Here is a 136234-nt window from a genome sequence, read left to right as displayed (position 1 = left end):
GGGCCCATCAGGGGAATGATTTGCCCCTTTCCACAGACCCACTTCAAAGCCTGTCACCTCCATAGCCTGCTCCTGCTCTGCTAAGCTATTCTGACCAACTGTAGTAATTTTCTGAAAGGTTGAGAATTACAGGGCCCATCAGGGGAATGATTTGCCCCTTTCCACAGACCCACTTCAAAGCCTGTCACCTCCATAGCCTGCTCCTGCTCTGCTAAGCTATTCTGACCAACTGTAGTAATTTTCTGAAAGGTTGAGAATTACAAAATGAACACAGGGAGGCATCCCTAGAGCTCTGGACTGAAAAAATGCACAGAGTGACTTGAAATCCTCCCTGGCCATTCAACAGCCAAGCGTCTTTATGCAAGTTAGCCTCTCAAAGCTGGTTTCCTTATTCATCACCTAAGAATTGTAGTAATGTTTTTACTGGTTCTTGTGTGGACCACCCACATCCAAAGCCTGGTGGGAAGTTGGCCTGGGGTTGTGGAAGCTCTTGAGTAGGGGACATCATAACGCATGTCACGCGGGGCTCTTCTGTAGTTTGGGTAGCAACAAAACCTCAGCAGGAGCCTCCTGAGGGACAGGGGGCTGCCCCTGGGGTCTAGGTTTGTCTGGGCCCCTTCCTTTGCCTCTCCAGATATTCCCTAGTCACCTCCATGTAACTTTGCCCATAGAGCTCCCTAAGTGCTATTCCTTAAGTTTTTGAGTAGGTAATTCCTTCACATAGTTCACAAGTCATAAAGTCTTCCTTGCATCCCTGACCTGACAAGCCCAACTTTAACACCCCTTGAACTCCTTTTAGTTTGTTCCATGTAGATCCTTCCAGTGACAATTTATGCATATACAGGTAAATACACACGTGTATGTATACACGAGTGCTTGTGTGTGTATATATAATTTTTCTTTTTTTTTTTTTTTTACTTATGTGATACCAGACAAGTATATCCAAGGAGCATTCCTATTCATGGGGGAAGAGCCACTCAGAAGGCAGAGTATCTGTAAAAGGTGAGCCCATAATTGGGGGATGTCTTCGCAATCACATTCCTTTTTGAATAAGGCATTTTTTATTGACTGCAGCATACTGGAATTCTTGTTTTCCATACAAAGCAGAAACAGCAATCCCTCCATGGCCCTTACCAAACAGATGCTCGGATAGTACGTGAGCACAACCAATTTCTAGACTGTCTTCCTGGTCTGTGACGGGACACTCAAAAGCAGGTTCCACTCTCTTGCTGACAGCAGCAATGCAGAACTCTGGTCCTGGTCCAGCAGTCTTTGCAGGGCCTGGACAAGCTGCCCCCACCCCCACCAAACCCTATCTGATGGGGTGATGTCTGGCTACAACAGCCATGATTTCTTAGGTGAGCTCCTGTGTTTTTGAGGCAGGGGATGTGAGAAGCAGCAGCAACTAAAGCCTCAGGCAGCCTTCTTTTTTGGGGGTGGGTGGGTGGGAGGTCTCAGATGATGCTAAGCAGGTAGGTAGGCAGTCTCCTCCAAATTAACCATAGATACACACCGTTCAGGGTCCATATTGAAGGTCATGTGCTCTGCTCCCTTTCCCACCCCACTCTTTATGCACACATTAAAAAGAAAATGCTTCCCACAGAATTTTCTCCATTCGACAATAGAAATTACTCCATCAGTCATCTTTTCCTTTAAAGAAAAAAAAAATGTCTTAAGTCCATTTTTGCCCCTGCAGAAGATCGAGCTGCTGCTTCCAGGCAGCTCTGCAGGGAGGGGCATGGACTCCTGCCTCTTGGTCCTCACCAACCTCCCTGGCATCCTGCCTTCCCTTGGATTAAAAGTGCAACTTGGGCCCCTAACCTGAAACTTGAAAGGAACTGTATGTGAAATGCCACCTGTTAGCGAGTGTCTCGTCCTGGCTAGAATGTCTTCCACACAAGCTATTATGAATTTTAAGTAAAAGAGATGAACATGTCTCAATTCGCAATGTCTAAATTCTGGTAAAATCTGCAGCTGAAAACTGGAAATGGTTCTTTCATAGAGAAGATGAACAAAAGATCCCATGTGCCATGGAATATGCTTCCATTTGAGAATAGCAGGAGAAAAATGGGGCTTATTCAGTTTGTTCACCTTCAGAGCCCAACTTGTTGCAAGATGCAAAGAGTTTCGTTCCACTTTTAGACCAAGCATCGCACCCTTGGCTTACCAATCCAGAGCTCACTCCTGCAGCTCTGGGGTCAGGGAGAACACCCACCCTGCTTCAGGGACATGGACCTCGAATGTGGTCCCCACCAGCCAAGGGACCTGTTTGTAGTTTGAGGAAGCTCCCCTCTGCTCCCTGTGCCAGTACCAGCCTGGATGGTCCTAAGTCTAGGGCCAGGTGCACATTATCCTTCCATGTGCCCCTTCCCTCATAGGCCCTGCTAGATAGAGCAGGTGGGGCCAGGGTTAGGGATGTCCCTCCTGGCGAGGGCCTGGTCTTCCGAGAGTGCTCCTGATACTGTCGTCTCTGCATTTCTTGATGTCATTGCCACGAAGGGGATAGTTTAGGTCCTGTAGTTTATTTAGCCCACTGGATTTTATTCACTAGATCTTGTATAACTCCCTCAAAAAAAAAAAAAAAGGTTTATGAAATGCTGATTCTCGGGTTTCATAGACGTATTTGTACACTAAGAATTCTGCAGCAGAATATTTTTAAACATTCGCAGTTTTTTGTAAGCTATATTTTTGTATATTTAAGTGCTATTTTAAAATTTTAATGCATTTTTGGCTAATTACTGTTTTAGAAACAAAACGTGCATGTAATTGACTTAAAACAAATGTAAATAAAAAACAGGTTTTGAAAATACTTTGTGTTGCATACGTACCCTGTAACTCAGAGGGACCTGAGGTCACCTATACCCCACTTCAGCCTGTGTAGCAGGAGTTGGAAAGTCAAGGTGAGTGGCTCTGGTCAAAAAGAGCTGGTCACCAGCAACATGGACTGTGATCAAGACGAGCTTTCAGCCTGCACCCCATACATCCCAGGTACGGGGCTGGGGGTCGGGGTCAAGGGTAAGGACTGGAGCACCAGGTCACAGTGAGGGAGAAAGAGGCCAAGGCCCCACCTGCCTCCCTCCCTGGCCTTGGCACTGCAGATGCGGCTGGACATACCAGTGGTCTCACCAATGCAGATACCAGTGCTCAGGGGGGTTGAGGTGGTGGAACTAGCCCACACCCCACCTCTCTAGCTACATCACAGGCTTGGAAATACCAACTATTCTGTTAGAAGAAAAAGACATCTCCTGGTCCAAAGTCACCCTGTGGCGACTGCCATTTCTCCTCACCGCCCCTCACTAGGACTCCTGCAGGTCAGCTTTGGCCCCACAGCTTGGGGAAAAAGTGCTCCCCTCTAGGCCATCCATGACCCTGCCACAAATCTGGACCACTTCTCAAACCTCTGAATACAGGTGCCTAGAGAGCTCCTCTTCCCCAGCAGCCTGGGCAGCAGGCCCCACCAAAGCCTTACTGGACCACTTTCTTTGCAGCCTTTTCCTGCTCTGCCCATCTTGTAATTGTTATTCTCATTCTACCTTCATAGTCACTGAATTCCCACCTAGATGCACATCATTCTCAGGTCTGAAATCTCCAATTAAAATATCCAGCTGCCTTTTTGGTATCAAAATCACACAGTCCAAAACCAAGCCTCCCCAAGAAGCCTGGGTACCCTCACAGAGACTCCCTCCCCCCTTGCCAGTCACCGCATCCCAGCACTCAGCCCTGTGAGCCTTCATCTCCAATCTTGGTTTAGGCGACCCCTGCCCGCACCCCCCACACGGTCTCTAGTTGCCGCGGGGGGGACCCTCAGGCTACCTCATGACGGGCAGACTGGGAGGGACGTTGCTGACAGAATGCAGTGGTACCTGGAGATGGGAGCTGATTTACGTTAATCTCACAAGCCAGAGGTAGTGAAGTGGCAGTAAACTGGTATCTGGCTCAGGGAAGAGAATGTACAGCGATGGCCTTACACCCAGTGATGAGAGGGGAAGGCGGTCACTGCCTTGGGGCTACAGGTCAGAGGTAAGCGCTAGGAAGGGCCGCTACCTTAGAAATCAGCGTCCAGGGCTGCGGACTGCTGAGGGAGGTCCGGACCTGCACCTGTGTCCTATAAGCAGCAGCAGCCGGCACAGGCAGGCGTGGCCTGGGAGGCAGAAGGAAAAGCCAGAGGGGCCTGCTGTGTTAGAACTGAAGATGAGGACCTGAAATGTCCATCAGACTGAGAAACCACTCACTGGTGACGGATCCGGCACCCTCCCAGCTAGTGACAGCGTGGGCTGAGCACAAAGCACAGGGAAGTCACGGAGGCAGCTTCTCCAGAGCAGGGAAGTGCGGCTCCACGGAAGCGGAAGGTCAGCGCTCTGCAGAAGAGGAGGCTCTGCCAGCTCGAGCCTGGGACCTCAGGCAGGTTTGTTCCTGCTCAGCTGCAGGGTTCACAAAGGCTGCAAAGAGGCCAGCCACGTAAAGCACTGGTCACAGCCTCGTGAGCACAGTACACGTAGGGGGAAAGCAGGGCACCCCCAGCACAGGGGCCAGGGTCTCTGTGGGAAGCGGGCTCCCTCCTTCCCTCCACTACCGTCTCTGCAGGGAAGCAAACGAAGAGGGCCTGCGGCACATGGGGCTCCAGAAGCACGACTGTGTATCAGCAAATGGGTAGTGACACTGTCTCTGGAGGCCGTGGGGAATGTGGGGCCATCAAGCCCGTGTCTGAGGCCTAAGGAAGATTAGAGGTAGCTTGGGCTGAGGCCCCCACACGAGGGGCAGCAACAGCGGAGAAGCTGATTGCCACCCAAGGGCCACAAGCGTCCCTCCAGGTCTGCTGCCCGCACCAGGCTGGCAGCACTTACAACCCACAGGCGCCCAACTGCATGAAGGGGCGTCCCCGGGGAAATGGCCGCTCCGCCCTGCAGGCAGCTGCCCTTGGCAGGCACGTGCCTCTGCTGCCCTCACGCGGCCAACACAAGAGGTGCCGAGGGATCAGCCCTCCCCCCTTGGAAACCCATGGACCCTTCCCTCCAGGTGCCTCCTGCCCAGGTGCCAGGAAGGCTGCAGAGCCTTGGGGTTTCCTTCTGGTTCGAAAGCTGATTTACACAGACCCTTCGTTGCTTCCAACAGCGATGAAGCAGGCACAAAAATACACAGAATAAAATGTTACTCCATCTCCAAAGGGAAGCATTTTTTAAATGATTCTGCACAGCAGAAAGAAAACGTTCTTAAGTCAATCTACCAAGACTCCATCTTAAAACCTCACTCTAATCACACTACCTTTTAAGCCTGAACGTGCAGCCCTCATGCAGTCCCACCAGCCAGCCTGCCTGGCAGTTTCTGGCAAGTAAAGACCCCAAGTGGGAGGTAAGGCGGAAGTACTGCACCCTGCTTCCTATGAGTTAATCAATGGACTTCAATTCCTCACTTTCTACAGCCTGAAACCACCAGACTCCCCGATTCCCTGAAAAGATGTCAATTCGAGAGGCCCACTTTGTCTGGTTTTTAATCTTCCGGGTGGTAGTGTTTTTCCTACTAGCTTAACTCGCTTCAGACAAAATTACCTCCCACCCACCCCCGCCCCCCAGGAAATTCTGCCCAGGGTGCACTAAGCCCCGTCTTTCCAAACAGACCTTCCCAGGATTTGCAGTGTAGAGTAACCTTAACTGCCCTTCCAGAAACTGCTTCATTGCCAGAGTTACAAATACAGAATTACTCTGCCCAAATTTGCAGATCCTTGAAATAAAACATGTTGAAAGTATGTTCACACAAAAACTAAATGCACACCAGAGTTAATGCACAGATGATGATCTCCGAGGCCATACTGACAACACTGTGATTAGATTACAACATACAGTGCCTGCCTTACATCTAGTAAGTGCAACAAGACACTAAACCACAGTTGAACACAGAACAGCTCTCCCCTGAAGTGGCTCCAGTGACACTGAATTTCAAAAATATATGGCAGGTGTAACAAAGCTATACTGAAGAGCAACTTCAACACAGCAGACCCTCACTGCCATGGACATGGTCCACATTTTTATGTATGTATCTTTCCTTACTGGTTACTAGTTTAGACTGGATTTTTAAGGATTTATCTCGATGACTTAGAAAAATACATTTGTCCTTTCTTGCTTTGATTCGGGTAGTACACAATCATAAAATTGAGTAAGTCTCTTAAAAAACAAAAGTTCACAGATCCCATTGTGGAATGTTCCAGGAACCCCTCCCCAGGTAATGATCAGGGGATCTTCAACAGCTCAAGAAGTGCTCCAACGGCTCCAAAATAACCCTGGAAAAAAAAAAAAAAGCACACCAAAAATGAGAGCAATTTTCCTCAAACTTATTTAAATCACCATAAATATGATTACTAGTATTAAAGCCAACAGTGCCCTTTATTCCTGGCACCCATTCCTTGAGCACCCATTTTGCTGAGCCCAAGGCCAGCCTGGGTGCAGAGAAGCTCTGAGGAGCTCCCAGGCTGGGGAGGAGGGTTGGATGTCCAAGACCGCCCCGCAGGTCACTATGGGAGGTGAGGGCAGCAGGAGCTTGGGGCCCACGGCGGCCCAGGGGCCCCTGTAAGAGCCCATAGCAGGACTGCCTCCTGCAGGAGGACGGGAGAAGCAGCAGAGGCCCAGAGCCTCTCCAGACAACTAAGGAATGAAGGGAAGATGGGACACGAAGTGCAGTGGAGCAGGAAGGGCTGGGTGGGGGTGGTCACAGAGGGTGAGGGCCTAACTGGGCTGGGGATAGAAGGGAGAATGAGAAAAGGGTGGGATGGATTCAAGACCTGCCTGAAGAAGGCGATGAGGGTAGCAGGTCTTTCCCTTGGGAATTTCCCTTGCTTGCATCTGGTGATAGCGCCCCTGAGAACAGGGACACAGGAGCAAGAGAGGAAGCAAGGAAGGGCTTCCATGTGGCCTGTGCGAGGCTGAGGCTGACGTGCCCCCGGCAGCCAAGCAGCCACACCCAGGAAGCAACTGGATGTCTGGATCTTGAACAGGCAGTGGGCAGAGGAACAGACAAGAGTGCCCTGCTGCCACGTGGAGAGAGGGCGCAGATGGAAAAGCGCCGTCTGGAGAACAGAATAGCCCACAGGGAGGGCAAAGGCATGGGAAAGACAAGCAGCAGCGGAAGGACAATGCCAGACCACCTCCAGAAGTAAGTAGTCAAAATCAAATACAACCAAGAACCAAGACCTTTTAAAGCCCAGAAACAGAAAGAAAAGAAAAAAGGATTGAATGTAATAGAAAATGAAACAAAACCCACTCTGGTAGAAAGAGCACGCCAGCAGCGATCAGCAGAGGGCAGTCCTCCAGCAGTCTAGAATCCATCAAGGTCGCCAAAGGATAATCAGTCAAGCACTTTCAGAGAGAAATGACCAAAAAAGGACAATGGGAAGATCCTGAAAGACCCACCCCTGGACTAAAAAGAATGTGCTAAGAGTCTCTATCATAAGTCACAAAGGTCCAGTGTGGTTCCCAGAGAAAACTATTCCAAGAGAAGTCGCCTCACACAAGAGGAGCTGCAGCCTCTCCTCTCGCTGTTTCCTGGCCTTGAACACAGGCAGCTGAACCATGTGTGCGATGCGAGGTCACCAGCAACAGTGGGGGCCGCCCGGCTGAAGAGGAGGAGGGGTCACTGAGGGACACCGCCACTGCCAGAGGACGGACCCCCGGGTGCTCCCTGTGAGACCTGGTGGTACACTCTGCTCTCCGTGGCGTTCGGAACAGCAAAAGAAGAGACGAACTGAACCACTAGAATGATCTCCCCTGAAGACCCAGAACCCCCCCACCAAGTAGAAGGCATCCGCTGACAGAAGCTACCAGACACTGCGATGAGAATGGGACATAAGGCGGACAGAGAGGCTAACCGGAGCCACACACAGCTTTCACAGGAGTTTGACTGCGGAGTGAGGGCGGGAGAAGATTTCAAGCCATGGGCAGCTGCGGGCAGCCAGGTTCCACGGGCGCAGCAGTGGGCACTCGAGGCAGAGGCCCGGGCGCTGTGGGAAGGACACGGCAAGACGTCCAACCAAGACCCTACACAGAAGTGCTTGAATCCTAACTGTCCTGGTGTGAAGACTAACCTAAGAATCCCCATGTTCCACCTAGGCAAAGGTTTTCAAGAGGGAGAAATGGAGCAGGAGGAAAATTATACTATGATGTGACAAGAAAGAGGGTTTCTTTTTATTCTAACATAAAGCGAAATAAAACAGGTCAAAGATCACAAAAAGGAAGATACATATAAAAGGTATAAAAAACTTAATGAGGGGCACCTCGGTAGCTCAGTGGGTTAAGCCTCTGCCTTTGGTTCGAGTCATGTTCTCAGGGTCCTGGGATCTGGCCCCACATCGGGCTCTCTGCTCAGTGGGGAGCCTGCTTCTCCCTCTCTCTCTGCCTGCCTCTCTGCCTACTTGTGATCTCTGTCAAATAAATAAATAAAATCTTTAAAAAAATAAAAAAACTTAATGATAGGGGTGCCTGGGTGGCTCAGATGGTTAAAGCAACTGCCTTCAGCTCAGATCATGATCCCAGGGTCCTGGGATCGAGTCCTGCATTAGACTCCCTGCTCAGTGGGGAGGATGCTTGTCCCTCTTCCTCTGCTGCTCTGCCTGCTGTGCTCTCTTGCTCTGTCAGATAAATAAATAAAATCTTAAAAAAATCTAGCAGAAAAGTCTCTTCAAAAAAAAAAAGATAATTTGGTACCAATTTAGCAATAACATCAAAAGTAAAAAAGCATTCAGGGTACACTTAAAACGAGCAGCACAGATGCCAGAGAGACGGCAAGCCCAGCCCAGCCCCCACGCTGGGGGGGTAAAGCGCTCGGCTCACCCTGGGCCGTGGGACCAGCGGCGCTCGATGAGCGCAGCCCTATCAGAGGAACATGCCACTGCCTCAGACATACACGGTCTTACACATCAGATTTATTTAGTAAAAAACTTTTTAATAAAATAAAGTTAAAATATTTGATGACTAAACTTTCTGAAAAGGGGAACTTGTACACTTTGAATTTTAACTATGAACTTAAGCCACTTAAAAAGGAAAAAAAAGCAATTTTAAGGGAAAAAGCCACCTCTGTAGCAGTTCAAATCTTATTCTGTCAATTCTTATAAATACTGTTAAACATGCACTAACAATTCTGAAAAATGCTCCTGATAACACTTTAAAATCCAACAACACTGGAAACTGTTCAACTACCCCACAACCAAGGGGACAGAAGAGAGGTCCCCCTCCACAGCTACGGTTCTGTTTTCCCCAAGCTGGAAAAACAGTAAGGCACTTTCCCATACAGGATATCAGGTGGAGCAATTTAAGGATTCTCTTCCATTTTGTCATTTCTAGCTTGTGTAGGTGTTAAGTTCCGTAACGGTGTGGTTCTAATCTGGGAATAGACTTTTGTTTGTTTTTAGAACATATATCTTAAATAAGTGGCACATGAACTGTATCAATACATAAAAACGGACATCAAAATGAAAAAAGCAGAACCCAGAGTAAGTGCATTTACAAAATAAGTGTAATGGGAGAAATATAAAGGATGGTTCAGAAAAGAACATAACCTTAAAAATAGAGGTGTTCATCAAGATTTCTTAAAAGTTGTTGAAGCTCACAATTAACCAAAAATTTCCCTTGCATTAAATCAGGTAAGAAACAGCTCTTGAACATTACAAAGTTAAACCCTATATCATACTTTCACAAAAAAATAACTGAAGTCCATTTCAATGTTTACTTCGTTCCAATGCGGTGGGGATTGCATGCCTTTTTGTCTGTAACATTATTGCAAGAAAGAAGCCGGCTTACCTCGTGTTCCGAAAAAAGTGCTTTCAACTGCCCCTTGGACCAATAATCCAAAGCATATGCCAAAAGTCGCATGGCGATCGTATTAATTCTCAAGAAATTTCCAACAAATACCACCTGGTTAATGTTCTGAGCACATCAAAAAAAGGCAATTAGTTTTCATCTTAACTTCTGTTCTCTCGTAAAAGCTACCCCAAACAGAGCACCATGTACATGGTTTTTAGCAGCAACTTGACTGCTGAGCAAAAAATAAAAAAGTATTTACATTTAATCCAGTTGGTCTGAGGCTACTTAAATTTGAACCCAGACAACTCCGGACCGACCCACTTCAAACCATACCAGAAAATGTCACAAGAGAAAACAAATTAGAAAAACTATTTGTATTAAATATGACAAACAATAACTGCTATTAAAATTTTAAACAGAAAAGTAAAAAAAATTAAGACCCCAATTCAAAGAAGGAAAGTGACACAAATAAGCAAATTATACAAGAAATATAATAGGAAAAAATTCAACCCCACCAGTAGTCGAAGAAAGGAGCATTTTAAACCTATTAAAAGTTAGCAGAACTGAAATCCCACTCCGAACCATCAGCCTAGTTAGGGTAGCATTGACGACCTCATTCAGTGCTAAAAAGACCTGAATTCATACAGCCTTTGTGAAAAGCACCCTGGCAAGACCTACCAAAACTCCTGAGCAGGGTCATATCTTTAGAGGAGAAACCTCCCTCCAGAATAAGGCCCTGATCAGAATAAAATGCAACCAGTGAAAAGCTTCGCACTTAAAAATGCATTCCTGTGGAGCGATCGGGGCGAGCAACCAAATGCCCAGCTCCACGTGATTGATGATGCAAAACCAAATCAAATACACAGCGGGGAAATTCTGAGTACTTAAGTAAAAAATGTAACATGGTATGTACACCCACACCAACAGATCTTAAAACACCTAAGTACAGGAAAAGGAACATGCAATAAAGGAAACAGTAACTTTAACATATTCGAACGAAGAATGTTTTTAATTACTTGATGCTGATACAGTATCTTTTTAATTAAAAATGAGACAGTCTTTTTGTACCTTTCAAAGTCTCCTTTTTAAGCCACATGGCTCCATCATCTCTTTCACAGACTAACTGTAAACCAAACTGTGTAAGTGGAGACACGCGGTAGAGCTGCGCCCTCTGGGCCCCCCAGGGAAGGCGTTCTCGGTTCTTTCATAGCCCTGTACAATGCTGCTTGACCTGAATGCTACAAGGCAGCACTGTAAAGAAGCTGAAAGCACAAAGACAGCTCGGCGGGGGCGGCGGGGAGGGCGGGCACTCGGGGCCACCCCGTCTTCTCCGGCTCCAGCAGCTTCCTCCAGAGGCCTTCCCAGGGACCGCAGGGCTCCGCAGGGAGCACAGGACCTCCAGCCGGCTGGCAATCCATCACCACCACCCACAGTCCCCATTACCGGAGTCCTGCCTGCTTTCCTACCTTCTCCCCAAAAGATGTACTTTTACTTCTCGACAGTGCCAATACTCATCTTCACTGAGGAAAAAAACCCATCAGTGAAGAGGAGTCTACATGTGAGAGCTTTAACTTCCCCAATAAACAATTCCACCCCGTACACTACACTGAGGCACCATCTGGACAAGAAGACGTTGTACACAGCTGAGGCCCCTTAGCACGTTCCGTATTTTCCTCAGAGCACCTAAAGAAATCCATGTCCCCTTACTTCATTAAGGGCACACATTCTTGCTATTGAGCCAATGTTGTTGGTGATGGTGATCAACGTCGCTCTGGCGAGGTCCTCTTTACTGACTGCCTCTCGCTTCTCCTTGCTCATCATGTTTCCAAAGCTGTGAAGGGGGAGAAGAACATCCAGCAGCTGAACCAAAGGCAACTCGGTCCAACAGAACTTAGAATAACATTTAAGATAAATGTGACTTTAAGAAGCTACACTGTTTTAATCTTCAAATTTTCTATTACGAAATAACAGAGCATCTGTTCAAAGAGAAACACAACTCAGAAGAAAGCTCTCGAGCATTCCGAATAAGCAAATGCCTCTCCCTGCAGCTTCCGCTGAAACTGAGCTCTGATAACAGGTCTTCGCACGTCCAGTTAGGATCTCCTCAGATCCACCGTAAGCCACTGGTGGCTCCTTCTGCCGCGAGGGACAGTTCCAGAAAGACACCTCTACTAGCAATCCATTCCCAACAGCACAGCCATTCCGCTCAGCCGAATGGTCACATTCTGTCTGGGAAACGGCTTTGTCAGAGCAAAGCAAAAGCACAGACAGTGGAGTCCCAGAGTAAACTCCTTAAGTATTTCCGATTCCCCCAGGTACTTCAAAGTACCTGAGCATCAGAACTGCTACATTAATAACGGCTGGCAGAACACAAACCCGATCAAAAACGGAAGTGATTAACAATGCACAAATGCCGCAAACTCAGAATGTGACATCAACAGCATTTATAAAGTCCCCGAAATTACCCTGCAAGCATGAGTATGTGTGGTCCTTTCTCTATGACTAAAAGTCATGTGTCCTGAGGGGCATATGGACGGCTCGGTGGGTTAAGCCTCTGCCTTCGGCTCAGGTCATGATTCCAGGATCCTGGGATCGAGCCCCGCATCGGGCTCTCTGCTCAGTAGGGAGCCTGCTTCCCCCTTCCCTCTCTGCCTACTTGTGATCTCTCTGTTAAGTAAATAAATAAATAAAATCTTTAAGAAATCACCTGTCCCAATACACAGAAAACAACTCTTTTTCTAAACAATCCGGAAATGAAATTTAAAAAACAATCCCTGGGGTGCCTGGGTGGCTCAGTCTGACTTCGGCTCAGGGATGGCTCAGGTCCTGATCCGGGGTCCTGGGATCAGCCCTATGGCAGGCTCCCTGCTCAGCAGAGTGTCTGCTTCTCCCTCTTCCTCTGCCCCGACCCCATGCATGCTCTTTCTCAAATGAATAAAATCTCAAAACTAAAAATAAACAATTCCCTTTATAATAGCATCAAAGAGAATAAAATACTTGGAAATATATTTAACAAAAGAAAGTATAACACTCTATACTGAAAACCACTACCACAAAACATCGGTAAAAGAAAAAACTCTAAATAAATGGAAGGACATTACATCTTAGATCAGAAGACTTGGTAATGTTAAGATACCAATATTCCCCAAAGTGAGCTACAAATTCAACACGATCCCTATCGAAATCCCAGCTGCCTTTTCTTGCAACCACTGACAAGATGATCCTAAAATTCACCTGGAGATTCAAAGTACTGTTTCATGCCACCACATAGCTGAACCTTGAAAACATGCTAAGTGGAAGGAAGCCAGTCACCAAAATCTCATATTCCAGGACACCATTTATATGAAGTGTCCAGAATAGGCAAATCTATAAATAGAAAATATATTAGCATTTACCAAGGACTGAGGTGGGGAAATGAGAAGTGACAGCTAATGAACAGAAGGTTTCTTTCTGGGATAGTGAAAATGTACTGAAAGTAGATTATGGAAATGACTCCACAATTTAGTAAACATACTAAAAATCACTACATTTTATACATTTTATACTTTAAACAGGTGACTTTATAGTATATACTATATAGCTCAATAAATATAGTATATTATAGTATATACTTTTATATATACTTTTTATATACTTTTATAGCTCAATAAAAGCTGTTTAAAAGGAAAAAGACACACCCAATATTATTATCTTATTCCTGTCTTTCTTAGAACACACACGCACCCTTACCTTGATGCCACAGCCCAGCCCGGCAGTCCAAACCTCTCATAGTCCCCTCCATAAATGTCTCGAACTAATTTATCCACTTTGGTGCTATCTCCACGAGATGCCATTTCAAGAGCTTCTTCAAAAGTGGTACAGCCAGTAAGAAGACAGCAGAGACCAAAAAAAGTTCCTCCTCCAAGACTGATTAAAAACAAACAACACAGTATTACAACATTTTAAAAATAAGAACAGGAAGGTAGTATTTATGAACCCAAAACCACATTCATACATCAACCCACTCTTGCGCCAACCCAGTCACGCTGATGCCTCTGGCAGGCAAGTCTGTGGGAAGACAGAAAACAAGGTGCCTGATACATACCTTGACACATATTCACGTGCGCCAACAAGCGAAATGGCAAACACAGGGCTCCTGGCCCAGCCCAGTCCCCAGTGCAGTCTGAGCATCTGCTGAGTGTGAGGAGTTCGTGGGCAGATCTGCCCACCACACCTGGGCCACGCGGCCTTCCTTTGTCTTTCTAAACCCCTAGTCGCCCTGGCTTATCAGCACCCTCACCCTGAAAAGAACTCTCCCATTAATGTGTTTCTCCCCCAAAATTACTTTTTAAAATTCACACCTGTTAAACTGTCTATCCCAATCCCCAGCTCCTTGTTCTACCTCAAGTCATCCCTAATCCTTAAACCACCAATATACTCATTCTTGCCTGCCACCTCTCCTCCCTGTTCAGCCTGCCCTCTCCCCCCGTCAGTACCTCACCTTCTAGATCTCAGACCATCCCGTGGCTGGGTAAGTGTGCGCACATGTGCCTGTATGTATCAAATCGAGGCCAGGAGAGCCTGGGGGGCTCAATGGGTGAAGCATCTAACTTCAGCTCAGGTCATGACCTCCGGGTCCTGAGACTGAGCCCCACACTGGGCTCCCTGCTCAGCTGAGACTCTACTTCTCTCTCTCCCTCAGGCCCTCCCCACCACTTGTTCTTCCTCTCTCAAGTAAATAAATAAAATCTTAAAAAAAAAAAAAATCTAGGCCAGTTTCAAAGCTGGGGTCTTGCCTTGCCTTCTCCTCACAGATGCTACCTACCAGCTTTGCTAACTTATGGTTTACGCACACCATACACTAGCTGAGGGCAAGGACGATGGGCTCAATGAGTCTGACAATAAGATATTTTACAGAACTATGATAATGAAATCCTGAGCAGTACAGATTAAAGAAAAGGAGGTCATGATACCAGAATTTTCATAGAAAAATTATTTGTTGGCCTAATCCCAGAAAAAAAAATGTTTTCCACATAATTTAAACAGATCCTTAAAAGTGTACTTATACGCAATACCTGAAAACTCACTTTTAACCCATTACGATATCAAAAACAAGTTAATAACCTTTATATAAAAGACCTACCTGGTACCCGTGACCCGCTTGTAATTATCTTTGGAATATACTGCTAAAATGCTAACCCCAGAGCCAATGTTCACCAGAAGCAGAGGGTATGGATTTTTCAAATCAAACGGTAACTTCTGACATTTTTCAGCATCGGCAGGGTTTTCAAAGTAATAGCACTGTGACCGTCCATTGAATCCAACTGAGTCAATGTATAAAATTCCTTTTACTAAGCAATCTAGTTCATCAAGTTTGCAAAGCTGAAGGTCACCTATCTGTAATGAAATAAAAATGTATTCAGACAAGCAAGTACAACTCCACTTTATAAGGCACCCCTCTCCATTAAACAAAGCACAGAAGTGCTCACAGATGTGGATTATTTATGCATGATTCACAGAACAAACCTGGAGACCGCACACACCAGGACAGACCCCACAAGACAGATCCACCCCCACACCCTCTACAAACAGCCCTCACGGTGGAGACTTATGCTGAGACCCAAGCACAGGGACCAGGAGTCAGGATCACAGCCCAAGCAGAAAGCTGACTCCAAGAAATTCAAGTGACTCAAACACCTGGTGACATATGGCAGGAGCCACAAGGACTCTCATGTCTCTCTTCTGAAAGACCATCTTCAAGACTGGAGCAATACCAAAGCAGGCCACACTTTATTATTAATAAACGGAGGTCAAGGCAGAAAAATGTTCAAGTAGAAGGCGAGATTTTTCACTACCTAAACCGATTACAACCCCTGGAAGATGGGAAAATTTTAACAGTATCAAAATTTACAACAGTGTTATCAACTTCATTCCACTTAAATCAACGACTGATTATTATTCATATTAGGGTGCGCTGTACAGCAGTGGAGAGTGACCAGGATCTGCAGTCAGTCAAGAACTGAAGTGGGAAGAACTCCAGGATGTGTTGTCAGTCAAAAAAGCAACTTGAGCAACATTTCATAAAGACCCTATCGGCCTGTTTCTAACGCCAAGTTTATATGCACATGTATGTGTCATTCACAGTCATGCCCAGAGAACTAGGAAGATACGTCAACTTCTAACAGCGGTAACTCTGGAGAGATGGCAGAAAGCCCACTTCACTCCCTGGACTCCTAACCCACACGAACGTTTAGGGACGTTTACAGGCACGGAGACTCCGTATATGCACAAAGGGAAAACGGCCTCCACTTGGTGAAAGCACTGATTTCTACTTACAACTAGGTCTGGCCCCGCAAGTTCTCCCCCTTTATTCTACTCTCACTTGATTACATTTACCCTAGACTTATTCAGATCCGCCGCAGAGAGGGAAGTTAGTAAGTACCTTCATATTAATCTTTAATTATAACACCTACCTGGTACCCGTGACCCGGATAAACCACTGAAAACCATCCCTAAATAAGATCTGCAATTCCTCCTCAGACCAAACGCAAGCTCCTGGAGGATGCATCACTGGCCCTGCTGTAGACCCGCTCGTGCCCTCCCTGCTGTCACAAATTCAAAACCGATTTCCTGACACATGATTTCAAGTGCCAGCATTTCCACTTCCAATTTTCCATCACTTTCATCACTTTCCACTGGCCCAATCAGCTGGCCTCCTTTTTCTTCCTACAATTTCTTCCTTCTCCTTCCTCTAACTCCATCATCCTGCAGTGTCCTGCTAGCTCCTATCAAATCCCCACATCTAAATGAAAGAGGACTCAATGCACAGCTAACCTCACTAATGCCAGGAATACAGAATGTGGGCACTGCACCAACAAGCAAACCCAGTAAGTGCCCCCGAAATCTGCATTTTTAAAAAAATTTGCATTAAAAAGGCAACAGGGTAGGGGCGCCTGGGTGGCTCTGCCTGGGTGGCTCTGTTAAGAGTCTGCCTTTGGCTCAGGTCCTGAGGTCCTGGAACTGAGCCCCTCATCAGGCTCCCTGCTCAGCAGGAAGCCTGCTTCTCCCTCTCCCCACTCCCCCTGCTTGTAAAAATCTTAAAAAAAAAAAAAAAAAAATTTAAAAGGCAACAGGGTAAACTCAATATTTTAAAAAATATTTCACTGTGGTTTATTAAATACTAGTCACCCCTAATGCATAACAAACAGCATTTGACGGGCATTTCATTTTCCTAGTTTTCAAGGACAGCATTGGCACATACAGATGAGAAACCCCGACAGCCTAAGAACCAATTCCTGAGGTCCAAAATCCACTCTGCACCCTCCCCTTAAATTACCACACAATGCTGAACCTCTGATAACAACCTGAATGATTTTCAAATATATTCCAAAGGGCATCTCTACAGGGTCCCAGAAAAGGATTTTCTCCGTTACCTATCAATGATCCAGAGTCCACTATGAATCTTCCGCAAAGGAGGGGACCGTCTCTCCTCCAGCTACACTTCCCCTTTACTCACGGGTGGAAGACAAACCACTGAAAACCAACAACCAAAAGAAATTCAAGCAAAGAATACAGAAACTTGTTAAAAAAAAAAATCATGTCAATTCTATATTATGATTAAAGTCAGGAGACAGAAGACAACGAAAGAGAATAAGATCACAAACCAAACAATGACACGTGGAGAAAAAAGAGGTAGAATGACAAAGGAAAAAGCAGTTCTCTAAAATAACATTCTCATTAGTGGCATTAAAAATATGGTCACTGAAGATATTTTCAATCTATACTGCACCGGGAAGGTCCAGGTCTCGGCCAACTCACTTGTCCTCTCTCCCACCTACCCCACCCCCACATCCACCTCAAAGGACCCAGCCTCAAGACTTTGCAGTGTTCACTAAAAGAAAACAAAAGCAGGTACCCACTGGCGCTCCCCCAGTGTCACACATGATTCAGACTCCTGGAACAAGAGCACAGCACAATACGCATCAGAAGGCATTTGGGGAGAGGAGGCTCCACTGCTAACCATTTCCAACTACCCCTGAGACCGAACAGCCGCTGCTTGGGACCAGAGTTCTTGTTGTATGTAAATAGTAAGCCTGCCAGGAAACAACTGAGCAGACAGGAGAAATCATGTGGTAGATGAGACGAGAGACAACATTTGAAACGACATTTGAAGAAATGAAACGACATTTTAAAAAATTATTTTTCTTAATTTATTACTTTTTTAAAGATTTATTTACTTATGTATTTATTTATTTGAGAGAGAGAGATAGTGAGAGAAAGAACACAAGCAGGGGGCAGGGAGAAGGAGAAGCAGAGCCAGCTGAGCAGGGAGGCCAACTCCCAGGGCTCGATCCCAAAACCCCAGGATCATGACCTCAGCCAAAAGCAGAAGCTTACCCAACTGAGCCACCCAGGTGCCCTATTTTATTGTTTTTAAAGTAAGCTCCACGCCCAACATGGGGCTTGAATTCACAACTCTGAGACCAACAGTCACATGTTCTACCGAGCCAGCCAAGCTCCCCAAAATCATTTTTCAATCTCATTGTTCAAGAGGGTTTTTTTTTAATAGTAATCTCTACATCCAACATGGGACTCGAACTCACAACCCCAAGTTCAAGAGGTGCATGTTCTTCCAACTGAGCCAGCTAGACGCCCCTCACTGCTCAAGATTTAATTTAACATGTTCCTCAGAGGTAGTTCTTCAGTCTGCTTATCACAGCTTTGCTATTTCTGCAACACTACAAGAACAACAAAATGCCATGCTTTCGGTGGTTGATCCTTATCTATCAACTTACCTGAACTGGGCAAAAAGTAAACGCTACAACAATCTCTAGACTGCTAACTCCTGACTACCACTCATTTACATCTATCTAATCTTAATCGGACTCAAGAAAATTCAAGTTCTGTCAGAAATGATTCCACCACTTGCTATTGGTATTATTTTTAACCATCAGATTACCAGCGCACCTGGGTGGCTCAGCTGGTTGAGCGCCCGACTCTTGGTTGCTGCTTGGGTCATGATCTCATGGGTCATGGGTCGTGGGATCCAGCCCTGTGTCAGGCTTTGTGCTCAGCAGGGAGCCTGCCTGAAGATTCTCTCTCCCTCTCCCTCTGCCCCTCCTCTGCACACACTCACACACCCATCTGCTCTCCCTCTCTCTCAACTAAGTAAGTCTTTTTTAAAAAAAATCAGATTACCATAAATTGTATATAAGCCAAAAAATACATACTGTGAGAAAATCCTTCTCAAATTTGTATGCTCCACCTCCAGTGGCACAAAAGACAGTGTGGAGACTCGAGAAGTTTTTATCTCTGCCCATCTGAATGAAAGCAGGCATGTCGTGAGTGGGAAAGCGTATGAAGTGCAGATTGCCCTTGCGTCCACACAGAGTCAGGTCCTTCAGCTCCAGGTGCACGTCCCGAATACCTGTGGACCCATATGCCACATTGGAGGTCAGGTACTTCCGAATGCTTTTAAGACTTTCCACCTCTTCCTCTTCTTCTTCAGCTGTGATGTCTTTGGGTTCAAAATAAACCAGCTTGACCAAGGTTCCACCAATATCCAAGCCAAACCATGGAAAAACTAAAGGGAGAAGGAAAAAAAAAAGTCAGAACAACTTTTTTCTTGAAAACTAAACATATATGTACTAGATTAGCAACTTATTCATACCTTGAGGTTTCCAAGGACTATAAATACAAAAAGGGGTTGGGGAGGGAACAGGATTCTGATTTGGAAATCTTAAAGAAAAAATAAAAAATCAGAACAGTGGGCCAACCCAACCCAACCCTCTTACAGGAAGCCCAAACTACACTTTGAAATATTAAAAAACATCAAAGTGACTACCCATGACCCTCAACTCAGGGGGGGGGTAGAAAAAGGAAAAAGATTGAAAATGAAAATCTACATCCTTCCCCTTGGCTTAAATTAAAAAATGCTGAGGGGTGCCTGGGTGGCTCAGTTGGTTAAGCATCTGCCTTTGGCTCAGGTCATCTCAGAGTCCTGGGATCAAGTCCCGCATCGGGCTCCCTCTCCCTCTGCAAGCGCACTCTCTCTCTGTGTCAAATAAATAAAACCTTAAAAAAAAAAAAAAAAAAGAAACAAAGGAAAAGAAATGCTGAGGGATGCCTGGGGGCTCACACAGTTAAGTGTTTGCTTTCAGCTCAGGTCCTGATCCCAGAGTCCTGGAATCGAGCCCCATCTCCTGGAATCGAGAGTCTGCTTCTCCCACTTCCTCCACCCTTCCCCCCCGGAGCGTGCGCTCTCTCCTGCTCTCTCCAGTAAATAAAATCTTTTCTTTAAGATTTTATTTATTTATTTGATAGAGAGCACAAGTAGGCAGAGCTGCAGGCAGAGGAAGAGGGAGAACCAGACTCTCCACTGAGCAGGGAGCCCAAAACGGGGCTCAATCCCAGGACCCTGGGATCATGACTTGATTCGAAGGCAGCCGCTTAACCAACTGAGACACCCAGGCGCCCCTCAAATAAATAAAATCTTTAAAGATAAATAAATAAATTAAGTAATTAAGTAATTAATTAATTATTTTTTTAAAAAGAAGAAAAAATGTTGAAACTTTTTTCAGAGCTCCAGTTTACTATGCAGACTAGGGGTGGAGGAAATTCCCAACCCATGTAACATGTAACCTTCAGTGGTCAATTTGTCCCTCAAAACCGGATGTAAAAATAAAAGGTTCAATTTTTTTTTTTAAGATTTTATTTATTTATTTGACAGAGAGGCAGGGAGAGAGGGAACATAAGCAAGGGGAGTGGGAGAGGGAGAAGCAGGCTTCCCACTGAGCAGGGAGCCCAATCCAGGGCTCAATCCCAGGATCCCGGGATCGTGACCTGAGCAGAAGGCAGACACTTAATGACTGAGCCACCAAGGCACCCCAAAATAAAAGGCTTCAAAGGACTTTAATGGAATAGGCATTTCAGAGTTATATCTGTTCCCAAACAAATCCTTCCCAAAAAATGGCTTTGGGAGATCAGATGAAGATGGACTGCACAGACATGCATGCCTTGCCCTCCCAGCTTAGATCATAGAAATTACTAAAGATAGAGGTATACTGATATAGTATTTTCCAAAATAGTTCTGGGAGGGCGCCTGGGTGGCTCAGTTGGTTAAGCGACTGCCTTCAGCTCAGGTCATGATCCTGGAGTCCCAGGATCGAGTCCCGCATCAGGCTCCCAGCTCCACGGGGAGTCTGCTTCTCCCTCTGACCTTCTCCTCGCTCATGCTCTCTCTCACTGTCTCTCTCTCTCTCTCAAATAAATAAATGTTTTTAAAAAATAAAAAAAATAAAAAATAAATAGTTCTGGGAAACAAGAAATGATACGATCAGCAGAACCAGGATGACAGAGACAGTAACTGTTCAGAACCCTCAAAGCAAGAATGCTGTAAAAATTGGGAGTAGCTATGAACACTGGGGAAGCACAGGGTGCTCCGTAAGCTGTACAGAGGGCTAGCTGCCTGGGGAAACAGGAGCAGGCTCTGGGGGTCAAGGGTGATCTGGTGGGGTCATCTGGTGCAACTGGACAGACCAACCATTTCCTCACCTCCACCCTCCCCGGCCCCCCCAACCAGAGGCAAAGTCTTCACTAAACACAGGCACTTAAGCCAAAGACTCAGGATGGCACCCAAGTAGCCACTATCACTCAAAAGAAATGAGGAGCTCCCACACCTGGCCACATATCCCTACAGTCCCTCCTGAGAGACTGGCAAAGAGAAACTACATCCACTGACAGAACGACAATCCTCAAAACAAAGATGCCCATTTTACAAATTAGAATCACCAAAAGGGAAATCTACACCACAAAAATGAGAAACATCTGAAGAAAGAGTTGTAGGAACAAACAAGAGACTTAAAAATAATCATAAATATCCTCAGAGATAAAATGAGATCTCATCCATGAAAAATGAATAAGCTACCACAAGGAAAAAAATCAGAAATTAAGAAATGATTTGCCACCTGTGGTTGTGACTGCAAGAATGTATATGTGAATACATTATAGAATTATAATTATACAGAACTAAATATGCATACGCAAAAGAGTTTATGTAAAACTGGTGAAATCTAAGTAAAGTCTGTGAACTGTATTAATGTTAATTTCTTAGTCGCTGGGGTTGGGGGGGGGCGGTGCGAAGCTTCTAAAGCCAAAAAAGATGAATCTCAAAAACAGGCTGAGTAAAAGAAGCCTCACGCAACAGGCTACATGCTATATGATTCCATTTCTATGAAACCCTAGGAGATGCAAAGCAATCATTTCTGCATCTGATAGAAAGTATAAATATTGTAGGCTGGGAGAGGAGGGGAAGGAAGAACTATACAGGGGAAGGAGGAAACGTTCTGTAGTAACCCAAATCTTGATTGCTGGAGATGAGGATAAAGCTTCATGGGTGTATGTATCTGTCAAAATGCATGAAGTGTACACTTTAAATGGGTGTAGTTGCTTGTGTGTAGATTACACCTCAACAAAGAGTTTTATAAAACAAAAAAGGGAACAAATCTATTTCCAAAAGAAAGCTCAACCAATATATTTAACAGCAAAATGGGCACAGAAAAAAAACAAATGGAAAACAAAAGTAAGAAATTCTCCCAAAATGCTTCTCAAGTATGAAAGAAAGGTAGGCATATATACAGAACTAGGAAGTCCAATATTTACCCTCTAGGAGTCCCAGAAATTTCCTGAAGGAGGAAGGGGAATAAAGACATAAATCATCAGGTTCACGAAGTGTTAAGTGGAACCAAGTAGTGGAGAAAGGGCAGGCTTGGACATATGCTATTGAAATTTCAAGAAATCCAAGGCGCCTGGGTGGCAGAGTTGGCTAAGTGGTTGCCTTCGGCTCAGGTCATGATCTCGGGCATCTGGGATTAAGCCCCATGTCGGGGTCCCCATTCAACAGGGAGTTTAACCTGTCCCTCTCCCTCTACCCTTCCCCAGCTCATTCTCTTGCTCTCTCAAAAAAAATTCAATAAATCCTTAAAAAAAAAAATTTTTTTTTAAGTAAATGTCAAGAAATCTAAAAACTTCTAAAGACTCCATCGACATGGTTGGAACTGGAAGGGATTAGGCTAAGTGAAATAAGTCAAGCAGAGAAAGACAACTATCAGATGGTTTTACTCATATGTGAAACACAAGGAATGGCACAAGAGCACCATAGGGTAAGGGAGGGAAAACTGAATGGGATGAAATCAGAGAGGGAGACAAATCATGAGAGACTCTGGACCCCTGAACCAAAATGAGGGTTACAGAAGGTGGGGGGAGGGTGGGGGAGGGTAACCAGTGATGGGTAGTAAGGAGGGCATGTGTGATGATGGGCACTGGATGTTATATACAACTAATGAATTGCTGAACACTATCATCAAAAACTAATGATGGACTATATGCTGGCTAACTGAACACTAAAAAACAAATTTCCATATGATCTCCCTGATATGAGGAAGTTGAGAAGCAAAGTGGGGGGTTTGGAAGGTTGGGAAGGAAAAAATAAAACAAAATGGGATCAAGAGGGAGACAAACCATAAGAGACTCTTATATATCTTGCATATATATATATATCTTATATATCTCGCAAAACAAACTGAGGGTTGCTTGGGGTGGGGGGATAGGGTGGTTGGGTTACGGACATTGGGGAGGGTATGGTGAGTGCTATGAATTGTGTAAGCCTGACGATTCACAGACCTGTGCCCCTGGGGCAAATAATATATCATATATTAATTAAAAAATTTTTCCAAAGGAAAAAAACAGAATTCCTACAAAGATACATAAATCACATAAATGTGGAATTAGATTTTTCATCAGCGACATAGATGCTAAAAGACAATGGAACCACTGGCTTCAAAGTCATAAGAAAAATGATTTTGAAACATATCCAGCCAAATCAGCTTTCAAGAAAGAATGCAAAAGAAATGTTCACACATGAAAGAACTCAATGTTTACTACTCAAAAACCTTCTCTGAAATAGTAAATGCATTCCAATATAATTTAAAAAGCATCCAAGAAGATATGAGCTTTAAGAAATGATAAGCAAAGGAAGCAGGAATACATGTGACTTTCAAAAAATCAGCAATCTGGAATAAAAATACATGATTTCAACACAGGAAGTTGAAGAGGGAAGAGAAAGGAAAGGGAAGTGAAGCAAACTGCAGTTCTGTCTTGACGGGGGAAAGACCATACATGTCCTGATTAATTCTAAGTAAGAAGAATGAAATGATGATTTAAACCCATCAAAATTTACAAGTAACTCCAGAAGGGGGGGGGGGGACATATGACCTTCAAACTATGGGAAAAAATCAGTTCAAAAACAAAGAAAAAAATATGGCATGCACAAAATAAAAAAATAGGAATGGGGGTGCCCAGCAGGCTCAGTTAGTCAAGTGTCTGCCTTCAGCTCATGTCACGATCTCTGGGCCCTGGGATCAAGCCCCACCTCCAGCTCCCAGCTCAGCATCAGGATCCCAGCTCAGCAGGGAGTCTCCTTCTCCCTCTGCTGTACCCCCTCATGCTCTTTTTCTCTCTCAAATAAATAAAATCTTTTAAAAAATTAACACAAAAGTATCAGTAATCACAAATCAGTCAAATTTCCCTTGTAGACTAAAGAGGAAATTTGATTATATGCTTATATAAAAAGATAACACTTAAGATAACAAATAGACTGGGGAGGAGCAAGTTGGCGGAGAAGTAGGAGACCTATCATCAGGTCCCAGGAGTTCAGCTGGATAGTTAAGAAACCATTCTGAATACCTACAAACTCAGCAGAAGATCGAAGAGAAGAGCAGCAAATCTATGAACAGAAAAGTGACCACTTTTGGAAGGCAGAACCAGTGGAGAAGTGAATCTGAGGCGACATTCAGGAACACAGACATGGGGGAGAGGCGCCGGCTCCCGGTAAGCAGTAGAACAGCAGAGAACAAAATCGGAACTTTTAGGGCACCTGGGTGGCTCAGTGGGTTCAGCCGCTGCCTTCGGCTCAGGTCATGATCTCAGGGTCCTGGGATCGAGTCCCGCATCGGGCTCTCTGCTCAGCAGGGAGCCTGCCTCCCTTTCTCTCTCTCTGCCTGCCCCTCTGCCTACTTGTGATCTCTCTCTCTCAAATAAATAAATAAAATCTTAAAAAAAAAAATGTCTTATTAAAAAAAAAAAAAAAATCGGAACTTTTAGAAGTCTGCTCCACTCCAGAGGCTAAGCGGGGGGTGAAGCCCTCACAGGAAACTGTGGTCTCAGGATCCATGGGGTCACAGAAAGACCCGGGGTGCCTGAGTGTGGCAGAGCTCCCAGGTATTGGAGCCGGGAAGCCGACTACAGAGATGGAGCCAAGAAGGGGGGCTCTCAGCTCCAAGTTACCTTAAACCATGATCCAAGGAACAGTTGGGCCACTGCTCTTCGAGCAGGGACCCCACAGGTGGCAGATCCAGAGAGACTCCCTCCTTCCTCCTCCGGGAGGAGCGGTGTGGGAGCGCACTGCAGGAATCTGCTGGGTTTGGAGACTCCAAACAGGGCTGTGCACCAGAGACAGAGATGCTTGGTCACAGGCTGGGTGAGCTCGGAGTGCGACCGGAGACCAGAGAGATGGGAGGGATTGACCATTTTTCTCTCAGGGCACACTGAGGAGTGGGGCCCTGAGCTCATGGCTCCTCCTGGTGGGAGACTGGGAGGCAGCCATCTTCATTCCCGGCCTCCAGAGCTCTACAGAAAGCATTTAGGGAACAAAAGCTCCAGAGAGTGAACTAGAGCAGATTGCTTAGCCCAGCCCCTGGCAGGGGCGGTGCAATTCCACCTCAGGCAAAGACATTTCAGAATCAGGGCAACAGACCCCTCCCCCAGAAGATTAGCAATGACATCCAGTGAAGACCAAGTTCACTGATCAATGAGAACTGCAGAACTCCAGAGTTAGGGGAAAGCAACACACAGAATTCATGACTTTTTCCCCATGATTCTTTAGTCTTTCAAAGTTAAATTTTATAAACTTTACTTTTTTCTTACTTTACTTTTTAAAGTTTTCCTTTCTTTTTTAACTATTTTATCTCATCAGTACCTTCTTAAAAATCTTTTTTCAGGGGCACCTGGGTGGCTTAGTCATTAAGCATCTGCCTTCAGCTCAGGTCATGATCCCAGGGTCCTGGGATTTAGCCCCACATTGGGCTCCATGCTTAGTGGGGAGCCTGCTTCTCCCTCTCTCACTCCCTCTAACTTGTGTTCCCTCTCTTGCTGTCTCTGTCAAATAAATAAAATCTTTTTTTGAAAATCTTTTTTCAGGGGCACCTGGGTGGCTCAGTGAGTTAAAGCCTCTGCCTTTGCTCGGGTCATGATCCCAGGATCCTGGGATCGAGCCCCAAATTGGGCTCTCTGCTTGGCGGGAGGCCTGCTTCCCCCCTTCTCTCTGCCTACTTGTGATCTTTGTCTGTCAAATAAATTAATTAAAAATAAACAAATAAATAAAAATAAAAAATAAAAATCATTTTCCATTTTCATTTTTTAGTCATATTCTATTCCTTCATTGTATTTAACCCTATTTTTTGTATACATATAGCTTTTTTTTTTTTCTTTAAAATTTTGGGATACAGTTTCTTCTAATAGATCAAACATACCCTAAATCTAGCATATGGCTTTGTTGTAGTCTCCAGCCTGATCACATACTTTCCTTTTTTTTCCCCTTCTTATTTCAACCAACTTATCAATTTCTTTTTTAGAATTTTTTTAAAATTTTCATCTTTACAGTCATATTCTATCCCATCATGTTTACCCTTTTTCGTGTGTGTGTGTGTGTGTGTGTGTGTGTATGTATTTTTTCTTTGTTTAAAATTTTGGGAGATAGTTTCTTCTAACAGACCAAAATACACCCAAAATCAAGTGTGTGGCTCTGTTCTATTCATCAGTCTAATGTGTGTGTGTGTGTGTGTGTGTGTGTATTTTTCCCCCCTTTTTTCCTCCTTTCTTCTCCCCCCAGTTTCAGGTCTCTTCTGATTTGGCTAGTGAATACCTTTCTGGGGTCATTGCTACCCTTTTAATATTTTGTTCTTTCATGCATCTATTCTTCTCTGGATAAAATGAAAAAGCAGAAAAATTCACCACAAAAAAAGAACAAGAGGGAGTACCGATGGCTAGGGACCTAATCAATATGGACATTGGTAATATGTCAGAACTAGAGTTCAGAATGACGATTCTCAAGGTGTTAGCTGGGTTCAAAAAAAAAGCATGGAAGATACTATAGAACCCCTTTCTGGAGAAATAAAAGAAATAAAATCCAAAAAAGTTGAAATCAAAAAAGCTATTAAGGAGGTACAATCAAAAATGGAGGTTCTTACTGCTAGGATAAATGAGGCAGAAGAGAGAATCAGTGATATAGAAGACCAAATGATGTAAAATAAAGAAGTTGAGAAAAAGAAACAACTACTGGACCACGAGGGGAGAATTTGAGAGATAAAGGATACCGTAAGACAAAACAATGTAAGTTGGGATCCCAGAAGAAGAGAAGAGAGAAGAAGAGAGAGAAGAGAATTAGGGAAATTCTCTGCTGTAATTTGCGCTCTCTCTCTCTCTCTCTCTCTCTCTCTCTAGATTTGCTCCAATTTGCTCCAATATAAATATATATATTGGAGCAAATTATAGCAGAGAATTTCCCTAATTTGGTGAAGGCAACAAGCATCAAAATCCAGGAGGCATAGAGAATCCCCCTCAAAATAAATAAAAATAGGTCCACACCCCATCATCTAATAGTAGAACTTACAAGTCTCAGTGACAAAGAGAAAATCCCAAAAGCAGCTCAGGACAAGAGGTCTGTAAAATACAATGGCAGAAATATTAGATTGGCAGCAGACCTATCCACAGAGACCTCTCAGGCCAGAAAGGGCTGGCATGATATATTCAGAGCACTAAACAAGAAAAATATGCAGCCAGGAATACATATCCAGCTAGGCTGTCACTGAAAATAGAAGGAGAGATAAAAAGCTTCCAGAACAAACAAAAACTAAGAGAATTTGCAAACACCAAACCAGTCAACAGGAAATTTTGAAAAGGGTCCTCTAAGCAAAGACAGAGTCTAAAAGTAACAGACCAGAAAGGAACAGAGACAATATACAGTAATAATCACCTTACAGGCAATACAATGGCACTAAATTCATATCTTTCAATAGTTACACTGAATGTAAATGGGCTAAATACCCCAATCAATAGACACAGGTTATCAGAATGAATAAAAAAACAGACCCATCAATATTCTGTCTGCCATAAATTCATTTTAGACCCAAAGACACCTCCAGATTTAAAGTGAGGGGGTGGAAAACAATTTACCATGCTAATGGACATCAAAAGAAAGCCTGGCTCAGGCCATGATCCCAGGCTCCTGGGATCGGATCCTGCATCGGGCTCCCTGCTTGGCGGGAGGCCTGCTTCTCCCTCTCTTACCCCCTCTGCTTATGTTCCCTCTCTCGCTGCATCTCTGTCGAATAAATTAAAAAAAAAAAAAAAAAAGAAAGAAAGAAAGAAAGGAAAAGAAAAGAAAGCTTGGGTGGCAATCCTTCTATCAGATAAATTAGATTTTTTTTTTTTTTAAGATTTTATTTATTTGAGAAAGAGAGAGCATGAAAGAGGCAAGGGGCAGAGGGGAGAAGCCAGCTCCCTGATGAGCAGAGGGCCTTATGTGAGACTTGATCCTGCAACTCCAGGATCATGACCTGAGCCGAAGGCAGTTGCTTAACCAACTGAGCCACCCAGGTGCCCCAGATAAATTAGATTTTAAGCCAAACACTATAATAAGAGATGAAGAAGGACACGATTTCATACTCAAAGGGTCTGTCCAACAAGAAGATCTAGCAATTTTAAATATCTATGCCCCTATCATGGGAGCAGTCAATTATATAAACCAATTAATAACAAAATCAAATAAACACATCAACAATAATACAGTAACAGTAGGGGACTTTAACAACCCCCTCACTGAAATGGACAGATCATCTAAGCCAAAGATCAACAAGGAAATAAAAGCTTTAAATGACACACTAGACTAGATGGACATAGCAGATATATTTAGGACACTCCATCCTAAAGCAACAGAATATACATTCTTCTCTAGTGCACATGGAACATTCTCCAGAACAGATCACACCCAGGGTCACAAATCAGGTCTCAACCAGTACCAAAAGACTGGGATCATTCCCTGCATATTTTCAGACCACGATGCTTTGAAACTAGAACTGAACCACAAGAGGAAAGTTGGAAAGAACTCAAATACATGGAGGCTAAAGAGCATCCTACTAAAGAATGAAAAAATCTTTGGGACACAACAAAGGTAGTCCTGAGAGGAAGGTATACAGCAATACAAGCCTTTCTCAAGAAACAAGAAAGGTCTCAAGTACACAACCTACCCCTACACCTAAAGGAGCTGGAGAAAAGAACAGCAAAGAAAGCCTAAACCCAACAGAAGAAGAGAAATACTAAATAGAGACCAGAGTAGAAATCAATGAAATAGAAACCAAAAGAACAGCAGAACAAATCAATGAAAATAGGAGCTGGTTTTTTGAAAGAACTAGTAAAACTGACCTGGCCAGACTTATCAAAAAGAAAAAAGACCCAAATTAATAAAATCATGAATGAAAGAGAAGAGATCACAACCAACACCAAAGAAATACAAAGAACAATTATAAAAACATATTATGAGCAACTATACGCCAGCAAATTTGACAATCTGGAAGAAATACATGCATTCCTGGAGACATATAAACTACCAAAACTGAACCAGAAAGAAACAGAAAACCTCAACAGACCCATAACCAGTAAGGAGATTGAAGCAGTCATCAAAAATCTCCCAATAAACAAGAGCCCAGGGCCAGATGGCTTCCCAGGGAAATTCTACCAAACATATAAGGAAGAATTAATACCTATTCTCCTGAAACTATTCCAAAAAATAGAAGTGGAAGAAAAACTTCCAAACTCCTTTCATGAGGCCAGCATTACCTTGATCCCAAAACCAGACAAAGATGACAAAGACCCCATCAAAAAGGAGAATTACAGACCAATATCCTTGATGAACATGGATGCAGAAATTCCAACCAAAATACTAGTCAGTAGGATCCAACAGTACTTTAAAAGGGTTATTCACTACGACCAAGTGGCCTGCAAGGCTGGTTCAACATCCACAGATCAATCAATGTGATACAATACATTAATAAAAGAAAGAACAAGAACCAAATGATACTCTCAATAGATGCTGAAAAAGCATTTGACAAAGTACAGCTTCCTATCTTGACCAAAACTCTTCACAGTGTAGGGATACAGGGTACATACCTAAATATCATCAAAACCATCTATGAAAAACCCACCGTGAATATCCTTCTCAATGGGGAAAACTGAGCACTTTCCCTTAAGGTCAGGAACATGGGAGGGCTGTCCACTATCACCACTACTATTCAACACAGTACTAGCCTCAGCAGTAAGACAACAAAAAGAAATAAAAGGCATCTGAATCAGCACAGAATAAGTCAAACTCTCACTCCAAAGATGATATGGTACTTTATGTGGAAAACCCAAAAAGACTCCATTCCAAAACTGCTAAACCTCATATAGGAATTCAGTAAAGTGTCAGGATATAAAATCAATGTACAGAAATTAGCTGCATTTCTATACCAACAGCAAGACAAAAGAAAGAGAAATTAAGAAGTTGATCCCATTTACAACTTCACCCAAACCTAGGAATACCTAGGAATAAACCTAACCAAACAGGCAAAGAATCTATACTCAGGAAACTATAAAGCACTCATGAAAGAAACTGGGGAAGACACAAAGAAATGGAAAAACATTCCACGCTCATGGATCGGAAGAACAAATATTATGAAAATGTGGGGCGCCCGGGTGGCTCAGTGGGTTAAGCCTCTGACTTCAGCTCAGGTCATAGTCTCAGGGTCCTGGGATCGATCTCCGCATCGAGCTCTCTGCTCAGCAGGGAGCCTGCTTCCCCCACCGCCTGCCTCTCTGCTTACCTGTGATAGCTCGCTCGCTCTCTCTCTCTCTCTCTGTCAAATAAATAAAATCTTGTAAAAAAAAAAAAAAATACTGTGAAAATGTCTATGCTACCGGAAGAAATCTACACATTTAATGCAATCCCTATCAAAATAAAAGAAATGGAACAAATAATCCTAAAATTTATATGGAACCAGAAAAGACCTCGAATAGCCAGAGGAATGTTGAAAAAGAAAGCCAAAGTTGGTGGCATCACAATTCCAGACTTCAAGCTCTATTACAATGCTTGATGATGACATCATCAAGACAGTATGGTACTGGCAAAAAAACAGACACATAGATCAATGGAACAGAACAGAGAGCCCAAATATGGACCCTCAACTCTATGGTCAACTATTCCTCAACAAAGCAGGAAAGAATGTCCAATGGAAAAAAGTCTCTTCAACAAATGGTGTTGGGAAAATTGGACAGCCACATGCAAAAGAATGAAACTGGACCATCTCCTTACACCACACACTAAAATAGACTCCAAATGGATGAACAACCTCAATGTGAAACAGGAATCCATCAAAATCCTTGAGAACACAGGCAGCCACCTCCTCGACCTCAGCTGCAGCAACTTCTTCCTAGAAACATCACCAAAGGCAAGGGAAGCAAGGGCAAAATGAACTATTGGGACTTCATCAAGATCAAAAGCTTTTGCACAGCAAAAGAAACAGTCAATGAAACCAAAAGACAACTGACATAATAGGAGAAGAGAACTGCAAATGACATATCAGATAAAGGGTTAGTATCCAAAATCTATAAAGAACTTATCAAACTCAACACCCAAAGAACAAATAATCCAATCAAGAAATGGGCAGAAGACATGAACAGACATTTCTGCAAAGAAGACATCCAGATGGCCAACAAACACATGAAAAAGTGTCCAACATCACTCACCATCAGAGAAATACAAACCAAAACCACAGTGAGGTACCACCTCACACCAGTCGGAATGGCTAATATTAACAAGGCAGGAAATGACAGATGTTGGTGAGGATGCAGAGAAAGGCGAACCCTCTTACACTGGTGGTGGGAATGCAAGCTGGCGCAGCCACTCTGAAAAACAGTACGGAACTTCCTCAAAAAGTTCAAAATAGAGCTACCCTATGACCCAGCAATCATACTACTGGGTATTTACCCTAAAGATACAAACATAGTGATCCAAAGGGGCATGTGGACGCAAATGTTTATAGCAGCAATCTCCACAAAAGCCAAACTATAGAAAAAACCTATACAATAGCCAAACTATAGAAAGAACCTATATGTCCATGAGCAGATGAATGGATAAAGAAGATGTTTTATACACACACACACACACACACACACACACACACACACACACTAGAATACTATGCAGCCATTAAAAAAAAAAAATCTTGCCATTTGCAACATGGATGGAACTCGAGGGTAATAAGCTAAGCAAAATAAGTCACTAAAAGCAAGACAATTATCGTATAATCTCTCTGATATGAGGAACTTGAGACGCAGGGCCGGAGGGTCATGGCAGGTAGGGAGGGATAAAATGACACAAGATGGGATCAGGAGGGAGCCAAAGCTAAGAGACTCTTAATCTCAGGAAACAAACTGAGGGTTGCTGGGGGTGTGGGAGGGATGGGGTGGCTGGGTTATGGACACTGGGAAGGGTATGTGCTATGGTGAGTGCTGTGAATTGTGTAAGACTGATGAATCACAGATGTGTAACCCTGAAACAAATAATACATTATATGTTAATTTACAAAAATAATACAATTTTTTTAAAAATTTGTTAATACTTTATACTATTTATTAACTAAATGGGTCTCATGTATTAGAAATATTCTCTCATTTAAACTCTAAAAGACATCAGGCATAGTTTGTAATTATGATAAAAAAAAAACAAAAAAACTAATAAAATTTCTATTAAAGTTAAAATAAAATTTAAAAAAAAAGATGACAAGTAGACTGAAGGTAAATAAATGGCAAAACACCCACAACAGAGTCCATTGTGCTTTAAGATGAAAAAGAGCATTCAATCAAAAGTGCTCATATCAGGGCACCTGGCTGGCTCAGTTGTTAGGCATGTGCCTTCAGCTCAGGTCCTGATGTCCTGGGATCAAGCCCCACATCAGGCTTCCTGCAAAAGCCTGCTTCTCCCTCTCCCACTCCCTCGCTTGTGTTTCCTCTCTCGCGCTCTCTCCCTCTCTCGGTCAAATAGATAAATAAAAACTTTTAAAAACAAAGTGTTCATATCAAAATATTAAGCACCTCACTGGAGACTGATATACCAGGTGAATTACATTTAGGAACCATGGTATAGTTCAAGTCAAACCTTATGTTTCAAGACCAGCACTGCATTTAACACTCACATGAGATGTGCCCCTCCAAACAGCAATCTACCAAGGAAATAGGATTCACCACTCCCATCCTATATTCACTTGCAATTATATATTCACTGACCCATTTGTTGGGTAGAATCACTGGCACCATTTATTCAACTGACTTCTAACATTTATATACTTGAATTTAGATAACCAAAATGATGCCTGAACAATGCTACTCTGCTGTATTAATCAAATGTTAACAGAAAGTAAATATAATACATGCACACTAAAAAGAACTCAAGTGAACAAAAAGCATTAAAAGAGAACAAAATGAAATTATATCATGTACATAAAAGCAGAATTGACAGGAACCTAACAAATGCATCAAAAATACTAACAAGAAGAAATTGATAAATCTACACGATAACTTGAGAATGACACAGAAATTTGTACACACACACACACACACACACACACACACACAATAAAGGTATAGAGGATCTGACTATCAAACTAATAAGGTGGAACTATGAAACATAAATAACTGTATCAAAAAAATATATATACTTTCTTTTCAAACACCCATAAACAATACAAAAAACTAAAGGCACAAACTTAAAGGACCTCAAATTCCAAAGAACATTTGCTTTCCACAATACTTCAACATTATAAATTAATCCAACAAACACAAAGAATTAAATCTCTCCACCTGGGAGAGATTTCTTTTAACTCTGAAATTCTTTTAACTTCTTTTAACTCTGAAATTAAAGAGGAAATCAAAACAAACTTTTAAACAAATGACAGTAAGAACAGTATGTATCAAAATCAATAGGATATACCCAAGGTGGCATCCAAAGGGAAATTTCTAGCTTTAAATGGATTTTAAATGGATTAAAAAAAGAAGAAACCTGAATAAAAGCAAATGTCACATATAATGAAACGCTAGATAAATAAAACAGACCCAAAATAAGCAGAAGGGAATTTTTTTTTTTTTTAAGATTTATTCATTTATTTAAGACAGTGAGAAAGAACAAGCTCACGGATGAGTGGGAAAAGGGAGGGAGAGAGAATCTCAAGCAGACTCCATGCTGAACACAGGGCCCAACACAGGGCTCAATCTCATGACCCTGAGATCAGGACACAAGCTGAAACCAAGAGTCGGGCACTCCACCAACTACACCAACCAAGCACCCGAATCAGAAGGGCATTATTAAAAATAAAAGCAAGAAGTAAATGAAATTAGAAAAACATCATCAAGAGCAAAGCCACAGGAGAGCTGATGAATGAAAATCAAGCTTTGAAAAAGTCATTAAAACAAACAAATTTCTGTTAAGTATATCTAGATCCAACTTTTCCTAGGAAGGAAGGAAGGAAGAAGGAGAAAGGTAAAGAAAAAGAGTAAATAGTCATGGGGCACCTGGGTGGCTCAGAGTTAAGAGAACAACTCTTGATTTCACCTCAGGTCATGATTTCAGGGTCATGAAACTGAGCCCCCTATTGGGCTCTGCACACAGTGGTGAGTCCACTTCTTTCCCTGTCTCTCCTCCTCTCCCTCTGTCTCTGCCCCTTCAAGCCCCCCACTCATAGCACTCACTCCAGCCCTCTTTCTCTCAAATAAGTCTTTAAGTATATAACCAGAGACTGTGCAAGCATACTATTCTGTACAAATGGACAATATACAATTTTAATGTTTGAAATGTACACTAAACAGAGGAACCTGAGTGAATCAGTTGGTCAAGCATCTGCCTTCAGTTCAGGTCATGATCTCAGGGTCCTGGGACCAAGCCCCACATCAGGCTCCTTACTCAGCTCCCTCTCTCCCTGCCCCTTCCCCCCTTTTGTATTTTTCCCTCTCTCTCAAATAAAAAAAAATGTTTTAAAAAGTTCACTAAACAGAAAATTAGCAATAAAAATGGAATACAAAAAGTGGCTCAAAATAAGATCAAAATCACAAATCAAAAGCACTGGAAAATTTTAAAAAGGTATCGAAGATCTGCCACCCAAACAAGAACAAGAAAGTAGGAGTCCCTAATAGTTTCCAGCCAAACCTCTAAGAGCTTCTAGAGTACAGAAAAAAATCTAAAAAGATTCCCAAGTTATTCTAACCTCATATCAAAAATAGAAAGAAGTATCTCACAAAAAAATGCATTAAATTATTAGACAACAGAATCCACTTATGCACTAAGAGTAACACACAGTGGTCAACAAAGATTCTTCTCAGTAATGCAAAAGATGGTTTTCACATTAGAAATTACCTCAATAGGGGCACCTGGGTGGCTCAGTGGGTTAAAGCCTCTGCCTTCGGCTCGGGTCATTATCCTGGGGTCCTGGGATCGAGCCCCGCATCAGGCTCTCTGCTCCGCGGGGAGCCTGCTTCCTCCTCTCTCTCTGCCTGCCTCTCTGCCTACTTGTGATCACGGTCTGTCAAATAAATAAATAAAATCTTAAAAAAAAAAAAAAGAAATTACATCAATATATTCCAAAGAAATAAAAATTAAAAGACTCGATTAAAATAAAAGAATAAAAAAAATTTTAAGTACATGGATTAAAAAAACATAAATACCAATAGCTATTCCTATGTAAGAAAAACCCAACAAGAAAATGACATGGAAAATGGCACATATAATAATACTTAGAAATAAATCATAATACTACGTATGTACTATCACTATTGAAATCGTATACTGAAAATCACAGCAGTGAAAGAGGATTATCCTGTACCAGCAGAAAATATTGAATATTACTAAAATGTCAATTCTCCCCAAGTTAATCTAACAATGTCAATGCAGTCCTAAAGAGAACGCTGTGGTTGACTCCCCAGCAGCCATTCCACCTCGGTCCCAGAGATAGTCCTGAACTTTTTTTACACCTACAAAAATTCCACTGCCAGTGACAGGCCTAAACCAACCTGGCACAAGTCATGCAAAGTCTGTCCCTGGCATCTACAGGAAAAGTTTCTTCGCCCAAGCACACAACAGCACTGGATATGATGGAAGCGAGGAGATTTGATTCCTGTTTTCCTATCTGCAGCACCATTCCTTTAACCATCACCACCACCATCGCATTTAGCAGAGACACAGCATGCCATCAACAAACATATCACGTCAACAATATTGGAATCTGAAGGTGTGGACGTCTAAGACCTATGGAAGATTAGTCCTTAAATTAAGCTTTACTCCCATTTCCTTAGATTAAAAAACCAAAGCATTAATATATTTTAAATGATCGACTGTTAACAGCCAAGCACTGTATTAGGCATTTAACTGTATAAGCTTATTTAATGCTTGCAACAACCATATAAGGCAAATACTGTAATCATCCCAGATTAAGATTCACATCCCATTCACAGATTAAGAGATAGAAGTGTAGGGGTGCCTGGGTAGCTCAGTCAGGTAACCAACTCTTGATTTGGTTCAGGTCATGATTTTGGGGTGCTGGGAGTGAGCCCCATGTCCCGCTCTGCACAGGGCGTGGAACCTGCTTAAGATTCTCTCTCTCGGGGGCGCCTGGGTGGCTCAGTGGGTTAAGCCGCTGCCTTAGGCTCAGGTCATGATCTCAGGGTCCTGGGATCGAGTTCTGCATCGGGCTCTCTGCTCAACAGGGAGCCTGCTTTTCTCTCTCTCTCTCTCTCTCTCTGCCTGCCTCTCTGTCTACTTGTGATCTCTCTCCGTCAAATAAATAAATAAAATCTTTAAAAAAAAAAAAAAAAAGATTCTCTCTCTCGGGGTGCCTGGGTGGCTCAGTGGATTAAGCCGCTGCCTTCCACTCATGGTCTCGGGGTCCCGGGAATGAGTCCCACATCGGGCTCTCTGCTCAGCGGGGGGCTTGCTCCCCACCCCCAGCTCTCTGCCTGCCTCTCTGCCTACTTGTGAGCTCTCTGTCAAATAAATAAAATCTTAAAAAAAAAAAAAAAAAAAAAAAAGATTCTCTCTCTCCCTCTGCCCCTCCTCACCCACCCCCTCAAAAAAACAAAACAACAAAAAGAAAACAGAAGTGCAAAAGGGCCCAAGGTCCCAGTCAAGAAAAGGCAGAGGTGGGACTCAAATCCAGACTTCCTAAAACCTTCAACAAGCCTCTTTCCACAAATATCTATACAAACCTAAGAGCACAGAACACATATTCTTGAGTTAACATGAAAATAAAGTTAAAAAGCAGTCTAATAAAAATAATATTTTAAATAATCAGGAAGGAGGCACCTAGGTGGCTCACATGGTTGGACGCCTGCCTTCAGCTCTAGTCATGATCTCCAGGTCCTGGGATCCAGCCCTGCATCAGGGCTCCGTGCTCAGCAGGGAGTCTGCTTCTCCCTCTCCCTCTCTCCCCTGCTCATGCTGTCTCACATTAATTTAAAAAAAAAAAAATCAGGAAGATCAACAATATATAAAGAAAAATAAAAAGTCTTAAGCAAAGCTCAGTTCATATGTTTATTATAACCTCTAATGGCTTCAGTATTTTTCTGTGTACTACTCATTGAACCATTTACATATCCAAGAACAGAGAAACACTGAGAAGCATGGGAGGTTCATTAGACACACGCTCTTTCATAATGGCTGAGAGAATTGCATCAGGCCACAGAATTCTGTTATTTCTAAATATTCACCCTGTCCAAAGGGGTTTAGATTCCTATCACTGACTGCAAGACTGCCCCAGATACCCTAATAAAATGAAAACTGGAATAAGCTTTCCAATCCTTGTTCAGAACACTGTGCTTCTGCTGGGAAAAGTCACAGAAAAATGAACTTTTGCTATACCATCAGTCTTTGTATCTCACCAACAGAACACCTATTTATCACGTCTAATTCATGAGTCATTCCATTGATCTTCACAGATATTTTAGTGGGTTTGCAACCCTTAGCCTATTTCCTGATATTAAGGCCTCAAGGTACTCAGTCTAGACAATTCACACTTGCCTTAGGACAAGCTTCCAGAAAGAATTTAAATGCTCTCTCACAGGTTATTTATGTAAAACCATCTGCAGCACCATATCTGTCTCATAATGAGTTTCAACAACTGAAATGCTTTCCAATAGGAAATAAACGGTTTATAAAAGTGTGCTCAATTTTTCACCATTATGAACGACATCTTTACCAGGCCACATCTAGTTAAGAATTGCAAACCCAAACCTCTAGGCTGGTCTAGGCAGCAATCCTTGGCCTCACCTTAAAAGACATACTTTAATAATAATTCTTATTTAAAATAGTTTTAACTTGGAGACTAAGTTAAATAGGCCGCCTTCCCTAATTCTTAAAAAATATTATATATTATCAAACCAGCAGACTCAATAATAATCTCTATGTTCAGGAAATATAAACACATGAAACCTAGCAAACTACTAAAAACTAAAGATGGCTCCCACTTTCAGAAAGCAAACTTTAAGACACTATTTAGAAAAGGGGTTTTCACAAGCTAGTCAGCCTTGCTGACATAAACTGAGGAACAACACAATAAACTGAGAAAGAACAGTGCCTGAAGTTCAAGATACCTCTACGACGACATGAACCTGAAAAATGCTCACTAGGTTATAAATGTAAGCCCAAAAAACATCATTGGTCTTTTAAATGACCATTCAAATAACTATTCTTTTCTGCCTAGTAAGGTCCTCTCTAACAGCCTACGAGTATATTGTATTCATTCTCTCTCCTTTTAACATGTGTTTAAGCAAAAAAAAATTTTAAAGCATACATCACTTCTTACCTAGGGTACCCCTAGATAAAAAGAGGGCGGGGATGCCAACAATGAACAATCATATTACCTAAACGCATGATTCACACATATAGCCCCTAAAATAACAGACTGTACCATTTTACACAGCTACATAATTGGACTATTTTTAAATCCTGCTTACTGCTGCACATGTTATACATCCAAAATGAAGGGCTTACTTTGATTTCATTTAGATTTAAAGTTGATGAAGAGGTTAAAAAGCATCCTCTCCCATTCTGTCTCTCAAAAGTAGGCTACAAAAAAACAGAAATCTTTTTTCCTGAGCTCCTAACATGCAGCCTTCCCTAACTCCCCAGCTGAAGATGAAACACTGAACACAATAAGGGACAATCTCCCGGGGCCCCAGCACCAATTCCATCCTGCCAATACCGATGCTCCCCAAAAGCCGAGGAAAAGCAATCCACCTGCCAGGCTAGTATTGTCAAGCTATAAACAAAAGCTTTATTTTCCAGATCAATGGCGGTTAAGGATAGATACTCCATGAATGGTATGAATCCAGAAGCAGCATGTCCCAAGACTTCACTGGCATGCTACACCATGCCTGAGAGTCACCTTCAAAGATCCAGCTTGTCCCCCCACCCATGGGACACTGTCATCCCAAGTTCCCACACCTCCTACACATCTGCTGTACATCTGGGACTCTTGATTGAAATGCATGTTCTCTTGTTACATGCCTGTATACATTTGTCAAATTGGACATTTTGCAGTATTTAACTAAGCCTCAATGAAATTTTTAAAATTAAACATAAGCATTTCTTAGACCCTTTTGCAGACCTGAAGGGGTTTGTTTTTTTTTTAAGCTTCTGAGTGATTCCATGTGAGAACCACTGCTCTAGGTTACACTGCACATAACTTCCCTCACTCAAAAATGGGGAAAGTCAAGAACACTAGGTCTAAAGTCAGACATCTAGAATCAAAAGACAGCTCTGTTGGGGCACCTGGGTGGCTCAGTGGGTTAAGCCTCTGCCTTCGGGTCAGGTCATGGTCTCAGGTTCCTGGGATCGAGCCCCGCATTGGGCTCTCTGCTCAGCGAGAAGCCTGCTTCTCCCTCTTTCTCTGCCTGCCTCTCTGCCTACTTGTGATCTCTCTGTCAAATAAATAAATAAAATCTTTAAAAAAAAAAAAAAAGACAGCTCTGTTATTAACTCATTATACACCCTTGGACAAAGGACAAATTTCACTGACACTGCTTCCTCATCTGGAAACTAAGGATTTAAAAAAAAAAAAAAAACCCTACTACACAGGATAGTTGGGAGACTTAAATGATATGTTTATAAAATATTTGGCACAAGGTCTAACACAAGTAAGCAGTACATAACCATCATTAGCATCTTTGTTTCCAACATTTTAGATCAATCTTTACTTGGTATTTCTTAGTCCTGTGAGACATACTCCATCTAATCTAAAACTTCTGAAGAACTTCTTAAACACAGACGTGCCTAGCCTCATCCCTAATGCCTATGTAAGTCTGGGATGAGAACAGGTTTGAGAATCACACTGCTCTAGGGAACATGCGTAGCAGAACAAGATTATAATCAGGACCACAAGAATTCCTAAAATAAACTGAGTAGCTCCTTCTTGTTTCAAATGACTACTAGTCTCCTTTAGACAAGTAGTATAAGGACATCAGAAGGAGGCCAGCTAACCTTAAAAGAAAGGCGGCACTACCCTATAGCCAACTTCCCCAAAGATAAATACAGAGATTTAGTCTTCACTGAATTCTCTCAAAGTTAAAACCATTCTTAAAGGGTTCAGCAATCAACAGGATCTCTCTCCATCGAACCAGGAGCACCACTGAATAATAAAAGAAAAAATAAATGGAGAAAGAACAATACCTTGTTTATTTCTTTGGCAGGTCTCATTACCTGAGATGGCTTTTCATGATTTATCAGAGAAAGCAGTAAAGGAGACCATGACAAGCACCAAACATAAAAACAGAAAAGTAAGCCGTACAACACGAATAATGGTCTTAGTTCCTTAAAAGACATCTCAAAACCACCTTACATGCCACCCCTAGCACCCAAGACAGTTTAAACCAGAGTTTTCCAGAGCTGTCTCTGAGCCACCTGTACCTAAATGAGTTTTAAAATGCAACTTCTTAGAACCCTCTCCAGATTCTGATTCAAACAAATAGAGATGGACCCCAGGAATCTGCATTTAACTCCCAAGGTCATTTCTATACTCAATATTTGGAAGTACTTCCACAGGAGCTAGAAATTTTCACCTCAAGTAAGCCTTGAACACAAAAGATGGATATAATGCTTGAACTCACAGCAATGAAGAAACAGCTAACTGAAAATAAACAATTCAATAAAGCGTAGTGGTTAAGAGGATGTATGAAGCTGGACTTCCTGAATTTACACTTCTATTCCACCACTCACAAGCCATTTTACACAAGGCAAATGTGCCCCAGTTTTCTCATCTGTAAAATGGAATACTACCACCTACCTCAGTTATGAGTACGAAGAAGTTATTAAAGCTCTCAGAAGAATCCCTAAAAATTTTAAGGAGAGTGCCTGACCCTTGCAAACACCCAAAATACAATACTTATTTAGATCCTTATGGCCAATGGTCTAAAAACGGTTGGCTACATGGCTGGGATTCTTATTTGCCGAATCCCTGGATTTTACATCCATCTGTAATGATGTAATACGAAACCAGTTAGGAACTAACATTGTGCAATGCTTAAAAATCAGATGCTTCTCAAATAAAATACAAACCAAGTAATTGGCTCTAGAAATGGTATAGGTTGAGAGCAGTTAACCTGTTTTTCAAATTTCTTTCAAGAAAATAGAAAAGACAAAATAACTGAGACTCCCAAACTTTTCACAGCGAAAGAGAACTACATTTAATATTTAATCATCCAAATCACAGAAGATAAAGGTAAAGCAAACCAGGTGGACTAAGGCATCCAGTAAAGATCTCACACTCACCCTGCCACTTTCCCTCACTCTCATAATCTGCATTTAAAACAAGCTGACTGGGGCGCCTGGGTGGCTCAGTTGGTTAAGTGACTGCCTTCGGCTCATGATCCCAGGGGTCCTGGGATCAAGTCCCGCATCAGACTCCCCGCTCAGTGGGGAGTCTGCTTCTCCCTCTTCCTCTGCCTGCCACTCTGCCTGCTTGTGCCCCCTCTTCAAATAAATAAATAAATAAATAAATAATCTTAGAACAAGCTGACTTCCTGAAAGAGAAATTTAGGGCGGGGGGGGGAATCTAACCACATGTAAAGTGTCACTATATGATAAGCTCTTATCAGAGTATTAAGAAGTGGATACTTTCAACAGTAGCAATGGTTGCCAGAGGACCTGAACTGAAGACCTGTAAAAAAAAAGGGGGGGGAGGGGGGATCTGTATTAGATTATCACGCAGAAAATGAAGCCTGATAATAAAATGGAGAAACCGATTCCCCGGAAAAAGCATATGCAACTGCCAAGGCGAGATTCCCTCAAAAGAAAAAGCCTTCATGCCCAGAATGCTAGTCCTGAATCGTATCAGCAAACAGATGCAAAGAAAACAGAAGAGCTATCTGGGTGAGAGATGACCCGAATTCTCACGGGAAGAAAAGCAGCCAAAGCTTAAGTGCACGGAGCACGGAATCCAATTTTAGGCCTGCAGCAACTCGTTAACCATTTCCCAGGAAGCCCGAAATCTTCAGATTAAAGGGATCTGACGTCTTGGACAGCTCTCTGGAAACCCAAGACAGGCAGACACTGGCGATTCAGAGGATTTAGGAGGAGGGGAGGCGGTGGAAGAGTCAAAAGAAGCCTTCTCGAAGATTAAATCACGTGACTCGCAGGCAAAGAAATACCCAAGGAGCTAAAATGAGCGAGAAAGGGTCCTGGGTAAAGACCCTCCAATCCCACAACCGGGAAGCGCGGTCCACTGCGCGAGAGGGTTGGGCGGGGGCCGAAACCCGATCCCCAGGGCTTGGACCCGAGGCCTCCAGTCTGGTCCATGCCAGCCCATGCACCAACCTGGGACCACCGTGCGAGGGCACTGTCCCCGCGCCAGCGCGCGGGAAAAACGGCGGCCGGGCCGGAAGGGGGCAGGGCGAGCCGCGAGGACGACCCGCCGAGCACTTACGCTGCCGCTTCTTCCTAAGGCTTTCGACGCGCTGGCGGGAGGCCGAGGGGGCGCCGCTGTAGGAGCCGGGCCGGCTTCGTCTGACGCCCTCCGCCGAAGCCGAGGCCCCGACGGGGGGCTCCGAGGCGCTGCTTGCCCGGCGCCGCAGCAGCTCCCGCCGCCGCCCATCAGGCCCTTCGGGTGCCGGCTCCCCCGCCGAAGAGGAGGAGGTATCAGCCGCTCTGCCGTGGCGTTCCATGGGCACGCCGAGCCGGCCCGCTCCCATCCGCAGCAGCCACCGCTGCCGCCCCAGCCAGCCCCCCAGCGCCGGGTCCCTGGTCGCCTCCGCCGCGGCACTCCAACCCAAGCAGAAGCGCACCCTCCGCCGGCCGCCTCTTCCGTTGCGCCAGCGCGCAGCAAACCAATCCAAATAGGCTGGAGGCGGCCCGAAGGCCTCGCGTCCAATCGTCTCCCTCACTCGAGGCGGATCGACAGCGCCTCTGCCCAATGAAAGGCTCCCAGGACGGGACGGGGCGGGGCGGGGCGGAGAGTGGCGGGGGAGGGGACCCGGGCTTGGCCGCGGGGAAGGCGGTGTTGCTGAGGCGAGAGTGATGGCGGCACCGCCCAATGGACGTGTGGGTGGAGGGGCCTTCGCACCCGCCCGCACAGGTGGACCGGTCCGCTCCCCAGCCCCAGCGTCCCGCCCCGCTGCTGCGTCGGGTCTCTCCCAGCCCGCACCCTGCTCCAGCCCAACAGTGGGCCCCTCAGCGTCTGGCCGCCAGACTTTGGCAAAGAGAAGGGCTTGAACCGCGGCTGACCTTAGCCTTTGTCCCTCGGCCTGGTTCCGCCGCTGCCCTCGAGGCCGCCAGCTCCTCCGCGCTATGTTTTTTACCACCACTCTCTCCCCCAGCACCGCCACGGGCGTGTCTGGGCTAAGCCCCCTCCATTCCGTCTGCGTTGGAGAAATGTTCCCGGTACCAGAAGGAATGAAAGGACTGGGGCTGGTCTCCATGGCAACTGGAAGAAAGAGGTGGGTTACAAACCCTTCGCCACCCGCCTGTGCTGAAGGAGGGGGTGTGGGAGCCGGGGAGTAGGGTTGGCTTTTTGAAGGACAGTCTGGACTCCTTTTCTGTGCGGCGCACTGGAGGGACATAGAAGGATTTGGTGGCTGCCTTGAAGCCTGTTAGGGGCGTGTGCGTGCACGTGTGTGCGCGTTAATCATCATCTTCCCTTTTGGGGGGTGGGGGCGAGAACATAGTCACCTCCAGCCCTGAGATAACCACTCACTGCAACCAAAGGCCTTACCAACCAACCCTTCTCCCAAGGTTACCCCAGCCTGAAATGATGCTGCCTTGTTCTGTATCCTCAGGGTACTCCCTCACTCCATCAAGTTTAGCGAGACTGTGCTTTTCTTGCTTGCTACTTATTGGTTAAGTGCCTACCCCAGGACACTGTATTGTCCCTTGGGTGATAGCCCTCATTTTCTTCACTTTTCCCGTAATGACTGCTAGTAGCCGGCTGAAAAGAAAGATGAGTTTTTTTGCTCGTTGAAGAAAATTAACCGCTTATTCCAAACTAGCTTCCCCTCACTGCAGGAATAACTCTGGAAATCCTATATCCAAACTCTGGAAATTGCAACTCCTGCAAGAAGCCACCCCAGATGAATCCTACAAGAACCAAGAACACCTGTAGCTAGTCTTCTAAATCTCAGCACCCAGTGTGGCCTATCTTTCTTTCTACCCCCCAGCAATGTGGTCCTCCTTGACCTGAGGGAGCTTTCATCCTAGGCTGTGAGTTCTGATAGGTCATCCTGAAGAATCAGAAATCATCATCATCCAAGACTCCCAAGATGAACCCCAGTAGCAAAACAACACCTGAAATACCTGTGTAGTTTGGTTTTTGTTTGTTTGTTTGTTTTTGTTTGTTTGTTTTTTACAGTGTAGAGAGTGCCTTTACATGTCATTTAATCCTCTAAGCAACACTGGGATGATGAGGCAACTTAACTGGAGACACACAGCTTAAAAAATGACAGAGCCTGGATTCCTGAGAAGTTCAGCTACGCTCTGCCTTACAGTAACCAAAAGGTACAGATTCAGTAAAATTCCAATAAGTTCTTAGAAGGCTTTTTGTCCTCTAAATAAATATATAAATATTTATATATTTAGATATTTATATCTAAATAAATATATGTGTCCTCACTCTGTGGTGTAAACTTACTGACAGTTTGTGGCTATCTCTAAAGTTTATCTAAAATAACGGATGAAGTATACGTGAATGGCAATTAGGCAAGATGTTTATAATCCTAAATGAAAAATACAAATACACTGAACAAAAGAAAACAGACATGAAAGAATACATACTGTATGATTTATATGAAGTTCAACATTAATAAATGATTAGAAATCAGGATGATGGGGTTTTGTGGGGGAAGGGGAAGAGAGTCGTGATGACAGGGCAACAGATAGATTTCTGTAGGACTGGGAATGTTCAGTTTCTCTGGTCTGGGTGGTGGCTACATGGGTGTGTTCACTTTGCAATGTGTCTTTAAGATGTTCACGTGTTTCGTGCACTTTTCTGTATGTGTGTTTTACTTAAATAAAACATGTATTTTAAGGAAAAGGAAAGAAATTGAAGATTTTTCGTGGAGCAAGGTTTTTTTGTTTTTTTCCAAAACGTCAAATAAAAGGAGCGATTAAGAGATTTTCTTTCTCTCTGGTTATTAGAACAGTTTAAAGGGAGAGTATCATTAATTTTTTGTTTTGTTTTGTTTTGTTTTATCACTTCTCTCAATAATTTACCCTCGGGGAGAAACCAGTTTTCTGGTATACACATCAGAGAAAACCAGTTTTCTGGTATACACACCTGAATACACACCTCAGGGCTGGAGGTGACTATGTTCTGGTATACACACCAGAGGGCATGGTAAGCATAATGTTTTAGAGGAACTAACCAAATTCTAAAGTAATAATTTGTAAATCTAGAGCCATTTCCATGACAAAACATCACACAGGATACACATCTACCATATTAGTTGCCTTTTGCTAGGTCAGAAATAACCCCAAAACTTAGTGGCTGAGTAATAAATATTTATTATCTCAGTTTCTGTGGGTCAAGAATTTGGGTGTGATTTAGCTGGAGCTGGATGGTTCTGGCTCTTTCATGAAGTTGTAGTCATTTGAGGGCATATGGTCTGAAGGATCCACTTTCCAAGATGGCTTATTCACATGACTGGCAAGCTGGTACTAGCTTTTGGCAGGAAGCCTCAGCTCCCACCACATGGGTGGGCCTCTTCATAGGGTTGCTTGAGTGTCCTCCCAACATGACAGCTGGCTTCTCCCGAAGCTAGTGATTCCAGGGAAAACATGCAGAAATCGCAGTATCTTTTAAGATTGAGCTTGGAAAGTCATACACCCATCATGGCTGCAATATCCTATTATTACACAGATGAGACTTCTTCAGACTGGGTTGATATTACCCAAGAATGTGAATACCAGGAAGGAGAGAGTCATTGGAGGCCACCTTAGGACCCACAGTCTGCCCTCTGGCCCCCAGATGAGAGAAGATTCACTTCCTCATCTCTTACTACTATCTAACAGCCCGGGGACGGACCCTCCCTGAGTTTCTATTGAGTTTTCTTGCAGCTAAAATAGAGCATCACTGGGGAATAAAAAATTGAAAGTATCACAAGAGTGCCAAGCCACAGACTTTTATAGACCAACTTCTTTCTCCTTTTACTGGACTGTATTGGTGCCAGGGAAATGAAAAGCATGGAATCAGTCCCCTTTCAAGTACGTGGTCTTTTTTTCCAGAATATAATGGTTTGGAGAATTGGGGGAAACCTTGCCTATTATCTCTTCCAAAGGACAAAAATAGGATAGGATAGACAGGAAGTTACTAAGCCCCTAGACATTATATATGCATGTGCATATACCTCCGAGAGGAGACTCAGCTATGCATCTATTTTCCAAATGTAATTGACCATGGAATCCTTTTTTCACAGAATCTCTTCCTTGGACACACTTTGGGAAATTCATCTCTGGATATAAAAATCACTCACATCTCTGTTATAGTGAAAGCAATGAAGATCTAGTTCTTTCCATTTTGAAAGCCTAATGGCTTGCTTATTTATTTTTAGAAAGGGGGAGGGTCAGAGGGAAAGAGAATCTTAAGCAGGTTCTATGCCCAGCACAGAGCCCAACGCGGGGCTCCATCTCATGACCCTGAGATCGTGATGTGAGCCTAAATCAAATGTCGACTGCTTAACCAACTGAGCCACCCAGGTGATCCAGCTTGATGGCTAATATTATCTTCATCCTCAAATAAACCTACAGTAGACCCCCCTCTCCCCCACCCCCCACCATCTGAAGCTTCACTTTCCCAGGCTTCATTTACCTGTGGTCAACCACAGTCTTGAAGTAGATGATCCTTCTTCTGAAATACTGTCAGAAGGTCACCAGTAGCCAGTGGCTACATAACAACACCTACATCGTTGCCCTCACTTCATCTCATCACGTTGGTATTTTATTGTCTCATATCATTACAAGAAGAAGAATGAGTACAGTCCAATAAGAGATAACATTGATAAAACTCTTACTACAATAGACTATTATACTTGTTCCTTCTTGTCATTACTGTAGTTAATCTCTTACTGTGCCTAAATTATAAATTAAATTTTATCACAGTTGTGTATTAACAGGAAAAACAGGTATGTAAGGTTTGGTACTCTCCGTGGTTGCAGGCACCTACTGGGGGTCTTGGAACGTATCCCTTGCAGATAAGGGGAAACTTATCTTTGTAAAAGCATCTGCTTTCTGAAAACAAGTTTGTCCTCTTTCCTCTTCAACAGCTTCCCTTTCCTCAGTTCTCTTAATGGCACTGCCATTTCTGTTCCTCGGGGCAACATGATTCTTCACTCTCATGTGCCTTTTCCTTGAGTCCAGCACTATTCACCAGAAATATATACAAATCACATGGGTAATTTAAATTTTCTAGTAGCCACATATTTAAAAGTAAAAAGAAATGGGTGAAATTATTTTATTAGCATATTTAACCCAATATGTCCAAAACATTATTATTTCAGCATGCGGCGCTAGTCACATTAGAAGTGGTCATTGGGGTGCCTGGCTGGCTCAGTCTGAAAAGCCCACAACTCTTGCTCTCTGGGTTTTGAGTTTGAGCTTCAAATTAGGTATGGTATAGAGATTATTAAAATAAATAAATAAACTTTTAAAAAATGATCAATAGCCACAAGTGTCTAGTAGCTATCAAATGAGACAAAAAGAGCCCTCTGGGAGCACTTTATTTCGGTTGCCTCCTAAATACTTGTTCTGCCTCTGGTTTACTTTCCAGGCCCACTGCTCCCAGGTGCTGGTATAATCTCCCCTCTAAAAGGTCTTGATGAGGGGTACCTGGGTGGCTAGTTCTGTTTAGCTTCTGACTCTTGATCTCAGCTCAGCTCTTGATCTCAGTCACGAGTTGATCTCAGGTCATGAGTTCATTCCCCACCCCAGCATGGAGCCTACTTAAAAAAAAAAAAAGAAAGAAAAAAAAAAAGAAAAAGGTTTCACCTACAGAACTAAATTCAAAACACTTACTATAGGGGTGCCTGGGTGGCTCAGTGGGTTTAAGCCTCTGCCTTCGGCTCAGGTCTTGATCCCAGGGTTCTGGGATGGAGCCCCACATCTGGCTCTCGGCTCAGCAGGGAGCCTGCTTCCCTACCCCTCTCTCTCCGCCTGCCTCTCTGCCTACTTGTGATCTCTCTCTCTGTCAAATAAATAAATAAAATTTAAAAAAACACTTAATATACAAGGAGTCCCACATTTAGCATCTTTCCACTTTTCATCATTACTTCCCATACACTTGCATAGTATGTTCTAGCAAAAGGAATCTCCCAGCTCTCCAGACAGACTTGACTCTTACCCAGCTGTAAACCTCATCCTTCATCTCTACATGAAATTCCTCCCACCTCATTTCTGCTTAATCAAAATTCAACCCAATTTCCATGGTTTATCCCAAAAGATACCTCCTCCTTAAAGTCCTCACAGATTACCACACTTAGCTATGAATCTTCTAATCTTTTAAAATACGTCAGTCTTAATGACACGTATCACATACTTCCTTGTCTTAACATTCTTGATATACATGTTTTATAATCTCCAACTAGACTTTGAGAGCTATTAGAATAAAAGTTTGCACCTTCATATCCCCCACAGTGCCTTTCACAGTGTAATACACAGATACACAATGTGTTAATAAATCATTACAGTGTCAATAACAACTTTGGGATTCTTTAAAATCCCAACATCTTTGCAGTAGACAATGTTTCATACCTGCCACCTCACAACCATTCCCTCTTCACCCAGAAATCCCCCTACCTACATGTAGATTAGGCTCCAATAGCCATGTTTGCATCCATAACCCAACACCTTGGAACAGGGACTCAGTTCTCAAAGTGTGATCCCACATCCTCCATGCAGGCAAGGGAAAAGAGAAAGCTGATTTGCAGAGAGACCCAAGAATGAACAGATGCACAGAGCAAACCAGAAAAACAAGAGTGCTTTGCCAGTTCTCCCAGTCTTGCCAACTTCCATCCTTTCCTGGGCTGATTACTTTCCTGTCTTTGGGTCCCTTCCTGTAACATTAAAATGTTTTTAAATATTTCTTATGAGGGCGCCTGGGTGGCTCAGTGGGTTAGGCCGCTGCCTTCGGCTCAGGTCATGATCTCAGGGTCCTGGGATCGAGTCCCGCATTGGGCTCTCTGCTCAGCAAGGAGCCTGCTTCTCTCTCTCTCTCTCTCTCTCTCTCTCTCTCTCTGCCTGCCTCTCTGTCTACTTGTGATCTCTCTCTGTCAAATAAATAAATAAAAATCTTAAAAAAAAATAAAAATAAAAATAAAATATTTCTTATGACTCCCTCACCCCTTTTTTTCTTAATTTACTTACATTGTTTTCTCTTACTTGCAACCAGAGTCTTAAAACAGTAATGATGGAAACCAAGCCCATCCTCTCCCATGATCCAATATTTTGAACGATAACTTTCCTACCATAAGGGCAAGCCCATTTCTCAAGGATCCTCATATTTCAGGCAGCTGAAGAGACAAATGCACAAGAGAAAACTGTCTACCTTATATTGGCAGATGGAGGCTCTTGCAGAATTTATTGTCCTATCCTTAATAATCCCTGTAGCTGGCCTAATTCACCGAAAGAGAACACCGATATATATTATCACTGAGTTTTTAATACTTCCCAGGTGATCCCAGTGTGCAGTCAATGCTCAGACCAAGTTTTCTAGGCTGCCCTTGCTTTGCATGATGAGTGGTTTGTAAGAAAGCCAGAATCTCAGGACTCACCCCAGACCCACCTTATCTGCAAGTTCAGCAAAAGCCTCAGGGGATTCACATATGTATTAAAGTCTGGGAAACACTAATTTAGAATACATGCTTTGGAGTCAGCCAGACCTTAGTCCTAATCCTACCAGCGCCAGATGAGTGATTTTCAGCAAGCTGCTTAACCTAGCTAAACCTCAGTTGAATAAAAAATGACTGGGCCACACAATGGAACACTATGCAGCCATCAAAAGGAATTTGTAATACCTTTAGATACTATAGACTGCTTCCCAAGGTATTTTAACTGAAAAAATAAATATATATTGTCAATGTTAATGGAAAGATAAATGTAATGGGCCTTGGGGAAAAGTTAAATAATATATGTAGAACAACTAGAATCATTTCTGGTGGGGTGGCTCAGTCGGTTAAGTGTCTGACTCTTGATCTCAGCTCAGGTCTTGTTCTTAGGGTCGTGAGTTTGGGCCCCATGCTTAATCTTAGATTCTTTTTTTTTTTTTAAGATTTTATTTATTTATTTGACAGACAGAAATCACAAGGAGGCAGAGAGGCAGGCAGAGAGAGAGAGGAGGAAGCAGGCTCCCCGCCGAGCAGAGAGCCCGATGCGGGGCTCGATCCCAGGACTCTGGGATCATGACCAGAGCCGAAGGCAGAGGCTTTAAACCACTGAGCCACCCAGGCGCCCCTTAATCTTAGATTCTTAAGATAGGATGCTTAAGATTCTCTCTCTCCCTTTTCCTCTGCTCCCCTCTCCCCATGCTACCTCTCTCTCAAAAAAATAAATAAAATCTTAATAAAAACCCTCAAGTATCATGAACCCCACATTATTTAACTTTCCCTGATTTTCAATCTTTTATAATTGTGTCAAATTCATTTTCCAAAGTCAACATATTGCATTTCATTGCTTTGTCTCTTAAATCTTTTTTAACCTGTTTCTCTCCATTTATTTTCCTTGCAATTTATTTATTGAAGAAACCAGATTGTTTGCCCCGAAGAATTTCCACATTTCTGATTTTGATGACTGCATCCTTGTAATTTAAAGTCTTTTTTTTTTTCAAAGGTTTTATTCATTTATTTGACAGAGAGCAATCACAAGTAGGCAGAGAGGCAGGCAGAGAGAGAGGTGGAAGCAGGTTCCCCGCGGAGCAGAAAGCCCTACACGGGGCTCGATCCTAGGACCCCGAGACCATGGCTGAAGGCAGAGGCCCAACCCACTGAGCCACCCAGGCACCCCATAATTTAAAGTCTTGATTAGATTCAGGTTTGCTTTATTTAAAATAATTCATCATTGGTGGTGCTATTTATTTCTTATTTGTCTCATCAGAACAGGAAAATCCTAGTTTGTAACATTAACTACTTACTTGCTTTATTACCTCTTTTTGAGATGTTAAGATTGGTCATTTGGTTCAGGGAACATCAGATTGGTCCATCCATTATAAAGTTCTCCATCAGCTTTTTACCTACTGGATTCAGCAACTATTGGTGACATTGTCTAATGATGATATAGCCATTATTTTATTAGGGGGTGCAAAATTGTGATATTCTAATTCTTTTATCTCTTCTGCATTTAATTAATTGGAATTCTTTTATAAAGAACCTTTATCCATCAGCTCTTTGGTATCCTGAAGTATAACTTCTATAGAAAAGGCAAGATTGATTCTTTTTTAAAGATTTATTTATTCACTTGAGAGAGAGAGCCTGCATATTGGGGGGGGTGGGGAGGGGCAGAGGAAGAGGTAGAGAGAGTCCCAAGCAGACTCCGCACTGAGTGTAGAGCCCAGTTCAGGACTCAATCCCATGACCCCGAGACCATGACCAAGCTGAAACCGAGTCAGACTTTCAACCAACTGTGCCTTCCAGGTGCCCCTGATTCTTTTTTTTTTTTTTTTTTTTTAATATTTTACCTGTAAGTAATCTCTATACCCAACGTGGGGCTCGAACCCACAACCTCAAGATCAAGAGTAGCATGGGGTGCCTGGATGATTCAGTCAGTTGAGCAGCCAGTTTTGGTTTTTGGCTCAGATTATGATCTCGGGGTAGTAAGATCAAGACACCAAGTCAGGCTCCAGTTAGGTCTGGAGCCTGCTTGAGATTCTCTCTCTCCCTTTCCCTCTGCCCCTGCTCTCTCTCTCAAATAAATAAATAAGTCTTTTTTAAAAAAAGAAGATCAAGAGTTGCATGCTCTACTGAGCCAGCCAGGAACCCCATTTTTTTTTCTTTCTATTTTTTTTTTTTAAAGCAGGATTGATTCTCTTTATTGACCAGGTTTCAGAATGAATTGGTTTTCTAGTGTCTTCTTGAGGTGACTAATGAATGATTTTCTTTTTAGTGTTATTATGAACTCATGCATTTTACAACATTTGGTGAATTTCAATCCATTGGAATCACTCTTCTTTTTGATGTTCAAATTGGTGCCACATTTGGTCAATGGAAGCCCTTCAGATTGACTCCATAATCATTTAAACGTGACTCTAATAGTCTTACACAGCTTCCTTGTTCTCTGGTATGATGAGAGGTTCCAGCCTCAACTCTAGAAATCTCCTGTCCAGATCTTGAATCAGACATTTCTCCAAGGAGTAATTGTTCCTATCAGTAGGAAATGATGTTTAGAGGTCACAATTTGGACACCAGGAGTGCACATTGCTACTGGGTTGTTCAGTTTCTAGGCCCTTTTAGCATATAGATAGAAAACCTACTTTTATAAGGAGAAAAATATAACATACATTTATATTAATATTTTTCCATTCATTTTTAAGGTTCTAGAGATTTTACTTAATTCCTTTGGTTTTATATTTCTCTTTTATCTTGTCCTAAAAAAATCCAAGTTCTTAACAACATTCACTACTTATTTGCTTTATCATTAGAGATAATAGTTTCAGAATAAAAATACCAATATTATCACCAGCAATATGGTTACTAAATACTGCTTAACATTGCCTTGCAGTTTTTTTTTTTTTTTTTGTCCTAAGGATATATTGCACTACAGATGAAAAATCAAACTGTTGTGTTTTAAAGTTGAAATAATTCCTCTCTGTGTGATTCAGGCATCAATTCAATACACAATTGAGTTCTTTTTGCCCCATTTTTAGGGCTACAAAACATCTTTTTTTAAAGTTTTATTTATTTAAGTAATCTTTCCATCCATCGTGGGGCTCAAACTCACAACCCCAAGATCAAGAGTCACCTGCTCTTCCAACTGAGCCAGCCAGCCTCCCCAAAATAAAAAAAATCTTAAGTTTAACTTTGTTATACAATTATGTAAAACAGTAACATGGTTCCAAAGTCAAATCTACAAAAGAAGGTACATCCAGAAAAGTCTAGCTTCTGTCCTTGAACCCTCCTTTCTGTTCCTGCCCTTTCTTTATAGGTAACTATTTTTGCGATTAGTTTTTGGTTTACCCTTTCATGAAAACAGACAAGAGATTCCAGTCCAAATTCTTTTGGTTTTAGTAGTACTCGTGGCTAAGATTTGTTACAGGGAAAGGATGCAAACCAATATCTGCAAAGGGAAAGCTATGTGAGGCAAAGTCCAGATGAAACCAGGCCCAGGTTTTTAAAGTCCTCTCCCAGTACAGTCACATGGGATACCAAGACTCAACTCTTAACTAAAAGCTTTTTTTCTTAAATAAAAGATTACACATTTTCCATCTTTTCCTTCTTTTAAAATATTTTATTTATTTATTAGAGAGAGACAGGGAGAGAGAACATAAGCAGGGGCAGCGGGGCGGAGAGGGAAAAGCAGGCTCCCTGATGAGCAGGGAGCCCGACATGGGGGGCTCGATCTTATGACCCTGAGATCATGACCTGAACCGAAGGCAGATGCTTAACCAACTGAACCACCCTGGTGTCCCTTGAGTCTTTTGCTACTTACAAAGTGTGCCACAATGATTAGCCTTGTACATATATCTTTGTTTATTTTCGCCAGTGTATTCTGGGCTTAGATTTCTAGAAATGGGATTGCTGGGACAAAGAATTCATATATATGTCCTGTTGCAGGTCAGAGTCAACTTCCCTTTCTATAGCAGAAAACTTCTACAGTGGTACTCCCAATGGTCCCCATGTCCTGGTAAATTGCCCTGTGAGTGCAATTTACAAAAGTGATGAGATATCACTTCTAAGGTTAATTTACGAAGACTGTGACTTCTGTTCTGCTCTCACTCTCTCTAGCTCTTTTCTCCTGCTTGTTCTAATGAAGCAAGATATTATGTTGGGAGCTGCTTTATGGAGAGGCCCATGCAGCAAGGAATGGAGGGCAGGCAGCCTCTGGCCAACAACCAACAGCCAACAGGAAGTGAAGCTCTCAGAGCAACAATTCAGAAAGGAACTGTACCCTGAAACAACCACAAGAGTAGTTTGGAGGGGCGCCTGGGTGGCTCAATGGGTTGGGCCTCTGCCTTCGGCTCAGGTCATGGTCTCTGGGTCCTGGGATCGAGCACTGCATCGGGCTCTCTGCTCAGCGGGGAGCCTGCTTCCCCCTCTCTCTCTCTGCCTACATCTCTGCCTACTTGTGATCTCTCCCTCTGCCAAATAAATAAAATCTTTAAAAAAAAAAAAAAAAAGAGTAGTTTGGAGGTGAATCCTCCTCTCCAGGTTGAGCCCTGAGATGGCTGCAGCCCCAGCCAACACATTAGAGACCCTGAGCCAAAGGACCCAGTGAGACTGCACCTGAAATCCTAACCCACAGAAACCATGAGATACGAAATGTGTTGTTTTACGCTATTAAGTATTGGCCTGATTTTTCTTTTGCAGCATTCATTAGCAGATACACCTCCACTAGAATTGTTCTATGTACTCTTTTATTAAAAGAATTTGTTTATTTATTTCTTTATCTTGGAGAGAGAGAAAGAGAGCATGGGGGGGAAGAGCAGAGGGGGAGGGACAAGAAGAGAGCCTGATTTGGAGCTTGATCTCACAGCCCTGAGATCATGACCTGAGCTGAAATCAAGAGTTGGTTGCTCAAGCAACTGAGCCACCCAGGTGCCCAGTGTTATATATACTCTTAACTAGTAGATGACGATAGGGAGCGTAGAATACTGATTGAGTAACGGTGAGGTCAGCTGATGAGGCTGGTTGGCCAATGGTCTTCAGTGGCACTGTGTGGGGCTCTGGCTCTGGATTTGCCCTGTTCTCCAGTTCATCAGTGATTTGGGTGGGTCATCCTGCACATGGTGGAGAAAAAATCAGAAGTCGAGGGTCCTCAATCAACTGAAACAAGGACCAAATCATTTGGATTGCTGTATGAACTAAATTCAATTCAACAAAGACCTAGTAAACTTGGCAACAATACTTTGTGGGGTACTATGAGGAGCTATAGAAGAGTCTAGAGGCTAGGAGACCCTGCACCCCACTGCTACAAACAGAGAGTCCTCACTCCCAAGCCACAGATGGGATTAAGTTAGGATTATCAAATGGCACTGTACATAGGCAAAGGCAAAGAATGATGTCTCTCAAACTTACAGGAGAGTGAAGGACATTTTCAACTACTGTTCTTTGTTTTTAACTCAAAAAAGTCTCCTTAGATGAAAGACCAAAATGTGAGACAAGAAACCACCACAATTCTAGAGGAGAAAACAGGCAGCAACCCCTTTGACCTCAGCCACAGCAGCTTCTTAATAGGCACATCTCTGGAGGCAAGGGAAACAAAAGAAAAAATGAACTGTTGGGACTTCATCAAGATAAAAAGCTTCTGCACAGCTGAGGAAACGATCAACAAAACTAAAAGGTAACCTACAAAATGGGAGAAGATATTTGCAAATGACATATTGGATAAAGGGCTAGTATCCAAAATCTATAAAAAAAACTTATCAAACTCAACATCCAAAAAATAAATAATCCAGTTAAGAAATGGGCAGGAGACATGAACACTTACCCAAAGAAGACATACAAATGGCCAACAGACACATGAATGATGCTTCACATCACTTGGCATCAGAGAAATACAAATCAAAACCACAGTGAGATACCACTTCACACCTATTAGAATGGCTAAAGTCAATGACTCAGGAAACAACAGATGTTGGCAAGGATGCAGAGAAAGGAGAACACTCTTATACTCTTGGTGGGAATGCAAACTGTGCAGCCACTCTGGAGAACAGTAAGGAGGTTCTTCAAAATGTTAAACACCTCAGGGCATTTGCATTCTAGTATGGAAAGTAATTTTCAGGGTGGCTGGGTGGCTCAGTGGGTTAAAGCCTCTGCCTTCGGCTCAGGTCATGATCCCAGGGTCCTGGGATCGAGCCCCACATCAGGCTCTCTGCTCAGCAGGGAGCCTGCTTCCCTTCCTCTCTCTGCCTGCCTCTCTGCCTACTTGTGATCTCTGTCTGTCAAATAAATAAATAAAATCTTTTAATAAAATAAAAAAATAAAAATAAACAAAGTAATTTTCAAATTATTAAAAAGTACAGGAGCATCTAGGTGGCTCAGTCACTTAAGCATTCGACTCTTTTTTTCTTAATTTTTTTATTTCTTTTCAGCATAACAGTATTCATTGTTTTTGCACCACACCCAGTGCTCCATGCAATCTGTGCCCTCTCCAATACCCACCACCTGGTTCCCCCAACCTCCCACTCCCCACCCCTTCAAAACCCTCAGATTATTTTTCAGAGTCCATAGTCTCTCATGGTTCACCTCCCCTTCCAATTTCCCTCAACTCCCTTCTCCTCTCCATCTCCCCTTGTCCTCCATGCTATTTGTTATGCTCCACAAATAAGTGAAACCATATGATAATTGGCTCTCTCTGCTTGACTTATTTCACTCAGCATAATCTCTTCCAGTCCTGTCCATGTTGCTACAAAAGTTGGGTATTCATTCTTTCTGATGGAGACATAATACTCCATAGTGTATATGGACCACATCTTTCTTATCCATTCATCCGTTGAAGGGCATCTTGGTTCTTTCCACAGTTTGGTGACCGTGGCCATTGCTGCTATAAACATTGGGGTACAGATGGCCCTTCTTTTCACTACATCTGTATCTTTGGGGTAAATACCCAGAGGTGCAATTGCAGGGTCATAGGGAAACTCTATTTTTAATTTCTTGAGGAATCTCCACACTGTTTTCCAAAGTGGCTGCACCAACTTGCATTCCCACCAACAGTGTAAGAGGGTTCCCCTTTCTCCACATCCTCTTCAACACATGTTATTTCCTGTCTTGCTAATTTTGGCCATTCTAAGTGGCGTAAGGTGGTATCTCAATGTGGTTTTAATTTGAATCTCCCTGATGGCTAGTGATGATGAACATTTTTTCATGAGTCTGATAGCCATTTGTATGTCTTCATTGGAGAAGTGTCTGTTCATATCTTCTGCCCTTTTTTTATATGATTGTCTGTTCTGTTTGTGTTGAGTTTGAGGAGTTCTTTATAGATCCTGGATATCAACCTTTTGTCTGTACTCTCATTTGCAAATATCTTCTCCCATTCCGTGGGTTGCCTCTTTGTTTTGTTGACTGTTTCCTTTGCAAGCATCCGACTCTTGATTTCAGCTCAGGTCATGATCTCAGGGTCATGGGATCAAGCCCCATGTCAGGCTCCACCTTCAGCTCAGAGTCAGCTGGAGATTCTCCCTCTCCTTCTCACCCTTCCCACCCCACTGGTGCTCTGAATAAATAAATTATATATATATATTATATATGTGTGTGTGTGTTTATATATATATATATATATATATATATACACATGTATATATATATATACACACACACACATATATTTTAAATATTTTATTTATTTATTAGAGAGAGAGACAGCAAGAGAGGGAACATAAGCAGGGGGAGTGGGAGAGGGAGAAGCAGGCTGTCCGAGGAGCAGGGAGCCCAACGTGGGGCTCGATCCCAGGACTCTGGGATCCTGACCTGAGCCAAAGGCAGATGCTTAGCGACTGAGCTACCCAGGTGCCCCATAAATAAAATATATTTTAAAAATAGAACTGCCTTACAACCCAGCAATTGCACTACTAGGTATTTATCCAAAGGATACAAAAATACTGTTTCAAAGGGGCACACACACCCCAGTGTTTACAGCAGCACTATCAACAATAGCCAAATTATGGAAAGAGCTCCAACGTCCATTGACTGATGAATGGATAGAGAAGTGATGGAATATTACTCACCCATCAAAAAGAATGGAATCTTGCATTTGCAACAACATGGATGGTATTATGCTAAGCAAACTAAGTCAGAGAAAGAAAAATACCGTATGATTTCACTCCTATGTGGAGTTTAAGAAACAAACCACATGAACACAGGGGAAGGGAAGGAAAAACAAAATAAGATAAAAACAGAGAGGGAGACAGACCATAAGAGACTCTTAACTATAGAAAACAAACAGGGTGGCTGGAGGGTAGGTAGGTCGGGGGATAGGGTGACTGGGTGATGGGAATCAAGGAGCACACTTGTTGTGTCGAGCACTGGGTAGTATATGTAGGTGATGAATCGTTAAATTCTACTCCTGAAACCAATACTACACTGTATGTTAACTAACTTGAATTTAACTAAAATCTTGGAAGGAAAAAAGTCTCTTCAGAAACGTAGTGACTGCATGAGTCCGCACCGGCCTTTCACAAGATCCCCAAGGGAGTGGTATCTACACTGAAGTTTGAGAATCTCCGGCCTAAAAACTGCTTGGTTTGGGGTTTTAATTTTTTATAGTAAGCAGATTTTCATGTATTCCCTGTGTAATTAAAAGATGTTTTTAGGGAAACCTGAGTGGCTCAGTCGGTTGGGCATCTGCCTTCGGCTCGGGTCATGATCCCGGGATCCTGGGATCGAGCCCTGCATCGGGCTCCTTGCTTAGCGGGGAGCCTGCTTCTCCCTTTCCCTCTGCCTGCAGCTCCCCCTGCTTGTGCGCTCACACTCTTTCTCTCTCTTGCTATCTCTCTGTCAAATAAATAAATCTTAAAAAAAAAAAAAAAGTTTTAAAGAGACTAGATTAAGGGCACCTGTGCCTGGCTCAGTTGGAAGAGCGTGCAACTCTTCATCCCAGGCTCATGAGTTTGGGCCCCATGTAAGGTACAGAGATTACTTAAACAAACAAAAAACTTTTAAATAAAAAAATAAATGAAGAGACTAGATTATAAAGAAGGTGAATATTCAAAGGAGGAGATTGGCTGCTGCTGGACTGGGTGGGAAGGAGTCCACTGAGCCAAGGCCAGAAGGTAGCAGGCTGCCCCACACCCTGAGAACGGAAAACTCCTGACAGTGAAGGCAGGGGGGAAAAGGGGGAGAGGTCCTGAACGAGCCACCCGGATTGAAAGCTCTGTACTGCAGTAGCCTCACTACAAGCTGACATCTGGTCATCGTAGACCTTCAAAACAGCAAGCTGAATGAAGGAAATGTCCAAGGATCGTAAGTTCTAGAAGTAATAATAGTAGAATGACTACAAATGAGTATCCATGGACCCACAATTCTAAGGATGTCGTGACAGCGAGTAGGCAAAGAAGTCATTCTTTCAACAATTACCAGTTTCTCTTTTTCCCCATTCCTTTGGACAGGCCTCCCGCAAGAAGCCGATTTCCAGCTGCATGTGATAATGAAAGGACTTTTGCTTTCTTCTTATGTTAAATACAAGTGAATTGATTAAATAGAAGAGAGAGTCTGATTGCTAGGAAATCAGTGATTCAGATGGTGTGGAATGGCACCTGGGGATGGGGGAAGAGAAAACAGGAGGGGAAGGAAGTCTGTACAGTCGTCCGAGCCAAGGACACTCAAGGGCTGATGGGACTGAGCCTTGGAGAAGGAAGGATTTGAGGAGCAAGGATCTGACATCACCCACTATTTGTGGGTCCAGGAGGATAAGGGATGCCATGAGTTGGCTGTGGACCCAGAAGTGGAACCCAGGGCTTCCTCCCCTTCTTCACATTCCCCCCACCCCCTGCTCTCTCTGCCCGCCTCCACCCTTCTTGCCGCAGATTCCTTAATTCCTTTCTCAGTACGCTTTCCAGTATGTATGTGTTACTTCAAATAAAAAGTTGTATCTGGTGGGAGCGGGTACTTTGGGTGCTGTTTTTGTTGTTTTTTTATAGAAACAGTATTGAATATGTAGAAGAAAGATACTCAGTATAGGCTTTTAAAATACAGGCAAGGGAATGGGAATTTACCCTGCAGGGTTTGAGGCAAGCCATAAACCCTTCCTAATAACTTAGGAAGCCTAATAAATGAGAGAGGTCTAACCAAAGAAGCCTTCCAATAGCAGCTGGGCTTTACACCAGGCCTAAAAGAAAAAGACACTTGGTGGGTGTGATAGCTCAGCAAAGTCTTGGAGCAGGGGGGCTCACTCTCACAGGCAGGCCCCCAGGCCATGGGGAGGGAGAGGGAACTGGGGGAAATATGTATGTGACCACCCACCTCCCATTCCAGCAGGGGAGGTCCCCCTCGGCGCCCATACTCTTCCCTCTGAGAGACTGAATATACAAACGGACATGGGCCAGACCAGGTATGACACTAGAACTCTGACCCCAAACCTCTGCAGTAACCAGCCTGGAAAGCCAAACCACAATTTAACCCCATTTAAAATGAGACCTCACACCAACACGTTCCTCCCGGCGTGCCAAGATCTGCCCCATGTTGCGATACTGTAATAATGCCCAATATTATAACTAATGGTCTCAGGGGTGTTGTAAGACTAGGACTATCATCACTGTGTGTGTGTGCGCACATGCACATGCTAACACACCCCAGAACTGCAGCAGTGGGCCCAGAACAACTAGGACTCAGTGTCTGGCAGCTTCTTCCCAGTCCCCACCACACCTTATCTCTACCAACTCAGGACCAACCAGAGAAAGCAAATTCCCCAACCAACCACAGAGATGCCCCCTCTAGCTAGCCAGCCTCCAGCGTCCCTCCCAGGTAAACCATCTCCAATCATAACACACTCGGAGCTTCCCTTTCTTTCCCACTGTGACACTTGCCCCCTCCCTGCCTTTGCGTCCCTTCCTGCCAAATGCAAGTGATGGTGGTGGCTGACTCTTCTGCCAGCTCTGAAGGAAGAGCCTCTGTTTGTTCTCATTTAGGTGATCTTGGTGTATTTCTGTATCTGCAGCAGGAGTCTGGACACAGAACATCATACTCTATCTCCTCCAAATCAGGAGGTAGAGCCACCCCCCAGAATGTCCCTTTCTGCCTCTATCCCTCCCGAAGGTAACCAGTCTGACCGTCAATCCCATGGATTTTTGCTTATTTCTGTACTTTTTATGGGAATAGAATCCCACAGTGAGGACTTTTTGTGTGTGTACTGACTTCTCTTGCTCAATGCCAGGTCTGCGAGATTTACCCATGTTGTGTAGAGCAAGGTCTTCATTCATACTCATTGCTATATCCCAGTATTCTATTTTGTGACATTACCCCAGCTCCTATATCCATTCTAGCCTGGAGAGCTCTTTGGGCTGATTCCAGTTTGGGGCTATTATAAACATCACAGTTAGAAACATTCTTGCACTAAGAAGAAGAAGAGGAAGAAGAAAAGGAACAAGAAGAAGACGAAGAAGAAGAAGAAGAAGAAGAGGAGGAGGAAGAACAAGAGGAGGAGGAATAAGAAGAGGAAGAAGAGGAAGAAGAAGAAGAGGAGGAAGAAGAAGTAGAGGAAGAAGAAGAAGAAGAAGAAGGAGGAGGAGGAGGAGGAGGAGGAGGAGGAGGAGGGGGAGGAGAGGGGGGGAGAAGGAAGAGGAAGAAGAAGAGGAGGGAAAGGAGGAGGAAGGAGAGGAGGAGGAGAAAAAGGAGGAGGGGGGAGGAGGAGAGGAAGAAAAAGAAGGAGGAGGAAGAGAAGAAGAGGAGGAGGAGGAGAGGAGGAGGAAGGAGAAGGAGGAGGAGGAGAAGAAGAAGGAGGAGGAGGAGGAGGAGGAAGTAGGAGGAAGGAGGAGGAGGAGGAGAGGAAAGAAAGAGAGAAAGGAAGGAAGAAAGGAGGGAAGGAAGGGAGAAAGAAAGAAAGAAAGAAAGAGAAAGAAAGAAAGAAAGAAAGAAAGAAAGAAAGAAAGAGAAAGAAGGAAGGAAGGAAGGAAAGAAAGAAGGAAAGAAAGAAAAAGAAAGGAAGGAAAGAAAAGAAAAAAAAGAAAAGAAAAAAAAAGAAAAGAGTAACATTCTTGCACACATCTCTTGGTAAACAGAAGCTCTCCTTGCTGGGCTGTTCATACCCAGGCATGGAATTGCTACATCCAAGGTCAATTTCAGTAGGCTACTGCCAGGTTGCAAACAGTTTTATCAACTTCTATTCCCCCCACAGTATCTGAAAGTTTCAGCTGCTCTGTTTTCACTGACATGTGATCTTGCCAGACCCTTTGATTGTAGCCTTTCTGCTTGGGTGTCTTTGTAAATTTACACTTCACATTCTTCTGATTCCCTATAGGCTCTAAGTATTACTGTTTCCCTGGATTTAGTTATAGTAATTATTAGTAGTACATAACTGATGGAAACAACACTTGTGCCTCCTCCCTACCACCACCCTTGCTTCAGGAACACTCCTTTAGACAACTCACTATTGTATTGGAAACAATGGGTAGTGGAAGGGGGCCCATAGAGTGAGGTCTTTGCTTTGTCATTCTGTCTCTGATGCCTTTCCCAACACTCTGCACACAGTAGGTGCAAAACATTGTATAAGGACATGAAAGTATGATATGAAAGCCTAATTGCAACTCACTTTGTGAGCCATTCCCAACCACTGGAGGGTAAGCAGGGGTCTTACTCCTTTTAGGCCTTAGATCCAGCACTGGAGAATCCTTAATTTTTTTAATTTTTAAGTAATCTCTACACCCGACATGGGGCTCAAATCCACAACCCCAAGATCAAGAGTTGCACACCACTGACAGAGCCAGCCAGGTGCCCCACGGAGAATCCTTTAATAAATAATGTTTGCGGGCTGCCTTGGTGGTTCAGTGGGTTAAAGCCTCTGCCCACGGTTCAGGTCATGATCCCAGGGTCCTGGGATCGAGCCCCGCATGGGGCTCTCTGCTCAGTGGGAAGCCTACCTCCCCGTCTCTCTCTGCCTGCCTCTCTGCCTACTTGTGATCTCTGTCTGTCAAATAAATAAATAAAATAAATAGATAGATAGATAGATAAATGTTTGCTACACCAAACCGGCCTCTGGAGGCCGGGCATTTTAGCCTGTGCCCCCTGCCTTGCCTCTCAGAGCCTCAGGCCATTAAGCCTGGGCACCCATCATGCACACACAGTGATGACAGTCCTATTGTTACAACATCCTTCAGACCATTAGTTATTATATTGCACATTATTACACTATCGCAACATGGGGCAGATCTTGGCACACTGGGCAGGAACGTGATGGTGTGAAATCTTGTTTTAAATGGGGTCCCCAGCTCCAGACATGCAAACAGCTGTGGGTCATGAGCAAGAGTAGGAAACTTCTAGGTCTGGGGCTCAGGGGTCACAGCGTTCCCTTGCACGTTCTCCTCTGGTCCTTGCTCCCTCCCAGTCTTGCAGACTAGCTATACATTGGGTCAGAACGGTGCCCCTTGCCTAGGGCTGAGGACTGAGCGAGTTGATCTCTGTAAAATGCTTAGTCCAGCGCCTGGCACACAGCAAGGTATAGGGTAAGCAGCAGCCCTGTGTATTACTATCACCGTCACCAGCTGCTGCGGGAGTGCGGAATGCCGGGGGACTGTGCCCAATACCAAGTATAAGCCTCATGGCCCTAGGCTACAGGGAAGAAAGCAGAAAGGTGAGCAGAGGGGAAACATGGGATTTTCATCCATGGAGACTAGTCACTTCTAGCACAGATTAGACCAGGAATGCCAAACACTACTTTCCCTGGGGGAAGGTGAGGACAATTCACAGAGAGCAAGTGACCTCAAGGCCTGAATGACTCCATTCCTAGGAGACTCCTGGAAGAGCAAGGGACAGACTGTGAAATTTGAATCCAGCCCAGATAGGTCATTTCTGCCTCCTGGAAGGGTTCTATCAGAGCCTGGCAGAGGCCCCTGATGTAATGGCAAGCTGCCACTGGACATACCCAGATGTCGCCTCTCTGGGACAGGAGCGTAGCCAGACCCCTCCAAGGACCTTGTCCATGGAGGCACCCCCTTTGGTCTCCTCTCACTAAAATGGGAACCCAATGCTGCTCACTCTTTGAACTGCTTCACATGGGATTTCCCCCACAGAGACCAAGCAACTAAGAAGGGAATGCCTAATGCTGCCTCGGGAGGAAACAGAGGGCCTTTATCAAAAATTCTCCCAGCTGAGGCGCCTGGGTGGCTCAGTGGGTTAAGCCGCTGGCTTCGGCTCGGGTCATGATCCCAGGTCCTGGGTTCAAGCCCCGCATCGGGCTTTCTGCTCAACAGGGAGCCTGCTTCCTCCTCTCTCTCTGCCTGCCTCTCTGCCTACTTGTGATTTCTCTCTGTCAAATAAATAAATAAAATCTTTAAAAAAAAAAAAAAAATTCTCCCAGCTGATATCTCCACTGCTTCTTCATTTGATAGCATAGTTTTGCCTGTTTTTTTTTTTTTTAAAGATTTTGTTTATTTATTTGACAGACAGAGATCACAAGTAGGCAGAGAGGCAGGCAGAGCCCGACGCAGGGCTTGATCCCAGGACCCTGAGACCATGACCCGAGCCAAAGGCAGAGGCTTAACCCACTGAGCCACCCAGGTGCCCCAGTTTTGCCTATTCTTTTTTTTTTTTTAAACATTTTATTTATTTGAGAGAGAGAGAGACAGTGAGAGAGAGCATGACCGAGGAGAAGGTCAGAGGGAGAAGCAGACTCCCCGTGGAGCTGGGAGCCCCATGCGGGACTCGATCCCGGGACTCCAGGATCATGACCTGAGCTGAAGGCAGTCGCTTAACCAATTGAGCCACCCAGGCGCCCAATTTTGCCTATTCTTAAACAAGGAAGGAATAAATGGTGTATGATGGTAATTAAAAAAAAAAAAAAAGATTCTCCCAGCCAAGTGTGCCTCGCCCCTTGGTTTTCTGCACTCCTCAGTCTCTGAGTAATAAAAGGAATGAGTACAGGAAAAGGGGAAATCCGGCAGGGATGAACAAGACTGGCCACGAGTTTGTAATTGTTGAAGCTGGATGTTGGGCATGGGCTGAGGGGGGGAGGGGGCGTGTTTTCATTCTATTTTCTCTTACATTTATTTCTGATATACATTTTCTTATGTTCTATTTTGTATTTGAAAGTTTTTCATAATAAACAATGTTTCTTGAAAGAATCTGTGAATAACCCAAAGCCCGGGAGGGTAAGGGCCAACTTCTTGATCTCTTACCAGAAATCCCCCCTAACTTGGATGAAATCTGAGTGTATCCAGCAAGGAAAATAAGGTGAGGGCACGGCACTGGTCTGGCTTCGGTAGGTCATCAAACAAGGTCTATGTTTTCCACGGGGAGAGAAGCCGTGGTGGCTCTTGGGTTTTGAGGAAAATGTTTCAGCGGGAGAGAGAAGGTGAAGAGGGACTGATAAGTATACTCTGACGGCTGCTGAATCTGCCCCAACCGACTGGGACTTGGGACGGCACTGGGCCTTTGGCCCCACCCCAGCCTTTTCCCTGAGGTGAAGTGTGTTCTCCCAAACCTCCAAGGATAGGTGGCTGGGCCCCACACTGGGGGCAGACGTCCTCTCTCCCTTCCTGGGGTTCTGGCCTCCACATGGTCCAGGTCATGGTGATGGGGGTAACCTATCTGTATCACCCTCCTATACACCCCCTCCTGCGGCTGAAAGCCACACTCCAAACCCAGGATTCCTGAAATCAGACACATCATATCAACTATCCCAAGACGTCGCCTGGCCATAGGCCTCATTACTCTGACCAATTCCCAACTCTGCTTGAAGTTGGCATTTTAGAGGCCTTTGGTTGACAAGAGCCAAAATAGGCCTGCTGTTTCAGGCCAGATCAGGGCTCCTAGGCAGCATCAGGTGAAAAGTGCCTCGTAGGTCCCTGAATGATTCCTATGTACCTTACCAAAAAGTGTCTCCCACATGGCTGGTCACTGTTTGAAATTCCACCAACAAAGTAGCATCCTTTGGGACTATACATTGCTTTCTTGAGATAATATTTTCCAAAGCTACCCTGGGAAAATCACACATTAAAACTATACTGGTGCATGAACTGTTTACTGACCCGGGTATCTGAGAGCAAGGGAGAGCACAGAGGGCTGGCTAAGAGCAAGGGTGACAGGGAGTGGTCTAGACAGCTTGGGTAGGGACCTCTCCTAGTTTCAGGGTGCAGGCTGTTGGGTTCAGAATGAGGGTTGAAAAGATGATGAGGGGCACCTGGGTCGCTCAGTCGTTAAGTGTCTGTTCAGCCCAGGTCATGATCCCAGGGTCCTGGGATTGGGCCCTTCTCCCTCTCCCACTCCCCCTGCTTCCTGTGTTCCCTCTCTCACTGTTTCTCTCTGTCAAATAAATAAAATATTAAGGAAAAGTTTAGAGGGAAAGAGACAGGTCACTCAAGGTAGAGGTCACTGAAGCCACCTACAAAGCAAGGCTGTAGCAGCCAAAGCAGGGTCGAGAACCTACCAGCTGACAGTTTGGGGGTACCTCCCCAGGAGCTAGCCTTTGTCTCTTGCAGAGCACAGGAATGGAAGTGACTCCGGAGTTCCAGAAATGGCTGCCTGAAAAAAAACCCATGAAGATACTCCCCAATCCATCTGGCTGCTGGAGAGGCACCCCAAGCCTCACCCTGCACAGCTGCCCCAGTGGGCGTGCCTCCTTTCCCACCAGCCAGTGACTCAGTGCACAGGACGAAGGAGGCTGGGAGGGGAGGCTGTAGGGTCTGAATCTGCCTTGTAATGTGTAGCCGAGCGTTCCAGCCCCTCCGTTTATAACAACATATACCCAACCCTTAATAAATGCCAGGAACCATTCTAAGATTGGTGTAGATAAACTCATTTAATCCTCACAACACTAGAAGATCTATTTTTTTATACAAAGAATAAATGTATTTCATCCCCATTTTACAGCTGAGGAAACAGAGGCACAGAGAGGTTAATCAAGAGCGCAGAGGGACAGAGCACAGAGTGAGTGAAAGTTAAGAGTGGGGTACAGGCCCACCCTACACTACAGAGCAGCACCCGTACTCACTGGGCACTCTGCCTCTGCTACCCTCATGTCTACCAGGCGGCACAGGGGAGAGGTAGGGGAAGCTGTCAGTGTTTACTGACTCTGGGTCAGGCACTTGACAAACACCTGTGTGCTTCAATCTCAGAAGAACCCAGTGGAGATGCACCATGATACTCACTGTCCATGTGGGGAAGCAAGACCAGAGAAGTGTGACCATCTGCCAAGGCCACACAGCCCAGGAAGGGGTGGAGCTGAAATCCAAACCTTGGTCTGAGCTCTGCCTGGCAGGCCTCTCCTCCCCAAATTCGCCCCCCTCCCAGCTAAAGAGCATGGAGACCAGAAGGGAAGGAAAGGAAGAGGGGGGTGAGGAGGCTGGAGAGAGGCTTCAGAGGCAGTTCTTACCCGAGCAGCTTACATTCCCCAGGGTCCAGGAGAATGTCTGGACCTCCTCCACCTCTTGAGGGACCACAAGCAGCCATGTCCCTGGAGATGGACCACCCTGATGCTCCTGGAGCAATGGCTGGGCTTTTGGGGTCTGGAGCAAGGTCCTGTGGAGGTCTGCCCCGCCCCACTGCTGCTGCTGCACATCTGCTAGCCACCCAGCACAGGGGCAGGATGGGGGGCATTGCCAACCAGTGGTACCTCCTGATCTGTGGACTCAGACAAATGGGTATACAGCCTAGATGGGCGTACCTCACCTCCTCCAGAGAATGAAGGTAATAATCCAGATTGCAGGGTAGGCAAGGTCTGTAGCACATGGAGAGGGCATGAGCTGGGACAGAAATGTGGCCTGAGGCCCCCTGGCTCCCCTCTGACCCAGGCTCCACCAGCCCCACAAAAGGGACAAGGCAGGAAGACAGCACAGTCCGTGCTTGGGCTGGATGTCCTCTGGGAAAGGGAGCAGATTCCTAGCACAGAGGGCCCAGGGGCTTCACTGGAGCAGGCGCCGCCTGTAGACCACTGTCAGGAACAAGGCCAGGAATACCCCAGTAGCAGCTACCCTGAGCCATGGAGCCCAGGCGCTGACCTGGATGTAATCCTCCTCCCCCAGGGGCTCCGGGGTGGCACGCGGCCCAGGATTACCCTCCAGCAGGTCGACGCTGGGGTCCTGGGTCACTTGGATCCTAATGGAATCCACCGACTGGTACTCGTTCTCCTCTGGGGCATTGTCAGGCCCCGCGTCCAAGGACTTGCTGTAGCTGAGGGCCAGGTCCGCAGAGCAGCCCGAGAACGGCTCACTGTCCACCCGGGAGGCCAGACAGCCTGGCTTGCTCAGCTCCAACTCAGACTCCCAGCCAGAAGAGCTGGGGTTTGGCTCAGGCAAGCTGTCTCTGGTGGAGATGGTGATCCCTGGAGCTCCTGCAGTCTCCTGGGAAAGAAAGGAGGGGCTGGAAGGGCCTGGGGATGGCAGGGAGACGGCCAAGTTGCATGGCCCTATTTCCAGCCAGGCCATGAACTAGCATTCCAACTCTCCAATTCCCAGCCTGTAGTCTGGAAAGGAAGCCGCCACCTCTTGGAGACTCAACCCACTGATGGTAAAGGAGGGCATTGGGGGAGGAGGGGACCAAGGCTCTGCTGGCTGGGGTACCAGTGGTGACTTCCTCCAACGTACCCCTCTTGCTACTCACTGGCCTGCCTGTGAGATCACCCCCACCCTCCTGGAGCCCTTGGTGGCTATGGCCCCATCCTACTCTGACATTCTGCCTGGGCGGAAGGCCATGGAGCAGCCACAGCATCAGAGCCCTGCCATGGGCCTAAAGGGTCCCCTGGACTTGGTTGCTCCAGGCAGACAGCAGCTGTAGGGCTGCCCCAAGGGAGCAGCCATGAAGGGGAGGGGCACTGCTGTGTCAGTGCGGCTACCTCCAGCAGGTTAGTCCCATCTAAGACTGTAGTCAGTAAGGACTGGCTCATGGTGGGGCAGACTGGATATCCCAGTGGTAAGGAACAGGGCACTGAGGCAGGCAGGCCGCCCCGTGCTGCCCCTCATTGTTCAGTCTGCAACACACACTACTGAGCTCCATGGGGAGCTGCGAGCTCTAAATGGGCTAAGGCACATGACCAGTGGGGGTGGCCATCATGCCCAACCCTCCTGAGGCATCCACACTCAGGGGCTTGAAGGATTATTATTACTCTAAAGGTCGTGATGTGGGGTCTAGAAGAGGCTAGATCTCAGCTAGCCCTACACCCTCGAGGAGCAGTGCTGGGACATCCCAGGCTAGAGACGGACTGGAGACTGGAAAGGGTCCAAGGACAGGGCTAGGGGGAAAAGCCTGGATCACTGCTGGACAGGGCAAGGACTCACCCCTGAGGGTGTGTGGCTCCTGATGGTGGGCACAGTGCTGGCGGGCACCTTGCTGGGCACCATGCTCGTGGACATCCTGGGCTCGGGCACCAAGCCTGTGGGCACCCTGGGTGCTGCTGTGCCAGCACGCACTGAGTTGATGGGTAGTTTGGACGGTGGCAGACTTGTGAGCACATTAGTGGCTACTGTCCCTGAGGGTTTTGAGCTGGCAGGCAACTTGGAAGGCACTGTTCTGTCAAGTGCTGAGCTGGCAGGAACCCTGAAGGACGCAGTGCTGGTGGTCAGCGAGCTTGTGGACACCCCAGCCCCCGCGGAGCAGACGCCGGCCTTGCGGTGGTCACCAGCAACCCCGGCACAGGCCAAGCCCGTGGACGAGGAGGAGGTGCCAGCAGATGGCACTGACACAGAGGGTGCAGGCAAACGGCTCGCCCTGTGGGTGGAACGGGTCAGGGGCTGGAAGGAGACAGATGGAGACACAGGCCCACGGGATGAGGGGAGGCTGGAGGCCGTGCCTGCAGGGGACAAAATACAAGGGGAGACACAAATCACAGGACCATTACTCTAAAATCACAGTCACCCTGGGATCAGAAGGCTGAAGAGCCACTGTGCCCTAGCTCAAGTACCTACTGCCTCCAGGCCCCCCAACTTCTTACCCAGGGAATCTCCACAGTCCCTTTGGTCACTGCGCCCAGGCCCGGGGGGTCCAAGAGATGCAGGCACATCCTTGGTCCTATATATCCTTAGTCCTTGACCTAAAGCTGAGTCTTCTAAGAGTGAAATGGTCCCTCTCCCTAACAGCATCTAGGAGCTTAAAGATCACTCATTATCCTCTGCTCTTTCTTCTCCTGCCTGGGACACCCTCCTTTCCTCCTGTGTCTGCTCCTTAGCTTGGGGGAAATTCTGGATGCTCCTCCCTCTGCCACCTTCCCCTCCCCGCCCATAGGAGCAATTCTGGACCAGGCAGAAGAGCTCCCAGCAGTCGCAGGGCACCAGAGGCCCAGCCAGCCCCCAGGGTGCGCAAATCTCCTAGGAGACCTATGGACTCCAGGGCAAAGGGTGCAGGGACCAAGCCACCCCTGACACGAGGGCTTGAACTGGAACAAGCAGGAGGAAGCAGGTGGTGACAGTCCATAAAGGCTTTCCCTGTGGAACTCTGAGAACACACATGCCAGGCCCTACAGTTGACAAAGGCCAGGAGTCATTCTGATGTACCACCTGGCTCCCTGCAATCTAACACACAACACAATCTTGTGGGACCTGTATCCGTGCAGGGACTGAAATCTAAGTGCCCTTTGCCTCCCTGGTCCACATCAGCGTCTCCTGCAAGGTGTTTTATGGCAAGTTGACATTGCAAAGTATAAACAGGTGCTGGGGGAAGAACTCTAGGGTGGCAGGAGGGTAGGGCACTAAAGTGGCTTCTCTGAGCCTGTAACTGTTCATGTGCCTTGTGGCTGTCCCAGGGGCCCCAAACGCGGGGCAGGCCACAATGTTCCATGGAATGCAGTTTGGGAAATAATGATGCAGAGAAATGCCAGCCTGGGAGGTCAGAATGGACCTCTTCTATATTCCCAAGAAGGAGTGCTGAGATCTGGTTTGGGGTCCAGGCCCTTACCTGATGAAAATCATACTTCCTCTGGGGACTGAGAAGTTTTAGTGATTCCCCAGGAGCTAGATCCCCATTTGGGGTAGGGCAGTGCCCACGGGCTCCCCTGCTGGTAGCTGGCCGAGGCCTTCTGCACTGTCCTCCAGCTCCTGGAGAACCCCTGCAGAGTCACTCCTCTTGGTAGAGTCCCAAAATAGCCCTAATCCTCTTCCCTTACCTGTATCCACACCCTCTGCAATGTGACTGTCAGTCGTCTCATCTAGGGATGAAGTCTATTTCCTGACTCCTTGACTCTGTGCTGGCCTCCGTGACCTGCTTTGGCTCACAGAATGAGGCAGGATGAACACTGCCAGGTTGAGTCTTTGCCCAGGAGCCCGCTTTCTCAGAATTCTGCTCAGCTGCCATGAAACAGACTTGTCTGGTGAAGGACGAGGACTAGCTGAAGAGAACCAAGGTGCCCAGCCGCCAGGCATAAGCAGAGCGTACGTGTGTGTGGGCATCAACGTGTATACAATTGGGAATTGTATACAACGTGTATACAAAAGGGAATTCAGCCGAGATCTGAAGAACTACCCTGAACCAGCCCAAATTGCTAACCCACAGCATCATGAGCTAAATTGTTATATTTTAAGCTACTAAATGTTGGAACAGTTTGCTACACAGAAAATATGGATATGCCCTCTAAGGAACTGAGTTGCTCCCTGAGGTAAACTCCCTTTATTCCCACTCTTGCCTCCTGTCCAAGGAAGCCAGGGGGGCAACTCTAAGTCTTTACCCTCACTGGGAGGTTGGAGAGGCCCCAGAACTCCAGATTCCACACATACCTGGTGTGTGGGCACCGCCTAGTTCTGTGTCCTGCTCTTCATGTCCACTGGAGGTCAGAGGGCTGAAGGCCGCCATGTCAGAGGACGATTCCAGGGGGCCAGCTGGCCTCCTCAGGACAGCCCCAGGATGGGGCATCTGTGGGACCTTCTTTGAACTCTGCAAGAGGGAAAATATAAATGAGGCAATTGCTTTTCCCAGGAGTGGGCATCTCCTACAGGTCTCAGCCCATAGCACGGAGTACAGAAACTGAGGAAGCCCCTAGCCCTGGCTTTGGTCATTGCCAGACCCTGTCTACAGGAACCTACCTCACCAAAAACACACACCGTCCCATGGGGAGTCTCTATTCATCTGCCTTGCCCTGTAAAAGGTTCCCCTCTCTGATGCTATTGCACAGACCCCTTTCTTGGGCTTCAAGTTCATGGTCTGGCCTCTCCTGGACATCCCAACAGAATCAGCCATTTCCGCCCTGAATCAGCTTTACTGGCAGTAAGTACTCCAACCACCCCCTTACCTCCTGCTTCCCCAGTACCCCTCCGCTGTTCATTCCCTGGTCCCTCAATCTACCTCATCTCGTCACATAAACCACTGCAAAGACCACAAAACTGTGGCTTCACAGCTGGCTGGTAAGAGGATTGAGCATTGCCACAGGGTAAAGCCCGGCTCAGCAGTCTGAAAGCTGGTTTGGAGCCTACCTCCACTGAGGGAGCCCTGAGGTTCCGAGCAGAGATTAGACATGGTTTGTGGTTGGGAGAGAAGAGAGCTTCTAGAAGCTGGACAGACAGGAACACAAAAGCAGGAGGCCCAAAGTAGACTGTGAGGACACACCTCTTCCGGGGACTCTGGTGGCTGGGTGTCCTGGACTGACAAGGGGAAACTTGGCTCCTCCTCTCTGTAGCCATTGTGGGGGGCACTGGGGGCCACAGCAGGTCTAGAGGACCGTGGAACCTCAGCAGGAACTAACTGTGGCTCCACTGGGGCTGGAGGCCGGTTCCGGACCCCTGGAGGCAAAGATAGAGTGATGTCAAGGGGGAATCATGGATGCTCCCAGTGACAGGAAAGGCCTGCGTGTTCCTGGACCCCCGGGTCAATGACTATCAGCCCCCACCCCCAGCTCCCAAAGCTGTCCTGATGTAGGATGTACTTAGAAGAGACAAGACTCATTGAGTGGGAGGCAGTAGCAGGAGGAAGAGAGGAAGGTAGGGAGGACAAAAATAAGGAGAGGTAGAAGGAGTAGGGTGGGAGAGGTTGGGGGGAGCATGGGGGGCACTCCACAAGCCTCTCACAACCCAGGCTGGGTCAGCGGTCACCACTTCTCTGTCCCCTGTCATTCTGGAACCCAGTGGCTTTCTCCTCCTCTTTGTTGGTGGCTGTCACCATTAACTGACCCCTCAGAAAGAAGGACGGAAGGGAGGGAGGGAGGGAAAGAAAAAAAGAAAGAAAGCAAACAGGAGGCTATTCTAAGGCTGTAAATCTAGTAAGGGTCTCAGCAGTTGTCTCTAGTCTAAAACATAAATAGGGCTGGCTTGAGTTTTCTTCCTGTTTTGATCCTTCAGACCTGACCTCACCAGACCCCTCTGGCCACTTGGCCCGGCAGGGTAACTGGGCAGCTGGGGTGGAGGACTGAGAAAACTCCAGGGGAAGCAAGGGGGAGAGGAAGAGATGAAGGAAAGGAAGGAAGGAACCCATGAGGAAGAAAGAGGAGACAGTGAAGGGGGAAGGGAAGAGAAGAGAGGAGTAGAGTAGAGTGGAGAGAAGGCAGTCAACTGAAAGACAAGAGGAAGTGAGAAAGAGGAGGGAAGCAAATGTCACAGCCACAAAAATGAGAGGAAGTCCCATCTCCTGAGCACATGGGAGGTGTCCAGTCCCACAACCATCATCTCGTGGTACCCACCACAGTCCTACAATGTAGATGTCTGGCCATTAGTCCCATTTTACAGAGGGGAAGACTGAGGTTTAGAGAAATTAAGGGACTTGGCCGAAGGGACATGGCTAACAAGAAGCTAAGCTGTGATCCGCACCCAGGTTTGTCTATTGCCTGGGAGTCGTGGGAGGGAAAGTGACAGAGGGATGCAGGAGGTACAGAGGTAAGGGGAGAGGCTGAATGGAGGCCAGGGGAACCAACAGGGGTTCCACAAGGAGGGCCACAGCAGGAAGCTCACCGGGCAGGTTGCTGTGGTAGATGCGAGCCACCTCGTCAGCAAGATCCACCAGCTCACAGGCCCTCAGTGCACTGATGAGGGACTCCACCCAGCCGATCCGCCGCCGAAGGCTGTTGAAGAGCTCCCAGAGGGTGCCCTGGTTCCCAGAGAGCTGGCAAGAGGCCCGCAGTCGGTCCTGGAAGACACAGCCAGCTGCCCTGCTCAAGCCAGGGGGCCCTGGCCCCTTCCCCACTCAGGAGGGGACAGCTGCAGAGAGAGGCTCCAAGTAGCCACAAGAGTGAGGCAGCCATCTGAAACTCGGTCAGAGCCCAGGACAAGGCCAGTGTTTGGGCCCAAGTTTAAAGGCGGTTACCAGGAAACAGGTTCTTACTGTGTGCCAGGCCCTGTGCTCAGGATGCTGCGAGCTATTGTCCCAACTCTACTGGTGAGGAAACAGAGGCTTAGCAGATATAAGGTAATAAAGATCCTACGGACAGATCCTAGTTAGTCCTTCACCAAAGCCTGGGGTTTGTTCAGGCAGCCCCGAAGGCAAAAAGAAAGGGTTTGGATTAGCAGCAGAGGAAAGGGTACGGAGGGAACAGAAGATGAAAAGGAGGTAAAGGGACAGAGAGAGGAAGCCAATGCTAAGAATTAGGAGGCTGGGGGGTTGGGAGACTCTGATAAGGAGTCTCAGGGCAGAGGAGGTTTTATGGTGAATTCCCACATGCAGACGGGCAACCAGAGAGCAGAAACGAAGACCCACAGGAAACATATCCTGCAGAACTAGTCACGAGGTATCCCCACAAGCCCCCAAATCCAAGGGAGGGGGCCCAAATCCCAACAGCCACAGGCCCGCACCACCACCAGCACAGCCGCGTGGTGGCAGCAGAGAGCCGGTGCCACTGGGAGCAGCTAGAACTGGGAGGCGGCCAGCCCCACTTCACTTGGGGCCACAGCCAGTTCTGAAAGGCTAGGGCAGCCTGGCTCCCGCAAGCTCTCAAAACTGAGCCCTGGGCTCCCTGTCAGGACAGGGTCCCGTGATAAGGTGAATGGAGTCAACACTGAGCAGGAACAATGACAAGAGACGACGTCAAGGAAAGTCCCGAGGGAAGCACGTGAGGGGACCAAGGCCCAGACATCTCAGGCAGCCAGCACCCTACTTTTTTAGCACTACACCGTATGGACGCGAGAGGGAGCTCAGCCACGTGGGAAAAGGCCAGCCTGAACCACACTTTATTCTGCAAGTTAGAGAAGCATCAAGGTCAAGAAGCAGGATGCAGAAGTTGGAGAAGGAAGGAGTTGGCCCTGGCTTTGGGGGGGAAGCTCTGAGCCCCATGCCCCTGCACCAAGTCAGTCAGAGTCCCATGCCCCCAGCTCACCTGGTCACTTGTGGTGAGGCAGGACAGGTAAGGCAGTATCTCCAGAACATGAATGCGGTCAACAAAATTGCTGTAATGGTGGCGGATATACTCGTAAGTCTTTTCCTCGGCAAACGTCATCGCTGTCTAGGTTCTGAAGTGACGGAGGGTTCTGGCCCATAAAAGGACAGATGGAGAGGGGGGGTAGAAAGGCTGGAAAAGAAAGCATACCACGTATAGTAACAGAGTTGGGAATGGGGTGGGACAAAAGGCAATGACTCCTTTCTTTCTCAATTCTCTGGAGTGCTTGCTTCTTTCTTTAATCGTCTAATTTTATTACTGCCTGAGTCCCAGAGGCCCTCAAGAAATTTGCTTAAAAATGAACTGATGACCAGGGCGCCTGGGTGGCTCAGTGGGTCAAAGCCTTTGCCTTCAGCTCAGGTCATGGTCCCAGGGTCCTGGGATCGAGCCCTGCATCGGGCTCTCTGCTCAGCGGGGAGCCTGTCTCCCCCCCCACCTCTGCCGGCCTCTCTGCCTACTCGTGAACTCTGTCAAATAAATAAATAAAATCTTTGAAAAAAAATGAAGTGATGACCAAAAGAAATCAGATCCAGCTCTAGGCCCCATTTCTGCCCTGCAGGCTGGTCAGTGTTGGGGAGGGCTCTGGCTCCCTGCCAATTTCCCAAGGTCTGTTTGTGCCCTTAGCTGCTGACAGCAAGAGGGCTCCACCAAGAAGTGCTGCTTCCCTGGGATGTACCAGGAAAAAAAAAGAAAGAAAGAAAGAGAGAAAGAAAGAAAGAAAGAAAGAAAGAAAGAAAGAAAGAAAGAAAAGCCCAAAATAATAATAGGATCATCCTACTTTAAAGGTGAAGGAAACAAAGTACCAAGAAATTAAGGGGCTTGCTAGTTAGTGGAAGAGCAAAAAACGGAAGTCTTCAGGCTTCAGAATCAGGTTCTTTCTAGAACATGACTGCAAGCCCACCATTAAGGCTTGCTGCATACATGTTCTTAGGGTAGGAGGCTGGTTCCACTCACTGTGTGATCTGGGGCAAATTACCAGTCCTTTGCAGGTTTCTCTTCACCCCTAAAATGGTTTAGAGAGCTTGTTTTGACAACACAATAGTTCAACCACATAAGGTTCACATTTAGAAGTCCTAAATTACTTAGCAATTGCTACTAGGTACTAACTTGCTACTTAGGTAGCACTTACCACCATTTGCAATTATAGATGGAGTTGTCTACGAGTTTCTTACCTGCCTCCCCCCTCAGGGAGAGCTGCAGGGAATAAGAGGGACAAGATCTCTGCCATCATCCAATTTATATTCTATTGGGGTGGGACAGATAACAAATCAGTAAACATATACATAAATAAGATTTTCAGACATTAATCATAAGAAAATAAAGCAGGGTAATGAGACAGAACCCCTGGAGAAAGGTATGTTGCATGGATGGAGGTGGTCAGGGAAGTCTTTCTGAATCCCTGACATTTGAGCTGAGGCCTTCTGGGCTGTAACAAGATCAGCGCTGGGGGTGGGGGTTGGAGGGCGGCACAGCAAATTAGAAGTCCTAAGGCGTAAATGAGCTTGGCATGTTTGAAGAACAGAAAACAGGTCTGGGGGGTCCAGGTTTAGAAAGCTAGGGGGAGGGGCAGAGATCAAGAAACCAAAAAGAAAGGAAGTCCATATTTGTTCACATTTATTCACCGTTCCACTAGAGGCGGGCCCATCCTAAGTTTCTTTCATTTAGGAGAGGAGAAATGATGCCAGGTTGCACAAGATCAAGGAGGTTAGGAGAGGTGGCTCATGTGGGGTGTTGCAGGAAAGGACTTTGGGGGTTGTTTTGGGGGGGGTTTGGAGTGAGATGGGAGGCCATCAGGGGGTTCTGAGCAGGGAAGAGAGAGGCCTGAACTTTTGTTAAAGACCTCCCTGGTAGTTGTGAAAACCTGGACTGTGGAGGGGCCAGAACGGAAGCAGGAAGACAAATCAGGAGGCTAAAGGAAGGGGCCGCAGGATGGGGATGGCGGGAATGCTGCCCTTGGAGGTGGTGAGAGGTGCTTGGGTTCCTGGTGTGCTGCGGATGTGGGAAGTGAGGAAGAGAGAAGAATCAAGGATGCTCAGGTGTTGGTGGATGGAGGGTGCCATTCAGGCAGGCCAGAGAATCTGGTGGAGAAGCTGTGGTACAGAGAGGTCTCCAAAGCTCCATTTTGAACAAGTGAAGCCTAAGATGCTGTAACATGTCCAAGTAGGTTTTGTGGGAAGGAAGGGGTCAGGAGACGGAGGGTCAGGCTGGAGCAAAAACATAGGTGCCTGGCGTGGGTGGGACTCTAGGCCTCATAGCCTCATGTTATATGCCTTGCTTTGTTAGCCACCAGGGGCGACATTCCTGCTGGTTAATGTGTTAATGACAGAGGTCAAGAGGATCAAGGAGATTGGGGGGGGGGCTCCTCTGAGCCTTCAGGAGATGAGCAAAGAACAACTCTAAGGTGGCTAAATGACCCTTTCTCCTTCTCTTCCATGGCATCCAGAGAGGTACCAGGAGAGAGTCAAGTAATACATTCTTCTGCATCTGAGCCTCAGCCCTTAGGCATTAAGAGTTTGGGAAGTATGGGGACTCATGGGTGGCTCAGTGGGTGAAGCATCTCCCTTCAACTCAGGTCATGATCCCAGAGTCCTGGGATCGAGTCTGGAATCAGGCTCCTTGCTCGGCCAGTTCTCCCTCAGCCTGCCGCTCCCCCTGCTCGCTCCCTCTGACAAATAAATAAAATCTTTTAAAAAGGGGGGTGGGGTGGGTGGGGAGTATGAAGTATAGCATGCTCCAACCAAAAAGAAAGGAAGTCTATATTTGTTCACCTTTATTCACCGTTCCCCTAGAGGCGGGCCCATCCTAAGTTTCTTTCATTTAGGAGAGGAGAAATGATGCCAGGTTGCACAAGCAGACCAGTGGTCCTGTCAGGATTTGAACCCAGGACTTGCTGCCTCTTTGCAGCTCACCATAACGCCTTGCAGAATATAGGCCCTGCTGCAGCAAATGAGGCTCACAGCCCCAGAGGGATCAAGGGCACGGCTTGGGTGAGGGGAGTTGCTGGATAAGGGTGTGCCTGGGAGGCTGAAACATTTAGTCCCTTCTCTTGAAAGATCTGTAAATCGTTCAGACAAGCCCGAGTGCATTCCCTCTATGGCAGTCACGGTTCTCAGGTTGTTGACTGTACTTCTAAAAGTTTTTGAGACGCCTCAGCATGCACAGGAGAACGTCGGTTTTTTTGTTTTTTTTTTAATTTGTTTTTGTTTTTGTTTTCCCAGCATCTCCTTTCGGTCTGAGAGAAGGGCGGACCGACGCTGCGAGGAGAGCTGTCTACCCGAATGCCCCGGAGGCTCTGAGAGCGTCCCGGAAAGAAATAACCACCAGCCGAGAGGGGCGAGGCCTCTCACCAACTGGGCTCCGATTGCTGGATGGGACCGGGACCAGGCTCGCTGAGGGAGGGAGGCTGTTCTGAGCAGTTGTCACCCCGGAGAACTGTCATGGCCCCGGGGAGGAATGCGGCCCGGGACTTGTAGGCGCGGCCGCGGCCGCGGCTCCGGGAGGTTGGCGCGCCCGGGCCAGGCCTCGCCCCGGAGTCACCCTTGGCCTGCCGAGAGGCTGCAGGAGCTCCGCAGCCGGCGCCTGCCTTCTTCCCGCCCAACTTCCCCTCCAGTCCGGGCAGACGCCCCGCGCCACCCCCGGGGCTGGCTGAGGCTCGTGGAGCCCTCGCTGCGGCGAACTGCTCGTGGGCTCTTCCCCAGCCCCGCGCACCCAGTGGCGTCCCTGACCCCCGTGCGCCCCGGCGGACTCCCGAGTCCCACTCGGCTCTTGACGCCGCTGGCCACCTCCCCGAACGGGATCCGCGTGCCCTGAGCCGACGGGACAGAGGGCCCGGGACGGCTAACCTACCTCGGCTAGCCACCACTCCACGACCCGCTGACCTCCGCGGACACTCCGGAACCCTCCCCAACAGGGGAGGGGCGGGACCGCGCGGCCATTGGCCAGACGGCGGGGGCGGGGCTTCTCGGCACACCGGAGCCAGAGGGCAGCAGGTTGGGGGTGCTTGGCCTTGGCTCGGGGCCTGGACACGCCGGACAGCGCTCCCGGACCGACCTAGGTCCCCGCTGGGGCGTAGAGGATCAGATTATTTTCTTTCCTTGTTTGTCTCGAGCAACGTCCAGGGGAAATCCAGAATCCAAGTGGACGGCCGACCTCGGAGTCAGTGGTCGGCTGGGTTACCGTGGTCGGCTGGGTTACCGAGCTCCCTACGCTAAGCAATCACTCCTCCCGTCGAGTAATTTGAAGGGTGAGGGTCTTTATGTCATTTGTACCTGGGCACCTAGGACCTGGCACACAGTTAGTGCTCAATAAATATAGGGTGATACGCGAAGTTCACAGGGCGACTCCTGGGGAAGCAGGATATCGGTGGGAGGAAGCTGGGTAGGTGAGAGCTGGGCAGGGGCGATTGACTTGCCCTGCCTGCTGGGTGTGGGTCTTTAGTGCTGCGTGGGAGGCTTCTCTACCCAAGGGTCTGAGGCAGGTACCTCCCCACAGTGCTTGCCAACTGCCTGGCCCTTCCTCTGCTTGGGGCAGAAGCCAGCAATTACTGAGCCCCCACTGTGTCCCAGGTACAGGCTTAAAGTCTTACACCTTAGAGCCCACTAAATACTCTCACAATAACCAGGTTGAGGTTTATTTTTTCCCGGTTTTAAGAGATATTAAAAGATTCAGAAAATGGCAGTTCTTACTAAACTTAAACATGCCAAGTCTATCACCCAGCCACCACTCTCTTAGCCGTGTGTCCACCTAAAAATGTACAGGATACCTAGTGTTCATAGTGGCTTTGTTCGCAATAGCCAAACTCTGGAAACAACCCAAAGTTTCCCTCAGCAGGAGAATGAAGAGACCAACAGTGGTGTGCTCACATTATGGAATAGTATACAGCAGTGAAAAAGACAATCGCTCACTACGCATAACATGGATGACTCGCACCAGGATAAATGGGAACCACAGTTAACCAAGTCAAGCACAAAGAATACATCCTGTTTGTTCCTTCAGTGGCAAGGTAAGGCAAGGTTCAAAAACAGGCAAAACTCATCTACATAAATAGAAATCATTCACTGGTTACTTCTGGGTGGGTACAAGGGAACTTTTGCAGGGAATAAAAATGTTCTCTATCATTGTTTTAAAGATTTTATTCATTTATTTGAGAGAGAGAGCATGTACATGACCAGGGGGAGGGACAGGGGGAGAAGCAGACTTCTTGCTGAGCAGGGAGTCTGACATGGGGCTTGATCTCAGAACCCTGGGATCATGACCTGAGCTGAAGGCAGGCGATTAACTGACTGAGCCACCCAGCCACCCAGGTGTCCCAGAAATATTCTGTATCTTGATGTGAGTGGTGGATATATGGGCTTGTGCATATGTAAAAAATGCATCAGCTGTACAATCAAGATTGTTATACTTTATACTGCAACTTAAAAGTGAAAGACTGGGCACCTGAGTGGTTTAGTCAGTTAAGTGTCTGCCTTTGACTCAGGTCATGATCCCAGGGTAGGGAGATCAAGTCCTACCTCTGGCTCCACACTCAGTGGGGAGCCCGCTTGAGGTTCTCTCTCTCCTCTGGGGCTGGGGGAGGGGTGGGGGGTGAGGAGGGTAGGGAGGTGGGGGGTGCTTTGGCAGAGATCACATGCAAATGCCTGAGTACACACCTATCTTAAAAGTCAATGCTCCCAAACTAAGCCACAGGAAAATGCCTGAACACTTTTTAGATGAGATTTTATTTATTAGTAACCCTGTGGATATTTCACAACATTCAGCATTTACAAAATGTTATTATCACACCTGAACTCAACTAACTGTAATAAAGCCAGTATGCCTTGTTTAGCCAAGACAGGGTGAATGTCAATTGGTTCAAGAATTCTTCTTGCCTGCTACCTACTCCAATCCATGACCTCATATCTAATTCTTGCAGGAAGAACACGGGAGGGGCACCTGGGTGGCTCAGTGAGTTAAAGCCTCTGTCTTCGGCTCGGGTCATGATCTCAGGGTCCTGGGATCGAGCCCTGCTTCGGGCTCTCTGCTCAGCGGGGAGCCTACTTCCCCTCTCTCTCTGTCTGCTTCTCTGCCTACTTGTGATCTCTCTCTCTGTGTGTCAAATAAATAAAATCTTAAAAAAAGAATATGGGAGTGTGACGACTGGCTTCCAAATGCAGTTTTCACCCCTGTCTCTACCCTTATATTAGGAAAAATAAATAAATAAAACACAGCTTTCTCAAAAACACAATGAGATACTATCTTAGCCCATTTGGGCTGCTGTCTGGGAGACCCAGACAACAAACACTTATTTCTAATTCTGGAGGCTGGGAAGTCCAAGATCAAGGTGCCAGCAGATTTGGTGTCTCATAGACGCTCACTTGCTACTTCAGAAACACAGTCTTCTTGCTGTCCTCACATGATACTTCCATCATGTGAGCAAGGGAGATCTCTGGGTCTCTTTAAAAGAGCACTAATGGGGCGCCTGGGTGGCTCAGTGGGTTGGGCCGCTGCCTTCGGCTCAGGTCATGATCTCAGGGTCCTGGGATCGAGTCCCGCGTCGGGCTCTCTGCTCCGCAGGGAGCCTGCTTCCCTCTCTCTCTCTCTGCCTGCCTCTCCGTCTACTTGTGATCTCTGTCAAATAAATAAATAAAAATCTTTAAAAAAATTAAAAAAAAAATTTAAAAAAAATAATAAAAAAAAAAATAAAAGAGCACTAATTTGGAGCACCTGGGTGGCTCAGTGGGTTAAAGCCCCTGCCTTCCGCTCAGGTCATGATCCCAGGGTTCTGGGATCAAGCCCTGCATCCGGCTCTCTGCTCAGCAAGGAGCCTGCTTCCCCCGCTCTCTCTGCCTGCCTCTCTGGCTACTTGTGATCTCTGTCTGTCAAATAAATAAATAAAATCTTAAAAAATAAAAAAATAAAAGAGCACTAATTTGATTCATAAGTGCTCCACCCTTGTGACCCAAATCACCTCCCAAAGATACCACCTCCAAATACCATCACCTTGGGGATTGGATTTTAAAATATAAATGGGGGGGGCATAAACATTTGGTCTATAGCAGATACAAACCTTTAGGATGGCTACTATAAAACCAACAAACAAGAAAATAACAAGTGTTGGCAAGGAGATGGAGAAACTGGAACCCTTGTACATTACGGGTACGAATGTGAAATGCCACAGCTGCTATGGGACAGGATGGCTGTTTATTGTGGTGTAACATACACAGAACATAAAATTTAACATATTCTAACCACTGGTAAGTGTACAGTTCTCTGGCAGTATTCACACTGCTGTGCAGCCATCGCCACCGTCCATTTCCAGAACTTTTTCATCTTCTCCAACTGAACCTCTCTACCCATTAAACACTAAGTCTTCACTCTCCATTGCTCCCCAGCTCCTAGAAGCTCCTATGCTACTTTCTGTCTCTAGGAGTTTGACTGTTCTAGAGAGCTTATGTAAATGGAATGATACAATATTTGTCATTTCGTGACTGGCTTATTTCATGTAGCATAGTGTCTTCAAAGTTCATCCCTGTTATAGTATGTGTTAGAATTTCCTTCCTTTTGAAGGCTGAATAAGATTCCATTGTATGGATAGACCACATTTTGTTTATCCATTTGTCTACTGCTTCTACCTTTGGCCAGTTGTGAATAATGCTGCTGTGAACGTGGAGGTACAAATATCTGTTGAAGTCCCTGCTTTCGTTTCTGTGGGTATACCTCCAGAAGGAGACTTGCCGGATCGTATGATAATTCTATTTTTAAATGGGAAAATGGGTGGAGAGGTTCAGTTGGGGAAGATGAAAAAGTTCCAGCAATGGATGGTGATAATGGCTGCAAAACAATGAATGTTCTTAATGCCAGGGAACTGCACACCCCACAATGTTTAGAATGGTATGTTACCACAATAAAAATCCTGGCCTACATGGTCTCCTGCCACCTTTGCCTGGGACCCTAAGGAGAGCATATCATCTCATCTATGCTATTCTTGCCAAAACTCATAATCTGAAGCCAATCATGGGGAAATGTCAAAAACCCCAAATGTGGGCCATTCAAGAGGTGTCTCATTCCATATAGTAGACACTTTGCACCATAGCCATTTCCCACAAATTAAGGTATTGATGTAAAACTCAGTTACTCAGCCCCACGAGCCACATTCTAAATGCTATTTTTATATATGGCTAATGCTGCCACAGTGTACAGCACAGATATTGTGTGTTTCTCTCATTGCAGAAAATTCTATCGGAGGGTTTTAAAAAAAGGTATGCCGGACAGCACTGACCTACAGAATAACTCTCCAAAAATGTCAAGGAAAGGCTGAGGAACTGTTCCTGATTAAACAAGAATAAAGAGATAGAACAACTGAAAGCAATGGGAGATCCTGAATTGGACCCTGAAAGAGAAAAAAGGACATTGGTGGGACAAATGTGGAAGGCTTACTAAGACTTTGGATTAGTTAATAATACTCCATCCGTGTTAATTTTCTGGTCTTTATCATTGTACTGTGGTTATGTAAGATGTAAACATTTTATTATTTTTGCAACTGTTTTGTAAGTCTGAAATTATTTCAAAATGAAAAATTTTTAAGTAAAATAAAATGTAAAGCCATCCCTATCTTGCTATTTATATTATTGTACCTTTTACAGTTGACTGCGTTCCACCCTATTTCATGAGTAGATTGCATTTTGGGGGCTTTTGAAGTTTTTATTTAAATTCCAGTAAGTTGGGGCGCCTGGGTGGCTCGATGGGTTAAAGCTCTGCCTTTGGCTCAGGTCATGATCTCAGGGTCCTGGGATCAAGCCCCGCATCGGGCTCTCTGCTCAGCAGGGAGCCTGTTCCCTTCCTCTCTCTCTGCCTGCCTCTCTGCCTACTTGTGATCTGTCAAATAAATAAATAAATCTTTAAAAAAAATAAGTAAATTCCAGTTAGTTAACATACAGTGTAATATTAGTTTCGGGTGTACAATATAGTGACTCAGCACTTCCATACGCCACCCAGGGCTCAATCATGACAACTGCTCTCCCCAATCCCCATCACTTGTTTCACCCATCCCCCACCCACCTCCCCTCTGGTGACCATCAGTTTGTTCCCTATAGTTAAGAGTCTGTTTCTAGATTTATCTCTATCTCTCCATGAGTAGAGTTTATTGAACGCTGTCTGATTATTAGTGGAAGGGCAAGAGAGTGATCTACATCCCAGGCACCCACCCCCGCCCCTCCAGTGAGGGCCTGTGGAATCCGCCTCCATAATAACCAAGCATAACCAAGCAGGTGGCCCAAGTCCCCAAGCGGGTGCTACTAGGAGGGCCATGGCTCAGATGTGTTGACTCAGCAGCCACCAGCTCACGTTTCACCCTAGAGAGCAGAGTCAGGCCCAAAGAATAGTGATGGCCCCAAAAAGGGAAATGTTCTCATGTCTGAGGCCCTTCAGGGAGCTCTCTAAGACTGAAAAACAAAATCTAAACCCGTCTTTACAACCTTGTTTCAGATAAGTTTTTAAACTGTTATTATTTAAACTATTTTATCTTTCACACTGCCAATTTCATTTCAAAAAAATTGATATATTTTCAGTAAAGCTGGGGAAAAATTTTATGCTTATATAGTTACTATCGGGAAAACTAGAAATGCTTGATGAAGAAAATGGAAATCTGCACTCCTAAGGCTACCACTCAGGAGAAACTGCCAGTGATATTCCAGTGTTGTCTTTTCTTTCTTTCTTTCTTTCTTTCTTTTTTTTTTTTAATAAAGATTAACTTATTTATCAGAGAGAGAGAGAGATGAGAGGCTGGGGGGGTGGTAGGGAGAGAAGGGCAGAGGAGGAGAAGAATCCCAAGCAGAATCTCCACTGAGAACAGAGTGCACAGGGGGCTGGACCCCATGACCCTGAGATCACCACCAGAGCAGAAATCAAGAGTCGGATGCTTAAGTGACTGAGCCACCCAGGTGCCCCACGCCAGTGGCTTTTACCTAGGATATGCTTTCCTGCAATACAGGGCCTCTGAGTCCTCTGGCTTCCAGGAGTCACCCTTGGACTCTCTGTACATAACAGGGTCTGGTATAAGCTCACCTTACCTTTCAGTGGTCTCAGGAGAAGAGGGCTTGTCAGCTTGTGGGTCAGTCCCTGCTGCAGATGGCTCTTTTGGGGCTCAGGCCCGGTGGTCAGTCTACATGGCCTCTTCATCAGCCTCAGGACATTGTTTGCTGGTCACCTGCCACTGAGGCACTGCTCTCCTGCACTTTCTTCCCAAGAACCACTGATGTAAGTTGCTTGGCAACAGACATTTACCTAAAATTTGTGGGAAAACAAGCAAATGTGTGTGTGGGCAGGATGTGGCTGCAAGCTACCAGAGTTCACAGATGTCCCCCAGTACAGCAACCTTCCCCTGATCACATTCCTCCATGGCCCCAGCTTCCTACAGCAGCCATCCTTGCTTTCAGCCCCTCTTCCTCTCTCTTGTCCTAAGGCCCCTCCCCTAGGATCTGGAACCGGTGCAGAAAACAGAAAACACTGTGGTTCTTTTGTGCACAAAAGGGCTTTGTTTCTTGAAGCATAATTCTGTGAAATGTATCAATCTTAAGTGTGCCACTTGATTTTCACCTGTCCAACCAGCACCTGGATCAAAATCAAGACTCTTTCTGTCTCTCAGAAAGTTCCCTTGTACCCCTCTATCAATCTCAACCCCAATTCATTATTCTGATTCCAACACCATAGTTTAGTTTTTGCCTGTTTTTGAATTTAATATAAACAAGATCAAATAATACATGCTCTTTGGTGTCTGGCATCTTTCACCCAGCATTTTTTTTTTAAGTAATGTCTACTCCTGACAGGGTACTCGAACTCAGGGTTGCATTCCCCACTGACTGAGCCAGCCAGGCGCCCCTACTCAACATGTTTTTGACATTCGTCTATGTTGTTGCATCTATCAGGAATTCATTCTTCCATTGCCGGGTAGTATTCTATCACACAAGTATGTCACAATTTATTTATTAATTCTATTTTCTTTTTTTTTTTTTAAGATTTTATTCATTTGACAGAGAGAGAGAGAGATCACAAGTAGGCAGAGGCAGGCAGAGGGGGGGGGGAAGCAGGGAGCCCGATGCAGGGCTCCATCTCAGGACCCTGAGATCATGACCTGAGCCAAAGACAGACGCTTAACCATCTGAGCCACCCAGGCACCCCTATTAATTCTATTATCTATGGAATACTTGGGCTTCTCTGGGTTTGGGCTACTAGCAATAAGGCTGCTATGAGCATGCACGTATAAATCTTTTTGTGGAGCTAAGCCCTCATTTAAAAATTGCTGGACAATAAGGTATGTTTAGCTTTAAAAGAAGCTTCCAGGGATACCTGGCTAGTTTAGTCGGAAGAGCATGTGACTCTCAATCTCAAGGTCATGAGTTCAAGAGCCACACTGGGCATGCAGCCTACTAAAAAAGAAAAAAAAAAAAAAAAAAAAGCTTCCAAGCTATTCCCGAAAGAGGAATTTTACACTTCCACCAGCAGTGTACTGATAGTTTCAGGCGATTCAATTCAGTCCTCTACTTCACCAGCACTTAACATGGTCAGTTTCTTTTTTTTTCCCAGAGGAAGGAATTTAATACAGAAAATTCGTTCGTTTCCAAATTGGGCGGGGGTTGGGGGGATGCTGCAGGCAGCAGGAAGCCACCAAGGTAGTAAGTGAGCTCAAGAGCACACCCCCATAACCACAGTCAGAACTGAGAGGGCTGCTGCTGCCACCCCCAGCTCCACAGGGCTCTGTCTCCACGTCCAGTCAAGGCAGGAATACCAAGTCTGGCTGCTGAGATTTCTCTAGATCCTCACATATTTGTGTCCTTGCTGTCAACAGAGATGGTAGCAGGAAGATGGCTCCACCCCCAAATCCCTGGTGGGGCATCTAATTGTCAGACCACGTTTTTCTTTTTTTAAGATTTTATATATTTGACAGAGACAGCAAGAGGGGGAACACAAGCAGGGGTAGTGGGAGAGGGGGAGAAGGAGGCTTCCAGCCAAGCAGGGAGCCTGATGCGGGGCTCAATCCCAGGACCTGAGGATCATGACCTGAGCCAAAGGCAGAAGCTTAATGACTGAGCCACCCAGGCGCCCCTGTCAGACCTCATTTTAAATATGTATTTGTAGTTTCTGTGCACATTTACATATTTGTATATATTTAAAGATTTATTTATTTGAGAGAGAGCACATGAGGAAGAGGAGGGGCAAAGGGGGGAGAATCCCAAGCAGATTCCCCACTGAGCACAGAGCCCAACAGGGACTTGGTCCCATGACCCATGGGATCATGACCTGAGTCCAACCGATAGAGCCACCCAGGTACCCCTCATTTTATATTCTTAATTCTAGCTGCAAAGGAGTCTGGTAAGTATATTTTTCCACTTTCCAGCCTCTGCAGAATATAGGAAAGCACCCTATAAAGAGGTAGGGAGGGAGCTTGGCCTTTTCAGTTGGCTTTCGCTGAGTAAAAAAGCTATCCCAAAATGTAACTGACTAAAATAGCAACCATTTATTTAGCTCACAATTCTGCAGGATGGTGATTTGGTACTGAGCTCAGCTAGCCAGTTCTCAACTTAGTTGGGCTCACTCATGCCAGTTACCAAATCTGCTGGGAACTGACTGGCTGACGATGGGCTCAGCTGGGATGGATCACCTCTGTCTCATGTGGTCTCTCACTCTCCAGCAGGCTAACGTAGGCTTGTTTTCATGATGGCTGAGCAGCTTTCCAAGAGAGAGCTCAAAATGCTCTTCAGGCCTTGGCTCCAATATAGCACATCACTTCTGCCACATTCTGCTGGCCAAAGCTAGTCACTAAGACTGGCCCAGATTCGAGGGCAGTGGAAATAGATTTCCACCTCTTCCAGAAGGTGACGTAAAGCCACAGTGCAAGGATATGAATAAAGGGTGGAATGAGAAGTCAGGGCAATCTAGTCCCCAGCACCCACCATACCCCCCACTCCTGGAACCAGCCAGCAAATCCCAAGTACTCTCTTTCTTTTCAACAAGCAACAAGATTCCCTATATCTTACCTTTTCTGTTCCTTTATTTTGTCCTGTTTCCTGGGCTCCTTCATTTTCCAGATCTTCAAATTAATGTTTAATGTAAGCAATACCTTCACTTTCTGAGAACTCATTCTTATTCTCTGTTGTTCCATAAGGCAAACCTCAGGGATGTGAGATCTTCCTGAATCTAATTACTAAGAATAGTAGGGAGAGAGCTTAAAAAAATTTTTTTTCCTACTGTTCCAACTGCATGGTTTTCTCCTAAAGCCATTTTTTGCTGTTTTCTTAGTTTATTTTTTGCATTGGCAGTCTTTCCCCTAACGTCTGGTGAACATTTTTTTGCATTAAGAATGAGGCAATAGGGGGCACCTGGGTGGCTCAGTCATTGAGCGTCTGCCTTCGGCTCAGGTCAAGATCCCGGGGTGCCGGGATGGAGCCCCATATTGGGCTCCCTGCTCAGCGGGGAGCCTGCTTCTCCCTCTCCCACTTCCCCTGCTTGTGTTCCCTCTCTTGCTGTGTCTGTCAAATAAATAAAATCTAAAAAAAAAAAAAAAAAAAGAATGAGGAAATAGGTGTGCCTGGGTGGCTCAGTCGTTAGACATCTGCCTTCAGCTCAGGTCATGATCCCAGGGTCCTGGGACTGAGCCCCGTATCGAGCCCCACATTGGGCTCCCTTCTTGGCAGGAAGCCTGCTTCTCCCTCTCCTGCTCCCCTGGCTTGTGTTCCCTCTCTCATTGTGTCTTTGTCAAATAAATAAATAAAAACCTTTAAAAAAAAAAAAAAAAAAAAAAGAACGAGGCAATAAAAAGCCCTGGGGAAGGTCTGTGCACATCCACTGGTTGGCGTCTTTCTGGGGCAGGCAGATGGGGACTGACCTGTACCAGAGCCTCTGCAGGCCAGAACACAAGGCTCTCATGGATGGGGCTATTCTGTTTCTTTAGGGCATGGATGCTTAACCTGGTTCAGGCCAATGACTCCTTGGATTGTCTGGTCAAGTCTGGAAGCCAGAGTAGTATTTGAAAAGGCATTTAAAAATACATAGGATTACCCCAAAATCCCAGTTATACTGAAATAGTCATTGAGCTTTTTTTTTTTTTAAGATTTTATTTATTTATTTGACAGAGAGATCACAAGCAGGCAGAGAGGCAGGCAGAGAGAGAGGAGGAAGCAGTCTCCCCGAGAGAGCAGAGAGCCCGATGCGGGGCTCGATCCCAGGACTCTGAGATCATGACCTGAGCCGAAGGCAGTGGCTTAATCCATTGAGCCACCCAGGCACCCCAGTCATTGAGCTTTTAAACAACATTTCCTCTCTCTCTGTGAGCACCCAGGGCTCTGTTGGTGGGATTCTCTATCTCCTGACTGCTACACATATTTAAAGTGTACAATTTGATGAGATTTGACATATGTGTATACTTGCCAAACTATCATCACAATCAAGATAATGAACATATCCATCATCCTCCAATTCCAAAATTGCCTTTTGTAATTTTTTTTCCTTTTCAAATGTTGGCCACAAGTGGCAATGGTATTAGCAGAATCTGAGACTTGATCACTAAAAGAAATGATGGATATTTTCTTTTAAGATATTTTTAATCTATTTGACAGAGAGAGAGAGATATCACAAGCAGGCAGAGAGGCAGGCAGAGATAGAGAGAGGGGGAAGCAGGCTCCCCACTGAGCAGAGAGCCTGATGCGGGGCTCGATCCCAGGACTCCGGGATCATGACCCAAGCTGAAGGCAGAGGCCCTAACCCACTGAGCCACCCAGGCGCCCCAAGAAATGATGGATATTTTCATATAACGAAGAGATACCTCAGATCATCATTTATGCATAATGCTACTTAAATATCTCATTGAAACAAACACTTGTCAAAGAGCTTCAATGTCCTTTTACTTTTGATCAAGTAAGCACCCCAAGCAATGCCCAGAGAGTAAATGCTGTGCTGTCAACTCTAACTGAAGGCAGAGTCTTTGCTGGGCCAAAGATTTCTGGGCCCTAAGCTGCCATGGCCTGCATAATTGGGGTGGACATAGGTGTGACTCTGCCCACTGATAGACTTCATAAACCAGGCGATTATTTCAGGGAGCGGAGGAGTTCTACCACTCTTTTACTCACCTTTACCCAGGGCAGAAATCATAGGCCTATGCTAACATCCAATCATAATGCTAACCCCTTTCAGAACACTGAAGGGAAAAATCATTCCTTCCCTTTAACAGCAGTGTAGAAAGCAAGCCAGCCTAAGTTCTGAAACAGGGAGGCTGTAGCAGGAAACTTGCAAATGCTACACCACTGTTTCCTTTGCTCTAACAAACAGCTTATCATCTGGGAAAGGGACGTGTGGTCCTGGGCGTCCCATCCTTGAGAGATAACAGAGGCAGTGTGTTATTTCTATCTGCTTCCCAGGAGAAAGAAGTTGTTACATGATGATGTTGCAGAGTCCCTGACCCCAACGGTCTCCTATAAACCACCTACTCATTCATGCATTCATCCATTCATTTGTTTCATATATTTTGGGTGCCTGCTATGTGCCAGGTGCTATGTTTAATTTTAGAAAACAAGAGACGCAATCTGAATCCTCCTGGAGGTCACACCCTGATTGGAAAAGGAAATAGCTTTAAACTAAAGAGCACACAAATAAACATATGTATTGGGGGGGTGGAAAAAACGGATTTTAAAAAGTTAGAATAGCGGGGTGCCTGGGTGGCTCAGTGGGTTAAAGCCTCTGCTCGGGTCATGGGCCCAGGATCCTGGGATCGAGCCCAGCGTCGGGCTCTCTCCTCAGTGGGGAGCCTGCTTCCTCTTCTCTCTCTGCCTGCCTCTCTGCCTACTTGTGGTCTCTGTCTGTCAAATGAATGGATAAAATTAAAAAAAAAAAAAAAGTTAGAATAGCTGTATCTGCTTCTTAAGGGGTAAATATAATTCATGTCTGGAAGGACAGATCTTTCTATGGTCCCCTTCAGCCTACAAACATTAGTGGGGAAGGGATTCTTGCTTCAAAATTTAATCATGTCCTGTAACAGTTTGTGAGTTCAAAGCAGAACTGAAAATGTGCTTTCAGTTGCTGCCAATGGAGACTCAGAACAGTCTTTTTCTTTCTCTTTTTCAGGTGGGCACAGGTAGGTCACCAACAGACAGGCCTGGAGCCAAGCTGGGTTGGGGATGAGGCCCTATGCTGCTCAGTATGAATGGGAGAGGGGGAATGAACACAAATGAAACAAGACTGCTGAGCACAGCACAGAAGCAGCACGGGGAGGTACTACGTAATGGATGCACAGTCTCCGCTTCCCATGATGAAAACATGCTGGAAACATACAATGCTGTGATCGCATGTAATTCCACTAAATTGTATGCTTAAAAATGGTTAAAATTGGCAATCTTATGTTATATATATTTTACAATAAAAAGAAGAGAAACAATTGTTAATTTAAAAAAAAAAAAAAGGGAACAGCCTGAAAGTTGATCGGACGCTGAGGCTCTGAGAGGAGCTAGGAGTAAGAAGACCCTTCGGAGGGAATGGTCCAGAGATTCAGAGAACAGGAATGTCTAACAATCAATCTTAAGTTTTTTGCTCTTTGTTCTTTTTTTTTTTTTTTTTTTTTGAAGATTTTATTTATTTATTTGACAGAGAGAGAGAGCACAAGTAGGCAGAGAGGCAGGCAGACAGAGAGGGGGGATGCAGACTCCCAGCTGAGAAGAGAGCCCGATGCAGCACGAGCCTGAGATCATGACCTGAACTCAACGCAGAGGCTTAACCCAGGCGCCCCATGCTCTTTGTTCTTTAAGATAACTCTCCTCTATCCCCCTAAACTTTAGTAAAAGTTTGCTACACCCAAATGCCTGATTCGAGGTGGCATCAATGGAAAGAATGTGTATTCTGAGTCTGGGCGGACACAGCACCACAGAGAAAAGAGAGGAGCCGCATGTTTTGAGACCCAAGTGAGTGGACACGACCAAAGAAGCAGAGACGACTCAGAGACATAAATGATGTGCGGGGGCAGTGCTGAGCGTCCCGCTGTAGGTGGGATGACAGCTCACGCAACACTTAGGGATGCACCAACGCCACGGGGTGGAAGACCCCGAACCATCCAGAAGGTAGCAGTCTGAGTCACATAGGTGGGCCTCATGAAGTTCATGGTCTGCCAAGCTGAAGTGGGTTCTGCGGGAGCTCTGTCTGTACTTCCAACCTCAAGGAAAATAAGATATCCATCTTTAGGAAGTAATTTTTCTTGGGGCACCTGGGTGGTTCAGCTGGAAGCCTGCTTCTCCCTCCGCTGCTCCCTCTGCAGTTCCCCCCGCTGCTCCCCCCGCCGTTCCCTCTTTCTCTGTCTTTCTCTCTTTCTAATAAATAAATAAATAATCTTTAAAAATAAAAATAAATAAAAAATAAAAAGTAGGGGCACCTGGGTGGCTCAGTGGGCTAAAGCCTCTGCTTTCGGCTCAGGTTGTGATCTCAGGGTTCTGGGATCGAGCCCTGCATCGGGCTCTCTGCTCACCAAGGAGCCTGCTTCCCCCTCTCTTCTCTGCCTGCCTCTCTGCCTACTTGTGATCTCTGGCTGTCAAATAAATAAATAAAATCTTTAAAAAAGAATAAATAAAAAATTTAAAAAGATGCAAAAGTCTTTTTAAAAAAGGAAGTTATTTTTCTTTTCTGATGCTTTCTGGGATCTGCCATGTTAAAAGGAGTAAAAGGTGGAGGGATGGGTGAAATAGTTATAGGGAATTAAGAGGCACTTCCAGTTATAAAATACATCTAAGTCAACAAAGATGAAAAGTACAGCATGGGGAGTACAGTCAATAACATTGTTAACAACATGTATGGTGACAGATGGTGAATACACTTGTGGGGAGCAATGCATAATGTACAGAATGGCTGAATCACTCTGCTGTACATCTGGAATTAATATAACATTGTATCTCAATTATACTTCAATAATTTCTTCTTAATTTTTTTTTTAAGTAAGCTCCAGACCCAGCCTAGAACAGGGCTTGAACTCACAGTCCTGAGATCAACACCTGAGCTGAGATCAAGAGTTGAATCCAACTGTGCCTGGGTGGCTCAGCAGTTTAAAGCCTCTGCCTTTGGCTCAGGTTATGGTCCCAGCATCCTGGGATTGAGCCCCACATCCAGCTCTCTGCTCAGCAGGGAACCTGCTTCCCTTCCTCTCTCTCTGCTTGCCTCTCTGTCTACTTGTGATCTCTGTCAAATAAATAAATGAAATCTTAAAAAAAAAAAAAAAGAGTTGGATGCTTAATCAACTAATACACCCAAGTGCCCCCAATAACAAATTTTTAAAGGATTAGGGAGGAAAAAAGATAGCCATGGATAACAGGCAAAGAAGAGCCAACTAGCACTTAATTGGAATCCCTGGAGGAACAAAAACAATGAAATATAATAGCTATTAAAGATATAAATCAGGGGTCGCCTGGGTGGCTCAGTTGGTTAAGCATCTGCCTTCAGCTCAGGTCATGATCTCGGGGTCCTGGGATGGAGATCTACATCGGGCTCCCTGCTCATCAGGGGAGTCTGCCTCTCCTCCTCCCTCCCCACTGTTTATGTTCTCTCTCTCTCTCAAATAAACAAATAAGATCTTTAAAATAAAATAAAATAAATATTTAAAAAATCAAGACTGGCCCAGATGGGTTCAATGGTAATTCTACCAAACCTTTAAGAAAGAAAATATACCAATTCTCTAAAATCTATTCCATAAGATAGAAGCAGAGGGACTACTTCCTAACCCATTCTATGAGGAGAGCATTATCCCAATACCCAAACCAGATGATATTATAGGAAAAGAAAATTACAGACCAATATTGCTCATGAGCATAGATATAAAAGTCCTTAACAAAATATTAGCAAATAAAATCCAACAATGTATGAAAGGAATTACATGCCATGACTGACCAAGTTGCATTATCCCAGGTGTGCAAGGCTGGTTCAACATCTGAAAATTACTTAATGTAATCCATCACATCAACAGACTAAAGAAGAAAAATAATATGATCATAAAATAGATGCAGAAAAGGCATTTGACAAAATCCAACACCCATTTATGATAAAAGCTCCCAGCAAGCTAGGAATAAAGGGGAATTTCCTCAACTTCATACAGAATATCTACAAAAATCTGCAGTCAACATCACAGTCCACGGCAAGAAACTAGAAGCTTCCCCATTAAGATTAGGAACAAGAAAAGGATGTCCCGTCTCACCACTCCTTTTCAACACTGCACTGGAAGTGTTACTTACTCAGCAAGACAAGAAAAGGAAATAAATCTATCTACATTGGGAAGGAAAAATAAAACCATATCTGTTCGCAGATGACACGACTGCCCACGTGGAAAATATGAGAGATTCAGAAGAAAAAATCTGTTGGAATGAATAAATGCCCACAGCAAGGTTGCAGGATATAGAATTAATACTCAAAGGTCATTCACTTTCCTCTTTACCAACAATGAACAAATGGAACTGAAATGAAAAAAACATTGCTGTTTACATAGGTACCATTAACACCCCCCAAATGAAACTTAGGTATAAATTAATAGTTTATAATAGTTATAATAGTTATAAATAGTTATAATAGTTTATAATAGGTGCAAGATCTCTATGAGGAAAACCACAAAACTCTGATGAAAGAAAGCAAAGGAGAACAAAATAAGTGGAGGGTATTATTCCCTGTTCACAGATCAGAAGCCCCAATATTGTCAAAATGCCAGTTCTTCCCAACTTGATCCATTTGATCTACAGATTTAATGTGATCCTAATTGAATTTCCAACGAGTTATTTTGTGGATCTGACAAGCGGATTCCAAAGTTTATATGTAGAGGCAAAAGACCCAGGACGGCCAATTCATTACTGAAGGAGAAGAACAAAGTTAGAGAACTGACACTACCTGCTGTTAAGACTGACTACTACAGGGGTGCCTGGGTGACTCAGTGGGTTAAAGCCTCTGCCTTTGACTCAGGTCATGATCCTGGGATCCTGGGATGGAGTCCCACATCAGGCTCTCTGCTCAGCAGGAAGCCTGCTTCCTCCTCTCTCTCTCTGCCTGCCTCTCTGCCTATTTGTGATCTCTGTCAAATAAATAAACAAAATCTTAAAAAAAAAAAAGACTACTACTTAAAGCTACAGTAATCAAGACAGTGTGTTACAAGCGAAAGAACAGAGAAATAGATCAATGGAAGAGAAGAGAGAGCCCAGAAATAAAGCCCCATAAATACCGTCAACTGGTCTTTGACAAAGTAGCAAAAGCAATCCAGTGGAGCAAATACATAGTCTTTTCAACAAATGATGCCGGAATAACTGGACGTCACATGCAAAAAAAAAAAAAAAAAATCAGTGTAGACACAGAACTTATACTTCTCACAAAAATTAACGCAGATGCATTGTAGACCATTTTATCTAAATGTAAAACAAAAAACGATAAAACACCTAGGAGATAACATAAGAGAAAATCCTCTGGATGTTTAAAGCACTTTGGATCAATTTAGTGATGCTTAGCCCATGATGCTTTGCAGGCATCTGTGGCCCACTGTCTCCTGGACTCTTGGGGGCACCTCACACCCTAAGAGCACCTAGGCAGGTTTGATGAACCTGATGTAAGCCTAAGAAGTTGTGGCAGAAACCTGGCTCAGAGCTTCTGGGGCAAAAGTGGGAATATATGGAAATGGCAAAGGGCGAGCTCACAAGGTTAAGGGAACCCATGTACTAACTGGGCATCTGGAACAGAAACCAGGAGCTCAGCGGCCCCAGGGCAGGGACTCAGTCTCTGCCATTCTCTGCACACCCATTTTTCTACACCTGACAGGAACCAAAGCTTCCAGCTCCACGTAACCCCAGGGTCTCACCCTCTTCCTCAAGCCTGGTTAGAAAAACAGGCAGAAAGGTTTCAGACCAGTCAAGCTTGGGTTCTTCAAACAAAGCCAGAGGGGACTGTTCTCTCTCTCTCTCTTTTTTTTTAATTTTATTTATTTATTTGACACAGAGAGAGATCACAAGTAGGCAGGGGAGGGGGAAGCAGGCTCCCTGCTGAGCAGAGAGCCCAACGCAGGGCTCGATCCCAGGACCCTGAAATCATGACCTGAGCTGAAGGCAGAGGCTTAACCCACTGAGCCACCCACGTGACCCAGAGGGGCCTGTTCTTGTGAGAACACGGGCACTCCACCAGGAGCACTAACCTGAGTGAAAGAAGGGCAGCCTTAGAGAGAGGACTGTATAGATCAGGGGTGTCTCACTAGGGATCTGAGGGACATTTCCAGAGGCAAGACTTGCCACACACAGAGTAAGGTCTCTCTAAGTCTTCAAAGTCAGAGGGTGATTTGTGACACCCTATGATGGAGAAGGTAGCCTTGTCTCAATGGTGATGGTGGAAAACATGGCACGGCTGATGGCATTGGCAGCAGACTCAGAAAAGCAAAACCCCGATCATACAGGCTGCCTCTGAGTGGGTGTGGGTGGGTCCTTCCTGGGTACCAAAGGGCAACGGATACTTGGCAAGCATCATGGGGCCAAAACCTGAACCCTGACCACCTAGAAGTCTCATTTCTCCTGTGCAAGAAAGTCACACCTCACAGGTAACTTTCAGATCATGAAAACAGATGTGAGGGGTGCCTGAGTGGCTCAGTGGGTTAAAGCCTCTGCCTTCGGCTCAGGTCATGATCCCAGCCTGGGATCAAGCCCCGCATCGGGCTCTCTGCTCAGCGGGGAGCCTGCTTCCTCCTCTCTCTCTGCCTGCCTCTCTACTTGTGATCTCTGTCTGTCAAATAAATAAATAAAATCTTTAAAAAAAAAAAAAACCAGATGTGAACGGGGGTCTTTCCAATGGAATCATTTTATTTTATTTTATTTTATTTTAAAGATTTTATTTATTTATTTGACAGAGAGAGAGATCACAAGTAGATGGAGAGGCAGGCAGAGAGAGAGAGAGAGAGGGAAGCAGGCTCCCTGCTGAGCAGAGAGCCTGATGCAGGACTCGATCCTAGGACCCTGAGATCACGACCTGAGCCGAAGGCAGCGGCTTAACCCACTGAGCCACCCAGGCGCCCCTCCAATGGAATCATTTTAAACCACCACTAGGAGCTGCTGATTAAAGACTCTTTTTTTTTTTTTAAGATTTTCTTATTTATTTGTTTGACAGAGATCACAAGTAGGCAGAGAGGCAGGCAGAGAGAGAGAGAAGGGGGAGCAGACTCCCTGCTGAGTAGAGAGCCCCATGTGGGGCTCGATCCCAGGACCCTGGGATCATGACCTGAGCCGAAGGCAGAGGCTTTAAACCACTGAGCCACTCAGGCGCCTCTGATTAAAGACTCTTAATAGGTGTTTGGTGCCCCACGCACATCCCTTTGGGCCTGACCAATGTGCAGCCAGGCCCAGCTCCACACTGCCCTTTTCTGGGGGCAGAAAGAGCCAGGGAATTTGCCCTAGGACCAACTCATGACCACTGACTGAAAGGAATGGCAGACAAACATTCACAGCCCCTCACCCCTCTTGTGAGGTCATTCAGAGGTGACAGTTGTGTTACAGGTCTCCAGAGGCATGAAGCACCCTACCCACCCTTGATAATGTACTTGTATAGGCTGCCTCCCCTTCCAGTGCTTCCTGGGATCACCTCCCACGTAAACTACTTGTACTTAATCCTTATCTCAGGGTCTGCTTCTCAGAGATCCACACCAACTCACCACATTTTGGTAGAGAAAACAAGAGCTACCCTCCAAAGGAGGCACATAAGGAGACAAGGGTGATGTGGGGGCACAAGAGGTAGAAACCTCCCAAGATGCTTCTTGGGGGCCTCTCTGACCACAAAGGCTCAGATACCCAGCTCAGGGCCATACAAGGAAGCAAGTACTCATCGTAGCAAACATGCATTAGCCAAATTTACAGAAATGGGAGCATGAAATCACACAGTGCTTTTAACTCAAAATGAGAAAGACATCTTCATCCTGGCTAGACCTCTTGCACCCACCTGATGGTACCTTCTCTCTCTACAGACAAGGAAACCTATGATTATCTCAAGGTTGCGTGGTGGGCAAGGGCTGGGCCCAAAAATGAGCTACAGAATCCCCCTGCTAAGTGAATGACACATTTGGGAACTGTGGTGGGACTGGACACCAAACAAGTGCTCACTGACAAAATCCTTATTTTTTTAAAAAAGATTTTATTAATTTGACAGAGAGGGACAACAAGAGAGGGAACACAAGCAGGGGGTAGTGGGAGAGGGAGAGCAGGCTTCCTGCTGAGCAGGGAACTGGATGTGGCGCTCCACCCCAGGACCCTGGGATCATGACCTGGGCTGAAGGCAGATGCTTAATGACTGAGCCACCCAGGCGCCCCCAAAATCCTGATTATGTTGCCTAAGTGGGTGCAAAGGCAGCAGCCAGCTCCCTGACCCTGGGAGTCTCAGATTCCCTTTGGGTTGCAATGACTGACTGTGGGTTTAGGAGAAAGTGGATCAGTTCTGTTCTTTATGCTCTAACACTAGCAACTGGTGGACTGTTTTGGGGGCTAGCTGCCGAAGATGGGAGAAATTGGGGTCAAGGACAGGTGGGGCTGGTCCATTGCAGCAGTATGAATAAGTTACATGGCAACGCCAGGCACAGGATGTTCTGGGATTCCTCCCCACCATCCCTTGGCCAGCACCCTCTTCTGTCCATTATTATGGACAGTTTGTGCTGTCCACTTATCCTGTGTGTGGTACCACGCCAGAGCTGGGGGCAGGTTGTGAAGGAGGCCAATGCCAAGCTTCACCTGGCTGTGTGTCCACCCATTCCTGTCCTCCCCCTCCTTGCCCTCTCAGGAAGTCCCATCCCAGTGAGGGATCAGCGGGGCCACGCAGCACTGAATTCCTTCTCCAGACCCTGGACAAACTGGTCATTGAGGAAGAGCAGTTGACCATGGGGCAGGAAGCGGGCGAGGATGCCCTCGATGCGGTCAGCCCGAAGCAGGAGGTTGGTGCTGGGGGTCAGCAGCCGGAGGTGGTCAAGGAGGAGGCGTGCCAGCAGCCGGAGTGTGCCCTCAGCCAGCAGCAGGTTCTCGTGGGCATCCAGCACCAGGGCAAATCCTAATGAGAGCACACCCAGCCATACCACTGTCCGAGGCTCCTGAAAAGGGTCCCCTGCTGCCAGGCGGAAGGCCCCAAGGGGGGCCTCATGCAGGGGCACTGGCTCATCTGACGACTGAGGCTGCAGGTCCATGGGGGTCCGGCCAGATGCCTGCTGCTGCAGCCGGCACATGGAGTCCACCTGCCTGAGGAGAGTGGGTGGGTCACTGACTTCTGTCATCCTCATCACCACCCTGAGAACTGAGAACTGCTATGAACTCCATATCTCAGATATAGAAACTGAGCCCCAGAGAGACTAAATAACCTGCTCAAGACCACAGCGCAGGAAGCATGAGCCATGACAGGAATCCAGGCTCCTGCCTCCAGGCCCTGAACCATTTCATTCCATGTGTTCAAGAGAAGGCAGGTTTTGAACACAGCCCCTTGGGCCAGGAAAGGGCACCAGGGGAAAAAGACTCTGCCCCCACCAGCTTCACAGAGGGCTCCTTAACATCAAGAAATGCAAGCCTTGGGTTGCCTGGGTGGCTCAGTTGGTTAAGCGTCTGCCTTTGGCTCAGGTCATGATCCCAGGGTCCTGGGATTGAGTCCTACATCAGACTTCTTGCTCAATAGGGAGCCTGCTTCTCCCTCTCCCTCTGCCTGCAGCTTCTCCTGCTTGTGCTCTTTCTCTCTGTCAAATAAATAAATAAAATCTTTTTTAAAAAAGCAAGCCATGAGAAGTTAAAGTCATGTTCAACTGCACTGTCCAATCTCTCTACCCCTGTCCTACCCTGCAACCCTCTCCAAACAACAAAGAAAGACCTTCCACTTGACCATTTAGGCTTTAGAAATCACACTCTGATCTCTCCTGAATCACCTTCTAATTTGGGCCGTGCACAAGCTGGTTTTAAAGGCTTTTGGTTTTCTGTGCCTTTGGTTTCTCTGTGCCCAGAGAAAAAAAGGGATGGCAAAGGCTAGCAAAGAGCTGCCCCAGAATGTTAATCCCCCCACCTCACACCCCACCCACCCACCAGAGAATGCAGAAAGGCAAAGGATTCTGGCACTTGCTGGCTCCATCTTGGCCTGGGATGGGAAAGACCAAGGCCAACCACCACATCTGGAACAGTTTCCTAAATGTTCTCAGTGGATCCCAGGCTTTCAGGAGGCTCTGGGCTCAGAGTTCCTATGTACCACATTCTCTCTCCTCCTTAGGGATTCATAAAACCTACACATATACTAATCGCTCTGAAAAGTCCTGCACTGCAAAGCATGCTTAATCTGTTCCAAGGTCTGCCTGCCATGTTCTAGCTGCATAACCTTGGGCTGGTTAAGTTCCTGTGCCTCCTGAGAGGTGGGGATAATAACCATATCTATCTCAGTGGACTGTTAAAAGAATTAATGAGTTCATATACATGAAATGCTCAGAACACTTAGCACATACGTACAAGCTCAATTAAGGCGAGCTATAATGGTAATGATGATGATGATAGCATTATTATTTCTTTAACTCCTTTTCATAAAATACTTGTGAACAATCATGGGTGACTTGTGGAAACAGTACTCAAACTTTCTGCTTCTTAGTCTGATTCTCTGTACCCTCCCAGAAAACCTATCACAATTGGGCATGTGTTCAATGAAGGCCTGCATTACCTGGCCACAGCCAAAATCTGCTCCTTTCGGAGGAGCCTGTCCCTCTCAGCACCACGTGGTCGTGGGTCATCCGGTGAGTTCTCAGCACCAAAGACGCAGGAGTAGAGCACTCGGCAAAGGCCCGTGTCCTGGGCCTGTGGAGCCCGCAAGGTGTGGATGAGGAAAGCATGGACCATGGCTCCAGGGTGGACACTACAGGGAAGCCAGAGACCTTGGTGAGTGTGAAAGCCCAGCAGCGCAGGCAACCACAAAACGGGTCTCGCAGCATGTGTGAAGGCTGCTGTGACTGGTCACGGGTCCTCCTCCGCCAACCAAGAGGCACTCCCTACCTCTGAATAATGGTGTCTGGTTAGCAGCACTTCTGTCCACCACAGAGGCAACTGGGGAAGAAATCTCAGACAACCCCAAACCGGGCTCTACAAAATAAATGGCCAGGAATCTTCAAAAGTGTCAAAGTCATGACAGTCAACGGATGCTGGGGAGCTGCTCCAGAGGAAACTAAGGAGACAGGGCAGTTGAACACACCATGCCGGGGGGTCCCCAGCCAAAAGGGTCGTTTCAACATAAAGCATTATTAGGACAACTGGAAACAGCTTAGGTAATAGTCTTGATCATTGTTACCTGATTCTGGATGTAGGAGAATGTGCTCGTTTTTAGAAAATACACACTGAAGTACCACTAAATACAGAGGTAAGACTGCACCGTAGCGGCAGCCAACTTAATTGTCAAAGGGTGTACGGTAGTTCTTTGTAAGAAAACTCCTGAAATCTTCTACAAGTTTCGGAGTACTTAAAAATAAAGTCGACTAAATAATGACACTACTAATAATAGTAGCGTCTGGCTGACTCAGTGGCCGGCCCGGGGTTGGGAAGGCAGCCCGCACACAGGAAGCTGCTATCTTGATCTCTAATTTAGGGTAAGTAAATCGTCCGTTTAAATTGGTCAAGCAGGAAGTTTCGCGAAGGCACTTTGAGAACTGCAGCCCGCTGATCCGCGAGGACCTCCGGTGACCCCCACCCCAGCCTCACGAAGAGCACGTCATCAGTCTTAGCCACCGTGTCCCCCCAAGTCACAGCGAAATGGTAGCGACCAAACCCTCACGTCACTGACTCGCGCAAGCCTGCGGCGCAGTGCATTTCGGGAGTTGTAGTTCCTTGCTTCTGTCAAACAGCCCTAAGAGGAACACCCCAACCGAGTGTGCTGCCCCTTCAGCCTTGGAGCCGCTGTCCTCCGGGCCTCATACTCACCCTTCCTTCCTTGCCCGCGGGCTTCTACTCACAGGCCGCTCCACTCCGCAGCAGGAGAGCAATGGCGGCTGCGCGGCCCCTGAGCGCCTGCGTACAGCGGTCGCGGGCGCGCGCACGAGCTGACGCGCGCGGGAGGGGGGCGGGGCGAGGCCCCCCACGTCAGGTGGGGCCCCCATGCCAGGTGTACTGTTCCGGGAGTGGGGAGGGGTGGTGTTCTGACACCTGGACGCCCCCCGACCCCGGCAGGGGCGGCTTTCGCTCTCTGACCAAAGACCCCTTACTTCGAACTCCCAGCGGGACCTTCGCGGGTTATCTCCAGACATGGTATTGGTGGAGTCCCGCTGCGAGGCCTGGAGCAGCCGAGCCCCAGGCCACCGCGAGGGGGCGCAGCGTCCCGGAGCGTGAACCTTCCGGAAAAGGCCCGGTGACCACATCGTTGTGGGCTGGCGCGGGTCGGTCCTCTGCAGTCCCTGCCAGCCTTGTGAGGCTCGTGGGGCCTAAATAAAGGTGCGGGGCCGGTTCTCGAACTGGCCAGTATGCGTGGGAGTCACTGGGGTGCCTGTTAAAATGCAGATTCCTAGGCTTTATTCGTGGAAATTGTGACTTTAGGAGAAAGATGCATGTTTAGGCTGTCGGTGGGGGAGGGTTTGGTGTTGTGGATTCCCGCAGCGGGTTAAGACCAGAGTTTTTAAACGCTCTGGGAGCCAAACGCAACAGTTCTCCTAGTTCGATGAGGACCCTGGTGGCACTTTGCAACGGAAGTGTCGAATGCAAATGAAATGTGAGCTTCCAGTTAGTCAGATTCCGTTCTTTTCCAAGTGAGGAAACAGACCGTTTTGGAGTAGAACGATTTAAATTTGTCCCCACCCTGCCACCAGCGGTGTGTCCGTGACAGGTGAGTCACTTCGTTGGGCCCCAGTGAAGAAGCCCCGTAGGGTTTAGCAGGCTTACCAGTTTATCTTCATATTCCCACCACTAACAAGGTGACCCATCTTTGAGGGAGGTCATCAAAGTAAAGAGACTTACTTCACACTGAAAGGGGCACTGGCAGCCACCAGCCTCCAGAGACAAACGGCAGGATGAAAGCCCCACCCAGAGGTGTTTGGGGCCCTGCAAGGTCTGTCCTGAGCCTCACTGCCTACCCTGGGCCATGCACCTACAAGCTCTTTTAGCTATGGGCATGTGAAGGGCTCAAGACCCCATGGTCCGTGCCTCAGAGCCTCCACACCAGCTGTTCCCTCAGCCTGGAATGCCCTTTCTTCCCTTTCTTTTGCTCTTCCAGATGTGCTCAGACCAAAAGAGGGGCAACCGTCTTGCCTGGACTGCCCATTAGCATTCAGTTGCCCCTTTGCACCCATTGTTGAGGGTCTGTCTGTGATGGTGACGTCTCCCAGGGGGCATACCCAGGCTAAGGTACTCACCCACTCTCCCCAGAGCCATGCACACTCCTTGGTGACTGAAGAAATGAAGGACAGGGCAGCCCCGGCAGGGACCCTGGAGTCAGGACCCTCCAAGGGGAGGGGATGTATTCCTGGCCCCTCTGGCCATAGAACGTGGGCGGGGGAAAGTAAGGAAGGCTAGAGGAAGTGGCCAGGGGGCCAGGGTGTGTGGGCATTTTGACCACAGGTACAACCCATAAATTGTAGTTGGACGGGCAGACGCAGAGATGGTGTGGGGACCCAGTCACAAGGCTGGGGGTCATGGTGGCTCAGTTCCTGGTTCCCGGTCCCTATCACCCTTAGCCAGAACCCATGTCTGCTAGCTGATTACAGCAGAAAACTGGCAGAGGGCTCTGGTTGCTTGGGGCCACCTGGCATCTGGAACACAGTATTCTAGCCTCTATCCACTCTGGGCAGTGAATCCACTCCAAGTCCCAGGCCACCAAGGGGCTGGCTGGCCTTGTGTGAAGTGTGTGAAGGAGACAGCAGTGAGAAGCTGCCTGAGCCACTACCGTGGAGGGCTGTGAAAGACCCAGATGGGGGTGGTGTCCTGATGAGGAGCAGAGAGGAGTCAGGTGCCATTCCCAACTTTCTGCAGCCTTCAGCCAACCTGTGCCTTCCGGGTCAAAACCCCGGAAGCTGAGGACAGCGAGGCAGGAAGGAGCCCGAGTTCCCCAAGATGCTGCAGGGCCTTCCTGCTGAGGGAAGAGCACACACGTTGATTTTGCTAAACAGCTGTGAGGGATTGATGTTCTATACAGTCTAATTCATTCCTAAGTGAGGCAGCGTGTAAAGAGGTCAGGGTGTTGCCTGGCCTAAGGTAGGCACTCGGTAAATCTATAAATGTTGACAACTGTTAATACAGAGGCAGGATAGGAAAAGGTGTCAGAGAGGTGTGGGTCATCACTGGAAAGCAAGTGGGGCCTTCTGGTCTGATGGGAGTCAGAAGCAGAGAGATGGACGGGCTGAACTTCCTGGTGCTTCTTGGAGTTGTAAGACCTGCCCTGAAGACCAAATGGAACAGCCCGAGTGGGATGGAGGTAGCATGTGTCGCATGTTCGTGTGTGTGAGGCCTTCATAGTGGTTACCCTACAGATCATGGCCGGGCCAGGCATAGTAAGTACAGATATGGGCTTGTGGGATACGGATGGAGAGAGAGAAAGGTAGAGACAGAAACTGGGTAGAGAAGGAAGAAAAGTAAAATTAGACAAAGCACTACAAAAAAATTAGAGGAACTTCAAGGAAGCAGGTTGCTGGATTTAAGGCCTGGCCCACCTGTCTAGAAGTGGCTGGAGACCACACCTTCCTATCATTTCCCCTCCCCTCCCTCTGGCTGTGGGCAGAGTTGCCCATCACCCCATTCCCCAGCCCTGCTATTCTCTGTGGACCTCTGAATTGGGGTGGGGGGGCTGGTATGCCTACAGCCTCTTGCATTGGCCCCTTCCCCAGACTACCACCCTACACTACTGTCTGCCCCACGTCAGGGCGAGGCCTACCCCATAGTGCCCCTTTTCCAGTACCTTTTGGTGTCCACCACTGCGATATCTGCACAGTGACTTACACTGATTCAATTTGCAAAGCAGTTTCCATTCCCCACCTACCCAAACCACAGCATTGTCATGAAACACTGGTGGGCAGGCTGGCTTGGGAAGTTCTGCTGCTGCTCCTAGACATCAGGACCAATTCCCTGGTCCTACTTACACACCTCCAGGGACAGGGAGCTCACTCCTTAGAGACAGCCCCATTGCTTTTTGACAGCTGGAAACCCTTACTGATCATCTTGAGTCCTCAGGCTAGACTAGCAGAGCAGCCACCTACTTCTGGATGTGGGGAGGGCAGTTGGGTGGAATCTGCCAGCCCCAGGCAGTGGATTTTTTTAACGACTCCCTGATTAAGAAGTCCAGCCGTTTCTTGAAGAGTAGAGTAGCAAACTAAGAAGAAGGAATCTGCCTTTTCGAGAATCCAGGCAGGCTGAGATTAAATTGATAAGGTTGCCCTAGAACCAAGGGGACCAAAGTCAGGCAAGCCTTGTCCTTTTGTCCCCCTGCTCCTCCCTAGATCACCTCAGAGATGGCATTGCCCTGTGCAGGCAGCCTCCCACTGGCCACACAGATGGCTTCCTCCTTTCTCTCCACAACATCCCCTTCCACAGCTTCTTAACTGCTACCTGGACTGGTGCAGTAGGCTACCAGCCTACACACAACAGCTGGGCTTTTCTTCTGCAACCCATCACCAGGCAGAAATGGCACCTGGCTGCTCTTGCGCATGTGCAGAATGGAAAGAAACTCTCAGCCTAGACCCCTCTCTTTTAATTGTCTTCAGGCTCCTCCTTTTTACCTGTCTGATCTTGTAATCTTGTAATCTTCACAATGGCCTTAAATCATAACAGCCCTAGCAGACTCTTGTAGGGCATTTGCTGTAGACAAGACTCTGTTCTGAGTGTTTTACATACACTAACTCTATTGATCCAATCCAAAACCATTTGAAGGAGGGTCTTTACAATTCCCATTTTTTAGATGTGGAAGTTAAGACATGGGAGATCAAGTAACTTTCCTGAAGTGAACACATGTGCTAAGGGAAGTGTGCATGTCAAGAGATTTCAGCCTGCCCCCTCCCTTCCCCTGGTGTGTCCCCTTCTCCCCTGTTACCTCATAGTCCCCCTAGGGGCTGGCTCAGCCCCTGCTTCCAGCTCCAGAAGGCCATAAGCCTCCTTCAACCCCAGCCCTGCTTACCTCGTACAACCCAAACCTGGGAGCTCCATCCCACCCTCAGGGAGCCCTGGGCCCCATGGAAGCCATCTTGGCTGGGCTCCAGGAGGATGAGGCCATGTGTGATTTGTCCTTTCAAACAGCCATGCTTCCTGAAGGGCTGACAGCCAGGAGGCCCCACGAGGCAGCTCAAGCCCAGCCACGTGAGGCTCCCTCCCCTCCCGCTGCCCCGGGCCCGCTGACTCAGAGCCTGGCTGCTGCTGGCGGGTGCAGCCACTCCCTCCCAGGGGCGTCTGCTGGTGTGGGCTAGGTGGGGCAGACTCAGCCCTTGCCTCATACCCCCTGGCACCCCACAAATTCCTGTGTGGGTTGGGTGGGAATGCTTCTTACCTTCTGTCCCATAACCAACTGTCTTCTTTGAACAATCGGCTGTGAACAAGTCCACATCCTGCGGCATTCTCTCAAGGCATGACTTTCCTGGCCATAGACCAGCAACTTCTCTGTCATTACTCAACTTCCCTCTCCTGATTGTTTCCAGATTCCACAAGGCGGGGACCTCCCTGTCTAAACATCCCTCCTTTCTGCACCTATGGTTTTCTTGCCTCTGGAAAGTGGGTGCCTTTGTGCTCAATTCCAAGGTTGAGGACTTTTTAGAAATCCCAAGTTTTCTAGAAGGCTGTGGATGGGCTCAAGCCAATGACATACAGCCAATTAACTCCAAGGAGTCACTTTTCAAAGAATCTGACCTGAGGAAAATCGAAAGACTAATATTCCCATATAGGAGAGTCAGAAAAGAAGCTGGGTTTACAATGCTTGAGCCCTTGCCACTATGATGCCAGCGTGGGTGGGTTCAGCACTACAGAGAAGTCTTTGCTATATACAACGATCAGATTTTCTGGCTAAGAGAGAGACATTGAAATTGATCTATTTTGCTGAGCAAATGGAGCAACAGAACTCTCAGATTCTGCTGGTGGGAAGAACAGTATAGCAACCATGTGGAAAGTGCTAATGCTGAAGGAACACACTGCAACCCAGCAGTTCCACTCCAGTTCCAATCCATTCAGGATTATATCATGCCGAATAACCTATCAAGGGGAGAATGGAAGTGTTCTATGTCCTGACTGTGGTGCTGGGTACACAACGGCATGCATTTATCAGAACTCACAGAACGGAACTGTACACTCAAATGGGTGAATTGGGCGGCATGTAAATGATATCTTAATTTTTTTTTAATGTGAAAACTGGAAGAAAAAAATGTAGGATGAATAATTCAATTTAGGAGGAGACCCGTAGGATGGAATACTATACAGCAATGAACAGGGACAGACCACCCCCCCCACCCCCCGCAAAAGGAAACATAAATGAATCTCAAAATCATGCTGAAGGAAGCCAGACATATGGGATGCCTGGGTGGCTCAGTCAGTTAAGCTTCTGCCTTTGGTGCTCAGGTCACAATCCCAGGGTCCTGGGATTGAGTCCTGCATCAGGATCCCCTGCTCAGAGGAGAGTCTGCTTCTCCCTCTGCCTGTCTCCCCCCCGCATGTGTGCTCTCTGACAGATAAATACAATCTTTAAAAAAGAATAAAATAATGGAAATTTTTTTAAAAAATTGTTATTACAAGGGACCTAGTGAGCAATTCAGATGATGCCCAGACCCCACCAGTGCCCACTGACTTGGCCAGCTCCCTGCCTGTGCCTGGCCCCACAAAGCCCTTTACTCACGGAAGCAAGCTGCACACGGCTGCTCCCGGGCTGGAATTTCTGCCCCGCCCTGGCCCAAGCAAAACAACCTTTAAAACTGGCCAGCAGCCCAGGTTTTTAAACCGCTTCCTTGCAGGATCTGCTCCCCTTTATGAGCATCCAGGAAGAAAGTTACAGCTTCTCTGGCTGGGCGGGGGGAGGAGGAACTGGACCACCTCTACCCCATCCCCTGAACTTCCCAGGTAGATGGGGTTCTGGCCTGAGCCGGAGGGACAAACCTCTGGAACTCCCTTCCCCAGGCTCAGGCCTACTCCCCTTGGGGTATAGGCCAGCACCAGGACCTTCTCTGGGGAAAATTTTGTTTCCTGGTTAACCAAGGCCCTCTCCCTGCCTCTTCCTCCTCTTCCACAAAATGAGCTACATACCAACCTTGTAAGCTTAAGAAACAATATGCAAGTGTCTAAAACAGTCTAAAGGCCTTGTGACCACAGTTGTGCTTCTGATGGTGGGACAGATGTAGCCTCAGATGTCAGCACCTGGCACACAGCCTGGGCATTGTTAAACTCTCAGCACCCATTGCTCCCTCCTCCCCACGTGGCCTGATCCTAACCCACAGAGTGGAAATTTGACACCCAGGGCAGAAGTCGGGCAGCCTGACCCCACCCTTGGCTGGGACGGTGGCAGGAGGTGAAGAGTGGCAGAATCCTAGGCAGCTGAAATGCCTGCTCTGCTTGTATCTGCTGTGTGACTTGGGGGCAAGCATATCCCCTCTCTGGGCATCCAGCAGCCTTCCTCCTTTGTATAATCAGGAAGGATGAATGGAGCTTCCCGAGACCACCTAAGCAGAGTGGAGCTGGCAGATCTCAGTGGAACAGTGCCCAGAGCTCTCTCCCTCCCTGTTTCTCACTGTTCCTTGGGGGTCTACACAGCTACTTTTCCTTTTCTGGGGCAAGTCCCCTCACCCAAATAAATGTTATCCTTGGTATCAGCTGCCTGCTCAATGGAGAAGGCTTCTGGAGCTCTCAAAGCCCCTCTCTTCCTGAGCAAAGGCCCAGTATCCCCAGACCATCAAAGCCACACCCCAACACCCCCTCCCCAGCCATTGTGCCCTTGTAGGAGGAGTGTTGGGGGGTAAGCCCCAACCTTTGGGCATAAGAATCTTGGGAGAAAAGCTGGAGACAGAGCAAGCATCATTTAGACTCAGCCTAGGAATCTAGAGTCTCTTGTTGCTCTAGTAGGAAATCGCCTCCATTTTCCCATCTGCAAAATGGAGCCAACAATCATTGGCACCACCTAGTTCAGAAGGTAGATGAACTTCGACAGAAAGTGGTAATGGTGCCTGACATGCTGTATGTACTCTGTATCAGGCCATTACCTTACTCGTACAAAGGAGGTCCTACAATCATAGACTCACATCTAGGAGAAGAGGTCACCTGCAGGGGTATTCTGAGGGAATTTCCTGAGATCCCAGGTTTGGGCCTGGGACTGGTTCTCCCAGACTGGCCCTTTTCCACTCTCTTGATCTTGAACTTGGCATCTCCCAGGTGGTAGAACCTCTGCTGGGTGCTGGGCGTATGGAGAAGAAAGTAATTTCTCTGATGGGGCAGGAAGGAAGGCTTCTGGGAGGAGGCAACCTTTGAAATGGAGTCTCAAAGGGTGAATAACAGATGGGGGAAGAAAATTCCTGACGATGCAACAGCTGCAAAGGGAGGAAATGTAAAGAGCAAGGTATGGGAATTGGAGCCCTATCTGCTGACCTGCCCTCACCCTATCCTGCCCTCAGGGTCTGCCATGGTCTTGTCAAAGGCCCACAGGACACAATGCAGGTTACTCCGCTTGCTCAGTGCTTTATTGACCCAAGGCCCGGAGAGATGAGTCAACAGGGCCTTCTTCAAACACAGCCCTCCACACGTCCTGAGATTCAGAATCCAGACGTGGCTCTGTCCTTGGCTTCACCGCTTCCACAACATTTTGTCTTGAGTATCTCTAAAGCTTAACGTGTAAATATTTTGTCCACACAGACAGACATACATCCGTTCTTGCCGCAGGCGGTCACGCTCACTGAAATGCTTCCACTCAGCCATTTGTGTGTGTTGGACATTGGGCATCTGTGGCTCTCCATCTGTCTGCCATCCATCCATTCATCCATCTGTCCATGCACAACAAGAGAGCAGCAAGTTCTGACCAATCGGACCCCGGGGTTCACAGCAGTGGGGGCTGGACTGCAGACCTTAGCCCTTGCCCAATGGCCCCCCAAGGAGGTCATCCCTTTCTGAGGCAACAGAAGCCAGGGCCGAGTGGCTAATTAATGGTTGGAGTCTCTAACCCCAAGTGGAGAGAGGAGCCGAGATCTCAGCCCATGCATCTCCTGAGATGGGCACCAAATCAGACGAAGGAGTCAAGCACGCAGGTAACACTGAAACAGGAAAGAGTAAGAGCTTCTGTTTGTGCTAGAGGTGTTCACGTGGAAGGATGGGAAAGAGGAAGAGAAAGGAAACATGGCAGACACACCCAGGAGTGCCAGCGCCCCGGGCAGGGAGGGGTTCTGCTTTGGTCCATCCCCGGTCGGCGGGGTGGGGGGGGGGTGGCTTTCTCCTAGACACATATAAACAGAGCCCCTGGGAAAGAGGGGGGCTTTTCTGGACACAAGAAGACAAAGGGTTAACTCAAACAAGGAAGGAGAAAAAGCAAAAACGTTCCTGCTGGACACAAAATACTTCCTTTGAGCTGGACTTAATCCAGTTTCACCAAGTCAACAGGCTGGGCTCTCCCCGGGTCTGGGCTGGGGTAGAGGTGGCACGAGGATGTGGAATATGATTGCATTGAGACATGGGGATCGGGGCTGGGTGCAGATGGACAGAACACCCTCACTGTCTTTCCCCTGGATGGCAGTTGGGGCCTCGAGCAGACCCTCAGCCCCACAGGCCCCTGGGAGGCTGGGACCCAGGCAGCGAGGCAAAGGAGGCAGGCAGGACTGGCACCAGCCCTTCACTGATCCTGCAGGCGGCTGCAGAGCTCCCGCCGGCTCCGCTCCCCAGCCCAGCTGCGGGTCTTGAGGCGGAAAGTCTTCAGCTCGTCCCTGAAGGCTTCATGGTTCATGGGCCGGTAGTCCTGGGGCTCACAGAAGGTCTAGGGCAGGATGGGAGGGTCCGTCAATATGGGGGAATGGGGAACTTTTAGAGGAAACCTCCCTTCTCCTTGGGCTACCGGTTGGCCGAGCCCTTCCCTGCAGTCCAGCCCTCCCAGGAAGGCTTCAGCCGCCCTGCCCCATGGTACCGGGTGTTGGGGGAAGAACTCCTTATAGCCGCCCTTGAGGATATACATCTCAGGATAGTAGAGGCTGGGGTAGTCGTTGGCAGCTCTGTCGCGCTCTCTGATGAAACGGCACCTGCGACCAGCAGGGGCGTGGGGGTCAGAGCTGGGTGGTAGGGAAGGATATACCTCAGGAGACCTGTTCTTTGCACCCAGTCTTTTGTGGGCCTTGGGGAGCCACAGAAGGCTTGAGTGCAGGAATGATAGCCATAAGAATGCTTATATAGATCGTCTGGCTACTGGAACCAGAGGAGGCTGGAGAGATGGGAGGAAGGAGGTAAATCAAGGGAGTTGCTTCTAGAAGGCAGTTCATAATCTTTGTTAGAGATAACTTACCTGGACAGAGAAGGGAAAGCATAACAGAGAGAAGTGGACAGAATTAGAGAGATCTTTTCAGGAGGTCCGGATGAGACTTGGTGAGCATGAAAGTCGGGGAGCAGAAAGATCAGTCAAACCCTGGAAGGCTCAGCATAGCTGAGGGACAGGGCCCTTGGATATTAAGGACACTGCTGGAGACTTGGAAGCAGATCTTGAGGGGGGAGGGGTGGTGACAATGGATGGAGGGTGGACATAGGCTTGATGGGAAGGATGGGGAGGAGGTAGGGAGAGGGTGCCATGCACAGGAAGGGAGGGTGAAGTCTGCTCTGGGGTACCAGGGGACTAGAGGCCCAGATCTAGGTGGGGGCTGGGGCTGGGCTCAGGCCTCTTGGGCAGCAGATGGCAGCACCCCAAAGCCTGAGCAGGAAGGTCAGGAGCAAACACTAGCTAGCAGACTCACATGCGGGGACCACGCTCAGATGAGAATTCACAGTGGAAAATGAGGATGATTCTCTTGTCCAGATTACAGGGTGTGATGGGGCTCTGTAGCAGGAAGGTCTCAGCATCCCGTTCCAGGGGCAGGTTCACGGCAGTCTGCCAGAGGAGCTGGAGGTCAGGCCACCTTCCTGGGGCTGGGTGGCACATCCACCCTTGGCCATCCCCAACTTCCAGGTGGGTGATTCCACCTCTTACTGGGCAGGATCCTTCCCCGTGAGAGGGTGCAGCCACCCGCCACTGACTGACCCTCCCACAGAAGGATAGAAATGGTGGGTCTTCAGGGCCTGTCCCCGTCAGCCCGCCTCACCTTGATGTGCCCGCCTTCGTACTCGTAGGGGTACCTGCAGTCCACAATCACAAACCTCTCCACGATGTTGCTGAACTTGCCCACCAGCAAGGCTGCCATCTGTGGGTCACAGAGGTGGGTCCCAGCAGGTCAGCCTGGCAGATGGGGGCTGACCCCAACCCTAACACTGGTCTGGCCTTACAGCCCATCCCCAAGGAAAGTTAACAGGCAAATGGCCATCCCAAATGTGCCTGGAGAATGGCTTTCCCCGACGTACCGTTTCTGGTGAGATATACTTGAGATCTTGGTGCTTTCCATCTACAGTCTGCAGAAGGAAAGCCTGAAGAGAAGGGGAGAGAGATTGAGAAAGGCAGAGGGGGAGGAGAGAGAGAGAGAGGGGAGAAGAAAAGATGAAATTGGCAAGACTAGGAGCCTAGAAAGGATAGTTTCTTTCCCAAGCTCAGAAAGCCACACCTGCTTTGCCCTTCAAATTCAGCTCCGGTTCCCATAGCAACCAAGAGACGCCTCTTGGGCCTGACATCCAGGGAACAATCCCTTCCAAGGGGAAATGCAGAAGGGAACAGAAGAGATGAACTCCCCACCTCCTACTTCACACTCTGTCAAGCCCCCCGGATGAGGCTCGAGGAGGCTCCAAGCCAGATATTAGTTTGGAAATGTTTTCCGAGGTTGAAACACAACCGACACCCCAGACAGATCTGGAGTAGAGTCAGGAGACCAAGGAGAGCCAGAGAGAGGAGTCTAGGGGAGAATAAAGAAGAAGCTGTGCTGGACAAAACCAGGGGTGGGACAGGGGGAGGAGGTACCAAAGCAGCTTCTGAGCTCAGGGGGCCACACAGTAAGGGGTCGAGCCTCCCGAGGGTCCCATTGCTCACACCTTGGAGTAATCCCCAATCAGTTCCCGGTGGTCACTGTCCAGGATAGTCTCAATTTCATCATGACACAAGGACTTGGAGCGGAGGACACGGGCTTTCTGCAGGGTAGATGGTGACCAGGGTCAGGGGCCAGGCTGCCCCTCAGCGTCCCTGTGTGGCTGCCACCTCTCTCCCTGCACCTTGCCCGCTGCCACAAACCCCGCCCAGGTGTGCTGGTGGGGTGGACTTGGACAGTAGCTGCCCAGCCCCACCCCAGGAGGGCACCCACAGGTTCCTCGGCCTCCTGCTGCTCCTCTGGAGGGGTCACGCTCCTCCTGCGCTTGTTCTGTGTGGGCAGGTCCCTGTCGTGGGGCCGCTCCAGCCTCTTGAGGATGGGTCGGATCACGCTGCAGGGCATGGACGGAGAGCGGAAGAGCCGCTGGCATTTGCTGTACATGATGAGGTCCTGGCAGGGGTGGCAGTTCGGGGGTCAGAGTACCCCGCCCCTGCCCCCTACCAGCCCCCCCAGTTTTGGGGCAGCCCCTCAGAGACCCACCTGCTCCTCCTCCTTTTCTGAGGTCTTGACCAGTGGGGCACTAATGAGGCTCTCCATGCCTGGGGGTACCGCCTTGTCATCCTGAGGCCAAATCAGCAAGGGGATGGTCACACCCGTGGGCAAAGGCCAACCCCTTAGGCCCCAGGTCCTCCAGCACAGCCACATGGGGCAGTACCCCAGAACCAGGAAACTGCAGGGCCCCACTTGCTGAGAAATGTGGCCATGCGGGAAGGCCGGCCTTGCCTCTGCACTGCAGCGCCCTCCCTCCCTGCAGCTTCAGCCACCTGCCAGTCTCTGGTAGGCCAGAGGCTGCGCCATGACTCTGTCAGCTTGCATTCCTCTTCTGACATCGGAATGAAGTCATGGTCTCATGGCGGGAGATCAGGGCTTTCCTCTTTTGGGAGATCCCAGGACAAGGGAGGTCGAGTGCCTGGTGAGGCAAGACTGGTTACCTTTAAGTCGCTCTCCAGGAGGTCCACAAATCCATCATCTTCCTCGGAGGCCCCCTGGGTGGCAGTCAGGGAGAATCGGCATCGGGCAGGGGGACTCAGCTCCTCTACTTCCATCTTCCACTCGGGGGTGAGACACTGTGTGGGGTGGGGGGACAGCCACAGACTGCTCAGGGGTGGGACCCGAGGCACAGAACAGGTTCCCACTGCCTCTGGGTTCAGGGTCCCCCTCCTCTTCCCCACCCAGGCTGCCTCCAGGGTTGCCCACCCTGCACAAAAGCCCACCCGCAGGGTTCCTTTCTCCCAGTGTACCATCAGGTCAGGGGCTGAGTTTGGTCTCTGGGCAAAGGCTTCCCTGCGGTCGGCCCACTCTGCCAAAGCATGGGCATGGCTGGGATGTGGGGGTTCCCATGGCATCTTGAAGACAAATCCATCCTGTGGGCAACATGGGCGAGTGTCATCAAATGCCAGAGAACCATCCCAGCACACCCTCTTCCTTATCCCCCTGAAGTTCTCCCACTCCAGCCTTCTGGAAGCGCACATTCTCTTTGTCCTCCTCAGAGCTTCGGGCAGCTCGGCCACACGCCTCACTCTTCCTCCAGCGGCCAGTTGCTTGGGAGTTGGTGATGTTCCGCAGCACAGGGCTGTGGCCCAGAAGCCTCACCTAGAGAGCCAGGTAGGGCAGGAAGGACTGAAGGCTCTATTCCTCTGGCACCAGCCCTGACCCTACCTTCTCCTGTCCCTCCTCCGACTCCCCCACCTCCAAAACCCCATCTCCCACAGCCAGACCAGGGCCACCAGACTGTTTCAAGTCTGCCCTCTGGGAGGTGACCCCGGATCCCTCCTGCCCCTCCTCCAGCCTGGCCAGGGCCTGAGCCTCCAGTGTCAGACTTCAAAGGGTACTCACCGGCAGGGACTGGAAACGTCGAATGGCAAACTGCTCACTGCAGGAAGAAACAGGGAGACGTCAGGGCTGGAGAGTAGGGGGCCGTGCAGGAGAGCATACAGGATGGCCCTCTGGCACAGATCCCAGCACATCCCTGGGGAAGGCAATGGGAGAGCACCTTTCCCATGCCTACTCCATCCAGTGGGGGGCAGGGGGAGAGCCTGGGGTAGGTGGACCTCCAGAGCCCACTTCAGGAAGTCTGGGACACTTACTTTCGGATGACCCGGCTTGCTGCCTGGATGGCCTGCTCAAACCTAGGAGAGAGAAAAGTCCCATGCAGCCCACCTCCCCCTACAGCCCAAAGCCCAGCCCCAGCATCAGCCCCTTCTTCCCATCCACAAGGCCTGGGGGCCAGGGCTCAGGTCAGTAGAAAGGGGAGGGAAGAATGGGGACTCTCAGGGGTCCAGGTATTGGGGAGGGGGGAGAGGAGAAGCAGCCTGAGATTTTGAAGGCTGCCCTGAATGGAAGAGGGCCCAGAGAATGGAGCAACAGAGACAGCTGGGGGAGGTCCCAGGGTGGCTGAGGCGCTACCAAGGCAACGGTCTTGCCAGCTTGCCCATAGGCCTTCCACCTGTATGCAAATCACCTCAGTGGGGCCATATGGCCGCCAGGAAAGTCATCCATCCGTCCCATGATGACAGACTGTGGCTGACAATGTGGGTATCTCCAGGGCCTGGATGCCAGCAAGACTGGGCTTCCCTTCCCTTGTGTGGGGGCTGTCCCAGCTCCCCCCAGGACAGGGGCCTGGTTCAGTGTGCCCCCGGATCAGCCACAGTGTGCCATGCCAGACCCCCTAGTGACAAATGTTCAGGGTCACATCCTCTCCTCCCTCCTATGGAATTTTCTAGGACCAAGCCTCCGTCCCACCCCCTTCTCCCGCCTTAGAAGAGGCCAGCCGGCAAAGAATTCCAACAGATGTTCCTTTTGAGGCTGGGGCACAAGCTTCTGTAGATAGGCCCCACCCCCTAGCTATGTTACCAGAGACCACCTGCCACGCGGGGCTTTTGTGTGTCTATGTGAGTTCAGGCACACACACACACACACACACACACACACACACACACACACACACGCTTCTTTCTGAGAAACTGTAACCGTCAAAGCAGGTGGAGAGGTTGGCGGGGGAGGGCCACTGAGGGCTAGTGTTAGGGGCATGACTCCCAGGGCTGGGGAGGGGTTGTACCAGATAACCTGGCATTAGAAATGATGAATTTTATTGGCTTGGTTTCCCATCTGTGCCTGCGCCGCAGGAGTAAAGCAGGGACAGTTCTGGCTTGTCAACCTGCAGTCCCCCCCCCCCCCCCCCCCTCTCTCCCCCTTTCCTGTTTGTGAACAAACCTTGTAGCCCAGCCCAGTCTGATCAAAGGCAGTGGGAGGAAAGACAGCCACTGCCCTAACCCCAAAGCCACAGTCCCTCTGCCCAGTCTGGGGATGCCCAGCTGTCCCCACTAATGCCTGGCAGCTGCTCTCCCTGCCAGGGCTCTAACAGCTGGATAGGGACAGCTGTGCTCTAGAAGATACTACTCATGCCCCACAACCCAGGAGGAAGGACCTGTCCTGAGTACAACTCCCTCTCCACTCTCTCTTGTAACGGGCCTGGTCCAGGGGTTGGCAGGAAAGTGTCCCTGAAGCCAGAGGTTGCTGATAGGATGGCCAAGGGCCGAATCAACCTGCCACAACTGTTTCTGTTTGGCCTACAGTGAATTAAAGGTTTTGAATTCATTAGACCATATTTTAAAATTGTGATGTTTCATAGAAAAAAAAATGATGTGTATAAGCAAAAGAAAAAAGGGACATACACCAGACCTGTATTCCCACAGGCCAGGGGCTGGCTGAAGTATCCAGTGCTCCCATAAGCCTCTATCTCCACCACCTGGCTCTGAGCCCACACTCAGCTGCTCCTGCGGGAGCAGAACCTGCTCTGAGACAGGAAGCAGAATCTCAGGACTTGGGAGATCAACAGGTCACCCCCACATGTGGATTGAAGGGGTCTGTCCACTCTCCCAGACTTTCCCTAGTGGGCTTATGCTGAAACTAGGATTCAAGGTAGGCGTCAACTCCTTGGTAGTGGGGATCCCTTTACTCACGTCTGCTCTGCCATCTTGGGGTCCATGGGGCTGGGAGAATCCATACACAGACCTGGGGGGACAGAGCACCTTGGTTTGAAAGTAGTGACATTCTCTATACACATTCCCCCACCATGTCCCAATTCTATTCAGAGAAAGGAAAAACCTGTTTCTAGTTTAGATCTTGATACATTAAAAAAATGAAACAAAAACCTGCCCATGAACACCAAGGGCTAACACACTGCCCCCAAAATTGGGCAGGGCTCTACTCACTTCTTACTATGGAAACTCCTTTGTATACGTTTTATTTTTTTTTAATATTTAATTTATTTATTTAAGAGAGAGAAGCAGACTCCCTGCTGAGCAGGGAGCCTGATGTGGGATTCAATCCCAGGATCCTGGGACCATGACCTGAGCCAAAGGCAGATGCTTTACCAACTGAGCCACCCAGGTGCCCCTCAGCTGTACAGGCTTTAAGCCAAAACTTTGCTAAGCATTTTTCTTAAGCTGGTTTAATTTGTTCTAGAAGAGACAATAACTTTTTAAAGGAAAAGGTTACCGCTGAAGGCAAGTGAATATTATAAAATGACCAACATTCAACCCTAATGCCTCCCAGCTGGGGCTGTGGTTCAGGTACTTTGGCGCCTGGTTTTAAATAGGTAAGATCTCATCTCCCCAAGAGGGCCCCGCCCTACCGCCCGCTCAGCCAGTCTGGGCTGGATGTGGGGAGCCCCACCAGAGGTGGGCAGGTGCAGGCTCCTGGGCCCACCAGGTTGTGGGGAAGATGTTAGTCTGATCAGCAGTGAAGTGGAGAGACTCAGGCAGCCCCCCCGCAAGCCCGCTGGTACCCCTGAGCCTCACCTGCATCAGAAGATTCAGAGGACTGGGAGGACAGGGAGGATTCAGATGCCCGCCGCCTGGACAGGGACAAGCATGAGAGCAGGCTGCCTGCCTGACGCTTTGGAGTCTCACTGGGAAGGCAACAGGGGCCCAGGGAAGGAGAAATGTCAATGTGGGGCTCAAGGGCTAGCTGGCCCATGTTCCCACCAGCCACCCACCTCTGAAGGGCTCACCCCTGCCCCAAGGAGGGCTCTGAGGGCCTGCCCTCTTCTCAGGTCTTCTGCAGAGGCACTAAGTAGCTTTTCTTTGTTGATTAAGAAAGGTCCTCCTGGGTTCAGGGGGAGGTGAGCCCAGGGCAAGAGCAAGGAGGTGGGTTGAGGGCCATTCTGGGGGGGTGGCAGGGCAGCAGAGTAGCCCTGGAGGGCCTTTCTGGGGACTCCTCAGACCCCTATCCATCCACAAGCCTTTCTGGAGCCAGGGCAAGACTTAGGTCTCCATTGCTGCTGAGGGCAACCCAGCCTGGACACTGCAGGTTGCTCAGGAAGCAGGACCAGTGTTTAACCCCTTAACCTCAGGAAAGAACTGGGGATGGAGGGAGCAGGGGCAAGGACAGAAGAGAATCAGGCTTCTCTGCCACCCTCAAGGCCCACTCCAGGCTCAGGATCCCCTGCCTGGGGCAAAATAGTGGTGATTAGGGCAGACGGTAGGGAGCCAGCATGGTGGAGGCACGCGGGAGGCAGGGGTGGGGGAGTGGGAGGGGGTAATGGGACCGGTGGTCCCATCTCCAGTGTCTTGTGTTGCCAACAGCAAGTCACCTCGAGAGTGTGCACAGCACAGACCTGGCCTCATCGCCGTAGTCCCGGGTCCCTGAAGTAGGCACTACCTAGGACACCTCCCCACTCCGCTTCCCAGATTTGCCTCCCACGCTGGGTTCCACGGGAGGCCCGGGACCAACACCCCACACCCAGCATCGCAGTGCGCGGGCGTCCTACCTGCCGAGCCCGGCGAGGTTGTGCATGGTCTGGGTCAGGCTGGTGACCGGCGAGTAAGCGGCCGCGCGCTCCGGGGACCCCACGAGGCCATGAGCTCCCAGCTGGAGGCCCAGGAGGTGGCTGGGACGCTCGGTACCTCCGCGCACGCCCGCCGGACTGAGAGCCGGGCCCGGCGCGGGCTCCGGTTGGGGCAGCTCCATCGCACAGCTGGCAGGGGCGAGGTGGGGAGCGGGCCCGGGGTGGGGGAGCGAGGGAGGAGAGGGAAGCGGGGAGGGGGGGGCGGGGTGGAGGGACGCAGGGACCAGCCACCAGTCCGGGAAGCCTCTAAGCAGCAGCTGCCACCTCCACCTCCTTATATATTCGAAAAATAACAGCGGCCGCGCCGCCGGCCGCCACCAATGGGGGCGCGGGTTAGGAGAAGGCGGGACCGAGGGCGGGGCCCACGGGGTGAAAGGCGCGGAGGCTGACCAGCCCGGCCCAGCCCAGTTCCCGAATCTGGTCCCGGCTAAGGACTGGGGGTTTCTCCTAAGCCTCCACGCGCCGCCCCCCGCCGCCCCAGCCTGGCCTCCAGGATCTTGGCTGCCCAAATTCTGCTTCTCGGGATGTGTTTGGAGTTATCCCCGGCGGAGAAGGTCCCTGAGGAAGCCACAGCCGCTAGGGTGTTCTCCAATGGAACCCCCGCCCCAGATTTAACATCACCTACACCCACCAGTAGGCTCCACTCCGGGAGTTTGCCAGACGCGGCTACACGGAGCGGACTGTATTTGCCACTCTACCAACCCGGGCGCTGAGGCGTGGAAAACTTCATTAGCTCGTTCAAGGTCACACGGGGCAAGTGGCAAAGCAGAAATTCACCCCAGGAGCTCCTGAAGGCTTCCTTCCCGCTCGACCCGCAGCGCGGAGCGTCGGTGAAGCGTAATTGCCAAGCGGAGCCTCCCCCAACCCTCACAGGAGGTAGACCGGAGGTGGGGGCCCCGTGTAACTCATGGGGCCCCAGGTTATCTGTGACCCCAAGGGGTCCAATTTTCTCCAGCAGCTTCAGAGGAGGCTCTAATGGCTGACCTAGCCATAGGTTTTGGCGATTGGGACCAAAGAAGGTGGCTTCCACCTCAGAACAAAGTTATGGAAATATCTCATGCCCACTGAGGGTTTGGCTAAAGTGAGGTCAATGGCATCACACTGTTTAGTTGACGTTTCTTTGATGGCCAGGGAAACTGAATCTGTCACTAGTTTAAACTGAGCATGCAGATCATGACATTTCCTTCTCCCAACATTTTGTTCAGCTTCTGTGATGTGTCAGGTGCTGTGCTTCGTGCTGGACAGGGCTGGGGTTTCAGGTACGTTTCTGGTTCATCCACCTGGATCAAGGGGTCCAGCTCCCAACCTCCAGCCACTACTCACAGCCCAGAATGTGACTGTCCTGGGGAGCGGGGTGGGTGAGCGAGAGGACCATCTGTGAGGCCTCCCACCTTGAAGACCAGAAAGAAAACTGAGGGATTGCATTTTTGAAATCAACCCAGCAGGGATTACTCCCATCCAACACACACACACACACACACACACACACACACACACACACACACACTTCTACAGGGTGTGGGGAGGGGTGTGTGTGTATGTGTGTGTGTGTGTCCAACAAAAGGTAGGGGAGTATTAAACTCTTGAATCCTCTCAAATTCCACACTCAGAGGTCACCTCTGGTACAGTGAGAGGCCAGGATCACAGAGGGGTCATTCCAGAGCATTCCATACATCAGCTCCGTATATCTTCCTGAATTTCCTTTTGCCAATTAGATCACAGATTATGTGCTCAATAAAAAGAGAGAGAGAGAGAGAGAGTAAGAAAAGGTGCATGCCTGGGTGGCTCAGTTGGTTAAGCGACTGCCTTAGGCCCAGGTCATGATCCTTGAGTCCCGGGATTGAGTCCCATGTCAGGTTCCCAGCTCCATGGGGAGTCTGCTTCTCCCTCTGACCTTCTCCCCTCTCATGCTCTCTCTCAAATGAATAAAGGAAATCTTAAAAAGAAAAAGCTAATCAAGAAAAATAAGCTAAAATAAATATTTGCAATCATATCATAAGAGGAATGACTCCTCCCATCCAGCCAGGTCCTGGTTACCATGATAGTTCTGGGCTGGGGAAAGTTTCATTCCCCATAAAAGGAATACCTGGGCTCTGGATTGTACATATCAAGCTCTGGGCTTGCTTAACAGGGTCCAGTGTGACCCCAATGCCTTGGCAGAAAAGAAGAGAAAATTATCACATGCTTGCAAAATCCTTCTGCTTCTCTAAGCCTGTTGCTGCACAGCATCTTCTTTGTGGGACTCACTTTTCTAGTGCCTTTTCTGTCATGGTTTGTGACATGTTAAATGGTTTTTAAAAATTGGGCCATGGTACCAAAAATTCAAACAAAGGAGAAAATTCAAATGGAGCAAAACAGCATTGAAAAGTCTAGTCTCCCACTCTACACAAACCTTCAGGACCCCTGCCTAGAGGCAGCCACCAATATGAGTCTCTTGGATATTCTGGAGATAGTCTGTGACAGTCCTGGGCAATTGAAACATAATGGGGAGGCACAGATATAAGCCACATACCTAATCTAAAATTTCTTAGTAGCCACATTAAAAAATAGAAAAAGAAACACCTGACATTTTAATATTTTATTAAACTTTAAATATTCAAAATATTATCATTTCAACATATTATCAATACAGGAATTATTAGATATTTTAGATGCTTTTTTAAAAAGATTTTATTTATTTGAGAGAGAGAGACAGTGACAGAGATAGCAAAAGAGAGCATAAGTGGGAAGGAGAGGGGGAAGCAGGCTCCCGCTGAGCAAGGGTCCCAATGTGGGGCTCAATCCCTGCGACCTGAGCAGAAGGCAGCTGCTTAACTGACTGAGCCACCCAGGTGCACCTAGATACTTTTTTTCTTTTTTCTTTCTTTCTTTCTTTCTTTTCTTTTTTTTTTTTTTTGGTGCATTTGACAATCACAGCACATCTCAGCTTGGATTTGCCACATTTCAAGGGCTCGATAGCCACATGGGATTAGTGGCTACCATAGTCCACAGTGCAGGTTTATATATGTATAAGCACATGTATCGCCACATTTTTACAAATATAACAAACTGTGTGAAACATTGTTTTACCCTTGCTTTCTTCATTTTACTTGAAGGTGGAGCCAAATTACCATAATGCCATATATTTATTCATTTCCCTAATGCTGAACATTTAGGTTATTAGCTTTCACACTGATGCAGCAGGTATATACAGTGTTAATTCCAAAAAGGGAAGATTTGGGGGTGCCTGGGTGGCTCAGTCGGTTAAACATTGACTCTTGATCTCAGCTCAGGTCTTGATCTCAAACTCTTGATCTCTGGGCTCCATGCTGGGAGACTTTAAAAAGAAAAAAAAAGGGCACCTGGGTGGCTCAGTTGGTTAAGCGACTGCCTTCTATTCAGGTCATGATCCTGGAGTCCCAGGACTGAGTTCTGCATCAGGCTCTCTGCTCAGCGGGGAGTCTGCTTCTCCCTCTGACTCTCCCCCATCATTCTCTCTCTCTCACTCCCTCTCAAATAAATAAAAATCTATAAAAAAATAATTAAAGGGAATTATTGGAAGGTGTGGCTCTATTTATTGAAATCTCCTTTTCCCTTTTCTGATTTCATTTCCTCAAGCTGACTGAGCTATTGAAGAACAGGGACCAAGTCACTTGTCTCTCCTCCGGTCTCCCAGTACCTCATATAGGCCCAAGTCCAAGGTTGGCCCCTGACCCAATATCCCACTTCTAGGGATTTCTCTCTTTCTCTCTTTTTTTCAATATTTATTTGTTTGAGAGAGAGAGAGCGCGCATGCACATGGGCAGGGGAGGGGCAGAGGGAAAGGGAGAAGCAGACTCCCTGCTGAGTCAGGACCCTGGGATCATGACCTGAGCCAAAGGCAGATGCTTAACTGACTGAGCCACCCAGACACCTAGGGATTTCTCTTAAAAAGATGATAAAAGTACACACAAATGTATGTTCATTGAGCACAGAGAGCAAGCTGAGTGTTCTTATAGGGGAGCAGCTAATGCGGTGACTCCTCTATAGTTCATAATACCTTCAACTTTTAAAGAGAACAGGCATGGGGACAGGTAGGGATGCTTGGCACCGGGCAAGGGCCCAATTAGTGATTGTTGATGTTTGAATGATGACATATTGGGCTTTCAGAAAATGGTCTTTTGAAGAAAGGGTTCCAAGAGTAAAATAAGTTTGAAACTCATTGATGGAGATAATTATTGACATGAAAAGATGTTCACAATATGGGCTACAAAATATCATGCCAAGTGTGATCTCATTAAAAACTATGCACAGAAAAGTATCCCACAAGGATATTCTCTGAGTAGTGGAGTTAAATGTCTCTATCCTCAAAATTTTCAGTATTTTGGGGGCGCTGGGGTGGCTCAGATGGTTGGGAGTCTGCCTTCAGCTCAGGTCATGACCCCCAGGTCCTGGGGTCAAGCCCCATGTCAGGCTCCCTGCTCAGTGGAGAGTCTGCTTCTCTCTTTCCCTCTGCCTCTCCCCCTGCTTGTCTGCTCTCTCTTTCTGAAAAGAATAAATAAAATCTTTTAAAAAAATTGTTGGTATTTTAAAATATTTTCCAAGGAACAGATATAATTTTTTTTAAAGATTTTGTTTATTTATTTGACAGACAGAGATTACAAGTAGGCAAGAGAGGCAGGCAGAGAGAGGAGGAAGCAGGCTCTCTGCAGAGCGGAGAGCCCAATCCGGGGCTCGATCCCAGGACCCTGGGATCATGACCTGAGCCAAAAGCAGAGGCTTTAACCCACTGAGCCACCCAGATGCCCCAGAACAGGTATAATTTTTAAGTTAATTAAAAGACCATGACCTCAAATTGGCAGTTCCTCAAACAATTAAACATAGAGTTACCATATGACCCAGCAATTCCCATCCTTGGTATATATCCAAGAAAAAATGAAAATGTATGTCCACAGAAAAACTTGCAAACAAGTGTTTATAGCAGCATCATTCTTAATTGCCAAAACACAGAAATAATCCAAATGTCCATCAAATGACAATTGGATAAAAAGGTCATATATCAGGGCGCCTGTGTGGCTCAGTGGGTTAAAGCCTCTGCCTTTGGCTTAGGTCATGATCCCAGGGTTCTGGGATTGAGCCCCGCATCAGGCTCTCTGCTCAGCTGGGAGCCTGCTTCCCCTCCTCTCTCTCTGCCTGCCTCTCTGCGTACTTGTAATCTCTGTCTGTCAAATAAATAAATAAAACATTTTTTTAAAAATATCATATATCTATATAATAGAATATTATTCAGCTGTAAGAAAAAAATAAAGCACTGATAGGGCTTCATCATGCATGAATGTTGAAAACATGATGCTAAGTGAAAGAAGCCAGTCATTAAAGACACATATTATATGATTTCGTTCATACAAAATGTCCAGACCAGGGAAATCTATAGACAGAAAGTAGATCAGTGGTTGCTCAGGGCTGAGGAAGGGGCAGGGAATGATAGGGAGATACTACTAAAGAATATGGGATTTCTTTCTAAGGTGACAAAAATGTTCTAAAATTCACTGCGGTGATAGTTGCATGTGTCTATGAATTGTATAAGCTAAATGGGTAAGTTGTATGATATGTGAAATATGTCTCAATAAAGCTGTTAAAAATGAAAGCATTAATAGAATTATGGAGGACTCGGGGAGAGATGAGGTATTTCTCTTGGGACTCTTGGCTCTAGGAACTGCGGACACGTCCTCAAATGGCTGGACAGCCTTTTTCCTGCTAACTATATCTACCTCCATCAACAGGCCCACATTGTCTTCTACTTCAGGCCCATCCTTGGTGCCACATGAAAGATACTGTTATGGCCATTTCCAGGACAAAAAAGAAGCCATACACACATGCTGATGATGCAGCCATTTCTAGACATCTGGTCTACCTGCCTGTACCAAGGCATAGGTCCCATTTCCACTCCCTCTAAACTGAGCAATTCCCTTGCCAATCCATCTGGAACCCTAGGATTGGGGCCCCCCCACTTCTCTCTGTTAGCCCCATCCTTCCAATTCCCCCACCTTAGGCAAGTGCAAAGTCCACCTTCTCTTCTCTTGGCCCAGACTGTCCAAAGTTGCCCACTAGGCCTAATACCCATTCCTCTCACCAAATCATTATTTTTCATGTCCCTCAGCAAACTTTCCATTCTCCTTTTCATTTTAAAGGGCCTGTTGTACTTGCTTATTGAAAAATACTTGGAAAATTCAGTGAAGTAGGAAAAATAAACCTACCTACATGACATTCACCCAAACACACATTGATTATAAGTCAGGATGGGTGAAGAGGCAGGAAGGACATATATGCACATGGATGAAATCACAGAAATGTTGACATGGTTTCCTGAAAATGTATGGTAGGGAGTCTCAGATAGGTAGCTCTATACTCACCTTTGCACAGGGACCATATACCCATTATAGACCAAGAACTGATCTGGCTCCTGTAGGGAAAGTCTCCCACGTTTTCTCCTAGACCTTGTGATTAGGAAAATATATATTTTTTTTTATGTCTCAAGAGTGGGAAAGGCCTAAGTAAGACACAAAACCCAAAAGCAGTAAAGGAAAAAAAATGACAGATCTGCCTACTTGAAGGTTACAAACTGGGGGATCTGGGTGGCTTAGTCAGTTAAGTGTCTGCCTTTGGCTCAGGTCATGACCCTGGAGTCGTGGGATGGAACCCCATGTGTGGATCCGTGTGTCCATTTCCCTGCTCAGCAGGGAGTCTGCTTCTCCCTCTTCCTCTGCCCCTCCCTCTACTTGTATTCTCTCTCTCTCAAATAAATAAAATCTTAAAAAAGAATAAATAAATAAAGGTGGGGCGCCTGGGTGGCTCAGTGGGTTAGCCTCTGCCTTCCGCTCCGGTCATGATCTCAGGGTCCTGGGATCGAGCCCCGCATGGGGCTCTCTGCTCAGTGGGGAGCCTGCTTCCCACTCTCTCTCTGCCTGCCTCTCTGCCTACTTGTGATCTCTCTCTCTCTCTCTGTCAAATAAATAAATAAAATCTTAAAAAAAAAATAAAGGTTACAAACTTCTCATACTAAGATTCCCTAGGTTAAATTAAAGGACAGCTGGCAGGCTGGAAGAACATATTCGTAATATATTTAACAAAGATTTTGTGTTCAGAGCCTATGAAGTGCTCCTGTAAGTCCACTAAAAGACTAATACAAGAGAAAAATGTGCAAAGAGTATGACTAGAAAATTCACAGGATTCAAATTGTCAATACACACTAACACAGCAGTGAGTTACACTTTCTTCCCTTGGCCTCCAGAAACACAATGCAGGCTTGGTGTTCCTCCTACCTCTTTAGCTGTTTTTCATGAATTTCTTGTCAGTCCTTTCTCGAACCCTTAACCTTGGAGAGCCCAGTGCTCTGGGTCACAGCCTTCCTCTTGACTACACCTCACTCCACTCTAAGAGATTTTTTTCAAAACACCGCAATGCATTTGTTGTTTTAAGAATATATCATTTTTACGTGTGCGGTGGAGAAAGAGGTTTCAGGGATTCACGTGTATATATGTTTATATATTTATATACATGACATTATTTCTGTAGGTGAAAACACAAACATTTATGCCTGTATGCATGGAAAAGCCCAGAAAGTGAGCGTTAATCTATGGATTGTGGGATTATCACCAAATCGATTTAAAAGCGTAATGTTGCTTATAAAAGTAATCTAAATGTGTAACAACAGGCTACATAGATTAGTGTTCCTCCCTGGAACAATATACAACCATTAAAAAGCGTGTTGGCAATATTTTATCGATGTGGCAAAATTCTCATCACTCCTTGCCAGGTAAAACAGCAGAAGATGCCAGTTATACAGATTATACATCCGATGCCGGTTTTATGCAATCAATTTTTTAAAAAGAAAACTGCTTGAGCCTAGAGAAAAGACTGGAAGGAAACGTATCAAAATGTTACCTGCTCATCTCTCCAGGTGCTGGGGTGAAAGGTGATTTTTAGTTTCCTGTATTTTTCAGTATCATCAAAGAGCGTGAGCTATTTTTGCTAAAACAAAACAAAAACCACAAACCACAGCTGTTATTCTTTACAAGCAGCAAATCGCCGCCCACCCGGCGCGGAGGCCCGCAGCCGCGCCCCTGCCCGCAGGTCGCCGGACGCCCGGGCGCCGGCCGGTCCAGCAGGCCGCAGCGCCCCCCCGCGGTCGGCCCGGGGCAGTGGGGAGAGGGGGGTGGGCGCGGAGGGCGGGGAGGCGGTGCCGGGCGTCCCCGCGCTTCCCGCGAGATCCCGCTCCGCCCGCTCCGCCCCGCTCGCCGCGCTCCTTGCTCCCCGCGCCGCGGCACTTCCTGCCTTCCGCGCCCGCGCCGCCCGCCCTCGCCCGCGCCCGCCGCCTGCCGCCCGCTGCCCGGCGCCGGCGCCCGCCGGCGCCCCCGAAGGTGCCCCCGGCCGGGCCGGGTCGCCGCCCCGCCCGCCGCTCCGCGAGCCGCTTTGTCTCGGGCGGGGCGCGCGGGAGGCCGCCAGGTGCCCCCCGCCGCGGGCCCGGGCCCCCCGCCCCGGGGCGGCGGCGGTGGCGCCGGGCCCCGGGGCGGGGGGCCCGCCGGGCCGGGCCCCAAGCGGCGGCAGCTGACGTTCCGGGAGAAGTCGCGGATCATCCAGGAGGTGGAGGAGAACCCGGACCTGCGCAAGGGCGAGATCGCGCGGCGCTTCAACATCCCGCCGTCCACGCTGAGCACCATCCTGAAGAACAAGCGCGCCATCCTGGCGTCGGAGCGCAAGTACGGTGTGGCCTCCACCTGCCGCAAAACCAACAAGCTGTCCCCCTATGACAAGCTCGAGGGCTTGCTCATCGCCTGGTTCCAGCAGATCCGCGCCGCTGGCCTACCCGTCAAGGGCATCATCCTCAAGGAGAAGGCGCTGCGTATAGCCGAGGAGCTGGGCATGGACGACTTCACCGCCTCCAACGGTTGGCTGGACCGCTTCCGCCGGCGCCACGGTGTGGTGTCCTGCAGCGGTGTGGCCCGCGCCCGGTCGCGCAGTGCCGCCCCCCGGCCCCCAGCGGCTCCCGCCAGCCCGCCTGCGGTGCCCTCGGAGGGCAGCGGCGGGGGTTCAACGGGCTGGCGCGCTCGGGAGGAGCAGCCGCCGTCGGTGGCCGAGGGCTACGCCTCCCAGGACGTGTTCAGCGCCATCGAGACGAGTCTGTGGTACGACTTCCTCCCCGACCAGGCTGCGGGGCTATGCGGCAGCGATGGACGGGCGCGCAGGGCCACCCAGCGCCTCAGTGTCCTGCTGTGCGCCAACGCAGACGGCAGCGAGAAGCTGCCCCCACTCGTGGCCGGCAAGTCGGCCAAGCCCCGTGCAGGCCAAGCCGGCCTGCCCTGCGACTACACCGCCAACTCCAAGGGTGGTGTCACCACCCAGGCCCTGGCCAAGTACCTGAAGGCCCTGGACACTCGCATGGCCGCAGAATCTCGCCGAGTCCTGCTGCTGGCAGGCCGCCTGGCTGCCCAGTCCCTGGATACCTCGGGCTTGCGACACGTACAGCTGGCCTTTTTCCCTCCGGGCACGGTGCAGCCGCTGGAGCGGGGAGTGGTCCAACAGGTGAAGGGCCACTACCGCCAGGCTATGCTACTTAAGGCCATGGCGGCGCTGGAAGGCCAGGATCGCTCAGGCCTGCAGCTAGGTTTGATGGAGGCCCTGCACTTTGTGGCTGCCGCCTGGCAGGCAGTGGAGCCCTCGGACATAGCTGCCTGCTTTCGGGAGGCTGGCTTCGGGGGTGGCCCAAATGCCACCATCACCACTGCCCTCAAGAGTGAGGGGGAGGAAGAGGAGGAGGAGGAAGAGGAGGAAGAAGAGGAGGAGGAAGAGGAGGAGGAGGGTGAAGGGGAGGAGGAGGAAGAGGAAGAAGAAGGCGAGGAGGAGGAAGGAGGGGAAGGAGAGGAGTTGGGGGAGGAAGAGGAGGTGGAAGAGGAGGGTGATGTGGATGACAGTGATGAGGAGGAGGAGGAGGAGGAGGAAGAGAGCTCCTCTGAGGGGCTGGAGGCTGAGGACTGGGCCCAGGGGGTAGTGGAAGCCGGTGGCAGCTTCGGGGGCTACAGTGCCCAAGAGGAGGCCCAGTGCCCTACCCTCCATTTTTTGGAGGGTGAAGAGGACTCTGAGTCTGACAGTGAGGAAGAGGAGGAAGATGAGGATGATGAGGAGGATGAAGATGATGAAGACGATGAGGAGGATAGTGATGAGGTGCCTGTGCCCAGCTTTGGGGAAGCCATGGCCTACTTCGCTATGGTCAAGAGGTACCTGACTTCCTTCCCCATTGACGACCGAGTGCAGAGCCACATCCTTCACTTGGAACATGATCTGGTCCATGTGACCAGGAAGAACCACGCCAGGCAGGCGGGAGTTCGGGGTCTTGGACATCAAAGCTGAGCCACTGGGCCTAGTCGTGCCCGACCCGGATGTGGCAGCACCAGCCCAGGGCAGAGGACTCTCCGGGCAGCCGCTGTGGATAGAGCCAGAGTGGGGAGCTCCAGATTCTTTAGTGATGTTCCTCAGGCCCTGTGACAGGCCCAGCCACCTCGGTAGGGCCCAGGGCTGGGGTCAGCCTCACTGCCTGCTTATTGCCTCTTTCTCAGAGTCCTCCTTCCTCCCCATTTGCCCCCTGGGCTTGGGGGACCAGGTGGGGAGCTGTCCGGTGCTACCACACCGTGCCATCTGTGGACTAGGCCCCAGGAGCAGCCAGGGGTGGGCCCTGGAAGCTCCCGGCCGGAGAGTGCCTCTCCCCTCTGCCGTCCACACCAGGTCTTTGGTGGGGGGGACCCCAAAGCCATTTTGGGAAGGGCTCCAGAGGAAGGTCCAGCCTAGGCCCCCACAAGGCTGGCAGCCCCCTACCCCTGCCCCTGGGCCGCCTTGAGAAGCACAGTCTAACTCACCGCAGGCTCCTGAGCCTGCCTCTGCCTGCTTCCCCATCTTCCCAATCCCTTTCTCTGGCCCAGGCCAGCTTACTTTGGCCCTTGGTTTTCTTTCCAGATTGGAGATTCCCAAGAGGCCCTTCAGGGGAGTGATAGTGGGCACTTCCTTGTGGGTAGCTGCAGGCCCCATGCCTCTCCTCCCTCTCTGGCAGGGCCCTATCCTGGGCAGGGGGCCTGGGGCTGGGCCCATAGTCCAGCCATCCAGCTGCTCCTTTCCCAGTCTGAATTCAATAAATCCGTCCACTCCCCTTTTGTGGGGGTGAACGTTTTAACAGCCAAGGGTGCATCCTTCATGGTCTGGGCTTGCGTCTGTCTTGGGAACACGTCCTTTCTTGGTTCCTTTTGGTCCTTTTTCTGGTGGGACATGGAACCAACTGTTGAGAGGGTAGCCACAATTCAAGTCCTGACTGGGGTGAGGGGCCACCTCCATATCTAAATGTTATCTAGGCTTGGGGAGGAAGGGATCTTCAGTGTACCTGTTTGGGTTTGAGGAAAGCTGGGCCTTGCACTGCTTTGGGGTTAGAAGTTGGGGTCAGTTGGCTAGGAGAGGAGGGAGGGAGCCAACTATCCCTGTTGGGCCAAGTTAAACTGGGAACTAGGCCTGTTAAACCCATTAAAGAAGGTCCTTGCAGGAGTGGGCCCAGAGGACAGAGCAAAAGGGGTGCTGGGGCAACTTCTGTGGTCCAGGTTAGAGTCTGGAGGGACATACAGAGCATCCCTTGGTCTACCTTTAATGCCTTAAGAGGGAGCCCTTTAGACCTTTCAGGGATTAGCATCTCCAAGCCTGGTGGCCATCCTGGGGACAGTGGCAGGAGGAAGATAAAATTCCTGGGACAGACTGCACCCCCAAGAGGCTGGGGGCACCCCAGTCCAAAGGTGAAGCCTGGTGTCTCTGCTGATCCTACCCCTTTTCTCCTTTCATGACCCAGCCCCTCCCTCATTGAGGCCCTCAGGCCCCAGTGGTTCCAGCCAGGGGGAGGCCTGGGCCTGAGGAGGCCGCTCAGCTCTGGGCCCCAAACCGGTTTTCCCACCTCCACTGGGGCTGGCACATTGCTGCTGTGGTTCCCTCCCCACCACTTCCTTTCAGTTCTTCCTCTCTCCACCCTGGAATGTTAAGGGGGGTATATCTAAGTCGTCTTTAGTCCCTTCCCTACCCTGGGTGTGGTCTCTTCCAGAAAGGCAAGGCTACTATGTATGACTTTAAATCAAGAAGGTAGAGTGACAATTCCACACTTGGCCTTCCAGACTTCTGGCACTCAGATTTCCCCTGTAGGCCTTGAGGACAACGAAACTAAAGGACTAAGGGACTGCAAAACGTAGTTGGGATTCCCCTTACCATCATCCCCCCACCCCCATCTGAGCTGTGGAGGAGGAAACCAGAAAGTCTTAAAGGAAGCCCAGCACCACCACCCCCACCGCCTGCTCCAGAGTAAGGGGGGGGCAGGAGCAGTAGTCTTCTCCCTGTTCAACATGGCCCCTCCCTCAAACACCAACAAGGCAAATCATTTCCGTTTGTCTCTTCTGTTGGAACTGAGATCGTCTCATTAGTGATAGCACCAACTGATGTTAATAGGGCCCTTGCTGTGTGCCAGGTGCTGTGCTAAGCACTTCCAATGCTCACGAATCCCTATGAAGTAGGTAAAACCATGTGAAAACAGGCACAGAAAGGTCCAGTAATGTGCCCAAAGCTACATTGCTAGTCTTTGGTGGAAGCAAACTTTCTTTTCTGGCTGATCCTAGAAGTGCCTCTTTTCCTGCTACTCTGTGTCCCTTCGCTAAGGAAGGACCCATATCCCTAACCCTACTACAAACAGTGCTCTTTTGAAATGGAATTGGCTACTGAAATCCATTTCTAACCCACGGAAGATAGCTCTCGGAAGGAGGTGAGGGGCTGTGGAAGTGTCTACTGGAGCTCTTGCAGCTTTTACTCCCATACCCCCAGCCCCCATACAAATGCAGATCTTCCATAAATACCCTTCCCATTTTCCTCCCTATTACCCTGTTGGGACAAATAGGCGAGAACCATTTCCACTTCACAAAAGGAGAAATAAGATTAAGGAGTTAAATAACCTGCCCAAGGCACTGGCCCTGAACCCTAGTATTCTCCCTGGGAATCTGGGGGACATATTAAATGCCCTACCAGGACACTGCTGGGAAGGGCACTGGTGTTGATGGCCCTAATAGCACAGAGCTCTGAGGAGGGACCCAGCCAGGAGACACAGTCACACAGCCTGTCACACAATCCAGCTGGGAAGCAGCAGATGATTAGCAGTGGACGCCCAGATGAAGCTGACAAACATTGGGATGCCGCCTTCACTTGGGATTGATCACTAAAGGATGGGGAAGGGGAATCCCAGCCCTGGGGAGGCTGGTGCAGGGATACTGAGGGCCTGGTTGGCACTGACAGGTTTCAGAGTGGGCCAGTTTGGCTGATCAGGTGGCGCTTGGCGCAGATACTGGGAGGACAAGGCCACTTAATCGCCTTTTCAAAGCTGGGGCCTGAGAGTAAGTAGAGGGAGAAAACTACAACTCCCAGAATCCCCTGCTCCCCGCCCAGCCAGGGATAGTTGCTATGGTTTCAGAAAACAATATGGCTGCACCCAGCTGGGAGAAGAGTCTTCGGATTAGAGAGGCAGAGGCAGGTCTGGTCTCCGTCAGTGGCGAGAGAAGAGGCACCTGAGGGATCGTGAAGTTGGGGCTGGACTCTGCACGGCTGGAACGGCCTGGCCTTGCCTTGCCGAGGGTGCCAATGGCGGGCAGCGTGGACGAGGAGGCGCTGCACCAGCTGTACCTGTGGGTAGACAACATCCCTCTGTCCCGGCCCAAGCGAAATCTCTCCAGGGACTTCAGTGACGGAGGTGTGCACCTCAGTATGTGTGCGCTCCTGTGTGTATGTCCCGTGTGCCCGTGTTTGTTGACACGTTCTGTCCTGTACGTACATGTGTAAGGGGTCTGTATGCATATGTCTCTTTGTGCTTCGGTGCGTGTGGGTATGTGTGTTGGGGGGTGTCTGACTACCTCTTAGAACTTTAATTGTGTATATGTGTGTGTGTTTCTGTGGGAATATGAATATGTGTGTATCCATATGTATGTCCCCTTGTTCTGTCCTTTATGCATGTGTGGCGGTGATGATTGTGTGTGTCTAACTGTGTGAGTCTGTGACTCCCTCCTGACACCTTAATGAATAAGACGTGTATTTGTGTATGTTTTTGTGCTTCTTTGTGTGTGTACTTGTTCTTTGCTGTATTCCATATATCTGTCTTGTGGGAGTCTGTGCATGTGTATGTTCATATGTTTGTTGATGGGTTCTGTCCTGTATGCAGGTAGGGGGTCTTGTGTGCATATGTGTTTCTTTGTGATTATTAGGTGTCTGTGTGTCTAAGGGTGTCTCTTGAGATTTTAATGACAGAAGTATGTGTCTCTGGTACATTAGTACATTGGTGCCTATGTGACTTACTGTGCTTGTGTGTGACTCTCTTGAACTTCAATGAAATATGTATCTGTGTATGTGTTTGTGCATCTCTGTGTGTTGTATATGTGTGTGCTATATGTGGGCCTGTGTATGTATGGGCATGTGTGTGTCCTGTGTGTCTACACACTTTGTCCTATGTGCATATCTGTAGGGGGATTTTATCACATGTGTCTGCTTGTGTGAATCTGTGACTCTTTCCTGGGATTTTGGTGTTGGGAGTGTGTGTGTTTCCATGTAAATGACTAGGATGGGACCCCAGGCTCCTGACAGGCTCTCTTGGAGACTCATTCTCTACTAGAGGACCAGAGACCCTAGTTTTCATATGCCTGAGCTGAGGGGAATGGGATGCCTCTCCTCTGGGGTATGCTGGAGGATGATTACTGATTTCTGGTCTTGCTTTCTTGAACCCCTTTCCCTCTCTTCCACCACCCCTGCATCCCTATCATCCTTTCCCTTTCCACATCACCTCTTTGCTTGGCCCCACCACTCTGCAATCCATGATTCTCCCATCCCATCCACATCTTCTCCCTACTCCTTTTCCCTTACTCCCTTCCTTGTCTGCTCCCATTCCCTCAGTCCTGGTCGCAGAAGTCATCAAGTTTTACTTCCCCAAGATGGTGGAGATGCACAATTATGTCCCTGCCAACTCTCTCCAACAGAAGCTCAGCAACTGGGGTCACCTAAACAGGTAGCAGAATGCCTGGTGCGCTACTCGAATCTCCATCCCCTACCCAGACCACGGGATCCCAGGAAGGGCTGCCCTACCATGCCCCCCCCCCCCCCGACACACACCTCCCATGGTCTCCAAAGCCCAGGCTGGGATTCTGTTTGTGGCAGAGTAGGGAGGGACAACACAGTCAGGATCTGGTAACAAAATCAAGGGACTCCTTTATTGGGGAGGAGACAGGAAAGAGGACACCAAGAATCAGGTTCATTCCCCCAGGGCTGCAACGCTTCCTTCTACTCCACGCCCCTCAGTTCATTCCCTGGGGACCCAGTCCGCCATCCCTGTGCCTGTCTGCCAGGAAGGTGCTGAACAAACTGAACTTCTCCGTACCAGAAGATGTGATGCGCAAAATCGCGCAATGCGCGCCGGGCGTGGTGGAGTTAGTGCTCATTCCGCTGAGGCAGCGCCTGGAGGAGCGGCAGAGGCTCAGGAAGCAGCGCATGAGCTCCTTACAGGTGCCGCCCCACCCGAGCCTCTTTCCAGGCAGCAGGAAGCCCCGCTTTGCCGACAGATGTCGGAGAGGGTGTTTGGCAAACAGAGGCTGGCCTTGGGGACCACGGAAGAGACATGGGGCTCCTTGCGGATGAGCGAGACTGAACTCACAATAAACCCCCCGGGGTGGGGGGGTATTATTTCAGGAGCTGGCTCCCCAGGATGGCACTGGCTACATGGATGTGGGTAAAGTGGTCTTTACTTTTCTTCCCTCCCAGGAGCAGCTTTCCTTCTGTCCTACCTATGGGGGAGGGGAGGGAGAGAGAAGTCAGGAAAAAGAAACTCCAGCTCGACCAACTCCTCCACTTGCCTCTTCTCAGGTTTGTCCCAGAAGGCCCGAGGGGAAGGTGCCCCAGACCCCCAGGGAGGGGGGCAGGTCAGGTAAGAAAGCCGAGTTCCTATCTCACCAGGTCTGGTGATCCCCCAACACAGCGCTTCCTGGGAAGCAGGAACGAGGTTGCGGGGAGGGGATGAGGGAAGGAGAGTCTGGCCGAAGAGCATCAGAAGGGTAAGAGTGGGGCCCCAGATCCAGGCCTCCGCTAAGCTGCTTCCCACCCCAGGGGGGGGCCGGCTGCCCCCGCCCGGGCCTCCGGGATATGGCCAGGCAGTGCAGGGCGGCGACCCAAGCTTCGTCCTCCAGATCGCTGAAAAAGAGCAGGAGTTGTTGGCTTCGCAGGAGACCGTGCAGGTGAGGGTGACTGGGGAAGGCGTGGGCGATGGTGGGGCAATGGGTGCTTAGGGACTGCAGTGGTGGGGACAAAGGGCAGCAGGCAGCTGACTTCATCTCTGTGCCTCGTGGCCCAGGTCCTGCAGATGAAGGTGAGGCGTTTGGAGCACTTGCTCCAGCTCAAGAACGTGCGCATCGACGACCTCTCCCGGCGGCTCCAGCAGGCAGAGCGTAAGCAGCGGTGAGCCGTGGCCCGGGCCACGCTGGGACGCCCCAGTACCCGCCTGAGCCCAGACGCCGCGAACCGACGCACCCACCCAGGCACCCACCGACCTACTGACTGACCAATGGGCGGGCGGAGCCAGCAGCTCCAATGAGTCTCCTCGGGAGCCGGCGCGCCCCTCCCTTGGGATGGGGGCGAGTATGGGAGGGAGGATCAGTGAGGCAGGCGCCTTCAGAGCAGAGCCCCTGGACTGAGCCACCTCCTTCCACTCCACCCGGGTC

At 47.7% G+C, this 136234-nt stretch overlaps 7 protein-coding genes across 18 annotated transcripts in view; 3 read left to right on the top strand and 4 right to left on the bottom strand.

Annotated features, from left to right (window-relative positions):
- Nucleotides 1-978, top strand: part of LOC111141352 (ring finger protein 24) — a 39684-nt gene extending 38706 nt beyond the window's left edge. Inside the window, exon 6 of the transcript XR_002640194.1 lies at nt 933-978. The gene's annotated coding sequence lies outside the window, so the exon portion shown is untranslated. The remainder of the gene's footprint in view (nt 1-932) is intronic.
- On the bottom strand, nt 921-43157 carry LOC111141351 (pantothenate kinase 2). Of its 3 annotated transcripts, none has more exons than XM_022493830.1 (6): nt 42872-43157; nt 18995-19347; nt 14908-15161; nt 11493-11616; nt 9783-9908; nt 6210-6274 (listed from the first exon to the last, which is right to left on the bottom strand). In XM_022493830.1, exons 1-6 carry the CDS (start codon nt 43134-43136, stop codon nt 6224-6226), a joined length of 1173 nt encoding a protein of 390 aa, XP_022349538.1. In that variant the 5' UTR covers nt 43137-43157; the 3' UTR covers nt 6210-6223. The 3 variants fall into 3 exon arrangements, with proteins under 3 accessions (XP_022349539.1, XP_022349538.1, XP_022349537.1); XM_022493829.1 differs by lacking the exon at nt 6210-6274 and adding an exon at nt 13515-13691 and having other exon boundaries at nt 8664-9908; XM_022493831.1 differs by lacking the exons at nt 14908-15161; nt 18995-19347; nt 42872-43157 and adding exons at nt 13515-13691; nt 16238-16241 and having other exon boundaries at nt 921-6274.
- Nucleotides 43158-66711: 23554 nt separating this feature from the next.
- On the bottom strand, nt 66712-102419 carry LOC111141602 (mitochondrial antiviral signaling protein). Of its 6 annotated transcripts, none has more exons than XM_022494276.1 (8): nt 102405-102419; nt 85542-85755; nt 75436-75627; nt 74078-74252; nt 72744-72916; nt 71918-72074; nt 69491-70002; nt 67071-68557 (listed from the first exon to the last, which is right to left on the bottom strand). In XM_022494276.1, the coding sequence occupies exons 3-8, from the start codon at nt 75553-75555 to the stop codon at nt 68120-68122; spliced, it is 1575 nt and encodes a 524-aa protein (XP_022349984.1). In that variant the 5' UTR covers nt 75556-75627; nt 85542-85755; nt 102405-102419; the 3' UTR covers nt 67071-68119. The 6 variants fall into 6 exon arrangements, 5 of the variants coding, with proteins under 5 accessions (XP_022349984.1, XP_022349981.1, XP_022349983.1 ...); XM_022494273.1 differs by lacking the exon at nt 102405-102419 and adding an exon at nt 101158-101183; XM_022494275.1 differs by lacking the exon at nt 102405-102419 and adding an exon at nt 95693-95743.
- LOC111141603 (adaptor related protein complex 5 sigma 1 subunit) lies at nt 98770-102518 on the bottom strand. Of its 4 annotated transcripts, XM_022494280.1 has the most exons (4): nt 102405-102518; nt 101487-101573; nt 101158-101349; nt 98770-99713 (listed from the first exon to the last, which is right to left on the bottom strand). In XM_022494280.1, the coding sequence occupies exons 3-4, from the start codon at nt 101331-101333 to the stop codon at nt 99287-99289; spliced, it is 603 nt and encodes a 200-aa protein (XP_022349988.1). In that variant the 5' UTR covers nt 101334-101349; nt 101487-101573; nt 102405-102518; the 3' UTR covers nt 98770-99286. The 4 variants fall into 4 exon arrangements, with proteins under 4 accessions (XP_022349988.1, XP_022349989.1, XP_022349987.1 ...); XM_022494281.1 differs by lacking the exon at nt 101487-101573 and having other exon boundaries at nt 102405-102460; XM_022494279.1 differs by having other exon boundaries at nt 101158-101596; nt 102405-102443.
- An 8304-nt stretch (nt 102519-110822) lies between these two features.
- On the bottom strand, nt 110823-119598 carry LOC111141443 (cell division cycle 25B). 2 transcript variants are annotated; one of them, XM_022494003.1, is made up of 16 exons: nt 119388-119598; nt 118417-118526; nt 117577-117628; nt 115702-115743; nt 115451-115487; nt 115085-115207; nt 114856-114978; nt 114547-114681; nt 114095-114175; nt 113828-114004; nt 113562-113657; nt 112944-113006; nt 112688-112786; nt 112343-112476; nt 111529-111640; nt 110823-111381 (listed from the first exon to the last, which is right to left on the bottom strand). In XM_022494003.1, exons 1-16 carry the CDS (start codon nt 119585-119587, stop codon nt 111241-111243), a joined length of 1725 nt encoding a protein of 574 aa, XP_022349711.1. In that variant the 5' UTR covers nt 119588-119598; the 3' UTR covers nt 110823-111240. The 2 variants fall into 2 exon arrangements, with proteins under 2 accessions (XP_022349711.1, XP_022349712.1); XM_022494004.1 differs by lacking the exon at nt 115085-115207 and having other exon boundaries at nt 110837-111381.
- An 8159-nt stretch (nt 119599-127757) lies between these two features.
- Nucleotides 127758-130651, top strand: LOC111141892 (centromere protein B; the record flags this gene model as incomplete). The annotated part of the gene is made up of 1 exon (XM_022494727.1): nt 127758-130651. A coding segment is annotated over one exon (2073 nt), but the record flags the coding sequence as incomplete, so codon positions are not given.
- A 2470-nt stretch (nt 130652-133121) lies between these two features.
- On the top strand, nt 133122-136027 carry LOC111141849 (sperm flagellar 1). The gene is made up of 7 exons (XM_022494686.1): nt 133122-133230; nt 134421-134532; nt 134870-135026; nt 135210-135249; nt 135384-135446; nt 135627-135751; nt 135868-136027. The coding sequence occupies exons 1-7, from the start codon at nt 133122-133124 to the stop codon at nt 135973-135975; spliced, it is 714 nt and encodes a 237-aa protein (XP_022350394.1). The 3' UTR covers nt 135976-136027.
- The last annotated feature ends 207 nt before the right edge of the window (nt 136028-136234 follow it).

This window comes from Enhydra lutris, unplaced genomic scaffold (assembly GCF_002288905.1).
Source record: "Enhydra lutris kenyoni isolate GAN:26980312 unplaced genomic scaffold, ASM228890v2 scaffoldscaffold6, whole genome shotgun sequence".
Lineage (NCBI taxonomy): Eukaryota > Metazoa > Chordata > Mammalia > Carnivora > Mustelidae > Enhydra > Enhydra lutris.
The sequence above is the reverse complement of the archived record's forward strand: the minus strand, read 5'-3'. Positions and strand labels throughout refer to the sequence as shown.

What these genes read in the sequence shown, in the direction of transcription:
- LOC111141602 (XM_022494277.1), bottom strand. Translation starts at nt 75,555, where the DNA reads ATGACGTTTGCCGAGGAAAAGACTTACGAGTATATCCGCCACCATTAC. An exon ending in GCCTCACCACAAGTGACCAG is followed by an intron (nt 74,253 to 75,435) that starts GTGAGCTGGGGG and finishes TGTGTCTTCCAG; the next exon opens with GACCGACTGCGGGCCTCTTG. An exon ending in CACCAGAGTCCCCGGAAGAG is followed by an intron (nt 72,075 to 72,743) that starts GTGTGTCCTCAC and finishes TCCCTCTTGCAG; the next exon opens with AGTTCAAAGAAGGTCCCACA.
- LOC111141351 (XM_022493829.1), bottom strand. Translation starts at nt 43,136, where the DNA reads ATGGGAGCGGGCCGGCTCGGCGTGCCCATGGAACGCCACGGCAGAGCG. An exon ending in GGCTGGGCTGTGGCATCAAG is followed by an intron (nt 11,617 to 13,514) that starts GTAAGGGTGCGT and finishes CCCCCTTCACAG; the next exon opens with CTTTGGAAACATGATGAGCA. An exon ending in GAATGTGTGCCCTTAATGAA is followed by an intron (nt 9,909 to 11,492) that starts GTAAGGGGACAT and finishes TGATGTGCTCAG; the next exon opens with AACATTAACCAGGTGGTATT.
- LOC111141849 (XM_022494686.1), top strand. Translation starts at nt 133,122, where the DNA reads ATGGCGGGCAGCGTGGACGAGGAGGCGCTGCACCAGCTGTACCTGTGG. An exon ending in CAGGGACTTCAGTGACGGAG is followed by an intron (nt 133,231 to 134,420) that starts GTGTGCACCTCA and finishes CCATTCCCTCAG; the next exon opens with TCCTGGTCGCAGAAGTCATC. An exon ending in AGCGCATGAGCTCCTTACAG is followed by an intron (nt 135,027 to 135,209) that starts GTGCCGCCCCAC and finishes GTATTATTTCAG; the next exon opens with GAGCTGGCTCCCCAGGATGG.
- LOC111141603 (XM_022494280.1), bottom strand. Translation starts at nt 101,333, where the DNA reads ATGGTCCATGCTTTCCTCATCCACACCTTGCGGGCTCCACAGGCCCAG. An exon ending in CAGATTTTGGCTGTGGCCAG is followed by an intron (nt 99,714 to 101,157) that starts GTAATGCAGGCC and finishes CACTCTCCTCAG; the next exon opens with GCAGGTGGACTCCATGTGCC.
- LOC111141443 (XM_022494003.1), bottom strand. Translation starts at nt 119,587, where the DNA reads ATGGAGCTGCCCCAACCGGAGCCCGCGCCGGGCCCGGCTCTCAGTCCG. An exon ending in CTGAGGAGGACAAAGAGAAT is followed by an intron (nt 114,979 to 115,084) that starts GTGCGCTTCCAG and finishes TGTTGCCCACAG; the next exon opens with GATGGATTTGTCTTCAAGAT. An exon ending in AGCAGGAGGCCGAGGAACCT is followed by an intron (nt 113,658 to 113,827) that starts GTGGGTGCCCTC and finishes TCTACCCTGCAG; the next exon opens with AAAGCCCGTGTCCTCCGCTC.